At 40.1% G+C, this 130,082-nt stretch overlaps 1 protein-coding gene across 9 annotated transcripts; it reads left to right on the top strand.

Annotated features, from left to right (window-relative positions):
• The first annotated feature begins 18,201 nt into the window (after positions 1 to 18,201).
• On the top strand, positions 18,202 to 117,079 carry STK33 (serine/threonine kinase 33). 9 transcript variants are annotated; one of them, XM_048854318.2, is made up of 15 exons: positions 18,443 to 18,551; positions 35,164 to 35,240; positions 62,028 to 62,305; positions 67,132 to 67,248; positions 70,825 to 70,938; positions 72,522 to 72,626; positions 78,469 to 78,607; positions 79,697 to 79,785; positions 89,956 to 90,040; positions 96,578 to 96,653; positions 101,465 to 101,577; positions 101,850 to 101,935; positions 113,128 to 113,373; positions 114,909 to 114,992; positions 116,241 to 117,079. In XM_048854318.2, exons 3-15 carry the CDS (start codon positions 62,096 to 62,098, stop codon positions 116,406 to 116,408), a joined length of 1,632 nt encoding a protein of 543 aa, XP_048710275.1. In that variant the 5' UTR covers positions 18,443 to 18,551; positions 35,164 to 35,240; positions 62,028 to 62,095; the 3' UTR covers positions 116,409 to 117,079. The 9 variants fall into 9 exon arrangements, with proteins under 9 accessions (XP_048710276.1, XP_048710281.1, XP_048710280.1 ...); XM_048854317.2 differs by having other exon boundaries at positions 62,006 to 62,305; XM_048854319.2 differs by lacking the exons at positions 18,443 to 18,551; positions 35,164 to 35,240 and adding an exon at positions 18,202 to 18,330.
• Positions 117,080 to 130,082: the final 13,003 nt, after the last annotated feature.

Below are 130,082 nucleotides of genomic sequence, written 5' to 3'. Positions count from 1 at the left end.
TCAGGTGGTGATAATTACATACCAGATCCCCCAGAGGCGCAAGCCTCAGAAAGTCTTCCTGACAGTAATATTCCACACCGTTCAAGTATAATTAAAGTAATCTGCTATCTGTATATGGCTTTATAAATACCACAGACACCTGCAAAGTGCTGAGGCTACTCTTTGGCACTAGCCTTTCAGGTGTAAAGAATGTGTCGGTAATTTTTTTGATCTGTTTATTGATCTTTTTGGCTTTAGCTCTTGCATCATGCACGCTGTATAGTATTCTCCTACCGCTCGCATTGTTATATTGCATCATGTCAACTTGAGACCCCCTGTAATAGAAGCCCTATTACAGTGCCATAGACCAGGAACCAGAGTGGGCTCACACAGCGTGGCTGCCAGCCTGTTGCTGCATCATGCTGGAGACGCAGAGATCTGCTTGGTGCCATTCAGCCCCTGAGTGGGTAAAATTGCTTGACAGCTAACAAAGCAGAGGCACAGTGTCTTGAAGGAAAATTGGCTTCTTTCTTTTCACTGTCCTTTAAGTAGGAAAGACTGACCACCTGAGTATTCAAAAAGTGGGTTAAAGAATTGTATCCGATAATGCTGATAGCCTGCTTAATCTCCACAGAGTCAATCCCATCTTCTTTCGCTGGCCAAGGAGGAGAGAAAGTTATTGGATATATGCCAGGGATAGATTTGGCCCAAGACCCTGAACCTGCAATGGGTTCCATCTGAGCACATTTTTAAGCCTTCATGGAGTCCTAATTAGGTTTATGGAACTCTGCACAGACTTAAGGATTCCTCTGTGTGACTGACTCTCTTTGCAGCAGGCCTGGTGGCCTAAATACACAGTCACACCCCTAGAGCCCGACCAGGAGTATTCTATCTGCTACCCAAGATGGATAAACCTGGAAATCCTGGACGCCCCATCATCTCAGGCATTGGCACCCTGACAGCAGGACTGTCTGGCTATGTAGACTCCCTCCTCAGGCTCTACGCTACCAGCACTCCTAGCTATCTTTAAGACACCACTGACTTCCTGAGGAAACTACAATCCATCGGTGATCTTCCTGAAAACACCATTCTAGCCACAATGGAGGTAGAAGCCCTCTACACCAACATTCCACCCAAAGATGCTGTCAGGAACAGTATCCCTGATAATGTCACAGCAAACCTGGTGGCTGAACTTTGTGACTTTGTCCTCACCCATAACTATTTTACATTTGGGGACAATGTATACCTTCAAATCAGCAGCACTGCTATGGGTACCCGCATGGCCCCACAGTATGCCAACATTTTTATACCAACAGCGCTTCCTCAGCTCTCGTCCCCTGATGCCCCTACTCTACTTGCGCTACATTGATGACAACTTCATCATCTGGACCCATGGAAAAGAAGCCCTTGAGGAATTCCACCACGATTTCAACAATTTCCATCCCACCATCAACCTCAGTCTGGACCAGTCCACACAAGAGATGCACTTCCTAGACACTACGGTGCTAATAAGCGATGGTCACAAAGACCACCCTATACCGGAAACCTACTGACCGCTATACTTACCTACATGCCTCCAGCTTTCATCCAGACCACACCACACCACACGATCCATTGTCTACAGCCAAGCTCTATGATACAACCACATTTGCTCCAACTCCTCAGACAGAGGCAAACACCTACAAGATCTCTATCAAGCGTTCTTACAACTACAATACCCACCTGCTGAAGTGAAGAAACAGATTGACAGAGCCAGAAGAGTACCCAGAAGTTACCTATAGGACAGGCCCAACAAAGAACATAACAGAACGCCACTAGCCAGCACCTTCAGCCCCCAGCTAAAACCTCTCCAGCGCATTGTCAAGGATCTACAACCTATCCTGAAGGATGACCCATCACTCTCACAATCTTGGGAGACAGGCCAGTCCTTGCTTACAGACAGCCCCCCAACCTGAAGCAAATACTCTCGAGCAACCACATACCAGAACCACTAACCCAGGAACCTATCCTTGCAACAAAGCCCGTTGCCAACTGTGTCCACATATCTATTCAGGGGACACCATCATGGGGCCTAATCACATCAGCCACGCTATCAGAGGCTCATTCACCTGCACATCTCCCAATGTGATATATGCCGTCATGTGCCAGCAATGCCCTCTGCCATATACAGTGGCCAAACCGGACAGTCTCTACGTAAAAGAATAAATGGACACAAATCAGACATCAAGAATTATAACATTCATAAACCAGTCGGAGAACACTTCAATCTCTCTAGTCACTCGATTACAGACCTAAAAGTGGCAATTCTTCAACAAAAAAACAGACTCCAACGAGAGACTGCTGAATAGGAATTAATGTGCAAACTGGACACCATTACATTCAGCTTAAATAAAGACTGGGAGTGGATGTGTCATTACACAAAGTAAAACTATTTCCCCATGTTTATTTTTCCCCCCTACTGTTTCTCACACATTCTTGTCAACTGCTAGAAATGGCCCACCCTGATTATCACTACAAAAGATTTTTTTCCCTCTCCAGCTGGTAATAGCTCTTACCTGATCACTCTCATTACAGTGTGTATGGTAACACCCATTGTTTCATGTTCTCTGTGTATATAAAATCTCCCCACTGTATTTTCCATGGCATGCATCCAATGAAGTGAGCTGTAGCTCACGAAAGCTTATGCTCAAATAAATTTGTTAGTCTCTAAGGTGCCACAAGTACTTCTTTTCTTTTTGTGGATACAGACTAACACGGCTGCTACTCTGAAACAAGAGAAGTTGGGAGTCTCCTCTGGGGCATTAAGGTACAATTCTATCTCCGGGAGGCTTCGAATGATCAGATCTCTGAACTGGTAGTTTTCCATGAGCCAGTGAAGATCCAGTGAAGGGAAATGAAGCTGACTAGAAGAATGACTGTCTTTACATATGATGGCAAATTGTAAAAACTAGGATTAGTTAACCTGGAAAGGAAAAGAGTTAGAGGGGACTTGATTGAGGTCTTCAAAGTGTGGTTATATGCTTGAAAATGACTCTAAAAATAGTATAATGATGTTCCCTGATTATTGTCTCACTGTTTCCAGATAAAATGTGCTTCCTTTGCAAGACAAATATGTCTCTCTGCCCGCCCCCTGCCAGGCCTACAAACCCACATTGCACTCTGACAGTCAAAGTTGGATCTGTCCTCTTCATACATCACCAATAATAGATGATGATCTCCAGGTTAAATTATTCCCTCAACATCACGTGTCCAAACCCACATATGGCTTATGGTTTTTTAACAGGTGTCACTGAGGGCATGATTTATCCTGCAGACCCTCCATTAATGGTGGTGATGCACAAGAAGGAAAAATCCCAGTGTGACTGTCAGACCTCAGGATGAGTTTGTAGGATTGAAAAAACTAAACATATTTTTACTTGCAAAGTGACACAATGAATCTGGATTCAGTGAGATTCAATAAACCTGGAATGTCAAGATGCCATTATTTTACAGTCAAATTTCCAGGGCAAAACTACACTTGACGATTATGAAGGGCATAGTGAAAACAGATTGGTCCCTCCTTTACACTGTTGCACAGTATGAGGATAAGGGGGAAATGTATGTACAACAGCAGGTACATGTGGAACATAGGAAAGGGAATTCTGCTTTATGTGAGACACAATCAGCCTGTGAAAAGCTCTGAAGTTGCAATTCATGGGATTGGCTACTTTACCAGGAATTTTACGAGCAGCAGATAATTTTGATACCATTTGCAGCTCTTCCTATTCATTTAAGATAAATGCAATCAAATCTGTTACTTCAGGGTGTAAGATGATCGCTCCAGAGGTCAATTTTTTGCTCTAGTTAATTATATATCTGACCAGGTGTTTTTCAATTTTCTCTGAAGATCAGGTATTGGTCACTGGCATGGCAATGGCATGGATTGGACAGACCAATGGTCTGATGTGATTTTGCAGATCCTGTATTCAGCCAGTATCATCCTGGGAGTGGATCGATACCAGAGAGGCTTTTTATTCAGATTGTCTCCTTATTGCTCTTTCATCCAGGATATCTGGGAAACACTACTACTTATACTTATCCATGTGCTCGACAGACAGCAGGTCTATAGAGGAAGTGCTGTACACATTTGGCTTCCAGCCTGCTGCTGCTGGGGACAATGATGGTAGCAAGGATTGCTGGTAATTCTAAAGTAAAGCAGTTGGTCTCTGCTGGTCTGCAGCATGATTTTTGTTGTACGCAGAACGGAAAGAGCCCTTCTAGATTGTGTTCAGAAGGTTCCTATGCCTCACAGGCTGGATTCTCCCTCTGCAGGATGATATGGGAATTGTTTCTTAGGTTTTAATAAGATTTCTTTCATATGAAGTAGTTCTAATTTTATCTTTTTCATTAGTTTAAAATCTGTGATAACCTTCACTGAGAATAATAGGTATATAATAGCTGATAAAACTGTAATAAGGAACCTTGGCCAAACATAAGACTGTTAGGAGAGACCTCCATAAAGCCAGAGCTGAAAACTAAAACAAACTAAGAACCTCATGTATACAATGGGGAATCAAATTATAATTGCAATGAATTGCAGGCCAAATGTACATGCTGCACTTTAGGACATGCCAAAAATTTCAGTGCAGTTAGGTGAAGTCTTACATGATATCACTGGGTGCTAAGATTTTTTTTTTAATGTCCTAAAATTATGCAAGTTTCAATTTTGTTTCCTTTGAAATAGTTTGTAGAAAATAGAGATGATGTACATGCTGCACAATGTGTTTCTCCATACTGGTACTGGCCAGATATTATGCAAAACGAATTTAAATGTAAACATTTCCCCTCTGTCACCTTTTGAGGAAAATAAGATAGCATTTGACTCCAATCTGATTCTCCTGTACCAAGTCTAAATATAGCCGAGTTCCTCAAAAACCTGTCTCACCTATATACACTTATCTTTGTATTCCCTAAGATTCAAATTTTTGGATAAACTTCTGGCCTTATAGCAACAACCTATCCTGTAGATCAAATATACCTACTGTAGCGTTAAAGCCTTTTTTACTGGACATCAAATATAAAAACAGCTTTGCAAATAAAACGTAGAAGAGGATGTTTGTTTACTGTGATTGTTAAATAATGAGTCTTGGCATTATAATCTGTTGACATGCCATTATTGGACCAGAGTGTTAACTGGAGTAAATCAGCCTAGCTCCATAGACTTCAATGGAGAATCTCGCTCCATACTGTTTGAAGGAACAGATGGGGAGCCCCTGTCTGTGATATAGCCAGCATTCTTATCCAAAAGCATGATTAGTTTGTAGACACATGAGAAATGACTTTGGACTAGATGACAAAAAGAAAAATGAGGTGACCTGCCTTCTGGATGATTTTGGGATTTTATCATTCTAAAACAGATGTTACATAAGAATGCTCAGCCAAAACCTGGACTATCCTGTATCTTTGTTGTATATAGCAATTACAGAGGTGCAATCTGAAGATTCTCCACTGCTAATCAATTCTATTTTGGTGTGTTATTTTTCATCTATTTGTGGTTTTATATATATCTTCCCCAACTGTGACAGAGTTAGAATACTTCAAATATCTCTTTAAGGGGATATGTAATATAAATATCCTTGAAAGCGACAGAGTCCTGTGGCACCTTATAGACTAACAGATGTATTGGAGCATAAGCTTTCGTGAGTGAATACCCACTTCTTCAGATGCATGTAGTGGAAATTTCCAGAGGCAGGTATAAATATGTAAGCAAGAATCAGGCTAGGGATAACGAGGTTAGCTCAATGAGAGAGGATGAGGCCCTCTTCTAGCAGTTGAGGCGTGAACACCACGGGAGGAGAAACTGCTTTTGTAGTTGGCTAGCCAGTCAGTCTTTGTTTAATCCTGAGCTGATGGTGTCAAATTTGCAAATGAACTGAAGCTCAGCAGTTTCTCTTTGAAGTCTGGTCCTGCAGCTTTCTTGCAGCAGGATGGCTACCTTTAAATCTGCTATAGTGTGTCCAGGGAAGTTGAAGTGTTCTCCTACAGGTTTTTGTATATTGCCATTCCTAATATCTGATTTGTGTCCATTTATCCTTTTACGTAGGGACTGTCCAGTTTGGCCGATGTACATAGCAGAGGGGCATTGCTGGCATGTGATGGTGTATATCACATTAGTGGACGTGCAGGTGAATGAACTGGTGATGGTGTGGCTGATCTGGTTAGGTCCTGTGATGGTGTCGCTGGTGTAGACATGTGGGCAGAGTTGGCATTGAGGTTTGTTGCATGGATTTGTTGCGTGGTTCGTGAGTTAAAGTTACTATGGTGTGGTGTGTTGTTGCTGGTGAGAATATGCTTCAGGTTGGCAGGTTGTCTGTGGGCAAGGACAGGCATGCCTCCCAAGGCCTGTGAAAGTGAGGGATCGTTGTCCAGGATGGGTTGTAGATCACTGATGATGCGTTGGAGAGGTTTTAGCTGAGGACTGTATGTGATGACCAGTGGAGTTCTGTTGGTTTCTTTCTTGGGCTTGTCTCACAGCAGGAGGTGGGTACACGTCTGGCTCTGTTGATCTGTTTCCTTATTTCCTCGTGTGGGTATCGTAGTTTTGAGAATGCTTGGTGAAGATCTTGTAGGTGTTGGTCTCTGACTGAGGGGTTGGAGCAAACAGACAACCCGCCCACAGACAACCCGCCAACCTGAAGCATATTCTCACCAGCAACGACACACCGCACCATAGTAACTCTAACTCAGGAACCAATCCATGCAACAAACCTCAATGCCAACTCTGCCCACATGTCTACACCAGCGACACCGTCACAGGACCTAACCAGATCAGCCACACCATCACTGGTTCATTCACCTGCACATCCACCAATGTGATATATACCATCATGTGCCAGCAATGCCCCTCTGCTATGTACATCGGCCAAACTGGACAGTCCCTACGTAAAAGGATAAATGGACACAAATCAGATATTAGGAATGGCAATATACAAAAACCTGTAGGAGAACACTTCAACTTCCCTGGACACACAATAGCAGATTTAAAGGTAGCCATTCTGCTGCAAAAAAACTGCAGGACCAGACTTCAAAGAGAAACTGCTGAGCTTCAGTTCATTTGCAAATTTGACACCACCAGCTCAGGATTAAACAAAGACTGTGACTGGCTAGCCAACTACAAAAGCAGTTTCTCCTCCCTTGGTGTTCACGCCTCAACTGCTAGAAGAAGGCCTCATCCTCTCTGATTGAACTAACCTCGTTATCCCTAGCCTGATTCTTGCTTACATATATGTATACCTGCCTCTGGAAATTTCCACTACATGCATCTGAAGAAGTGGGTTTCACCCACGAAAGCTTATGCTCCAATATGTCTGTTAGTCTACAAGGTGGCACAGGACTCTTTGCCGCTTTCAGAGATCCAGACTAACACGGCTACCCATCTGATACATAAATATGCTTACAACTCTGATACAGAAGGGCATATTTGCAGGAGCACGTGTCACGCTGGGATTTGACAGTTCCTAATACTTAGTAAGATTGATTTTAACTAAAGAACTACCTAAGCACTTGTACGTAGCCTATGAGGTACCTTCTGTAAAAGAAATGTCATTCCTTACTAAAAATGAATTGTCAGGCAATATACATTTTCCCATTCCAAAGCACTATAGTATCTTACGCTCTTGCTTTACTTCTGTCCATACTGTTCTTGGAAAGGATGCTTTCCAGTTGTTGGCCATATTGTGCCTCTTTGGTCAGGCTGATGCTTTGAACCTGAACTAGTAGGATAGAACTGGTTTCAGCACAAAAGGTTCAGTGATTCCACTCTAGCCAGGCTTCATTTTGCTCTGAATTGTTCGTTTTGCTCCCACATCTATGCTAGCACTCTTCTCACTACACTCCTGCTAGGTAATTATCCCACAATTCGTTGCACAGCTCCTAGAAGTAGTGGATTCCAGGAGACTGTGAAAAGCCAGCAGGGCACTGTGAGACAGGAGTGGGAGGGCTATTTGAACTGCTTCAGCCAGAACTGTTTAATTGATGGACCACTTGGATACCAACCAACTGGGGCAGACTGACACAACTCAAGCCAACCTGGCTTGCTGAAAGTAAGTGTAATCCAAATGGTATTTGACACATGTGCCGTATTGCCTACCTCTTCAATTTTCTTGAAAGTCATAAAATATTTGGTGTTTTTTAGAAAACTCCAGCCCCTGGAGTCCTGTGATTACAACAGAATCTTGGTTTTCATTTTTTTAAAAAGTGAGTTTATAACCTTCATGCTTGTGGAGAAAAGATGGAAAATATTAATCTGAAAGGTTTATAATCCAGAAGGCAAATAAAAAGAACCCAAATATTGGGGGCTGACTCAGTTTTGAATGTTTGGGGTTGACAATTCGGCCCATGTAATCCATTTGGAGTACTTCTGAGAGTGGATGCACTGTGTTTCCGCATGGTGCTTAGCACAGTAAATTACTGTGTTGCAGACAAGGCCTTAGTAGTTTCAAATTCCTCAGAATTCAACAATCCATTAGAACTCAATAACCCGCCCTAACCACAAACTAAAATGTTTCCTTGCTAACTTTCTCCCCCCTTTCTACTGCACACTCACATCTGCTTCTAGCTCCTGTCTGCAGGCTGCAAGACTTTTTTCTTAAGGAGGAAAAAAAAAACAGGAAAAGAGCATTTATTTCAATCCTTTTCCCTCCCGCACCCTGAATTCCAAGGAATTTGCCAATGAGTAAAGGACAAAAAAAAAAGTTAGATAAAATTTGGACCTCAGCTCCTGGCTCTTTTAAATAACTTGTTTTTGGACACTTTGCATAATACGGTCAATTTCCAGAAGTATCAGTCTTAGCCCCTTGTCCCTCCCTCTGTTCCTACTAGTGTTTGAGGGATAACCCTATGTCTAATAGGGTTTTGATAATTTTTCCTTGTTTTCCTGCATTAGCCTTCTCTGTAATGCCCCCTTCCTGTCTGCAGGCTGCTGTGTGTCATCCATCAGCCCTCTCTGTGGAAACCTAGCAATGGCATTTTCATGCTGCTTCAGTGTTTTTGATCTACATGTCCATCCAGCAATATAGCTCAAAATTGCTTAATTGTACAGATGTTTATTAGATGATTGCTAGCCCTGATTACAGGGGTCTGTTTTTCCTCTTGCCATGAGCTTGTAATTCACATGAAATCAATGGGAATTCATGTATTTTTCTTGAGAAAAAAACAGAACTCTTAAGTTTTAAGGCTGATTTCTTAATTGCTAGGCGGCTTGAAGTCATTATGGATCCTCAGTGATATTTTGAGCCACATTTGAAATAGGTAATGAAGATTCTCGTTAGCCAAGTGAAAAATATTGCCAATCCACAACCCTCTCTCTCCCATACTAGTTCAAATCTTTCTCACTGCACAGATTGATTACATTGGCTGGTCTCCCAGAATATACCGTATGGAAAGTCCAGCTCTAGCAAGGTTGACCACCATCACAAAGTGGTATGATCACATACTATGGGATCTTCAGATATTGCAATAGCTTTCCCAAAGGGTTTACATTGATTTTTTTTTTCAAATTCTACCTTCAAATTGCACAACTTTACATGGTTATTCTTCTGTTTTATTTAATTGAATGTTGTCTTTTTACATTCAATTTAGCACTCTACTCCTACATCCTAGCACTGTATACAGTTACTGCAATTTGTAAATGATACCAGTAGATGGAGATGAAGGATCCTGATAATTAAAGAGGTGGTAAATTTAATACTGGAGATTTTGCCCCTCTTATTTGCTGCTGAACACTTGCCTTTCTATGCTATAGATTGTATGATTTTTTTTTGAGTTAACCTGATTATAAGATGGAATGTGTAGGTGGGTAATCTTACAAGATTTGAATATTCAATTGGTGGTCTCAAAAAGTTTAAATCCGCATTTAAGTTTTTGACGTCTTAGCTAAAGGAAACCTTTTGAGAGACACCTAGGCTCTAGCATTTTATTTGCTCATTACAATGTTCTGAATGAGAATTAGAAAAATGCTTAATGTATTTGTATATAGTTTCCCTCTTTATCCTTATGTGATAAAGCACATTCACCCCTATTTCTTATAATTATTTCCTAAAATGTAGGTAGTGATATGTGGGCAAAAATGCTGCAGGATCTGTGCATACGGGGTACCATACCTATAACAGACAAAAATAGCTGTCTGCAAGCTTCAAGGAGGAAGAACACTGTAAACTAACAGATCACAACCAAAGTGATTACACAATCAAAGTGATTATATAACTGGGAAGTTTCTTAACACTGCATCTTTTGAGACTTTATTGTAAAGATTTGCTGGAGATTTTCCTTAAAAATGGATATACAATAGATTATGTTAAAAGTGGAGCTAAGTTGTACAGTGGGGTTAAAACATTCTGAAAATTCGTCTCAGAATATATGGGTTCAAATGTTGCATGTCAAATGTGACCCAAGCTCAGTGGCTTCAGCCTTGTCCCTACTAGGCCTTGCAAAACCACTATCTTTTGAAATGATAGAAGACTGTAATACAGTATTGGGGCAGTTTGAGGATCAAGTATGTGGTGCACTGACGGAGAAGTGAGTGGAAGTTTACATTACTGGCTAGCCAGTTAGATCAACCTGTCACCTGTATTTAACCTTTAGAACTAAAAAGATAAAATGCAATAAGAGACGGTGTCATTTTCCATGCAGTACTCTGGTATACTTTCTCTACTAGGCTACCTAATAATGTCACACCATTAACTGTTGGTAATAAGTCACTTTACTCTAGGAATAGATATGAATGTTCACATCTCCTTGAATAATTAACATTTAGATATTTTAAATTCCTATTTTCTTGTTAACAGATACCATCTATTTAACTATAAATATTTAATCTTCTCCGGGACCTGAAACATTCCAGAGAATGAATATATAAGAATTCAATACTGTTCCTGAGTATGGTCCACAAACTGGGCATATACGTGAATAAGAATCACACAGATAGTGTTATTGTGCATGGAACTGATAATGGTAAGTGCAGGTGTCAAGGTTCCCTCCCCACTCTGAACTCTAGGGTACAGATGTGGGGACCCGCATGAAAGACCCCTTAAGCTTATTTCTATCAGCTTAGGTTAAAAGCTTCCCCAAGGTACAAATCCTTCCTTGTCCTTGGATGTGTACTGCTGCCACCACCAAGTGTGTTTGACAAAGATTCAGGAAAAGGACCACTTGGAGTTCCTGTTTCCCTAAAATATCCCCCCAAACCCCTTCACCCCCTTTCCTGGGGAGGCTTGAGAATAATCTACCAACCAAACAGGTAAACCAGGTGAGCACAGATCAGACCCTTGATTTTCTCAGACACTAAAAACCAGTCAGATTCTTAAAAAACAGAACTTTATTATAAAGGGAGAAAAAAGTAGAAGAAACACCTCTGTAAAATCAGGATGGAAGGTAATTTTACAGGGTAGTAAGATTCAAAACACAGAGGATTCCCCTCTAGGCAAAACTTTAAATTTACAAAAAACAGCGATAAACCTCCCTCCTAGCACAGGGAAAATTCACAAGCTAAAACAAAAGATACTCTAACACATTTCCTTGCTATTACTTACTATTTCTGTAAGTTAGATGTATCATTCAGTAGGAGCTAGATTACTTGCTTGGTCTCTCTTTGTCTCAGAGAGAACACAAAGAAACACAAAACAAAAACCTTCCCCCACAGATTTGAAAGTATTTTCTCCCCTTATTGGTCCTTTTGGTCAGGTGCCAACCAGGTTATCTGAGCTTCTTAACCTTTTTACAGGTGAAGGAGGGATTTTATGCTACCCTTAGCTGTATGTTTATGACAGCATGAATTACCTGATGCCTGAGATTGGGGTCTGGATGAGGCCTAGGTGGGTCAGCCCAATCCAGATAAGAGCGAGATAATGTAAATAGGCAGGGGGATGCAGGAAGAGTTGTCAAAGATTTTATTGGAACCTTCCAATTCTGAATAGAGGGATTGTTTCTATTTGAAAATCAAGGACCCAGACCTTGGCTATCACCAAGAGAAACACATTGCAATTCAGGAGGCAAGGGAATAGAAGGTTGCTGTAATTTACAATGGTTGCCAATGGCCCCAAAAGGGTGTTTTAGTAGCTATGTATTGCTGGGGCATAGGAAGTCCCAGCCATGCCTCCTTCCCCCTTTGCTAGCTGCAAGAAAGGAAGCTGGTGTGGGACTCAGAGCATTATGTTGGGTAACTCTTCTGTGTTTGGCTATGCTGGCTTTAAAGCAGCTACAAAGAAACTGAAGATTGAAGAAGAAATCTGCAACTTGGGTATTTTTGTTAAATCCCAGGATTGCCTCTGGGTGACTGGATAGTGGCAATGGCCAAACCCCCAATGTTCCATCTGTGAGTGGCAAGGTATGTTTGACTTTTCCTACCATAAATGGCTATCTATGCTTTATCACCTCAAGATTAGATTAATGTGATGCACTCTTTTGGGGATTACACACTGTAACCAAACTGAGGCTAGTTCAGAATACATTGCCTGTCGTAGCTTTAAACTATCAGTGCTTTTCTGATCTCTAGAGCTGTCTGGGGCCAATTCATTTCACCCTGATGTAATTTAGAGTATCTTACAGTTACTCCCAACTGCAATTATTCCTCCAAGTGGCCTTTCTGTGGCATGGACTGCCTAAACATACTACACTTTGGCCATGATGCTTTCCACTGACAACACATCCCTAACATACCTCATGCCCTGGGAGCGGAGGCCATTGCTGGTCATGCCAGCTGTGTGACAGCCAGAGATTTCCCTATGACATGGGAATCCCCAGTTGTCCTCGTAGGGCAACTTTAAAGTTCCTTTGTGCCATTTTAATCTGGCGAATGAACAGGAGGGGCCCAATGATTAGCAATATTGATTAAGAACCCTTCAAAGCCCAAGACAGGGAGAGTATGGGCCTGTGGCTGACATGGATCTAGGAATATAACTTGTAATATTTTTATGAATACTGTATGTGACCTGGTCAATGAAATAGTCATTGTGGGTATGTCTACACTGCAAGTGGTGTAACTGTAGCACAGGTAGGCGTACGTGCACTAGCTTTAATCTATTTCACATGGGTAACAGTAGTGTAGATGTGGCAGCATGGGCTAACAGCCAGAGTATAAGCCTGCTGGGGACCCCGGGTATGTGCTGCCATATCTACACTGAAGTTTTGTTGGGAAAACTAGCAGGAAAGCAACACAATAGCTCTAGATAAGCAGCCTCCCAAAAACATGGGGGAGAAGGGGCAATTATAAGATAATGGCAGGGTTATTAGTGGTGAAGATGCTACTTTCAGGTTCCAGACAAAATTATGTTGCTGTTTGCCAAGTCTGGGAGCCTAGAGATCAAAGGGACACGAAATGGTTAAAAAAAATTGGGTATGTGGTTACTATAAGTGAGTGGTTCCTGGAGAGAACAATCTGATAGGGATGCAGAAGTCGGTCCTGTCAGAATGTCTGAAGTAGGTGGGCCCATCCCAAACTTCCAGGGGATGGTAAGCTAGACATGCATCTAGTCTGTTCACTGTTTGAGACTTTTCTCTCTGAAATGGTTTGGTTTTAAATAAACAATACTTTGCTTTAAGAAGACAGGCTGGTCACTAGGTACCACTTTCACAGCTCCCAGAGGGAAGAGAGCTGCAGGTACTAAACTGAGTTATCCACAGTGAGTACCAGAGAACTACAGGCCAAGGCCCAGTCCTTGCTGGGCTGACATAACAATGTACCCAGGGAACACAGATTGCTGGATTCAAGAGTATTGCTTTTTTTAGAAAACAAATTGGCCTTCTTAAGGTACAGTGAATATTAATTTATATGAGGGAATTAATTGAACTATTATCCTCCTCAGGCTAAATAATAATTAAAACCTCAGATACTGAATGGTGCATATCTGAAGTCTAATTTAAATTGCTAGCCATATGTACTGAATGTATCAACACTTTTAGTCTCCATTTATAGTTGTTTTTTTTGTAGTTCTTCCTTTTATATAAAATTTCAATATGTTAAATACTCTACATAGAGAGCAAGTTCAGGATTTGATGAATCATTTCTCTCTTTAAGGGCTTGATCCAACTCTCACTGAAGTCAATGGGAGTCTTTCCACTTTCAGTGGGAGATGTCAGGCCCTTTAAAATATCCCCCAAAGTCAAGGAACCATAGGAAAGACTCCCATTGACTTCAATAGGCATTAGATTGGACCCTAAGTGTGGTAGTTTCCTTCTCCTGCTCTAGTTGCCCCTTCATTAATTTAGTATTATATTTACCTTTGCCTCTTTATATCTTCTGTGATCATGGTTCAGGTAAAATACTTATGATTTAACAAAATGTTTGCAATAAATGATGAGAGAAACTCATTGAAACAATTGTGTCATATACTGTATAGAAATGCAGGAATTCTACTGGTCAGTTTTTCTGACAGCATCCATTTACTAGAACGTGTATATTTATATTCCAGGACAAAAGGTGGGCAAAGAGGTTTATACCATCTATTTAGGGTCAAAAATTTATATTAATACCTTACAAGGGGAGCAACATTAGAAGTTAGTCATTTCCAACCAGTATGTCCAGGGAATCCACCATTGCATTAGGTAGTATAAAGTGCAATAGCCTTAGGTGTATATTTCATAATGCCCTCAGGGCAAAAAGCAATCAAGATAGGAGCTGGTGAAAAACGTTCATCTAAAATAGATTTCCCTTCAATTAAAACCTGTCAAATATGATTTTCTTTTGAAAGTTTTAATGGAAAAAAATTCAGGTAAGTGAAACAGATAAATATTTTCAGCATGGGGAATATTTACTGAGAAATCCACAAATGAAAGTGTATAGTTATTATTTGCATTTAGTTATTAGTGCCTTAGGCCCCAAAGGTGCTTTCTCCTCTGCTGAGAGCTACTGCAGGAGTAAGTATTGCTATGAGATTAGTACCTGGTGGTTTTACCATCTCGCAAAGTGGTGAACATCTTTGGGAAAACAAATGTCATTAGTTCAGTATATGCTTTTTTAATCACAAAAGCTCTTACCAATCACCAGATAAATGAAGATGCAGTATTTCTATAGGTTCCAGTCTCAACCTGTAGGTTATCAGATTAATATTAAATTTAGTCTTGTGTCCCATAGAGTTGAAACTTTTAACATTGGTTAAAATAACTGAGTAAAAGAGTGTAGAAATATAATTACATGTACAGTGCCAGTATCATAAAAGCAGTAAAAATCTAATGTAGTTGATCATGTTTGCTATTGCCATTTTCTTAATACAATGAATAAAGGATCTCAAATGATTAATAAAATACAATTATATTTGACATTCTTAATGAATATTATGAAACTTGAGAATACTTACTGTTTATAAGATAAATTACCCTGGGTCTGAATAAAGGCTCTGGCCAAAGGCTAAAGTGTTTATTATAAGCAGATCTGGAGGTAGCTACTCCTAGTGTCAAGGTTGCCTAAGGTTATAAGTGGACCAGTATTTACTAGCCCAGGATTTTAGGCTATGCACTACAACTGGATCCACCTGGGTGCAGCAGTGCAGTGGATCCAGCTGCAGGATCTAGCCCGTGGTTAATACTGAGCTAAGAGGAAGCATCCTTTGTTGTATGTTGATGCTGTTATAATACTGGACTGGAATTTAAAATATTTAAATTTTATATAAAAGAAGGAAGAAGTACAAAAAACAAAAATGGGCTCTCTAACTGCTTTGTAGTTATTCTTATTTTACTTTAATGTGACTTTTGGAATTGATGTTTCCTCTAAAGGAAGAAAAAAGTTGAGATATTGTTGCTGGCAGAAAGCTTAAAGAATTCTGATTAGAAGAGATGATCAGAGGAGAGGGATTATAGTAGCTAATCAGAGGAGAGAAATTTACATATTTTCAGTGCTGTTATTAAAAATAAAAAATTATTGTATCTAAATCTCTGCTTTCTGATTGGCTAATAATACCGGTCAGACAGGATAGACAGGACATACTGTATGGTTATTGAGAGAGAGCTGTGCAATGATTATGCAAATTGGACACCCAGAATTGATTGATGCAAAGTTGGGGTGGAGATGGGGAATACACAGTTATGGTTCAATAACTACACAGCATTCCTACACTCTAAGACAATAGAAAACCTCCAGATGAGAATTATTAATAGAATCTACTGTATCTCAGCGCAGTTAATGGAGACAGAAGTAGCAACTCCATAGTTAAGGTTGTGTTGAGATTTGCACATAAAAAGCTGGACTAAATCCTTTTGTTTCATATTTTAATGATTAAATTTAGTCTCCAAATTTGAAACATTTGGGAGGACAAATGAATTTTCTGTGCAATGTTTTACTAAAATGTTCCCCTCCTAAAAAACTGCAATGTTCTCTTCACATTTCATTTGGTTCCTCTCTAGGCTAAACAATAACGTTCCCCCTAACTCCAAATTTACTACATTTGCCTTCCATTAATATCTGACAGAGACCACTTCTGAAAATTTAAAAATAAAGTTATTTTCCTTATTCAGATTAACCTAATTGAAGAACTTTTCACCTCTGGGTTCAAATCTTTTATAGATCCCAAGTGAAAAAATGCTTGGAGATCTCAGGCCTAAATACATTTTTTTGCTCTAGTTACAAAACCACTGCACCAGTTAACATTATTGACATTGTCTGTTTTTAAATAGGTCAAGGACTGGAGTATAAGGTATGTTGTGCATCAGGATTGAGTTGCATTGACAGAACGATGTAGAGAAATTTGTATAGTTTCTATTGTGGTACATGTAATACTGCAATCATCTCCATGGTACCTGGATTATGTTTAGCTGTATAAAATGTTATTAGTCTTTCCCTTTCACTAAATGTAAACCACAGTGAGAAAAGAGTTAGGAGGAGGAAAGTGCCAATAGTCCAGCATATGCACAATTTATAATCATCATTGTTAAAGAAGAGTAATTACCACATGCAGTGTATGCACTTTCCAAAGTTAAATGTTTTTAAATGTTTTAAAAATTAAAAGTGAATAGACAATAAGAATAAAGAGTTCTTAATTTAATTTTTTGTTAAATCAACCCATTTTTTTAGTTTACCATAACTGTAGCATACAAAAGATAAACTGACAAATGCAATGGTTGCTAGTGTTACAGTATACTGACAACGGTATTTAGTTTTGATCTGTCATCTGTAACAGCTAAGCAATTAAACATTATAGTGTAATCACTGCCGTTACCATAGTAGATTTTACTAAACAGTACACAATATGTTATCTGACTGTAGATTAATTATTACTCAGATCAAGAACAGTATATTTACCAAATGTAAATGTATTTTACCTACAAAAATGGTGACAAGGATTTGGATCTTCTGAAAGGTCACAGTACCACAATCTATTATTTCAGTGATATCTTCTGCTTATAATAATTTAGAGTAATACTCCATTGTACACATGTATATATAATATGATTGCATTAATTCATATGGAGGCAGTACAGCATATGCCAAATATATACAATTTTGTTCTATAAGAAAGTGCTTTTGCACATAGTAAACTTGTCTTGGATTCTATTTTTTCTTACAGTACAGTACTTTAACAAAATGTCTATTTCAGGACTCTTGAAATATGCTTATAATTCAGTCTAATATACACCTCTTTTACTTTTAAAAGCTAGATTGTAGGTTTGATGATGTACTAAAATAATACAAATTACACTGTAAGGCTGATCCTACAATTTCTGTTTGTGTCTAGTCCCCTTACCTTTGATGGGATTATTTGTCCGAGTACCTGTTGCCTCATCAGGCCTTTAATTTGCACAAGTTCTCAAACACAGTGTCCTCAACTATTGCATTTGCTAAGCAAAGGCAAGTAGTGCAAGGGGTTCAGCCCTGACCTGAGGGCAAAATCTGACCTTAAGACAGGTAGGGGCCTGGCCCTCTTGAGAGTTTTGCCATTAACTTGAATTTGGCAGATTCAAGCTCAAAATGTCAATGTTGTATGCATTTTGGGAATTAACTTCATACAGCTGTGAGGGGGGGCAGTAGGTGTGCAGGTGGGACAGGGGCCAGTACCTGTGAGGAGGGAGGCTCCTTCCCCCTGAGTGTAGAGCTGGGGGGCAGGAGCTGTGGGGGGGACTCTCTCCCGCTCCACAGTCGTGGGGTGTGTGTATGTCTGTGGCTCTGCGTGAGGGAGTCTTTCCTTCCTCCCCACTCCGCCGCGAAGCCCCTCCGGGAGAAGTGGTGGGGGGCGGGGGCGGGGTAGGAGCGGCTCCGCGCTCTGATGCGGCTGTCCCCGCGCGGCCCCTGTACAGTTCCCAGGCAGGTGGCCGGGGCGAAAAATTTCTGAAGTGTCCGGCGCGGAGCCGGGCGGCCGCGGCCCGAGAGCAGGCGAGCGGCGCCGGCGGGTAAGTGTCCAGCCCAGGCCGGCGGCCAGGGCCGAGTTCCCCGCGACTGGAGCCGCCGGTGCCGGAGCTCGCAAGTTGTCTGGTTGCTGTGGCAACGCGGCGGAGGCGGGCCCAGCCCCCCGCCAGAGAGGGGGCAGCTGCACCGCCGCGCGCCGTGCCCTCAGCCCCGACGGTGCAGGGGCGGCATCGGGCGGCCCCGGGCCCCAGCCGTGCGCGGAGAGGTAAGCGCAGCCCGGGCTCGCTCAGGCTCGCGCCTTTCGCTGCCCGCCACCCCCCCGTAGCTGGCTGAGGGGTTTCCGCCCCCTGCCCCGCGCAGTGCGGACTAGAAAGCGGGGTGCCGCCGGGGTACGGGCCCCGCTCTGGGCTCGCCCGTGGGGCTCAGCTCCCTCCGGCCGCCACGTCTGGGCACGTCCGCAAGGCATGTGGCCGAGCCCCGCTCCCGGGGGTTGCGTGGGCCAGGCGGGGACGGGTGCTGCGCTGCCTCCTCTCGGGAGTCCCGCAGCGTCGCTGGCAATGCGCGGCCCGGGGCGCGGTCTGTCTCCATCGGCGGGGGGAGCCGGGAGAGAGGCTTTTGCCCTGTTCGGCCGCGCTTTGCCGTTGCAGAGCCGCCAGGGTGCTGAGCGGGCTGTTTGTTCCCTTTACCTTTGGGGGCTGGCTGTTTTCAGTTAAACGGCGCTAGTTGTGGGAAGTGGGACTGCGATTTCATGGCTTGGTCATTAGCTGTAAACCTAGAAAGTGAGGTTGGTTTTGGCACGTCCTTTTCTTCAGTGCTGTTTTTTTTTTTTTTAAAAGGGGCATGTATCTGTAGTCTTAGTTAAAAGTTAGTCTGCATTAAAAATGCAGCTCGGGAACACCATTGCTTCATTCTGGTTTCTTAGGAGTGACGGTGTTGTTGCCAGTGCAGTCCTGCATCTGTACAGGTATTGTGAAGGGCAGATCATCAGCTTCTGGTTTTATGGAGCACTGGAGAACTCTTAACTCGTTTACCTGCAGCCCTTTCTACCAGTAAAATTGGTAAATTCCATGGCACTATTAAAACAATTTTTAAGTGAACTGGAAAGCAGACTTCAAAACAGACTTAAGTGCTGAGGATGACACTGCTGTCACTTGGAAGTATTGGGAAATCAGTTGAATTGTATAAAGACTGTTACTCACTATCTGTTTTGAAATAAGGTCAATATTAAAAAAATTCATTAAAACAATGTACTTAGCTGAGAGATGTGCAATATTTTAATTAAGCTAGAGGTTGTCTTCAAAACAGTTGTGCAGAATGCATAATAAGTCTTCAGAGAAATGAGGCAAGTATATGATGTTAAAGGGAAACTTAAAGTTTTGTGCAGAATGGCCCTTCCTTAAAAGAACTTAATGGAGAAAGCCATCTATTTTCTAAATATCTAATTTAAAATCTACCATTCTATTGTCATTGAACTAAAAACAAAGACAACCCCCCTCAAATCTAATTGACTGCAAAGCCATAAAGTTTTGTGCTTTTCTGCAATCTCACTTAACTGTCAGATACAGCAGAGCTATGTTGAGCTCCCAGATGTTGTGAAAACTCCTTCACTAATAATACACAGTGTAGAGAGTTATATTGTTAAAGGAGGATTGCGGTAAGAGACATTAATCTAAACTTGCAACTATTTGCTGATGTGAAACCTTATAGGAACTTTTAAAAATACAGGTTTCAGAGTAGCAGCCGTGTTAGTCTGTATTCGCAAAAAGAAAAGGAGTACGTGTGGCACCTTAGAGACTAACCAATTTATTTGAGCATAAGCTTTCGTATTCACAAAAGCTTATGCTCAAATAAACTGGTTAGTCTCTAAGGTGCCACAAGTACTCCTTTTCTTTTTAAAAATACACTTTACAAAAATACACTCCTGCTCTCCCTCCACATCAAAGAAACACTATTTCTGTTGTCACCACAGTAGCAGCAGAGAGGCTAAGGATTAAGTTAGCATGGAGACTTTTTCGGCATGGTCTCTAGGTCAAGGTTAGGGTACATGGATAAATTGATCTGGTAAACTATCGCTGCCACTGCTTTATCTGTTTTGTGAGGGATGTCATTTTCCAGAACTCAATCTAGTATATTTGGCAAACTCTAAATTCAGGTAAATATACTAAAAACATTTATTGCTGATTTAAAACAGACATTGGAAATATTTACTAAAGCTGTAAAAATTCAGCTAATGCTACAATGGAAATGAAGGATTGCATGTATGTGTTTTATGCCACCAAGACTGTAGAAGGATCCTCAAAATTGATCCTCAAAATCCTCATAATTTTTCTAAAATTCATCATTCAAAAAAAAAAAAGAGGTTAGTGAATTTTATGTGGTAGTTATGTAAACAAAGATAGCTATTAATTTCTGATCCTTATAAAATAAGAATTAGTTGGAAAAGGGCAAATTCAATAGAGGTTAGAAAATGTCCTGGTTGACAATGTGCAGTTCAAAAGCAATTAAATGAAGTTTGTATAGGCAGTAGGTGTTTGTAAAATTAAAGTTACATTTGAAAATGACTGCCTTCCAACAGGGCTCACTAGTCTGCAGTTTTTTGACTTTGTCCCACCAAACCCAAGATCACCTCTTCCCCATCCCTTTTCTGTTTAATTTGAAATGCTTGTTTGCTTGTGCCTTGGTCAGCATGCCATTTGGATATTGTAGACAACCTAGAAGTTATACTCACCTGTTACACTAGATGAGTACACCTTTCCTCCAGCAATTTATTAAACTGTAACTCTGATTATTAAATCCTTTCTAAAATATTACATTGAAATAATTTAATGACTGCAGAGTTTTAGAACGTAAGGGACAATAAACTAATATAATTAATTATTGTATCATTGCTGTAGAATGAACAAATTTTTTTCCTAATTTCCAATTACTTGTCATTTTAAATCTCCCAGGTAATGCAGCATTGTATAAAAAGGCAACAAGAAAGAGCCAACTAGAAACAAACAGTATATTTAGTGTATCTTCAGTGTATGTGCAAAATATGTTCTAGTATTATGAAGGCATTGGTTGTGACTTTTTAGTTAAATTCATTTGAGGTTTTTCCACTTAAACTGGGGATCCAAATTCTTTGTTTTGTATGAAGAATACATTGTATTTCCCCAAATTTACACAACATATTATGTGCTTAAAGATGGACTTTTCTGAAAAATTTCAAGTACATTTATTAATTGGTTTGGGTTAAACTCTAAGAAGGTCCTTTTTTTAAAACTCATCTAGGGGGGAAAAAAAAGTCCTACTGTCACTAAAATTCACTTAACCATCATTCTGATAATCTGTCCCACCAAAGCCACTTTTCATATTTTCAGAATATTTTTAATCAATCATTTCCAATTATATTTTAAAATGGAAAGTTTGTGCGCCAGCAGAGACTGGCGAATAGAATTGCTCTTTTTCAGAAACTCCACCATCTCTCATTGTTCTTGGTAGGACATAGACCAGAGTCTCCCCTCAATTAAGATAGATGCCCTCTCCCTATAGCCTTTGCAGATGGACTTTTAGACTACCCATAGTAAAGATGGCCAATACCTGCCATTGTTCCCAATAGGAGTGAATCCAGGCTGTCCTTATGCTTTTAGGAGGCAGGGAGGGACCCCATGAGGAGCTGGTGAATATGAGGAAGGAACAGTGTGGTAAGCAGGTTAATAGAGAGGCAGGTAAGGAGATTATGGGAACAGGGATGATCAAATAAGGAGGCTGTGGAGATGTAGGTGAATGTGGGGGGACATGAGGAAGAACTAGGTGTGCCATGGAATAGGAGAGAGAAAATGATGAGAAGGGAAAAGCCAATACTTTGGGGTTGTTGGGAGGCAGGAGACGACGAGGGAGCGTGGAAGGAGCATTGGTAGAACAAGGAGAGGAACAGGAAGGGTCAGATGATGGCAGCAGGATAGCGATAGGGGAGATAGTTGATTAGTTACTATTCTACCCCAGGTTTTAATAGAGGGGAAGTGGAGTACCCTTTCAAGCGGCCAGTTGAAAGGCTTATACGCTTGTGCGTTCAAAGTTGAATTTTGAACAAGAAATGACTGCATACAAATTGAAGCTGGGCAGCTTCTCCGTAATGCCTCAAACATCAGAAGTCAGATGGAAAATAATGTAGACTTACTTATTCCTCTTAAGTGACATGATTTTAAAATAAGTCTCAATTTTTTGAGCTCTGAGTCATGATTTTTGACCCTTTGTGGTTGGCAATACTCCTTCCTCTATTCCCCAATGCAATCTCATTTTTCCTGACCTGGTTTCTCCCATCCTCAGAAGGCAATCAATGGCAGTCTTGGACCAGCAAACTTCTCATGGTTTGTTGCAGAGGATCTTTTGCTGTGATGAACCATGGGAACCCTGGGGCTGTCCCCGTAACATTGCTCAGAGCTCATCTTGTCAGGAGCTCTCTCACTGTTGTCTTCCTCCCCATGTCTCAGTCCCTAAAAGCTATAAGTCAGAGAACTAACTGGGAGGAAAACTAACTAACTCCCCTGCCAAACAGAGCTCTGAGCTGTCTTCCAGTGCTTAACCAGCTCTTCTGTCTGACCATGATTCAACACACAAGGAAAGCCACTGTGATGAACCAATGGAAATTAGTTGGCCCAAGATTGCCTCCAGCTACTGTTCTGAGCTCAGGGGAACCTGAGGGGAAGAGAGAAGCAGATTTGCATGTGTGTGACATCAAATGCTTAAAACATTAAACAAAAAATACATATAAAAACGTGCAGTTGTCAATATTGCTCCACACAGAATATGTTGAGAGCACGTCCTATTAGATAGCTTAACTAGTCATAGATTTGGTTTTGTGCCAGCTATGTTGTAATACAGCAATTTTAACTGGTTCACAAGAGAGCTTTTTGTGTATGAATTGATATTACGATTTATTGTACATTACTTGACCTGATCATCTGGTGTCAAATGTCCCTTCTGGAATTTAAGAATAGCCTAAAAGATTTGACTAACTTTTTGATCCCAGTGTTTTGTTGAACATAGTTAAAAGTTATGAAGAGCTATGTATGTATCTTAATGAAATGCTTGTCTGAAATGACACTGATAGCCTGCTGTGAGAAAATCAATTTGCAATAAAAAAACTCAATGTTCTTGATGCTCAATTTAGTTCACCCTAAGTGTTTCACATTCTCTCTCTCTATAGTAAGCCAAAAGGGTCTTAAGAATTAATTAAAGTGTTAGCATCTGCTCATTGCAGCTTTGCTCATATACTCAGTGGAATAGTACAGTTAAAGCCTGCCTGAGATGGAGTGTGATATTTCTACTGCCACTGTTCATTATGCAGATAGTTTTCAAATGGCCAACTTTTTTCTTTCACTCCTGCATCTATCTTGTTGGTGTTCATGGCAATTTGTGTTTTCCTCTTTATAGGAGAATATGCAACTGTGATATAAAAATTAAAAGAACAATAGCTTCCAAATTATTTCTATTGAGCTTCTTTTCCGAGATGCATATTTACAGTGTCAATTTTTTTACTCTACAGTGGAAGCTCAGTTACCTAAATCTTGATTAATCAAAAATCTTCATTTAAAAACATTGAAGCCTTGCGGGTCGCTAGAGAAATGAGTCATTCCTTGAGATAATTAAATTTGCATTAGGCTTCCTAATGTTGAATCCTCTGTTAATATCAATACAACCTCCCCCTCCCCAATCCTTCAACTGTTTCTTTCTTAAACTATTTTTTAAACTTAATATGTATATTGCAGTAGAACCTCAAAATTACAAACACCTTGGGAATAGAGGTTGTTCGTAACACTGAAATGTTAATAACTCTGAACAAAATGTTATGTTTGTTCTTTCAAAAGTCTACAACTGGACATTGACTTAATACAGCTTTTTAAAACTTTACTACGCAGAAGAAAAAGGCTGCTTTTAACCATCCTACTTTAAATGAAACAAGCACAGAAACAGTTTCCTTATCTTGTCAAATCTTTTTAAACTTCCGCTTTATTTTTAGTAGTTTATGTTTAACGCAATACTGTACTGCATTTGGTTTGTTTGGTATTTTGTCTCTGCTGCTGCCTAATTGCATACTTCCAGCTCCAAAGGAGGTGTGTGGTTGACTGGTCAATTTGTTACTCTGGTGTTCGTAACTCTGAGATTCTACTGTATGTTAGTCCCATTGTGCGAGGCTGGACTAGGGTTTTGTATTGACATTTGTATTGTTTTGATCTAATGCAGTAATTGAGGAAAGTAAATCCTCATTCACTTCAATGGGAGTAGGATGAGATTATGTATTAGGTTTCTGGTCTGGTACTTTCTCTCTGTCCAGGGACCCAAAGATAGCAAGTGTCTTTCCTGGACTGTCTAAAAAAATTAGTTTGCCACAATCACTAGAGAAACTAACCAAAGTCTTAGAGTATGTCTGTGTTGCATTTGAAGGTGTGATTGTAGCATGGCTAGGTGTACACATACTAGTTTTACTCTAGCTAAAGTGGGTAACAATAGCAATAAAGACATAGTGGCATGGGCTTCCACTGAGGTTAGGTGCCCCTGTAAGTATCTGTTGGGGACCCTGGGTGTGTACCTGGGTTGCTAGCCCATGCTGAAGTCTGTGCCACTGTGTCTTCTCTACTATTGTTAGTCATGCTAGCTAGATTAAAGTTAGCATAGGATACGCTTACCTGTGCTACAATCATACTTTCATTTGCAGTGTACACATATACTGGAGTTTTGATCTCGTCTGATGTTCTGGAGATGAGCATATATCCATTGTGAGAAAAGGTGGGGGAGGTAATATCTTTTAATGGACCAACTTCTGGACCAACCACCTTGTCTTTCTAATATCCTGGGACCAACATGACTCCAGCAATACTACAGACAGAATATGTCCAGGGCACATGATCATATGGGCACTTTTCAAATTATTGTAGTGTTGAAGACAGTTGGTTCAGCCCTTATCTGTATTACAAAGTTCCCCCCCACTCTGAAGAATTCATGGAGCCATATTCAGTCCAAGTAGAAATGGATTCAATTCCATTGAAGGAATTAAGTTAGTCATTCTGAAATAGATTTTTGACTCTGTTTGTTGAACTTACCTTTTATTGAATCCTTGTGGAAAACCCTGCAGCTGGAGAGTTGAAAGTAGTATTAACAGTTTTAGTTTATATAATAAATTATTATAATTCTGACTTGGGGAAAACTGATTTCAGTAAGATAAGAATGAAATTTAAGAACTTGTATGAAATAAATGCAAATGACTCGAATTTCTAAAATATTTTCATTTCCTATAAGACACATTTAGAGTTAAATTCTACACTAATACAGGTCTTAAGTCAATATGGGAAAATGACCGTGAATATGTGGTAATTACTTCTGCATATCTGAAGGTGGATTGTGGCCTTTGGCTCTCAGAAAATTTCCCCCTGGCCTTTATTAGTTAATAGATTTCTTGTGCATTTCAAATGAACTGGGTTATATTTCATTGGATTCATATGTATAAGGAAAACAGGGACAGGTTTTTATACCTTTTCTCCAAAGACCATTCTTTTTTCCTTCATGAAGGCATATGAGTATTCTTTATGGTATCATTTGTTAATTTTCACTTTTTTCTAGATATACAAAATTATCTTTAGTTTAAGATTCAGTCCATGATTTCTAGTAGGCAAATGTATCTGGCTTTTTCTTGCAATATAGATTAGTTATTATCTGCTACAAACACTGTTTAACTCTTTAAATCATGCAGAAAATTGAAGAAATGCCAGACACTATTCAGATGCAATTTGAAAATTGTCCAGTGTACATTTCATAGATTGGTATGTTTGTGATACCATCATATCATATTAGGATGTTTATTGCCCTGCATTCTTTGCTTCTCTCCTCAACTGAAATTTTAGCTGAGCAAGGAGTGGGCCTTAGATTTCTAATGGCTAGAACTATAGAAAAGCCTTTCTGTATCCTGTGGACATGCTTTACATAACATGGTATTAAATTTAATCACAAATATACATTGTGACAAAGCTCTGTCCTTGCCTCCGTGGGTCCCACATTTCCTGGAGGATTTCACTAGCCTCAGAGGCTCACTGAGGCACTCCACGTAACCCTTCTTTCACTAGAGACAAGGGTCACAGTCTACTGAGCCATTTTCATAATAAGCCAGCAACGGAGGGGAGGAGAAGTTATCCTTCCTTGCACAATCTCTGTTGTCTCCCAGTCTCAGTGATTATCAGGGAGCAAAGGTGGGGGGCAGGCCCACCCTCTACTCCAGGCTCCAGCCCAGGGACCCTAATAGTATCAGCTATGGTAGCTGACCTTTTGGAAACATGACATGTACAATTCCCTGGGCTACTTCCCCACAGCAGCCCTTACTTCCTCAAGCTCCACTTCACCCTTACCTTAGGGCCTCCTTCCTTGTGCCTGATATGGTGTGTACTACTCAGCCTCTCCAACAGCACAACTTCCTTCCACAGCTCCTGGCATGCACACCCACCTGACTGAGTGGGAGGCTTTTAACTAGTTTCAGCCAGCCCCTGATCGGCTTCAGGTGTCCCAATCAACTTAGCATTCTCCCTGCCTTCTGGAAAGTTCTTAATTGGCCCCAGGTGTCTTAATTGACCTGGAGCAGCTTCCATTTCACTTAACCTGGTACCAGGGATTTGTTTAGCCTGGAGCTAATATATCTATCTCCCACTACTTTTCTATAGCCATCTGGCCTTGCTCCGTCACAACATATAATACAGTATTGGAAAGAATGTGTGGTTTTGATGTTTTTCCATTCTGCAAAGTACAAACATGTTCTTTAAACAATACCTACTCTGGAAAATACTTTGAAGGACTCTTGAGTATGTGTAGAGAATTTTCATTAGTTAGCTAGCGAAGTAGAGAAATATGAATTGTGGACTTCTGAAAGGATTCTCTCTCTCTCTCTCTTTTTAAAAGAAAATAAAGTATATCTAATTAGGAAATAGTATTAAATTATATAATTGTGGACAAAATAATACCTTTAATTATACTTCTTGGCATCCCCAGACCTCTAAAGTGTTTCACAGTGTAAGAAGTGTTCCATGTCATTAACCAAAATATCTAACTGTTCCATAAAGGAAATGAACTTATCCTTCATAAATCAGTATGTCTGATTTTGTTTATTTACTGTATTAAAATAGATTAACATTTTGAAATATTTCCAATAGCATCCTTGTTTTCTTTGTAAAACTAGCTGTCCTGGCCTGCTGCAGTATATTTAGCGTAACTGTTTGACTCAAAGAAATCAGCAGGTTAAAAGAGGCCATCATCCTTTTTACACAGTTCTGTGTTATTCTCTTTCTCTCATCATTTATAATTTTATTCTTGTTAGGAAAACAAGCAAGAAGTTGGGAAAATGCAATCCCTCACTTATTAGTCTTCTTTATAAAAATAAAATGATCATTGACAAAGGTGATGTGGAATGTTCTTTGTACTTTTTAGGAACCTCTGGGCTTCCTTTGACGGGGAATGGTGGTAGGAGCAACATCTTAAAGTTTTTCAAAAAGTCATTGCTTCTCTTTTGAAGGTCCCTTGCATAGATACAGGCAAGACATCTATAATATATGGTATAACAAAGTTAAACAGAGGAGAAAAATGACAATAACAGCATACTTGCCCATACTAGAATATATATATATCAAGATATGGGCTCTTCTCTCTTGGCATATTAAACGTATTGCCTTGCAAGTAGGTAGGATGCACTTCTAAATACTGTATGTAACATTTCAAAATCTACTTTTTATGTGAGACTTGGTATAGGAAATATGCAAAATCCTATATCTGTAGTTGTCATTAAGTAACAGATCGTTTCCCAAAGGAACAGAGATTTGCATGCAGTATATGCTCTAGGACTCAGATTTTAAGTAGAGATGTGATGAAAATCTGTTTAATAAACTTACTTATTTATTTATTTATTTATTCTTGATGGTCTCACAATCAGTACATTTGTCAGGAAAAGGCACATTTCTCAGTGCAACTTACTACATGATCTCCTAGAATTGAAATACTTTAAAAATATTATAAAAATGAATTACCAGAGATAGATTTTCTGGTCTACAGGTGCTTACTATGAGGAAATCATAGCTGTAATACCTGGTCTGTAATTTTGTAAAATAACTCTGACATTAGCAATCTGGGTAAGTAATCTCTGTCACCGTTGGTGCCTTCTTTTGACCTCAAAAGATCTCATTAATCAATATTTTTACAGTGAGTCTGTTGTTCAGAGAGAAACCACAACTTCTGTTGACTTTAGTTGGCATTGTGGGTGCTCAAAATTTGTGAAAATCGAACCCCTAGTGTGTTCAAATTTATACATATACTCTCTACCGTTTAAACCGGTGCATTTTCTGCGTGGAATTCTAAAGAAGTCCAGTAAATAATGCATGTGCTTGTGATTTCTGATATGGCTGGGGAACTTAATCATGCTTTTGTTAATAATGTAACAATATAGATTTTCTTATTCCAAATATAATTTTCACTGTATTTATCATAATAAAAGCATGCGTCTTCAAAGGAACTGTTTTCAGAGTTTGCTCCAGCTGACACTTCAGGAACTGCAATGTTTGACGTGCAAGGAGAATCTGCTGTTTGTGCCACTTTATGCATCTGGATAATGCATTACGTGGCAACCTCAGGATACTTTTGTGATATGAAGAAGAAACCTAACTTCAGTACAAGGTAAAGCTGCTAGTTACCCAAAACTACTCATTCTTGTGCTGAACTGGAGACTATACAAACAAACTGTTATGCTGCAAATGCTTTGCCTCTAGCCTGGAATGTATTCCTGGTAGATGAGAAGTTTTGAAATATGCTCACCACTGTTTGGTGAGAAATAATTCACATTTGCCTTAATATATTCAACTTGAGAAAATCGATGGTGCGAGGAAGGAGAAAGCTACGTGATGTAAAATGAAGGTATGCTTCCAGCTAAAATGACCTAGAAAGTAACTGAAGACACGAGGTTTGTGAAAGAACTTCCTTCAAACCCTAGAGCTAATGTTTTTGATATCCTGTGTCAAGAATTGCTCTGGTTTGCTCATTTGACACTCCTGTTTATTTATTCATAAGTCCTTTTTGCATTGCTGCTGGTGCAGTTCCTTTTTTCATGCAGTGTCCTTTTGTCAAGCTGTGAACTGAAGATCATGTTCTGGGTTAGCTTTCATTATGTACTGTATAACTAATGTTGGTGGATAAAGGTTTTGTATATTTTACACTAGAGAAGCAGATTGCTTGACCTTTGTGCTTAATACAAAGGAGTGTAAATGATATGTGAATCATAGGAATCCAAAAAATATGTATCTTCCAGATAGTAAACAGGCCATTTTAAAAAGATTTTAGAACTCAGACAAAGTTTCCAGAAATTCAGAAAATTCCTTGCTGTATTCTATGGCAGTGGTTCTCAAACTTTTTTTTTTCCATGGACCACTTGAAAATTGCTGAGGGTCTCGACGGACCACATAATGATCTTTCCAAATGTTGTTTGTACTGTTTGCTAACTATTGTAAAGCACTTTGGATAAAAGCACCATATTAAAAAAAAACCTTAATAATAAATAACTTTTTGTTCTACAAATAAAAGCGCACAGCTCATATTTTCATATCAGTAGTTTTACCTTTCTAATGTGATAGATGTGCCCTCTCTCCTCTGCTGCGGCAGCCCCCAGCCTGGGGCTGGGAAGGAGGGGGGTCTCTTCCACCGCTGTGGCAGCCCCCAACCTGGAGCTGGGAAGGAGGGCCGTCTCTCCCTGGCAGCCACAGCCCTGGAGCTGGGGAAAGTCGCCTCTTTCTCTAGCCGTCGCAGACCTGCATGTCCCAAATTCCCCCACCCCCTCTTCTTACCCCACTGCCCCCTCCCACCTACCCCATATTCTCCCCAAGGCCACCACCTCACTGTACATGTGCATCTTCTCCAGGGTCCAGGCAACTAATTAGTGGAGCCACGCCTGCGCGGCTCCACTAATTAGGTGGGTGGCCCTTCATTCTCTTGTGTGCAGCCGCCCAGGCACACACCTTAGAGGGAACTATCCGTGGACAACCTGAATGGAACTCACGGACCACAGTTTGAGAACCTCCGTTCTACGGAGTCAATGCAGAAAAGCCAGGTTGTAGGAGAGTGAAGTTTTATTATAGGAGGAGTGAAAATCCACTGAAATGTACTGAAGTAATTCAAGACCATCAAGTATCTGTATCAGAAACAAGGAAAAGGCATGCAGTCCAACATGCATGTCAAATGTGAATTTATGTTAAGCCCACCATCCTGAGTTTTTTCCACTATTTTCTACCCAGTCCTTTTCCAGAAACAAATCTGGGAATTTCTTAAACTCAATATCTGTTAATGTTTAATTTCTGACATAAGGCAAGTATTAGATTTCCTCCCTGGCATCTACATTTGGGGGCAACTAGTACATTTCTGTGAATAACTAAAAGTTCAGAATTCCAAATTCGACTATGACTTGACTTTTCTAAATGTTGAGAGGAAAATACCCACATAAAAGCAGTGTAAGAGTCTTCTTTACTATAAAAGTATCACAAATGGGTTTTACTCAGCTCGTTCTTGGAAAAGAGAACATATCCACATTAAGTCATTCAGTTTTAGAGTAGTATACTCTCAGTATAATATGAACACACCTAAAGAGTATGCACCTACCCAGATTTAACAATGCAAATCTGTAAATAGTGAATTAGGTAAGTGTTTTTATTGGTATGAGACTTGGCTACTTGCAGAAATTATTTTTCTTGTATTAATTAGTGCTCTATTTTTTCAAAATGTAACCTCAAGCCTGGCATTTCTTGGATTTAAAATCTAAATAAATTATTTTTAAAGTAAATCTTACACAAACGTGTAGGTTTTTAATGATAGAATATCCAAAGAGCTTATTTCTTCAGCCACTTAGAAAGCACTTTGCCTTTTCACATTTAGTAGTTAAATAGAATTGGAGAAATTTTGAGGTTAAAGCCGTAACTTGCAAATTGGTTCATTTCTGAAATGTGGAATCAATAAATGTGTGATTTTTAGATTAGAGATAATTGCTAATTGCTGAATATAAACTCTGATTTATGTCTTTGTAAAGTGACCTCCAGGAACAATTTTTGTTTGAGGAGAGACAGTATTTTTTATAAATAATAAGTCAATTCCTTCCATGCTATTATAGAAAGAAAATGTGGAACAAAGATGCCACCTTGTGGGAGATAATTTAGTTGGTATTGTTGGCTGCTTGTTAAGTTTTATGTTGTTTTCATCGTAAGCACTTATAGTTGCATTTCAGTTTTATTTTACACACAGCTTTTTGGATGCTGTATCTATATATAATAACTGCAGTTGAGCCTTTCTGGGCTCATATGCTCTATGAATGACCAAAATCATTAAATGTAATTTCTTCTGTGCCCCCTGCTCACCACATAATTTTGGCACCAAAATCCTTAAGCTTTTGCTTTTCTGTGTTAAATTGCAGTTGTCTGACTTTTATAAAACAGATAATATGAATATGTTTAGAAAATATTGGCCAACACAGAGTTGTGCTCTAAGTTAAACACACCAGGGCTTTCAGATAAAGGCATGGATTCTACTTGCATGTCCTAAACCTGGAGTTCGGGAATATCCCTTAAGTCTCAGAGCCATTTATTTATTTATTTATTTAAAATAGAACAAAGTGGTCACAGCAAATTTGGAATAGCATGTGTTGGGAGAATATGGGGTTATCAGTTTCTTTCACTTGCTGAGAAACACAGCCAGGCAGTGGAGATCCATGCAAGGGGAATTTCATGGAAAAACCTGTCAAGCTGTCTGGAGTGACTCACAAATGTGGGTGCCAACCTCTCCCTCTTCCCTCACATGCTGTTTACCCAAGGGAATAGAACAGTAGCAGAGATGCTCCATGGGAATAACTGCAGCCTTAGCATCCAACTCCTAGATGGGATGGAGTCAAAGTGAAATGACACCAATATTGCGAACTCCAAAAATTGTGAGTCAGATCTTCAAAAATCTTTATATTGGCCCCCAAATCACGATACTGAGTTTTTATGGTCTGCCTTCTGACTTTTGAACTCCCCATGTCCCCTATCCCAATGTGAGTGTGACAGTTACAGTGTTGCTAACTCTCACAAATGTTTATTGAGTAATGTGACTTTGAGCTTACGAACTTTTAGGTTCACAGATTGAAGACATTGTTACTAGTTTCTAACCCTCTTCTTCAGGTTTGCATCTGCATCCAGAATTTCCAAAAACATTGGGAGCCACAAGATGTAATGTAGGGTGGGAGTGGAGAAATGCATGTTTTTTCCCTAAATAGGTACCTTGTTTGTAACGTGCAGCAACGCTATCTTATGGTGTGATCCCATCAAATCTCACAAGTTCGGTAGAGTTGGGCCAGATCAGTATTTGAATAATAATTGAACTGTGCACCAACATTGGGTGGGCCAATACTAAATAGTGTTACAGTAGGTGACAGCCTCAGAATGTTAACCATTGTCTTTTAGTTCAAAAGTTTGCTTTTCTCGCTGTTGCCCTCGCAAACTGAAGCACATCATCAGAGAGATCCAAAGACTGGCCAAAGGCATTTTCAAGCCATAAAATAGCAAGCAGGGTCTGTTTTTCATTGGCCATCGTCAATCAAAGATATGTTTTAATGAGCCTGTGCTTAAAAAAGTTGTGCTCGCCACTCGTGACCGTGACTGTGACTGGCAGTGTGAGTAGAATCCTCAAAGCTGTCCACATGTTAGGAAGACTGTCCTTCAGCTCTATATCATGAATGAATGAATTGGAGAACTTGGAATGGAGAGTGCTTCCCGTATTGACAGATGCTGTCCAATTCGACACAGAGGTCTTATCATTGACATTTGAACATTCCCCATGTGTTAGCACCCAGCAAAGGTCTATGCAATCATTCAAGAGTGTATCCCTGTCTGCCAGCAGTTTACTAAGGTCATACAAAAATACCAGGTCTTTTTGTGGTGCTTCATTTGTCCAAACCTTTCTTCGATGGACACTTGAGCAGTATCAATGAGCGAGCAAAAAAACTTCCCTCTTGAATTTTTCTTCCAAGCTTCTCATCACCTGAGCTCTTCTCTCATAACCAAACTCTTTTCTTCTGATGAATATGAGTTTCCTTGAAAAGAGGCTCAACTTCTAAGTTTTCTGCCATTTCTTTGGCAGCAGTGATGGCATGTTCAAATCTGTTGTCTCTGTAGGCCACCATGAAATCAAGGCAGCTTCTCATCAAAGTAGTATGGTAGTGATGTCCATTGACTGATGCCTTGTAATGTCCATTGACTGGTCCATTGTAATGCCTTGCTTATAACATTTACTTGGAAAGGGATACGTGCCAATCGACAACGGAGACCATAAATTTGAAATCAGTGATCTGGTTTGCCAGGCTTTGTGTCTTGTGTTGGTATCTGGCTTCAGCTTTACTCAACTGCAACAGTTCAATCAGGATGTCGTAATCCTCAGTTGCTTGGTACCTAACTGACCTTACGCTGTCAGTGAAGCTCTTCCAGTGAGTGTCACTTAATGGCTTCACAGCCAGATTTGTAACATTGTCTGTGAGGATCTTCCACCCGGTAGCTGATGCTGAAAACAGGATGAATATCCTTTGCAGTACTCCGAACAGCACTCCGAACCTGGCGTCCCCCAAGGCCGTCAGCCCACATGGCTGCCTGAAGTCGGCTGCCCCTAAATCCGGCTCTGAGTCTCATAGCAAGTGTTCGCGAGAGTTGTGATTTACACCCAGATCTCTTGACTTCCAATCTTGAGTGGTAACCAAAAGATCATTCTTCCTTCCTTTATGAAGGAAAAAGCATGGTGCTGCAGGAAGTGATGTTGGCAATTCACAGTAAGGGGTTGTTCTTTTCTCTGAGTCACTATTAAACACAGTGCTGCTGTCTTTTGGATGAGGTATTAAACTGAGGTTGTCATGACTTGTTATAGATCACATGGGAATATGTATAAGAGCAGGGATGGGAACCGGGGTGTCTTGGCCAAATTCCAACTTGGTATGTAAAATGTAATTCAACAAAATTTCCCTGGCAGTTTCAGTTAGAAATTGGCTTTCAGTTCCTGTCCTAAACTATTGTGTGGTGTTTAGTGTTTAAACAGTTTCTATTGCTTCAACTCTTTGTATAGTTTGTTAAAGCACTTTGGGATGAAAGGCTTCATATAAAATGTGAGATACGCTTATTGTGTCCAACTTGCCTGAACACATCATGAATCCCTTGTCTCTTTGTTCTGCCATTGGTTCTTGGGAATTGATTCATTTGAGGTCTGTTGTTTAGGAAAATGGCATGCTGGTCCATAAATACAGGGCTTTCGAATTTATCTGACTCAACCTGTGATAAACTCTTTTTTAGTATATGCTTACTTTGTTTTTTAGCTTTTGTGCCAGGTTCTGACCTGCATTATCTTGAGTCTTTTTGTGCTTTCACTGAGGGGAGCGTCTTCTTACCTTTGTTGTAAACATGATTTTAAAAACAGTAATTGTATAGATAAACTGTCATAAATATAAAGGGAAGGGTAACCACCTTTCTGTATACAGTGCTGTAAAATCCCTCTTGGCCAGAGGCAACATCCTGTTACCTGTAAAGGGTTAAGAAGCTCAGCTAACCTGGCTGGCACCTGACCCAAAGGACCAATAAGGGAACAAGATACTTTCAAATGTTGGGGAGAGGGGAAGGCTTTTGTTTGTGCTCTTTGTTTAAGTGTTTGTTCTCTCTTGGGACTGAGAGAGGCCAGACAGAAATCCATCTTCTCCAACCCATCCTAATCCAAGTCTCCAATATTGCAACCAGTATAGGTAAGCCAGGCAAGGCGGATTAGTTTATCTTTTGTTTTATTTGAATTTTCCCTGTGTTATTCCTGTTTTCTGTAACTTTAAGGTTTTGCCCAGAGGGGGATCCTCTGTGTTTTGAATCTGAATACCCTATGAAGTATTTTCCATCCTGATTTTACAGAGGTGAGTCTTTTACCTTTTCTTTACTTAAAAGAAAATTCTTTTATGAACCTGATTGATTTTTCATTGTTCTTAAGATCCAAGGGTTTGGGTCTGTGTACACCTGTACAAATTGGTGAAGATTATTATCAAGCCTTCCCCAGGAAAGGGGGTGTAGGACTTAGGGGGATATTTTGCGGGAAGACGCCTCCAAGTGGTCTTTTTCACTGTTCTTTGTTTAAAACGCTTGGTGGTGGCAGCATACTGTTCAAAGACAAGGCGAAGTTTTTAACCTAAGCTGGTAAGAATAAGTTTAGGGGGTCTTTCATGCGGGTCCCCACATCTGTATCCTGAAGTTCAGAGTGGGGAAGGAACCCTGACATAAACATTTCAACAATATACCTTCATTCATATTTGACACTATGTAGCTTTTCAAAGGAATGATGAGAACTTTGATTAACTTGCCTTTGAGGGAGGAAGATAATCCTTGGGGAGGTAGAGAAGTCCCAGTTTTTGAGACTCCAAAGTTCACCGGCATGTGTAGATGGGAATTTGCTCTTTCCTGCAATTTAATATTCCATCTTCAAACAAATATTTGCTTCGCTGTGTGACCTAGGTAAACAAACTGATATACCAGGCAAGCTGGACTTAGTGATAAATGGTCACTTACACCAAAAATCATGCAATATTCAGGGTGCTTCCAGTCCCACAAGTCCAGTCGCGTACCCCAGATCAATTAGTATCCTAGATCTCATACCAAAGACAACACCTGTAGCCAATTCTGTAATAAACTAACTAAAGGTTTATTAACTAGGAAAGAGATATAAGAGTAATTTACAGGTTAAAGCAAGCAAGCATATAACACAAATATATTGCAATTTAAATCCTAAGAGTGACAAAGTTGTAGTGATCTGTCCATTCAAAAAGTATTTCAGGGCAGACCCAGGGATAATCCTGGGGGAATCTCTTGCTTCAGTTTAGTGACTCCGGTCCTGTGACAGTTCAAACAGCAAAGAGATAAAGAGTTTTTCCCTACATCTATATGCATAGCTTCTTTTCATAAAACAAAGCTGATAGTCCCTTCAGGGAGGGGAGAGAGGAATGCACTTTGAGACTTTGGTCTCACAGGCCATGACCATTTGCTTTCCATTCTCAGGAATTAGCATTTTCCTGTTACAGTTCAGTATTTGCATTACACAAGGCTGCTTTTGGTGGGTTACTTAGTTTCAGGGGTATATACAATGCAAATGTTTGCTCTTACTTTATAACAGGGGGTATAGTTGAGTGAGAACAATACATGCAGCATCCTGCAAACAATTTGTAAAACACTATACACATTGTTTTCAACTTTACAGCTAATATTTATTTTGGTAATGCTAACACACAGGTAAACAAGACTGGTTGCCAGCTATGCATTTGTAAGTGTTCAGTGAGGCCTGGGATCTTGGCATGAGCTGGCACCTGGTCTACCACCATCACACTCTACCCTGAATTTTAAAAGAAAGAGACCAAGAATAACATCCCTTGATTTTTTTTTCTGTAAATTCTATGCAATTTTTTATAATTCTTTTAACTTACTCAATGAAAATAATAAGTAGTATATGACACTGTAAATTTGCACAGTACCATATAATAGTAGGCAAGTGCCAAAAAGGTATTAGGTTCTTGGTGAGTTTATAGTCTAAATGCACAAAGAAAAATAGTTTGCACAAGAACACAACATTTGACAGAGCAGGGTATGGCCACTGCAGTTTGAATGCTTCATGGAATAGACTTCTATTTAATTTTCATGAAGGAGGTTGTATACTTTTTCTGCACTCGTCCTATTAACTCTAAAGGCTTTATTTATTATGACATAGACTCTTCTTCAAGTAATGGTGCCTTCCCAGTCAACCCCTAACCTTATACAGGTGCTCAAAATGGAGAAGCCAGTTTTCTAATGGTTCTCCTTATGTTTGTCTTTCATCTCCTGCTTATGCTCTGGTGCCCCTTTGCTGTTCAGGTATGAATAATATGTTAACTAGCCAGCCAGTCTTCTAATACTGACATGCATAGATAATTCACAACACAATTTGAAAATCTTCTGATAACCCAGTCAATGAGCAGTGCCTTTTCATTCTAGAAAATTCTTGCCCCATTACTAGTGGTAATGAATTAACCAGAAAGAACCCAGTCTGACTTTAGGATCCCAGGTTGAGCTTGCAGGGCTGGCAGTTGGTATCGAAGAGTTTTTTTTTTTTAATCAAAGTGTATGAGTGAATATACAATTGTTTTTTTTCCCCCTAGGTTTAATTGGATTTGAAACCCAAAATCTGAAATTCTTTTCAGATGCTAGTCTTAGCATAGGTGGATTGCTTGTTTCTTTGACTGTAATGATGCCTGGGATTCTATATGCAATATTAAATATACTATATACATCTGTAACTGGACCATCAGCCATCCTGAAGGCAAGGGTTGTGGGCTCTTTAGGTCAGTTACCTAAAAAAATGGTGAGTTAAAATCAAATTACAGCCTCAGCCAAAGGAAAATGAAACAGTCGTGGGGCTGCATCCTTTAGCCACAGCTCCAAATAAAACAAAACTAGCACAGGGTAGCTTCTTTCCACCTAGATGTAGTGCCACAAATCACATAATGCCACAAACCACTAATCCAGTTCTTAATGTGATTAGTCTTTGGGTATCAGTAAAATCCTTAATTTAAGTGATGGAAATAATTTCCCCATTTTCTCCTTTCCCTGAGCTGGGTCTTCATTCAGGAGTCTTCTGGGTTAGGCAGAAAGCATCTTCTCTTATCCACCCTATCTGTTTTCTTTGTATGAGTTGCCTGACTTAGGAGGCAAGGAGACTTAGCTGTCTGTTCCACCTCTCAACAGCCTAACCAGCCACTGCTGCCAGCTGCTCTCTTCAGGTCTGGCAGCTCAGAAAGTCTTTTTAAAGACTAATTTCCACATTTCTGCACCATGAAGGGGTTTAACCTGTTTGCCTGATACAGAGTATAAACACCCTGTTCACAACATCTAATAATTACTGTCCTGAGTGATTGTTCACGACTTATATTGTTGCACTGATTATGTCCAAAGTGGCAGGGATAACATTGCTATAGGAACCTTGTGCCCAGTTCTACCCTTGCATGTAATCTCCTTTGACTATATCAGAAGTTGTGTGAACGTCTGGTATCTGAGAGCCACAATTTAAGAATGTGGCTTTCATTGTATTTGGATTTGCATAATCATTAAGCGTGCTGTCTTCACTTGTATAGTCCACTGTACATGTTGGTCTTTGGTTCTAAGGTCCTTGCACATATTTAAAACATTTAATAAATTATAGTTACACCTTATTTCTTGATTTAAAATGTTCAGTTGCGTATATCTGTTTTTGAAGGCATATGTGACTGTGTTTGGTATTTGGCTTTACTATTGAAGCTCGGTATTTTATGCTTACTACCTCTCTAGACCCTGCTCAGAAGTTAAAAGATATGGGAAATGTACTCTGAAAAAAGAAAAGGAGTACGTGTGGCACCTTAGAGACTAACCAATTTATTTGAGCATGAGCTTTCGTGAGCTACAGCTCACTTCATCAGATGTTTACCGTGGAAACTGCAGCAGACTTTATATACACACAGAGAATATGAAACAATACCTCCTCCCACCCCACTGTCCTGCTGGTAATAGCTTATCTAAAGTGATCAACAGGTGGGCCATTTCCAGCACAAATCCAGGTTTTCTCACCCTCCACCCCCCCACACAAATTCACTCTCCTGCTGGTGCTAGCCCATCCAAAGTGACAACTCTTTACATAATCAAGTCGGGCTATTTCCTGCATAGATCCAGGTTTTCTCACATCCCCCCCACCCCCATACACACACAAACTCACTCTCCTGCTGGTAATAGCTCATCTAAACTGACCACTCTCCAAGTTTAAACAGCAGGAGAGTGAGTTTGTGTGTGTATGGGGGTGGGGGGGATGTGAGAAAACCTGGATCTATGCAGGAAATAGCCCGACTTGATTATGTAAAGAGTTGTCACTTTGGATGGGCTAGCACCAGCAGGAGAGTGAATTTGTGTGGGGGGGTGGAGGGTGAGAAAACCTGGATTTGTGCTGGAAATGGCCCACCTGTTGATCACTTTAGATAAGCTATTACCAGCAGGACAGTGGGGTGGGAGGAGGTATTGTTTCATATTCTCTGTGTGTATATAAAGTCTGCTGCAGTTTCCACGGTAAACATCTGATGAAGTGAGCTGTAGCTCACGAAAGCTTATGCTCAAATAAATTGGTTAGTCTCTAAGGTGCCACACGTACTCCTTTTCTTTTTGCGAATACAGACTAACACGGCTGTTCCTCTGAAACCTGTACTCTGAAAAGTCATTCAAAGCTTATTATGTCCAGGGAGAGACAGATTTAAGATTGCTGAGGTTTCTGCTTGAAGTGCTTGAAACAGAGATCTGTTTGCATCAAAATCACTTTGGGGAAGAAAGGTAACAGAGGCTCCACAGGGATAGTGCTTGGGGTCTATTACAGACCCCCCAGGATCCGATTTGGATATTGATAGAGACCTCTCCAGTATTTTTAGTGAAATAAATACTACTGGGAATTGTATGATTAGGGGAGACTTTAAGTTCCCAGATATAGATTGGAGGACAAGTACTACTAATAATGATAGGGACCAGTTAGTCCTGGTTGTGATACCTGACGGATTTCTTCACCAAATAGTCACTGAACCAACAAGAGGTGATATCATTTTAGATTTAATACTAGTAAGCAGTGAGGACCTCACAGAAGAACTGGTTGTCAACAACAATTTTGGTTTGAGACTGAGTGATAGTGAATTAATTCAGTTTAAATTGAACGGAAGGATAAAGAAAAATAGGTCTGCAGCTATGGTCCTTGATTCCAAAAGAGCAAAAATCAAGGGAATTAGTTAGGGAAGTGGATTGGACTGAGGAATTCAAGGACCTGAATGTGAAGGAGGCTTGGAATTACAAAGTTGCGTAAACTATCTGAAGCTGTATCCCAAGCAAAGGGAAAGAAATTGTAGGGAAGGGTTGCAGACCAAATTGGATTAGCAAGCATGTCAAGCAGGTTATCCAGAGAAAGAAGAAAGCCTAAAAGGAATGGAAGAAGGGATGGGTCAGAGCGTGTAAGGAAAAAGTGAGAACTGCAAAAAGCCAAGCAGAGTTGTACCTTACAAAGGAAATTAAAATAGTAAAAGTTCTTTAGCCATATGTATAAAAAGAAAACAAGGGAAGAAGAAGTGAGGATGAGGTGGAGATTAAGGACATTCTAGGCATGGTGCAACATGTTACTTTTCCCCAGTTTTTAATAAGAGTAATGAGGAGCTTGGGGACAGAGGCAGGTAGCTAATGAGAACAAGGATATGGAAATAGAAGGTACCACATTGAAAGTGGAATTCAAACTCAAACAGCTTAATGGACCAAACTGGGGGTCCTGGATTATCTCCATCCAAAAATATTAAAGGAACTGGCACATGAAATTGCAGGCTGAATAGCAAGAATATTTTAATGAATCTGTGAACCTATGACTGAAGGATTGCAAATATAGTACCTATATTTAAGAAAGGGGAGGAAAGTGATCTGGGAAATTACAGGCCCTTTTGTTTGAACTCAGTTGTATGCAATCTTTTAGAAGAAATTTTGAAAGATGTAAATGGTAACTGGGGTAAAATACAAAATGGTTTGACAAAAGTTAGATTGTGCTAGGCCAACCTGATCTCTTTCTCTGAGAAGATAACCAATTTTCTAGACAAAGGAAATGCTGTAGTTGTAATCTACCTGGATTTCAGTAAGACATTTGATGCAGCTCCACATAGCAAATTAGTTAAATTGGAGATGATGGGGATTAATACAAAAATCAAAAGGTGGGTAAGGAACTGATACAGAGAGAAAGTACAATGGCTCATGCTGCACAGTGAACTGTCAGGCTGGAGGGAAGTTACTAGTGGAGTTCCTCAGGGATCAGTCTTGGGGCCAATCTTATTTAACAGTGTCATTAATGACTTTGGCACAAAAAAAATGGGAATGTGCTAATCAAAATTGCAGAAGACACAAAGTTGGGAGGTAATTGCTAATATAGAGAAGGCCCAGAATATCATACAAGAAGATCTGAATGACCTTGAAAACTGGAATAATCGAAAAAGGATGAAATTTACTAGTCAAAATGAAAGGTCATGTACTTAGGGACAAACACAAATGTTACTATAAACTGTGGATATATCACTTGGAAGAGACAGAGGAGGAGAAAGACCTGAGTGTTTTGGCGATCACAGGATGACTGTGAGGTGCCAATGGGATGCAGCCATGGAAAAGAGTAATGCAATCCTAGGATGCATCAGGTAGGTATTTCCAGTAAAGATATGGAAGTATTATCACTATGATAAAAGGCACAGGTAATGGTAATACTCATCTGAAATATGTGTGATGTTCTGGTCTCTCATGTTTAAGAAAGATGACTTCAAACTGGAACAGGTGCAGAGAAGGGCTACTAGGATGATGAGAGGAATGGAGAACCTACCTTACGAGAGGAAACTTAAGGAGGAGACTTTGCTTGTTTAGCCTAAGCAAACAAAGGCTAAGAGGAGATATGATTGCTCTCTACAAATAAGGGAGGGAGAGGAGTTATTTAAGTGAAGGGCCAATGTTGGCACAAGAACAAATGGACATAAACTGGCCATCAATTAGTTTAGGCTTAGTTAGAAACCTTTGTCTAATTTTATCAGAAGAATGAAGTTCTGGAACGGCCTTCCAAGGGGAGTACTGGGGGCAAAAAATTTAGTTTGTTTCATGACTGAGCTTGATAAATGTATGGATTGGATGGTATAATGAGATTGCCTACCATGGCATATGGCTCATCTGGGACTGATATTCGCAAATATCCCTAACAGTTGAAGATGGAACACTAGATGCGGAGGACAGAATATCTTTTTGACAGGCTTGTATGATTTTTGTTAAACACAAAATAAATTCCATGACTATTGTAATGTCAAACCTTAGGATGTGAGTTTGCAATAATGAGGCAGGAAGCCAGTGTTTAGTCTCAGCCTGAGGTTAAGACATTCTGGTTAATCAGTGCACCCAGGATTTTTAAGCACTAGTCAGCTGCTTAACCAACAGGCAGTAAGTAATTAAATTTCACTTGTCCAGGCTGTTATCCTTGGCTGCCAAACAATAGCAGTCTTCCATGTTATAACCATTCTGTTTTCTTGCCCATTCCCTTGGGAGTATGTGCTTGTGTGTTTTTTAATATGCTTCACTGATTTTTTCTAATGTGTTGGTTGGTTGCCTAAAAGTTTGATGTTCTTGTCTGATACTGTTTTAATGTTGTCATAATAAATTTCTCTTCATAGATACAAGTTTATGCTCTGATTTTTAAGCATTAGAGGGTTGCTTTAGAATTTTCTTTGGGATGAGTGCCTAGACCATGTGCACACCCAAACTGGAGGTGTGGCCAGATGGAGATGCATGAAAGTAGCCACAGACCTTAGACATATCTGGGGAAAAAACAGCCCTTTCTGTCTGTGCCTTAATAGTAGGGCACTTTCTGTTTTGACTCACTGTTTTGCTAAATTTTGCTAACAATAACTTTAACTACCAAAGAAAGATGTAATAAAACACTTGCTATTCACTGTCTGTACGTCCCCAGTTAATGGGGCAATTTGATATGGCAGTTGTTTATCTTATGAGGGCAATCAAAAGTGAGTAAATCAGGTAAGAATATTATTAAAAAACATGCCAAATATCAGTTTTAGCAAAATATTGTAATTTTGTTAAGTTTAGTAAAAAATGTTTCTTTCTGTTTGATGATATTAAATATTTAGCTGTTTGCAAAAAAAATATTGCTGTACATTTTAGAACTGTTAATACCTTTCATGGGCTTTGAAGCCACATTTCAAGAAGACGGAAATAAAGAAAGCAAAAGAGCAGGAAGATAGAGTCCACAATCCCTTAAATCCTATATATAATAGCACAATTTCCTTCACTGTTGAGTTGCAAAAATTCTTCTAACATAGGCCTCATGGGTGAGATAGTGAAATTTATGGAAATACTTTGGCTCTTTTCTGGAAAAAAACAGTAAAATTAGCATATCTTTCAAACTGTGAGAATGGGAAAGTGCATATTACATATCTTGAATTCATCTTGTGTGTATATAATTTGAATTTAGTGAACTACATATTTTAAATAACTTTTAATAAACATCTCTGTGAGCATCATCTTGCTTGTTTTGACAGTTGATTAACTCTTCATTATACAAGTTAGTAGGTGTTCGTTCTTCTGTTCTCTAGAACATTAAAATAACTGTAATAATTGGAATTTTCACGACTATGTATATGTTACGATATTGGCACCTGCTTTTGTGTTTTTGTGGTAAACATTTTGATTGTAAACTTTTTTTTTAGGTATTATAATTATAACTGAACTATAAAATATTATCATAGGAAAATACATGTTTAAATTTGTTAGGCTTTCTTTTTTAAACACATTCAAAAATCAAAAGTATAGCTGTTTAAGTAACACTGATGAAAAAAATATACATTTCAGGTGCTTTTGGTAATAACTCATTTTTAAATATTCTTAACAGGTAGCCCATCAAGTGGACTAGGATAATCAGATCCCCCCGCACCCTCCCACCGCCATACAAACACTGTACTCATCACAATTCTGATACTACTGTACAGGGCAACATTAAGCCAATTCAGTAAATAATACGTCTATTAAAATAGCTTTAATACATAGTCCATAATAAAACATTATTGAAGAGGGGAATGGTCAGAGAGAACAGGGTTCAAAGAGCCAAAATAATGTGGGCTCAACACGGGAAATACTGACTTTTTCTCAGCAGTTCTCTCACATTTGAGAAAAGACAGAGGAAACTAATGCTGGACAAGTGTAATGAATGTATGTAAGATCGGGAAGTCAGGTTGAACAACTTGATATAAAGATTTGAAAACAAGGGGGAAATTTTGAATTGAATTCAGAGCTGGCTAGGAAGTTGTGAACACAGTTGTCAGTGGTCTTGTCTAATTGCCTGGAGCGAGAGTATTATCAGGCCACAGCATCCTAGACCTTTGAAATTTAGAGAGTTAGGATTTAGGAAGATCAGAGAAAAGGGAATTGCAATAGTCAAAATATGAAAATATTAGAATGTGAGTAAGGTTTTCCTCATAGGCAGAGTTAAGGAAAGGACAATTTCTAGCAACGCTTTAGTGAAGGTTTCATGTCAAGAGAGATAGAGGGAAAAGAAAGCTTGGTGTGAAGAATGACCTCCAAAGGTTCTGGGCTTGGGAGCAAGGTTATGTCTGAAGTAATTTTGTTGTATATGAATGTAAAAGTTTATTTAAAATATTGTGACAAAATAAGATCGGGTTCTCAGGCTTGGTACCAGAAACGGCCCTGGGACCTTCAGCTCTTCTCTTAGCCTAGAGCCTGGTCTCAAGATCACAACCTGTTTAGTCGGAGTGGGAAACAGTGAATGTTCTGTGTGTGCCACCAGCCACTTCACCTGGCTCAGTGGCGGTACAGGACTTGCTCCTCGTGGCTGAGCTCGAATTCATGAGAGAGACTGTCAAGATTCCTTCCCCACTCTAAACTCTAGCGTACAGATGTGGGGACCTGCATGAAAGACCCCCTAAGCTTATTCTTACCAGCTTAGGTTAAAAACTTCGACAAGGTACAAACTTTGCCTTGTCCTTGGATCCTATGCTGCCACCACCAAGCGTGTTAAACAAAGAACAGGGAAAGAGCCCACTTGGAGACGTCTTCCCCCCAAAATATCCCCCCAAGCCCTACACTCCCTTTCCTGGGAAAGGCTTGATAAAAATTCTCACCAATTTGTACAGGTGAACACAGACGCAAACCCTTGGATCTTAAGAACGATGGAAAAAGTGATCAGGTTCCTAAAAGAAGAATTTTAATGAAAGAAAAAGTAAAAGAATCACCTCTGTAAAAATCAGGGTAATCAGATTCAAAACATAGAGAATCCCTCTAGGCAAAACCTTAAGTTACAAAAAGACACAAAAACAGGAATATACATTCCATTCAGCACAGCCTATTTTACCAGCCGTCGAACAAAAGGAAATCTAACACATTTCTAGCTAGATTACTTACTAACTTTTTACAGGAGTTCTGAAGAGCATTCCTGATCTGTTCCCGGCAAAAGCATCACACAGACAGACAGACCCTTTGTTCCCCCGCTCCCCCCCCCCCCCGCTTTGAAAGTATCTTGTCTCCTCATTGGTCATTTTGGTCAGGTGCCAGTGAGGTTATCTTAGCTTCTTAACCCTTTACAAGTGAAAGGGTTTTGCCTCTGGCCAGGAGGGATTTTATAGTTCTGTATTCAGAAAGGTGGTTATCCTTCCCTTTATATTTATGACAGCGACAGAGATCTCTATCAAAATAGCCTTTAGCTTAGGGGAGCTAGGAGTCAGGGAACCATGACTTGAAATCACACCTCTTTCACTCATTATTGTTTACTCATTACATACTCTATGTCACCCATATTATGGATCAAGGCTTCATACCTAACCTTAGGAAGTAAGTTGGTTGAGAAGTTGTACATATTCACTTCTGCGGAAATTGGGAATAAAATTCACATGTCTAGTTTGGCAGACTAAGTTTAGCCACACAGCATTTCAGAGCGATCTATGAGCTTGTCTATACTATCTGTAACTACTACTCTAACTGCTTAATTGCACTTGCATTCCAGGAGTCAGGAACAAAAAGGAGGAATCCGTATCCCCAACATTCTATTGCAGTTTAACAAAAATTGGTGTAAGCAACTGGCTAAGTGCGTGTCATGGCCCCTTCTAGTATTTGCTCCACACAGTAGATAAATTACTCCTGTAGTTCATGTGGTAGATTCATACCCTGCTGAATCCACATATGTCCCAGTGATCACACTTGATAGAATTTTTGTTTCCCTAGTTTTCCCTTTAAAACAACACGAACAAAACAAAACTAGTTTCTTTGATTTACATACTGAGACTATCCTGAATGACATACTTTTTTTAGTTAAGAGCCATTATAATTTGTTAATTATGGTGCAACAAAAAATAAAATCCAGTTGTTCCCAGGGTGGATTTGATTTAAATCAAATTGATTTAAATCATGATTTAAATCACTAGTCAGGAAGACTCTATTTAATCATGGATTTCTAAATGCATTCTTGTGGGTTGTTATAACCTTAATACATATTCTTCACCACTCAGAGATAGATGTGTACCTTCTAAAAATGAAACCTACACTATACATTTGTAAAGTGATTTATTTTGAAAACTTTTCAGATTCGTGTTACAGGTATATCAGAAAATGAATGATTGTTTGGTTATTTCATTTACCAAAGGTAATTGAAGCAGATATTTATGAAGTCATTAGGAGGTGAACTATCTCCAATTCAACAGATTAATCATTAATATTTGGAGGATTTTGTTGCCATGCTGTATTAGGAGGAGAACATCACCAGAGAGACTTTTAAATTGTTTTATGTAACTAAAACAACAACGTTATGTATTCTGGATTTTTTTCTTCAACAGCAAACATATAATATTATAACAAAACAAGCATATGAATTTTTGAATTTAGTTAAACATTCAAGTTTTTTTAAATCATGTTTGTTTTTGTTAAAATTGTTTTTAACTAGTTAAATGAAATATTAAAAACAAAAATTAAATCGACTATTTCAGCCAGGTCAACGTGAGAAACTTAAAATATTGGCATCTGCAGCTAACTCAGAAGTCGTCTTCACCTTCATTTTCCTGTTTGTTCATAATCTGGAAAAGAAAAACAAGCGCTCCTGCTTCTTCAGGTCCCAAATGATTTGTCAATTTGGAATGAATTAGTTCAAAGGAAGAAAATATTCTTTCTACACTGGCAGAAGAAGCTACTGCTGTTAAAAGTGAGATTATCACTTCAACAGTCTCTGAATCCAAGAGCTTAAGTGACTTCCACCAGTTCACTGGTCTGACTTTCTTTAAAACATCATCAGCAAACATATGTTTCTTGAGTGGTTCACCCTTAGCTATGAACTTTATTGTAGTTGGCATTATGGAGGGATGGTTGCTGGATGTCCATGTCATAGCCAACTCCTCTTCTTCAGCAGTTAAGGTTTGACCCTGGTACCGAGTATGGAGAATATTTGCAAGAAAATGAGCTGGAGATAGTGCTTGTCCCATTCGTTTTTTTTTTTAATGCTTGAAATTTAACTCTGTCATTGCATATTTCTCTTTTTAAGATCTCACTCAGTTCCTTCCAAATTTCAATAGCGTCAGCAATAAAACAGCTATTTCCCTGCATTTTGTTCAAGGCTTCAGAAATGGGCTTCCGGGTACTCAGCATGTGTTCAGCATTTCTCTTCATCCCAATGTTGAGAACTTTGGCTGTGACAGTGCCATCCATTTTTTCACGATTTTGTTCACAAACTATCATCAGATTAGGCCAGTTCTTGATATAGTGCTCAAAATAGTCCACTACTGAGTTCCATCCCAGTCTTGTGGGAGAGTTAGCTTGGTTCCTCCCACTTTTTTCAGAGCAGTTGCTGCAAAGCGGTTGTTACGGAAGTATTTTGCAATTTCAGGAACATTAGCCCTTATTTCTGGAACACTGAAGTCTCTGGCTAGGAGGTGCATCAAATGAGCACTGCAACCGTATGTTATTAGCTTGGGACTCTCTTCTAGATAATTTCTTCTCATCTTGGATACATTTGCAGCCTTGTCTGTGACCAAGCTGCGTACTAGACATTTGAATTTTTTCCCCACAGTTTGTTATAGCTTTTACTGCTACTTCTTGTAAGTATTCTGCTGTGTGTGTATTTCCTGATGTATCAATTGTTTCTGTAAGGAAGACATTCCCTTCTGTTGTCACACAAGCACATACAACAGGATCATTGTAGACATTGCTCCACCCATCAAGACTCAGGTTAACAATTTCACCCTCTAGACCTTTTGCACACTGCTCAATTTCTCTTTCATACACTTTATCCAGCAATTTGCCTGCAACATCTGTTCTGTTGGGTGGACTGTATCCTGGTCTTAATGAGTGAACCATGTTAATGAAGTGTGGGTTCTCAGTTATGCGGAAAGGAGAGTTTGTTGCATAAACAAACAGGGCTATTTTTTCATCAGTTACCTCTTTTTGTAATCTGCTGGATTTTATCACAAACTTATCTATGGTTGTTTCTGGATGATGGAGATTTCTATTTTCTTTTTGCTACGGGTGATATACTGTGACTATGTGATGTACATGATGTGACTGAAACACTGTCATTGGCAGATAACTCTGAAACTATATGGCAATGATGATCTTGAAGGTGGATAGTCTTCAGAACCCTGTACGTTGGGGATGGATTCTCCTAAACAAAATAAGTCAATGCAGTTATTTAATTATTACCATACTGCTCATTTAGTATTACTCATTGAATTCACTGATACTCAATACTACTTAAAAGGTGAGATTGTAAAAGGAAAATCTGCCTGTTTCAGCTGTTTATTTTTTATCTCAACTGCATCTCAGATGATAGTAACATCTATAGAGTAACAACTATATTTTTTGCTCAAACATGAGAATTCAAGAATAGTCCAGAAGGAAAACAGGCAGTCCTTAAGAAAGAAGTGTGAAATAAAAAAGTTTACCAACCTGAAGATCCTGCATGTTGAGACACGTTCCTTTCATCATCTTCAGTGTAGCTTCCTCCTGAGAAGGAACACTTCTCATGATGTTATTTCATTTGGGCAACCAGGCCTTTCATTTCTTTGTTGCACTGTTTGCATTTTGCACTCATGCCTGTCTTACCCTCTGGTAGAGGAACTTCATTAAAATATTCCCAAACTGGGTGTCTTTTGTGGCCTGCTGCCATTATAGGTTTTTCCTTCTAGTGAGAGAATCGTATGGTAGATCTCAAATCAATGAAAGCTACACTCAGAAAGACCTCAAGACTTCTGGAATGTGCTGCTCATGCATTTTTACTTTTGTTTCTGCTGCCTGCCCCTCCCTTCTCATATTTATCTCCAGACTTCTCCTTGTCCAGATCTATTCTGCCCCCAACAATCTTCTATTCATTGAACTTTTTGAAACTTTGCACTTTTAGAGAGGTAAGGGATTGACTCTGTGTACACAAATTTGCGGAGGGACAACAGGGTTGAGGTCTGTTATTTCTCACCTCTATATATTTATTTTAAAACATTTTTGCTGTTAACAAGCATGTTATCTCTGGAGAGACAAATCCACAGTTTGAAAACTGCAGAATTAAGCACCTTCTAGACTGAGCACTGATTCCCATTGGGTAGACAGAAAGATTAACCTAAATAATCTACACAGAAGCCCCTGGAACCGCATGAGATTGGGTCCCTAATCCATGAACTATTGGAATTTATTTACGAAACTCTTCTTAAACATTACATGAATATATTGTCTCATACTATAGAATTAGAATTTATAATCCCTATTCCATGGTGAGATATCTTTGAGCTATAATGTTTCTTTATCTTTAGATAGGTTTTTTCCTCAAAAAGCATTTTATCAAAAAAAAAATCCTATTTAAATACAAAAATCTGATTTTTAAATTTTTTTTTAAATCATCTATTTGTATCCACCCTGGTTGTTCCAAATTTTGGTCAATTGTCGTGTATTGTTTGCTTGTGCTGAATATCAGCAGGTAAGAAGATTGAGGTATGCATAAGTTCTACTGAAGACAATGGGAAATAGGAGACGACTTTATATGGTTTCAGAGTAGCAGCCGTGTTAGTCTGTATCCGCAAAAAGAAAAGGAGGACTTGTGGCACCTTAGAGACTAACAAATTTATTTGAGCATAAGCTTTTGTGAGCTACAGATCACTTCATCAGATGCCTTCAGTGGAAAATACAGTGGGGAGATTAATATACACAGAGAACATGAAACAATGGGTGTTACCATACATACTATAACGAGAGTGATCAGGTAAGGTGAGCTATTACCAGCAGGAGAGCGGGGTGGGGAAAAATACCTTTTGTAGTGATAATCAGGGTGGGCCATTTCTAGCAGTTGACAAGAACGTCTGAGGAACAGCGGGGGGAGGGAATAAACATGGGGAAATAGTTTTACTTTATGTAATGACCCATCCACTCCCAGTCTTTATTCAAGCCTAAGTTAATTGTATACAGTTTGCAAATTAATTCCAATTCAGCAGTCTCTTGTTGGAGTCTGTTTTTGAAGTTTTTTTGTTGAAGAATTGCCACTTTTAGGTCTGTAATCAAGTGACCAGAGAGATTGAAGTGTTCTCCGACTGGTTTTTGAATGTTATAATTCTTGACGTCTGATTTGTGTCCATTTATTCTTTTACATAGAGACTGTCCAGTTTGGCCAATGTACATGGCAGAGGGGCATTGTTGGCACATGATGGCATATATCACCTTGGTAGATGTGCAGGTGAATAGGTCTCTGATAGTGTGGCTGATGTGATTAGGCCCTATGATGGTGTCCCCTGAACAATATGTGGACACAGTTGGCAACGGGCTTTGTTGCAAGGATAGGTTCCTGGGTTAGTGGTTCTACTTTGAGGAGGGGAGGTTTTAATGGAATCGTGGCTATGTTTCCTGAGAGCAGCTAATGACTTTAGGTCTATCATAAGAATGGGAGACAGTACCATCTTTATTAAGGGCATACTACCCTTCTCCCTCAGTAAAATCTTTACTGAGCATATGAGTAGATTCAGTCTTACTAGGTCACGTCAGTGCCAATGTAAGTTATGGGAAATGGTGGCCTTTTTGAGTAAGGGAAAACAGTGAATATAATGGGAAAGAAACTATTATTAACAATTTTAACTGCATCCTAATTTCTACAAATGTGCATAAATCGCTCGTTAGCAATGAGTTTTAACTATATGGAAAGTATGAATAGTAATGAATCACTCATTAGTTAGGAAAAGGAATTCTACAAAAGGTGAGACAACTGAGAAAGTTATCTTAGAGGTCTCATTTTCAATTAATTTTAACTTATAAACTAAATTACATATTTCCTTGAAAATACAGTCTTTACACGCAGATTATGTGCTGTAAATATACTGTATTCCTCATGCAAAACAAAGAGGTTGAAACCCTATCTGAAGTGCAAAAACAAGACCTAATCTCAATATATAGCCACTGCTCTACTTCTGTAATAAGTCCATTACTCTTTACTCAGTCACAACTTTACTAAAATCAGAGTGAGCACCATGTTATTTGGCTTATTATCACTGAGAAATTTAAATAAAATCATTGACACTGTTTCTATGGGATGCACTAAAACAATATTTTGTCTTCTGTCAGTTGCCTTAGCAGAACCTATTAACACTGTTACTAGACCTGTGATGGTATTATCAATGTTGCTGGTTTCTGTGGATATTTTTGCATGATAAGGTACTGTACTTTATTCTTAAACAAAAATACCTATTCAACTATTTTTTAACCCCAGTTAAAAAGGAAAATACTTTTGGGGGGAAATACAGGGCGAAAATGTTATTGTCAAGCTTCTTAGAAACAAAGGACAAAACTTTTTTAACTTTGAAGAAATGACATGATGGTGTCCTTTTAATTGAGGAAAAAGATCCTTTGCCTGTGAAAAATGAAATCCTCCACACTTCTCAACTACCTTTTAAACCCTTCAACCTGTTGATGAAATTGTGTAATCGAGCAATAGCATGCCTGAGGCTTCTTGCCTTTTCCTGGGCAAGGGTATCAGCAAATGATGCGCTCTATGCTCTACTAATTTTAATCATATTAGGCCAGATCTTAATCTTGGTGAGGTTGATGTAAATCCAGAGTAATTCTATTATCTTCAGTGGAGTTACTCTAGGTTTATATTAATGTAAATGAAATCAGAATCTAGTTTCATTGTTTTTATGGTTCTATTGTAAGATTTTTAGGAAGCCACCAAACAAAGAAATTTATTGGTGAATTTTCACATCTTTTAATGAAAATCACTTATAGAAATAGCATTCCTCTGTGGGTAGTGGTTAAAATTGTCATGTATCTACCAACATTTTGGTATAGAGGACTCAAGGTCACTACTGTGCTAAATGCACACAGTAGTTGATTTTTCATTGCATCATAACCAATCTTAGTTGCTTGTAGTTTCTTGGACTTTGTTACTAGAATTCCTGATTATTCATTAGCTGTAGTGCTGAATTTAGAGTCAGTTTGAATCAGATACCAACATATTTTACATGTATTTGAATATGTAGACTAATTGGAAGTGTTCTAGAATATGTTTTTATAAGTGACGACACAAGAATAAATTGTATTGAAACTTGGGGTGCAGTAATTCATATTGCGGTCAATGAAAGTTTTGCATTTGTAGTTATTCTGGGGTGGGTTTTTACAATCCATAGATTCAGTAATTTTGTGTTAACTAATTCATAGCAGAGTTGATTAATAATATCACCCTAATTGTTACCTGTATCAGAGGACTGTACCATGTCTGTGTAATGTAGATTTTTTTTCTCCAGTATAGGAAATTTGTTTTTGAAAACAGTTAGGTACTCCAAAGTATTAACCAGCCAAAAACTTTCATCCTGTAAATTATTATTTTTTAATTGACTGAGATGAGAACTATTAAAATATGCTGTTAACTTGGTGCTGTCCCTGAAATGTCTTTCCCTCTCTTATTGTTGGTATTACAATGCTTGCCAATGTCAAATGCTTTCCCAAATCTGCAGAATGTGTGTAATCTGCAAAATATTCTTCAATTTTGTCCAGATATAGAATACAATTACCGAACTATAATGTTCACTAAATAAAAGTACTTTGCTAAATAAATAGATATGTTCTGAAATATAGTAGTTATTTGGTATTCCAGTTAAATATATCATACACTACTGTATCCTGATACATGCAAATGACAAATAAAAGAAAATCTTACTGCATTACATTTATGAATATTGCTGTAATTTATAATATAGGAACATCATAGCTTCACTGTACATAGCAGGACTGTAATTCTAGTGAAGAATTCTGGTGACATACTGAAAAAAGAAGTGTGAGTGGTTTGATTTGGGAAACAGAATCCCGACATGGAAGAACGGCCTTAATTTATGAACATTTTGGGGTACATTTTTAAATATAACTCACAGATAAGGAAAAATAACCTGTTTACATAGTTTGTCTCTTGCTCACTTTTTCCATGTATCCGTTTTCTTTTTTTATTCTTCTTTCCCTGCCTTTTCAATCCATTTCTGCCTGGTGAGGTTTGACAGTTTGGTTTTTAAAGCTATCCCTAAGATTATCTGATAAAAGTTCATTATGTACTTTTCTGAGTTATTTGCTTATGCATGTTTTCTGATGTTACTTGTTTATAACAGGAGGAAATAAACTCTCTATTTTTATTTTTTACAAGAACAATGTAGAAATCCATAGGCTATAAATTGACTGGTATAAGTCTTATTTGTTTTTCCTGACAAAGCAACTGTAAATTTAGTATTATGTGAACAGCTTGAAGGCAGGATCCAAAGCCCCCTTAAATCAATGTGTTTCCCTTTACTTCAGTGGGCTTTAGATCAGGTCTGCAGCGATTAACATTAAGCCTCCATTCTGCATTTTGAACCACTTAGGCTCAGCAGTCTGTGTGTGGATTACAAGGCAGAATTGGGATCAAAGGGACATTTTTGAAAGTCGCTCTAGTATTTTGCCCACAATGATTTGTCTATGCAAAACTCAAACTTGCACATGGTAAGTGAATTGTTGGAATTTTGCAGATTGAAAAAATGCATTGATGAAATTTCTGGGATAAATGTAGAGATCACTTGTGAAAATATGGCCAGAAAAAAAAGATTATTCACTGACTGATAAGCAGTGACTGGGAACAATTTCACATTTGTGCCTTTGAAAATCTCCCCCTTCATTTTTTTGAGATTGTTGAATAAAAGGTACTATTGTACAAAAATATAAAGTAGTTGTATTTTCTAATAGTTTTGTTAAAAAGTTGATCTTGTTAATTTTGAATCCATCTTTAGAGTATGTATGAAAAACAGAGATGTAAAACAAAGCAAAAACAACAACAAAAGAGGGATAAAGAATAACTGCTTTTAGGTGCTTTTTTATATTTAAAGTACCTTCTACTAAAACACTGTAACAAGCTTTTAATGAATAACCATTCCAGATTTGCATTGTTATAAACTTTTCCTTCAGTTCTATCTAATCTCCTTAATTTTTAGGCACTTAACAGTGACCACATAAAAACTATTAGTGTATGCAGTGTGGTTGTAGCTGTGTTGGTCCCAAGATATTAGAGAGACAAGGTGAGTGATGTCATATCTTTTATTAGACCAACTTCTGTTGGTGAGAGACAAGCTTTCGAACTGAAACAGAGCTCTTCTTCAGGTCTGGGAAACGTACTCCGAGTGTCACAGCTAAATACAAGGTAGAACAGATAGTTTAGCATAAGCAGCTAACACATAGTTCAAGGGACCATTCAAGGCAAAGTGTCCCGTTAACACTCTTCCAGTCAGGGGGGAAAGAAAGGGAGGGAAGTCAGCTGTAGGGGGTTGTTAGTGGTTACAGATTGTTGTAGTAAGCCATAAATCCAGTGTCTATTCAGTCCCTGATTTTTAGGGTCTAGCAAAATTATGAATTTAAGATCCCAGGCTTGTCTTTTGAAAGTGTTGTGCAGGTTTACTTTGAGGATGAGAACCAATAGGTCAGATATAGAGATGTCTGTTCCACCTTGTATTTAGCTGTGATGCTCTGGGTATGTCTACACTGCAGTTAAAAACCAGCTGCTGGTCTGTGCCAGCTGACTCAGGCTAAAGAGCTGTTTAATTGCAGTGTAGATATTCGGGCTTTGGCTGGAGCCTGAGCTCTAGGACCCTGTGAAATGGAAGAGTTCCAGAGCTCGGGCTGCAGCCCAAGCTCGAAAATCTACACTGCAGTTAAACAGCCCCTAAGCCCAAGCCTCATGAGCCCAAGTCGGCTGGCACAGGCCAGCCGTGGGTGTCTAATTGCAGAGTAGACCTACCCTCTGAGTGTGTTTTCCAGACCTGAAGAAAAGCTCTGTGTAAGCTCAAAAGTTTCTCTCTCTCACCAAGAGAAGTTAGTAGCTCATCTGCTTGATATCTCTAAAAACAATTAGCTCTGCCCAGAAGAGACAGTCAGTTCTCTGTGCTGCTCTTTTGTCTAGATCAGAGGTGGGCAAACTACGGCCTGCGGGCCACATCCGGCCTGTAGGACTGTCCTGCCCGGCCCCTGAGCTCCAGGCTGGGGAGTCTAGCCCCCGGCCTCTCCCCTGCTGTTCCCCCTCCCCTGCAGCCACGCCGCCACACGGGCAGCGCTCTGGGCGGCGGTCTGCACATTCCTCCAGCGTAGAGCAGCAGCATGTCTAGCTCTGGCCAGGCAGTGCAGCTGCCAGACATGCTGCTCTGAGCAGCATGGTAAGGGGGTTGGGTAAGGGGCAGGGAATCCCAGGGGGCAGTCAGAGGATGGGGGCAGTTGGATGGGGCAGAGGTTCGGGGGTGGCGGTTGGGAAGGGGAACAGGGGCGGTTGGATAGGACAGAGGTTCTTGGGGGGGGGAGGGGGGTTACATGGGAGGGTCCTGGGGGGCGGTTATGGGCGGGGGTCCCATCAGGGGACAAGGAGCGGGGGGGGTGGATTCTGAGGGGGGCAGTCGGGGCGGGATAGGGGGTGGGGGCCAGGCTGTTTGGGGAGGCACAGCCTTCCCTACCTGGCCCTTCATATAGTTTTGCACCCCAGTGTGGCCCTGGGGCCAAAAAGTTTGCCCACCCCTGGTCTAGATGATGGCTTTCATTTTTGGTTGGACTTCCAGATTATTCTTCTCTGGATATTTGGGGAATGCTTAACATTGCACCCTAAAATGTTTGATCTCTGCAGACAAAAAATTGACATGATTATGTACTTTAAATAAAACAACAGACAGTAACACTTTGTAGGAGAAAAGTTATTAGTTGATATCTCCGAGTTAATTATTCATTTGTGCCTGTGTGGTTGATCCACTCCATTGCTTTGTGTGGCTGAATGTTGCATTCTTTATATTTAAGTTGGAGTTAAAGTATTGTCATTTTTGGACAGTAACAAGCACACTTGCAAGCATAGTTAATAAGTAGGTGCTGAAGAGAAATATTTCCATATCTGGCATGTATGTGAAAAGCAGTACTCTAATAAGATAAAATTAGTTTCTGGTAGGTGTAGTTGCTTTGGCTTGCTATGGCTAATCATTTCCCCCTCTTTTTGAGTTTTCTTCTTTGTTTTTCTCTATAGCTGTAGATGGTGAGCTGAGGCCAATGATTTCCTTCTCCCCAAAGTGTCGATCCTGTCCCCTGCCATAATACTATCACCTGTATCGTTGGGTTACTCACTATAGGTGGGTGGAATAAATAGCCTCTGCTAAGGCTGCAGATAATGCTGCTTCAGCAGTCATCTTGGGCTGCAGTTAATACTGCTTCAACAATCACTTTGTAAGCAGCACTTAGACAATGGTCTTTTGTCTTTTGAAATCCAAAGATATCATGGTCACAGAGACCAAGTGGTGGTGGCTTATAAAGAAAATGGGTGCTCCAGAAAAGAAAATAGAATTTTTATATCTATCTCTACCTCACCATAGAGAAATGAACCAAAACCAAAATGTACCCAGACACAACAAAGTTACCCTAAATAATGAAAATGGGATCTTAGCCCAGAATAATTTCATGGCCACTAGTCAGCTCTGAACGAAAACTTTTATGGGTAGTTTTCTTTCTCTTGAGATTTCTGCATTTTTTCCTGTTCCTGTACCCCAGGGCTTGGCTGACATGGCTGTTCCAGTCATTAGCAACTTGACCACCGCCATTAGCTTTTACACAGGAGGATGTATTTGCCATTTTTCCTTATTTTCTGGGAAGGATAAGAAGAACACTGCAGTGACTGATGGGATTAAAAAAACCTGTCTACACTGCACACTTCATATCACACTCACACCACACAAAACAAAAGAAAAAACACAGGGAAGAACAGAATTCCAGTGGGACAACATAAAAAAGACAGACTGTTAAAGAGCAAAACCATCCTGTCAGAGATATCAACAATTTGTCTGGTCTCTCTGGTTTTGTAAACTTGGAACCAAAGTGTTGCTCCCAAACCTAACCTTTTACTTGGTACTACAGTGCACTTCATTTCAAAACCAGGCAAACAGATGTGTGTATGCATCAATCTGTGCCACTTGTTTGGCTCAGTTAACAGTTTTTTAAACAAAATTATGATGACACCAAAATAGTCAAATTAACAACAAAGAGTTGCACTATAAATAGACAATCTTCACTTGCACTGTAAGTAGACAATAAGTATATTGCACTATAAATAGACAATCTTCCAGTTCAAGAGTCATGTCCTGACTGTCTGTTATAGATCAGGGGAATCAATGACAGGATTTGTCTGTGGTTATTTTAATTTGGCTTTTGTTGTCCTAGAAAAATTGGTTGTGAGTAGTAATAGCACCTAAAAGTGCTTCGGCGTATCTCTTAAGTGTGATAATTTAACCTGCTCAATTAAAAATATTGGATGGCCTGCTTTCACCAGTTTTAATGGTATTTTTTACACGTTGTACTTTTACGGCTGTGAATTACTGATAGTGAACCTGTTTAAAGATTTGGTACAATGTAATATAGAAGTGCTTCACCTTCTTGGTCTAACATTCTACCTGTGCTGCCTACAAAGGAGCCAAGATGAAAGAAGAAAATTGCAAGCCTCTAAGAAAAATGGCTAGTAAGTAGGGGAGAAGTTATGTTGGTGTCTAATATAAAAATGCCACTTTCACATTAATTTTAAAACAGAGTTGGACGGTCTTTTCTGTAGGCGTACATACAGTATGTATTACTAAGTACCCCCGTAGCTACTCATGAATGCAAATATCCTTCTATGCATGCTTATATATTACTTGATTAATTGGCAGGATCAGCTTTGCAGTGCATGATCACAGACTGGTAAACAAATGCTACTAGATGCATTTTATTTTTTTCCTGTTCAGTGCTTCAGAGAACAAGATTTCTGTCAACTTCTCTGTTGGCTTGGGTCATCCTGCTGAGAGTATGCTAGCTATGATTATTGCTAGCTTTATTTTGAACATCTGATAGGTTTTTCATTAGCAAGCGGCAAGGATTTAGTTCTTCTCTTTTTAATGAATGCCCCAGTACCAGAATTAAGAAAAACATATTGAACCTAAAAGTATTTGCGGGTTCACTAGAATGAGTCTTAGTAAGTAATTTGGGTTTTCTAGGTGCTGTCATATTACAGATAAAATAACAATAGCACGTCAAAATAATAATATAGCACCTGTATTGCACTTTCTGTTTAAAGTATTTTGCAGACATTAACATTTACCAAACACTGACAACAATGTCGTATGGGAAGTAGAATCATCTTAATTTAACAGATAAGGAAAATGAGGCAGAGAAGTGAAATGACTTTCTTGAGGCCACAGAGGAAGTCAGTTATTGTTGGGTTGGCAGTTGTGAGGTTTAGAAGCAGATCTGCTCAGATTGGAGATTAATAAGCAATAGCATTGAAATTTCCAACATGATTTTAGCAGCTTAAATAACATTGAAATCTGAGTACCATAGCTGCTAAAATCATGTTGAAATTGAAGTAAAAGAAAATGCAACATATTCATGAGATGCATATTTAAGGTCCAATATTTCATGGCCTGTGAGAAATAGAAGTTAATACTTTTACCCACTAGAAAGCTGAAATTTCAAGTGTGTGAACATTCCTCTTTTCACAAATAGAAAAAGTGGCTATTAATATACCTGCCTTGCCAAATAGCAATTGTATGTATCCCTGAGTTCCAGTCTCTCCTGGATCCCTCACAGTTGTTAACTTTGATCAAAAGCACTTAAAAACACGTTTGAGTTGTAAAGGAAAAGTACATTCAGATTGTGCTTTGATCACACTTTTAATTCACAGTGGCAAAAATAGACAGCTACAAGTATATGAGAAAAACGTTCCTTATGCTTCTAGGTGCCTGTTGCTAGCATACTCACATGTGAATTATTTACTTTTTCTTCTCCCTCTGCTATTTCCCAATTTGCACCACATGTACCCTATTGCCCTGCTATATTTAAAAAAAAACCACACAATTTCTCTCCTTTCTCCACAAAAGCTTTTTTAGTTATATAAAACTTACATTTTTCATAATTTGGTAGAAACAGGAGCTGATATTAATGTCAGGAATTGTGTGTTAGAGTATTTGAGGATGTGAATACATTATATTTTTAAATTAGGAGTTTGGATCTTAAATCCTTATGTTTTGTTTTTATTGGTAAGAGTAGAGACTAGATAAATCTAACAACTACCCTGTGTGACAGCTTGCCCCCCTTCAAGATGCCACCTGATGTGCTGAGGTACCACTGAGCCTGCCTGTTTTGCCAGCCTGGGCTCCCTTTTTACCTGTCTTGCTGAGCTACGCTTTTAAGCCTCCTCTAGCACACATACAGGCAGGGCCACACCCAACTGCAGAACGACACAGATACTGAGATCAGCTCTGGGAAGACTCCACTTAAGGGACTTGCCCCAGCACTCAGGTGTCTACCTCTCTTGGAGTGTAGACCCAAAGGTATATTATGAAATCCGCCTCCTCCCTCAATGTGGAGGAAGTAATGAACAGCCTCTTACCCGCTCCCCTCCCCCAAATATGCATTGCACAAACAGGGTTATATGATAAACAAGAAATACGTTTATTAACTACAAAAAGTGAATTTTAAGTGGTTGAAAGATAGCAAACAGAACAAAGCAGATTACTAAGCAAATAAAACAAAACACACAAACTAAGCTTGTTTCGCTAAAGAAATTGGTTACAAATAGTAATTTTTCACGCTAGATATTGTTGCAGGCAGATTACAGACAGTCTTGAAAGGCAGCTGCACTGGTCTCACCTCAGGTATTATTACTGACAAGCTAGATGCCCTTCCAGCTTGGGGTTAACCCTTCTCCCCCCAGTTCTGTTCTTGCTTCCAGTGTTTTTCAGTGTCTCTTTGGGTGGGGAAGCAGAGGAGAACCCTGATGATGTCACTCCCCTGCCTTACATAGCTCTTGTGTAAGGCAGGAACGCTTTGTCTTCCAATGGAAAACCACTTGCATTTAGGGTGCCCAGATGTCCCGATTTTATAGGGACAGTCCCGATTTTTGGGTCTTTTTCTTATATAGGCTCCTATTACCCCCAACCCCCGTCCTGATTTTTCACACTTGCTGTCTGGTTACCCCACTTGCATTCCAAAAGGGGAGGTGGGGTATTCAGTACCAGGTGACTCGAACCCATTTCTCTGCAGGGCTGTGGTCACCATTTATCTTAGGTTGTCTGGAGCATCCACAGGAAGACTAAGCTCTTTTACAGTCCATTGTTTCTGCCAATGGGCCATTAGCACAGTTTGGCTTTCTCATTTTTGTACCTGAAGGGCTAGTTGGGGGATGATGCCCAAAGTAGCCCATTTGAAATAGAGATACATAGTCAATATTCCTAACTTCAGATGCAGAAATGATACAGGCATGCAAATTGGATAATCGCATCCAGTAAATCATAACCTTTCCAGTGATATCTTACATGAGCCAGCTTGCATGAAGTACATCTCAGTTATGTCATATCATATCATAAGCATATTTCCATAAAGAATATGGAGTGTAATGTCACACCCTGTGTGCACTAGGATTGCTGTCCCATGGATTCCCCTTTCGCCTTTCTCATTTTTCTACTTGTGATAAATAAAGCTCTCTGTCACTTATTGTTCATCTCTAATTGACTGATCAGATCCCCTGCAATAGCCTGTAGTTTAAGGGACTAATAAAGCATCGGAAACTTTTTAGGGCTGGCCTGTCTTGGCCTGTTCTACTGATATACTAAAGGCTGCATGGAAGGTCACATGACTCTTTGAACATGATTAAAGTGTATGGAAAAAGAAGTCTCAGGCAAGAAGCCAATCGTAGGATCAGTGTTTTCCACTGTTGGAAGTACTTTGATTTACAGTAGCAGCAGGTCCTTTTCTTTTTTCTTTTTCTGTTCCACTTTTTAAACTATTTCCTCTGGTCTGTTTTTGCCAGATAGAAAGATCCATGAAGGTTTTGTAAAACCATATCCCTCCTTTTCTGCATAGTTTAATTGATAATGTTAACCAGAAATTTATCCTTCAGTTCACTGATCAGCCGAGAAAGGAGACTAATCCGATAAGCACCATTCCACAGTATGCCGGCTTGCAAAAACCATGAACCAGGCAGGAAATGTAGAATAACATTTAATGTTGGCCCTTTCTAAAAAAATGAGCAAAATATTTCTCTTTTAAGTGAGCAAAACTATTTCATGACCACCATTAAAGCCCTCCTTCATGCCCCTTTCCCCGGTAGTAGTTACTCCTGGGGGAATTCTGTGCCAAAAAATTAAAAATTCTGCACACAATATTTGAAAATTCTGCATATTTTATTTGTCAAAATAAGAATATAAATATGCCAATTACAATTAGTTAGGTTTAATTAAGTATTTTGAAGTATTTTAACAAATGTGTTATATCCCATTTATGAAAAAGAAACAACTAGAAAATAAATGTGGAAAACAATCTTGCATTGGTAATCAGGAATTTATTTTTCCCATCTCCAATTTCTATGATTCCCTGAATGTGCCAAGCGTGAGAAGAAAAGCTGAAGGAAAATTTTCTTAACTACAACGTCTGTTTTTGCAGATCTGCTGTACAAACCAGTATATTGTGTTGTACCAGTCTAGTTCCTTCTCAGTGTGGCAGACATTCATAATCAGAACATAAGTTTGTGCCACAAATTCACTAATTGTGACCTTCCCCTTCTTCTCCTCAGCTTTTTGTTCTTCCTTCAACAGTGGACACACTCCTGCCAGTCTTTGTGCTACCATTTAATTTGCACAACAAGTTCTACAACACTGAACAGATGACTGATCTCAGCCAGGGCAAGAAGACCATAAAATGCATCAAGTGCTCCGCTTCATTTCAACCAAGTGGTGTTGTATTTTTTTGCCCCAATTGCAACAAGGGTCCAGTGTGCTCCGGAAGTGCTCTGCTAGAGATATCTGAGTTTTCAAGTTCCCATGATGACACCTTGCGTCACCAGTCAGAGGAACAAATCTCTCTTGTAACAGAGGTGAGCAGATTGGGTTTAGAGATACCATTCCTTTCCACCAAGGTTTTATTTCATAATAATTAGTGCTCATTTCTGCTTGAACAAATAGGACTGTATTTCCCAGTGTGCCCTCATAAGCGTGTATAGTAGAATGGCCCAGATTCTAACTACATTCTAAAACATCTTCCCTGTTCACAATGTTTTTGAAGCCTTATACCTAATAATAATAATAATTCCTAGCTCTTATATACTGCATGTAACAATCTGCAATGGTTTTAAAAAAATCTTGGTTCTCTAGAAATTTTGGATAGCTTGAGAAGAGTATGATATAACACATTATGCTTGACCATATCTATATAGGACCAATTATACGGAAGAAGCTGTTTCACTATTAAAAAAAATCTAATACTTTTAGTAGAAAATTTGCAGAACAAATTAATCTAATATATTAAAACATGTAAATTCCTGATTTTTTTTCTTTTGAAGGAAATGTAGTGTTAATATCTTACCTCAAGAGACATGAAAAGGTTACATATTAAATGGATTTAATGGGATTAATTAGTTAATGCTTTGAAACTGCAAAGTGGTTTATAAGTGCTAAGTTATTCATATACTATGATGTACATTTAACTCAGATTGAAGATTATACCATATGAATACAGAATTATATCATTTTTAACCGAAGTTGTAAACAAATGATGAGTAAACCCTTGTTCTAGAGGACTTTTTTTTCCCCCACCTCCCTAAGAGATAGGCCAAGGAGTTGTAGTACTCTGAGACAAATTACATTGTAGCCCTAAGAAATGTGTCTGTTAGATTATACAGTGAAATTCACTGTAAATGAGGTGCTGGTAATGCATGTAGTAAACAATCTAGAAAACTCCATATGTAGGCCTCCTTGACCCAATTCAGTAAAGCAGAAGCTGAAGTTCTTTGCTAAAGGATGGTTTGTTGAATCACATCCTGAACAAGGACGGACTAAGGCACATGCTTAATAGCTTTTGTTGAATCAAGGCTTTAAATAGAAGTGGTCTAATTTTCAGAAGAGCTGAGTACTCACAAATTCCCTTGAAGTCGATAGAACTGTTGTGTGCACATTTGAAAATCAGGCTTTTGATGTAGGAACCTTTAGGCATCCAGGTTTGAATATGTTGGTCAGTTTATTTTCCCCTCTAATCTCTTTCAATTATAGTAATCTTAAATGTTTTAATAGTACATAATAATTATATGCTGTATAATAGTAGGTAAAAAATTCAGACAAAATATGGTTTTTAACTTGACTGTCTGTCTTTAATTTCTCTTTAGGCCATTCTTATTGATGTACAGAATTTCTTTCTTTAAGTATTGTTCCTGCAGTAGTTAATGCATTTATTGGGGACATATTTATCTCAGAACATAATCTCTCTAATACTGAAGGTTCTAAAATTGTACAACTGGAAGCTTTAAAAGCTTTTATTGGAGGAGTTTGTATTAAATATAGATCTGAAAAGAATAAAATGAAAAAGCACTTAAAACTGAATGCCAGAAGAAAATCCATCATTTGAAATATATTAACATAAATGGGTCCCCTTTAAAGAAACACTTCTAAATTGATAGACACAAACTCAGTATCCTCTTAAATCAGTCATATCTGAAGATACCATCGGTGACTTTTTTCCAGCATTTCTGTAAGTGGGGGTACAAAACAGGAAATGTGTTTAGCAAAGAAAGCTAAAATACATTCAGCCTCAGTTATTCCCTCACTACTTAAATAGTGTAGAGTATCTGATAATATTGTAGAATAATCTCTGTTAGAAATAGCAATTGTATATATGGTAAACCTATAGTGACTATTTGGCCACAGGTATATAGGAAATATCCAGCGCTAGGCCTGCCAGGAGTTATGTGGTGCTTGAAAATAAATGAGGAAATTGCATGAGAATGGCGATCATCTTTTAAAATATAAGAAACCCTTTTTATTTTTTAATTCAGTATCAGATTCACATAACAGTACTTTATTTCAAACAATTTTGTAACATATCGCATCAATTGAAAGCATATTTTTCTTTTCAGGCATAATTATTGCAGATAATTATTTATTTTATTTATAACAAGCATTTATATGGTGTCCATCACCTTAGTATATGAGTAAAATGAGTTGTTACCACTTGAAGCTGTTTCTGTAGGTCAGTTTATGACCAGGAAAGTCAAGGGCACTTGTTGGACCATTCATACTAAGGCCTGCATTCATCGCTATTTCACTCCTATTCAGTCACCAGCTATATGGGAAGAATTTTTGTGTCCCCAACCAGGGCTGTCCTTAGGCATATGCAGCATACACGGCTGAGTAGGGTACCTGAAAATTTGGGGCACCCCTGGGTCTTAGTGTCCACCCGCCCGCTTCTTCCTATCCCTGTTCTGACCCTTGCTGCAGGCTCCCACCACAGCTGGTTGCTGCAGCCTGGTGAGTCTTTCTCCGGAGGGGATCTAGTACTTAAAAGTGAAAAAGGCTTCCAGCCTGCCAGACCTATTAGCACAACATTGAAACTGTTAAAGAGCCTTGCATAATGACAGGTTTCAGAGTAGCAGCCCTGTTAGTCTGTATCCGCAAAAAGAAAAGGAGGACTTGTGGCACCTTAGAGACTAACAAATTTATTTACATCTTTCGCGAAAGCTTATGCTCAAATAAGTTTGTTAGTCTCTAAGGTGCCACAAGTCCTCCTTTTCTTTTCGTTAAAGAGCCATTCAAGTGGTAATGAAGCCATTTAACAGGCATTTGCCAACCCCCAGGTATATACTGTCAATGCCTGAATTTAGTGACAAAAACAGTTGTGGATTACTATAATATTTACTCAGAACATGTTAGTGTACAGGACCTTAGTTTAAAATTTGCTTTAAAAATATTTTGGTAGTGTGTTGCTGAAGATTATAAAATCCCATCTCTAAAAAATCATTCCATAGATTTTTAAATGCACAATCTGAGTATTCATCTTTAGCCTTAAATGCTTGGATCTTCAGACATTTATTTTTTTAAATAAATCCTTCAAAAGACCACCTTTATCTAAAATACACATGTGAGCCCAGGTTGCCATCAGGCATAAGGGCACCAGTTCAATAATACTGCATAGGGCCCATAAATCCTAAGGACGGCTCTGTCCCCAACACACAATCATTTTTAAACATAGTTAAACTCCTCTGACTGTATGCATCCGATGAAGTGAGCTGTAGCTCACGAAAGCTTATGCTCTAATAAATGTGTTAGTCTCTAAGGTGCCACAAGTACTCCTTTTCTTTTTCCTCTGTTTAAGAGTGTTATGACCTCTTCATTCAGGTCTCAATTTAGTAAAGCACACAGGCACATGTTTAACTTTGGGCACATGAGTAAGTACTTGCCTTCAAGTATGTGACTAGTATGACTGACATCAATGCATGTCTACAGCTAAGTACTTAAGTGCTTGCCTTGGTCATTAATTTTGGCAAATGGCTGTAATGTTTACCTCCACAAAAGATTTAAATGTGTCTGTGGCACTCCTGTACTCTACCACCCAAGAAATTAAATGATTGAGAATCAAATTGCTAGGATCTAGAACTGGGCAGGAAATGGTTTGCTCATTGCATTAACTTTTTTGAGATTTCAGAAATTTTCCTGTTCGGTACTGGGAGGAAACCAAGACCTTTTCAAGTTTTTCAAAGAAGAGAGAGTGCACCATCCCGGAATATGCTGATTCAGACCAGGGACTTGAGCATGGATCTTCCATATCCCAGATGTATGCCCTACCCACCAGACTATTTGGTTTTCTGAGGTGGGTCTTTCTCAATCTCTCCTGTTGGAGCTGTCCCACTTTGTATCAATAATTAAATATTTATTGGAACAGGAACTTCAATCCGAATTTACTACATCCCAGGTGAGTGCTCTAACCACTGGGCTGTAGTCCGTCTCTCTCCCTTTCTCTCTCTCTGGCCCAATGAATATTTATTTATACGAAGTGGAATAGCTGTAATAGGAGAGACTGAGAGACCCACTCAGAATAGCCAATAGATTCAGACTAGGGACTTGAATCTGGGTCTCCCACATCTTAAGTGAGTGGTTGAAACCCCTCCCCCTCTTCCTTGTAGTTTTGACTAGAAAGTTCGTCCTGGACCTGCAAAACCATTTCCTGATGAAATTTTGTCAAAATTGGTACATTCCCACAAAAAGTTTTGGATTCGATACATCTGTATTTTCTGACAAAAACCTGGTTAGTCGAAAATTTTCTGACCAGCTTCACTAGGAACTCTAGTGTGATCATTTTGTTTGAGAGAAATTCAAAAACACAGATTAAAATTGGGAGTGTAGGACCATATGATATTTCCATAATATTTTGGCACCACTTTGAACAGCCCAGTAAAGTAAATTGTGTATAAAGATGCCATGTTATTAAATGTGGTTATTGTGATCAAGTTTTTGAGCCACTTCCTGTCCCTCTGTAAGCAGATACAAGTCTGCTGCTTTTAATGGAATAGTTCCATTTACACTAAAACAGAATATAGCCCATTGAATACAAGCAATAGAGACCTGCAAAAGACAAAACTTATTCTTGGTTTTTACGTAATTCTGTATAGATATTTTGCCAAATTATTAATAGTCAATAAGTTGAACTTTTGCAACTTCAGTTTATTGACTATTAATCTTAGGTGATGTGGAATCCTGTAATTGGTTTTAAATTCTTGTTTTATAAATCTTGTTCATCTTTTAAACTGTTACATACTGTGATTTAGTGTACTACATATCTTGCAGCAGGTGGTCTACTGAAATATCTGAAACAATCTAAGAATTTTTAAAATAATGAATTGTAGTTTAATTTCATGCTTCATATTTTTGTATAAAGATGCCAAAATCAGAGCTAATAGAACCTTATAGAAAAATGCTCACCCAGTCAACTCGCAGCAATACTGCAGAAAGCAAAGTTCCTCACACACGAATAGATGATGGAGCGGCTATTCAGGTATGTAGCCACTTTTATCATTAATAATATCCTGCTGAACCTTAGGTTTAACTGTTCTGCATCAGCACATAGAGACATTTAGCTTTGTTTGTATAATATTTAATAATTTCTGGGAATTTGAGCTTCCCTTTTTTCCCCAAAAAGAACAATTTGATCTTTTAGCACCTTATTCCTAAAATGGATTGCAGCTGTTTTTCAGCCAAAGGAACCTGAGTCATGATTTTCTGTCTTAAGGCTCCTGTTCACTATATTTAGCTAACAAGGAGCCAGACCCCTCTATTGAGGAGTCCAGATCCTTTCCCTGTTACCACTGTACAGCTACTTTTGAAAAAGCCAATACCAAAAAGTCATTCTCCTCCTGTTTAAGTGAGAGGCTAACACCTTTTTTTTAACAAGTACCAAAATAAAAGGGGTATTCCTGATATTTTTGAATCCCATTCTTCTTGCTCATTTATCTCAAACCTAAAAGAAGAAAACACATAGTGAGACATCTCATATCATCTAACTTCAAAATGCTTGGTTAATGAAGATTTATGAAGAAGGTTAATGAAGAAGGGTTTCTTCAGGTATGTTAGCAACAAGAAGAAAGTCAAGGGAAGTGTGGGCCCCTTACTGAATGAGGAAGGCAACCTAGTGACAGAGGATGTGCAAAAAGCTAATGTACTCAATGCTTTTTTTGCCTCTGTCTTCACGAACAAGGTCAGCTCCCAGACTACTGCACTGGGCAGCACAGCATGGGGAGGAGGTGACCAGTCCTCTGTGGAGAAAGAAGTGGTTTGGGACTATTTAGAAAAGCTGGACAAGCACAAGTCCATGGGGCCGGATGCGCTGCATGCAAGAGTGCTAAAGGAGTTGGCAGATGTGATTGCAGAGCCATTGGCCATTATCTTTGAAAACTCATGGTGATCGGGGGAGGTCCCGGACGACTGGAAAAAGGCTTATGTAGTGCCCATCTTTAAAAAAGGGAAGAAGGAGGATCCTGGGAACTACAGGCCAGTCAGCCTCACCTCAGTCCCTGGAAAAATCATGGAGCAGGTCCTCAAGGAATCAATTCTGAAGCACTTAGAGGAGAGGAAAGTGATCAGGAACAGTCAGCATGGATTCACCAAGGGCAAGTCATGCCTGACTAATCTAATTGCCTTCTATGATGAGATAACTGGCTCTGTGGATGAGGGGAAAGCGGTGGACATGTTGTTCCTTGACTTTAGCAAAGCTTTTGACACAGTCTCCCACAGTATTCTTGCCAGCCAAAGAAGTATGGGCTGGATGAATAGACTATAAGGTGGATAGAAAGTTGGCTAGATTGTCGGGCTCAACGGGTAGTGATCAATGGCTCCATGTCTAGTTGGCAGCCGGTATCAAGTGGAGTGCCCCAAGGGTCGGTCCTGGGGCCGGTTCTGTTCAATATCTTCATTAATGATCTGGAGGATGGCGTAGATTGCACCCTCAGCAAGTTTGCAGATGACACTAAACTGGGAGGAGAGGTAGATACACTGGAGGGGAGGGATAGGATACAGAGGGACCTAGACAAATTAGAGGATTTGGCCAAAAGAAATCTGATGAGATTCAACAAGGACAAGTGCAGAATCCTGCACTTAGGACGGAAGAATCTCATGCACCGCTACAGACTAGGGACCGAATGGCTCTGCAGCAGTTCGGCAGAAAAGGAGCTGGGGTTACAGTGGATGAGAAGCTGGATATGAGTCAACAGTGTGCCCTTGTTGCCAAGAAGGCCAATGGCATTTTGGGATGTATATGTAGGGGCATTGCCAGCAGATCGAGGGACGTGATCGTTCCCCTCTATTCGACACTGGTGAGGCCTCATCTGGAGTACTGTGTCCAGTTTTGGGCCCCACACTACAAGAAGGATGTGGAAAAATTGGAAGGAGTCCAGCGGAGGGCAACAAAAATGATTAGGGGAATGAAACAAATGACTTATGAGGAGAGGCTGAGGGAACTGGGATTGTTTAGTCTGCGGAAGAGAAGAATGAGGGGGGATTTGATAGCTGCTTTCAACTACCTGAAAGGGGGTTCCAAAGAGGATGGATCTAGACTGTTCTCAGTGGTAGCTGATGACAGAACAAGGAGTAATGGTCTCAAGTTGCAGTGGGGGAGGTTTAGGTTGGATATTAGGAAAAACTTTTTCACTAGGAGGGTGGTGAAACACTGGAATGCGTTACCTAGGGAGGTGGTGGAATCTCCTTCCTTAGATATTTTTAAGGTCAGGCTTGACAAAGCCCTGACTGGGATGATTTAGTTGGGGATTGGTCCTGCTTTGAGCAGGGGGTTGGATTAGATGACCAGCTGAGGTCCCTTCCAACCCTGATATTCTATGATTCTATGATTTCATAGATTCATAGATATTTAGGTCAGAAGGGACCACTATGATCATCTAGTCTGACCCCCTGCACAACGCAGGCCACAGAATTTCACCCATTTGTTTTCTCCATGAATTTTGCTTCAAAGGTGCAGAAACCAGTGCTCTAAAATGACCTGCTGTGTGTGGTCAGAAGTGCAGCACTTCATTTGCAGTCCATCGTGTGTCTCAGGATATTAATTTGTTAGAGCAATGAATTTACTCTTAACTGAGAGAACATCCCTGCGCCCCCACCCCTCTATGAAAAGGAACAGACCAAAATAAACAGTTCATTGATTGGGGCTATATGCCAGTGCAGAAAAGTTAACCAAAAGATCCATCTGTCGGTGTGCTGAGAAGTCTGTAAAGGGTTCACAACAGATATTTGTTGTTCTCTTTTGTATTTGTTTTTGTTACTTTTTGGAAATGTGTTGAGATTAACATAACAGGACCCTAGTACATTAGAAATATCTTGTCTTAGAAATTGTATCTTTGGAATAGAAATCAAACTGGAGTACAAACCCAGTACTTTCCTTTGCTGGTCACCTTTAAAGTACTAAGCTTTTGTTTAAAAGAAAAAAATGTTTAAGATCTCAAATCATTAAGAACTTGATCCAGTCAGCATTGAAGTTAGTTGAAAGGCTGCCAGCAATTGCAATAGACATTTAATCAGAGCCTGTTGTATTATTTACATATAAATTTGCAAATCACAGGTACACAGGAAACTTAAATTTTCCTCTTGTTATGTATTGTAAGCATAGAGGAATTGTGATTTCTGTGTGTAGCATATTTGAATGCTGCTGTTCTAAGGCTAAACTACCATTGAACATGCTAGGAGTCTTGCCTGTGTTAGGTCTGCATAATGTTTGTTTTAACTTACCTTATCTATTATTCTTTTGTAACTGTGGCCAACACTCTAATTTGTGGAATAATAAATAGTCAGACGATAAAAAACAAAATTCTCAAAATTTTCAGATGGAAAATTCATACTGAGATTTACATAACTCATCACAGGTCTAGCCTCTCATATCAACTGGCATTGAAAATTGGAACAGGTGTTCTCTTAAAAATGAATGTTGGTGTACATGGGCAGGGTTCATCATCTCCTGTTAAAGAGATCTTTTAAACATTCCAATTCAGATACTTTTAACAGTGACAACTATATTTTGTCACCAAAGTTTTTAAGACAAAATGTCTTTTTCTTGTTTCTGTTTCCTTAGCAAATCTATTATTTTGGAAGAAAATTAGGACAAGGCAGTTTTGGGGTGGTAATTGAAGTAACACACAAGGAAACTGGCAAAAAATGGGCAATCAAAAAAGTGAACAGGGAAAAGGTAAATATTATGTAGATCTCTGATTTATTTTAAACCTGTCTTACTTTTCCTTTGATTTTCTATCCAATCTGTTTCTGCAGTATCTCCATGTATCCAAAACTCACATTGCAATCAGTGCATGTATTTACTCTCACTGTTTAGTTGATATTCTCGCTATCTGTTTCTTGTAGTTGAAAGTGAGTCACATCAAGTTTTAACTATTAAAAATGTAATATAAAAATGCAATTTGAGGTTCTTACTCCTACATGAAGTCACAACTAAAGAAAAAGGTTGCCCGATCAGACCCTTAATTATCCAAATCTATTTAGAGAACATTGGGCGTTAAGTGAATACCATTTAAAGTTTATTTCTTTTTTGCTAGAGAATTTTTAAAAATCCTAAATAAAACAAAATATTAGCTTAACTGATTGTAATGATGATTTACATTCAAAAAACTATATGAACATAGTCTGAGAGCTTGCATGCCAAATTTCAGCCAGTAACAGACTTTTTTATGGCTGAATGACAGATCTGGAAAAGGTGCAATACTGTTAAAACTTTAATATTAGCAGCCCCTGTTATTTTGGTGTGACAGGCTACTAGCTGATCCAGATTTAGAGCTATTGTTGTATTACTGCTCATAGTTTTACCATTATCAAATTGCTAAACTGACCATGATTAATTCTCCTTAATTAAGTTACTGTAAACAAGTTAGGAAAATACGGTTCTTATAATCATGTCTTATCATATGACAAGAATAGTAAGCTTGGGTCTGATCATATTTGGATAGGAGACCTCCAAGATGAGTAGGTTGTATTCTTCCATCCAACGTGGTACTAAGCCAAAGCCCAGTGTGGAATAAGAGGTGGTGTTCTGTTTGTTACTTTATAATGAACAAGACAAAAATAATTTGTGTTCATTTGAGATCCCCTTGCAAATGTTCACTGGATTAGAGATGTTAGCTCCAATAAGCTGGCCAGCTTCCAATTTGAGTAATTACGTTTTGTTTATCTGCATTCCCCTGATAGTCTTCTTCATTTTCTGTCTTGAATGTTTGTGTAGCGTTGCTGTGTGTGTTAAACAGTGGTCATGTTCTTTCCATGTTAGGTCAAGTAATTCCTTTTCGTGTCTCTCACACATATGTGACAGGTTTCAGAGTAGCAGCTGTGTTAGTCTGTATCCGCAAAAAGAAAAGGAGGACTTGTGTTAGTCTCTAAGGTGCCACAAGTACTCCTTTTATTTTCACACATATGTGTGTTTTCACATTTTTTCCATCTTAGGGAAAGTAATTACTATTTTCCTTCTCACATGTATGCACATGTGTACACATGCACACAATTTTATGAAGTGCTTCAGAAAGGTTTATGATGGAAAGACTGTATATAAATGTAAGACATTATTAGTTGAAAAAGCTAAACTATAATGGTAGCAACCCCAAAGTACAATAGGCTTTATTTTGTAACTCTTTTTCTAAATGTAAGACATGTTCATTTGTTTAACACAGTCTGTAGATTCCTTTAACAGAAATTGTCTTATGGCATATATATGGTCATATCATGAATATTGTCATGTTCTGTAAAATACATTTTCCATCTAAAATTAAGGCTGGAAGCTCTGCTGTGAAGCTACTTGAACGGGAGGTGAGCATCTTAAAAAGAGTGAACCATGAGCATATAATACATTTAGAAGAGGTGTTTGAGACCCCTAAGGTAAGGGTTCATTAATTGCAATACTCTGAATGCTATTAATACTTAATGAAAGGTGCAGAGATCAGTAGAAGCTTTCTTTTCTTCATTCTGAGGTAATTCCTCTTGCCTTCTTGTACACTTCCCTTTCTTATGGGACATTTCTCCTCACCACTGGTGACTAGAAAATTGTGGAGAAATTTACATTTTAATTTTTCCTAAGTTTTTTCTAGGCTGTTCTAGGCAGTAAATATAAATCCTTCTGCCAGCAGTTGAAAAGATAATCAAAGTCCATGTGTTGTCATTTCCTGTTTAAAGGAATTAGCTTGCTGGCCTTACTTACTTATGTGTCTGTCTCTAATAGGAGCAGACAGCTCTTCTGTTTGGCTAGCATAGATTTGGCCTTGGGTTTTACATTATTTTTCCTTTTGTAAATTCACAACCCAATTCTTTCTTTTCTTTCAGGATTAGCTAGTTTATAGTCTGGTACTGTCATAGTGACATTTATTTTTTGTCTCCTCATGTTTGTTGTAGCACTGTGTGAGGGGGCAGTCCACTGGTTGCAGTGTGTCCCTGCCACTTGTTACAGGCAGAAAACACCCAGCTGGAAGCTAGCTTTCAGTTTTGATTTGTCCCATTTTCTCAGAAATAGCTGGAAGACCAGAGCTTGATGGAAGCTTTTTTGAGAGTGAATTTATGTCTACACTACAAAATTAGGTCAAATTTATAGAAGTCGGTTTTGTAGAAAGCGTTTTTATACAGTCGATTGTGTGTGTCCCCACACAAGTGCTCTCAGTGCATGTAGTTGGCGGAGTGTGTCCACAGTACCGAGGCAACCGTCGACTTCCAGAGCGTTGCACTGTGGGTGGCTATTCCACAGTTCCCGCAGTCTCTGCCACCCATCTGAATTCTGGGTAGAAATCCCAGTACCCGATGGGGCTAAAACATTGTCGTGGGTGGTTCTGGGTACATATCATCAGGCCCCCGTTCCCTCCCTCCCTCCGTGAAAGCAGGGGCAGACAATCGTTTTGCGCCTTTTTTCTTGAGTTACCTGTGCAGACGCCGTACCACGGCAAGCGTGGAGCCCGCTCAGCAAATCGTCACCGTATGTCTCCTGGGTGCTGGCAGACGTGGTACTGCATTGCTACACAGCAGCAGTTAATTGCCTTTTGGCAGCGGACAGTGCAGTATGACTTGTAGCCGTCATCGACGTAGTCCTGGGTGCTCTTTTAATCGGGCGCCTGGGCAAACATGGGAGTGACTCAGCCAGGTCATTTCCCTTTTAAGTTTTGTCTCGTGACGATTCAGTCCTACCGGCAGTGCACTGTCTTTTAACCTCCAGCCAGCAGAAGATGATGGCTAGTCGTCATACTGCACCATCTTCTGCCGAGGACCTAGGATATGATGATGGCTAGCAATCGTACTGCACAGTCTGCTGCCAGCAAGATGTATAAAGATAGATGAAGTGGCTCAAAACAAGAAATAGACCAGATTTGTTTTGTATTCATTTTCTCCTCCTTCTCTCTGTGAAATCAACGGCCTGCCAAACCCAGTTTTGAGTTCTATCCTTGAGGTTTTGAGTTCTATCCTTGAGGGGGCCATTCAGTTTCTCGCAAAGCCACCCCCTTTGTTGATTTTAATTCCCTGTAAGCCAACCCTGTAAGCCATGTCGTCAGTTGCCCCTCCCTCCGTCAGGGCAACGGCAGACAATCGTTCCCCGCCTTTTTTCTGTGCAGACGCCATACCACAGCAAGCATGGAGCCCGCTCAGATCACTTTGGCAATTAGGAGCACATTAAACACAATTGCGCATTATCCAGCAGTATATGCAGCACCGGAACCTGGCAAAGCGATACCGGGCAAGTAGGCGACGTCAGCGCGGTAACGTGAGTGATGAGGACATGGACTTCTCGAAAGTAGGGGCCTTGGCAATGTGGGCATCATGGTGCTAATGGGCCAAGTTCATGCAGTGGAACGCCGATTCTGGGCTCGGGAAACAAGCACAGACTGGTGGGACCGCATAGTGTTGCAGGTCTGGGACGATTCCCAGTGGTTGCGAAACTTTCGCATGCGTAAGGGCACTTTTATGGAACTTTGTGACTTGCTTTCCCCTGCCCTGAGGCACAAGAATACCAAGATGAGAGCAGCCCTCACAGTTGAGAAGCGAATGGCGATAGCCCCGTGGAAGCTTGCAATGCCAGACAGCTACCGGTCAGTCGGGAATCAATTTGGAGTGGGCAAATCTACTGTGGGGGCTGCTGTAATGCAAGTAGCCAACGCAATCAAAGATCTGCTGATATCAAGGGTAGTGACCCTGGGAAATGTGCAGGTCATAGTGGATGACTTTGCTGCAATGGGATTCCCTAACTGTGGTGGGGCCATAGACGGAACCTAGATCCCTATCTTGGCACCGGAGCACCAAGCCGGTGAGTACATAAACCACAAGGGATACTTTTCAATAGTGCTGCAAGCACTGGTGGATCATAAGGGACGTTTCACCAACATCAACGTGGGATGGCCGGGAAAGGTACATGACGCTTGCATCTTCAGGAACTCTGGTCTGTTTCAAAAGCTGCAAGAAAGGACTTTATTCCCAGACCAGAAAATAACCATTGGGGACGATGAAATGCCTATATATATCCTTGGGGACCCAGCCTACCCCTTAATGCCATGGCTCATGAAGCCATACACAGGCAACCTGGACAGTAGTAGGAGCTGTTCAACTTACAGGCTGAGCAAGTGCAGAATGGTGGTAGAATGTGCATTTGGACATTTAAAAGTGCGCTGGCGAAGTTTACTGACTCCGTTAGACCTCAGCGAAACCAATATTCCCACTGTTATTACTGCTCACTGTGCGCTCCATAATATCTGTGAGAGTAAGGGAGAGACGTTTATGGCGGGGTGGGAGGTTGAGGCAAATCGCCTGGCTGCTGGTTTCGCACAGCCAGACACCAGGGCGGTTAGAAGAGCACAGGAGGGCGCGGTGCGCATCAGAGAAGCTTTGAAAACCAGTTTCATGACTGGCCAGGCTACGGTGTGAAAGTTCTGTTTGTTTCTCCATGATGAAACCCCCCGCCCCTTGGTTCACTCTACTTCCCTGTAAGCTAACCACCCTCCCCTCCTCCCTTCAATCACCGCTTGCAGAGGCAATAAAGTCATTGTTGCTTCACATTCATGCATTCTTTATTCATTCATCACACAAAGAGGGGGATAACTACCAAGGTAGCCCAGGAGGGGTGGTGGAGGAGAGAAGCACGGGGAGGGGTGGTGGAGGAGGGAAGGGGAAGGACAAGGCCACACAGCACTTTAAACGTTTAAAACTTATTGAATGCCAGCCTTCTGTTGCTTGGGCAGTCCTCTGGGGTGGAGTGGCCGGGTGGCTGGAGGCCCCCCCACTGCGTTCTTGGGCGTCTGGGTGAGGAGGCTATGGAACTTGGGGAGGAGGGCGGTTGGTTACACAGGGGCTGTAGCAGCAGTCTGTGCTCCTGCTGCCTTTCCTGCAGCTCAACCATATGCTGGAGCATATTGGTTTGATTCTCCAGCAGCCTCAGCATTGAATCCTGCCTCCTCTCATCACACTGCCGCCACATTTGAGCTTCAGCCCTCTCTTCAGCCTGCCACTTACTCTCTTCAGCCCGTCACTTCTCCTCCCGGTCATACTGTGCTTTCCTGCACTCTGACATTGTCTGCCTCCATGCAGTCGTCTGTGCTATGTCAGTGTGGGAGGACACCATGAGCTCAGAGAACATTTAATCACAAGTGCGTTTTTTTCGCCTTCTAATCTTCACTAGCCTCTGAGAAGGAGAAGATCCTGTGATCATTGAAACACATGCAGCTGGTGGAGAAAAAAAAAGAGGCAGTAGTATTTAAAAAGACACATTTTCTAGAACAATGGCTACGCTCTTTCACAGTAAACCTTGCTGTTAACATTACATACACAGCACATGTGCTTTCGTTCCAAGGTCGTATTTTGCCTCCCCCCACCACGTGGCTAGCCCCTCACCCCCCCGGCTAACAGCGGGGAACATTTCTGTTCAGCCACAGGCAAAGAGCCCAGCAGGAACGGGCACCTCTGTATGTCCCCTTAAGAAAAGCACCCTATTTCAACCAGGTGACCATGAATGGTCACTCTCCTGAGGATAACACAGAGAGGTAAAGAACGGATGTTGTTTGAATGCCAGCAAACATACACTGCAATGCTTTGTTCTACAATGATTCCTGAGTACGTGCTACTGACCCGGTGTGGTAAAGTGTCCTACCATGGTGGATGGAATAAGGCTGCCCTCCCCAGAAACCTTTTGCAAAGGCTTTGGGAGTACATCCAGGAGAGCTGCAAATGCCAGGGCAAATTAATCATTAAACATGCTTGCTTTTAAACCATGTATACTGTTTTAAAAGGTACACTCACCAGAGGTCCCTTCTCCACCTGGCGGGTCCAGGCGGCAGCCTTGGGTGGGTCCGGGGGGGACTGCCTCCAGGTTCAGGGTGAGAAACAGTTCCTGGCTGTCGGGAAAACTGGTTTCTCCGCTTGCTTGCTGTGAGCTATCTACAACTTCATCATCATCATCTTCCTCGTCCCCAAAACCTGCTTCTGTGTTGCTGCCATCTCCGTTGAAAGAGTCAAACAACACGGCTGGGGTAGTGGTGGCTGAACCCCCTAAAATGGCATGCAGCTCATCATAAAAGTGGCATATTTGGGGCTCTGACCCGGAGCAGCCGTTTGCCTCTTTGGTTTTCTGGTAGGCTTGCCTCAGCTCCTTCAGTTTCACGCGGCATTGCTTCGGGTCCCTGTTATGGCCTCTGTCCTTCATGCCCTGGGAGATTTTGACAAATGTTTTGGCATTTTGAAAACTGGAACGGAGTTCTGATAGCACGGATTCCTCTCCCCATACAGCGATCAGATCCCGTACCTCCTGTTTGGTCCATGCTGGAGCTCTTTTGCGATTCTGGAACTCCATCGTGGTCACCTCTGCTGATGAGCTCTGCATGGTCACCTCTGCTGATGAGCTCTGGCCAGCATGGCAAGCTGCAGGTGACCATGCAAACAGGAAATTGAAATTCAAAAGTTCGCGGGCATTTTCCTGTCTGCCTGGCCAGTGCATCTAAGTTGAGAGTGCTGTCCAGAGCGGTCACAATAGAGCACTCTGGGATTGCTCCCGGAGGCCAATACCGTCTAATTGCGTCCACAGTACCCCAAATTCGACCCAGCAAGGCCGATTTAAGCACTAATCCACTTGTCAGAGGTGGATTAAGGAAATTGATTTTAAGAGCCCTTTAAATTAAAAAAAAAGGACTTCATCATGTGAACGGGTGCAGGTTTACATCGATTTAACGCTGCTAAATTCTACCTAAACTCCTAGTTTAGACTAGGGCTTAGTGTCATTTTTTTAGTCACTTACTTCACAGTTTGTGAAAGGGGGTTGGTTGTTGCTGCTTTGGACAGCACAAAGCTCAAGGACACTGTAATGATGCCACTGTATGATGTCCATTACAATGGCACAGATCACTTTTGATGAGCTGTAAGTATATCTTTTATCTTTTATTTAATTAGTCAAAGGTTGCTCATGTAATATGTATTTATAGCTTTATTCATAGTCATTAAAGAATATCTTGTTGTGTCTTTTTAGGTTTAACTATGCTTCTATAGGATTCTCTTTTTTAAGAAGTTGACAATATGCTGAATGAAAAGCTCTTAGAACAATCATTAAAATCCATATTTTTTATTTTTGTTGTACAGGTTCTTGAAAATTTGGGAGTTTTAGTTCTCAAAATATTCAGTATTTCTTGTGTTGTGTGTGTGTGTGTATATATATATATATATATATATATACAAGAAAATCACTATTTTGGTTCTTTATTAATGTTAGCGGATGTTCCTTGTAATGGAGCTGTGCGAGGATGGAGAACTTAAAGAAATTCTTCACAGGAAAGGACAATTTACAGAGAATGAGACAAGGCACATAATTCAAAGCCTTGCATCAGCAATAGTGTATCTTCACAAAAAAGGCAAGGATGTTCATTTTATACATTTATTCATTGGCTCTGAATGTCAGTTTTAAGTGATCTCTGTTTATAAATGTTATTTATTTCCTAGAGTACTGGTGTCCCTGTGGCCTAGAAGTGAAGGATCCTACATTAGTGCTTTCCCCCCACTATTTAAACCGTTAACATTTCCTTTTACTTATTTGTTCCAGCACCATCCATCTGACAATAATATGAATTTCTTCTTCTTAAGTCTCAACCACTTTGCATTACAGCATTAACTTATTTCAGCAGCTAAGTAAATAGTCTATTACAGTAGGGAGAAAGAAGCAGACGTGTAGTGCTCTAGATATTCCTTAATTATCTGTCCTCCACTTGGTGGGATGCAGTCAACATCAGCATTTTAATTCACTCCAGGGAAGCATTAAAATCCTCCACAGCCCATGACAGAGTTAACCAATTCAGACAGAAAACTAGAGTTCAGTGTATCCAGTTATTTTTCCCTATATTGTAGGAGTATGAAGATTTGTATTTGAATAACACAGAAAATTGTATTCATCTCTATATTTTGGAATTAGTTGGAGGAATTAGCAGCTCCTCTTTTTCTCCCACCCAGACATATGATTCCTTCTCTGTGGAATGGCCCCTTCTTCAAAGCAAGTATGGCTTTGGTCTTCTCTCTATTTTTGGTGGGCAGAGAAAGGGAAATAAAGAAATCTACAATCCCATCCCCTTTGGTCTGTTGGATATGAGATGAGACTAGACTTATGAAAATATATGCACATTTTGTAAATCTATAATCCACTAGTTTTTTCTATAAGATGTTCACAGGTCTGCTATTGTATAACACAGAGCAATGCAAACTGTTTTTCTTATTACAGATCATCAGGGGGATGGATCCAAATTTGATCCAGATTTGGAATCTTCATATAAAGACTCCTTGAATCAAAGGGCAAATACTCCTTCCTTTTAAGTTTTCAGTAATGGAAAACTAAATGCATTGAAACTGAAACTCATTTGAATGAGTAATTTCCACAAGATAAAAACATTTGTCAGAATATTTTGACTACAAGTGATAAATACATTTTTAGTTTTTGTTCTCTTCCTTGACAGATATTGTTCACAGAGATCTAAAACTGGAAAACATTTTAGTTAAAAGCAGTGAAACTGATGAAGAAAATGAAATGAAATTAAATATAAAGGTAAGACTAGAAAGTGTAGCAACTGTTTGCTTTGAGCAATGGTTTAGATACCCAAATATCAAAGTCAGCCCCCTAGTAATGCCTATTTGTAGCTTTTGAATAGAGCCACTCTATTGTGTTATTAAGAACACTAAGAAACCTGCCCAGCTTAATGCAGATATTGAAATGAATCATTTTGGAAGCTAAGTGCCACTGCTGAAAGATACTTTTTTGCAGGGTCAGATAGCGGTGGTATACCTTTAGGTCAGTTGAAACAAACCTTAAAGAAAGCATACCTTATTAATCTAGATCTACCTTAGGATAGTTCCAAACTCTTAGTAACACTAAGTTAGCAGGAATTCTAAGCTATAATTTTTAAATTGTGTATTGCCTATTTAATGTAAATGTGTTAGTAATTTAGAAAAATTACATCTAGACTAAGCCCTTGATTTAAATATAAATTATATACCATTCTAGACTTTGTTGGATATTACTAAATATATACTAACTAAACACAATTAATGTACCATGTACTTTTATCTATAGATTTTAATTGTAATAATTGGTCCTTGAAGGCTAATAAATCGTATGTGATATACTAGTTGTTCCCCCATTTTAATAGCAGCTGCTGTGTGTTATTACAACCTTGTAGAATTGAAGTGTTGGATTGCTGATCTGCTCCAGTAGATAAAGTTGTATGTTCTATGTTGTGACATATATATCTATATAGAACATACTGCTTTATCTATATCATCTATATCATCAATGGCTATTAGCCAGGATGGGCAGGAATGGTGTCCCTAGCCTCTGTTTGCTAGAAGCTGTGATTGGGTGACAGGGCATGGATCACTTGATGGTAACCTGTCTGTTCATTCCCTTTGGGGCACCTGCCATTGGCCACTGTCAGAGGACAGGATACTGGGCTTGATGGACCTTTGGTCTGACCCAGTATGGCCGTTCTTATGTTCTTATATGTCATACATTGTGTAATACTGATGCTTTTATAAAACGCTTTGGAAAATTCCATGGTGCAAAATCCAGCCAACATGTACCTTGGAGTCCACTTTGCATAACTTATTTTCATTCTGAGAAGCATAAAATTCTGGATCTTGATCTCTCCCGCAGTGTGGGACATGTGGGCTACACCTCTCTTCCTGCAAATACCAGAGGCACTTCAGACTTGTCATGAGTCAGAACACCTATTCTGTTCTTATGCCCAATTCTCTGTCTCCAGCAGTGCAAATAGAGCAGTGATTCAGCCCTCCTGGCTTATCCAGGGTAGTCTTGCTTTTATACCTCAGTTTAGAATTGCACCAAGCAAGATCTTTCTTCTCCTTCTCTCTCGCTCCTCTGTCCCTCAGGGCACTAAGGTTTTGCTAGGCTCCATTTTTTAATGGGGCTATCTGCAGAGATCTTTCCCTCTGTTTACCTTGTCCTCCTCATGGTAGACTAGGTCTGATGGAACAATCTGAAGACCAACGGAGAAGGTGAGAGATTGAGCTGTGGAGATCCTTTCATAGTTAGTGGCAATAGAAGTGGTTGTAGGATAGGGGAGCCACAGAGACCAGGGGAGAACAGCTCCCCTGTTTTCCAGGTATTATGTATATGCAAGTACATGGCTTATAGAAAACCTTGCTCCTCATTTTCCCTTTGTCCTCTCAATCGCAATCTTCCTCTCTCTTTTCCTTCTCTCTTTCTCATCCCCTTCAAAATCAATTACTGCCATTGCTGCCTCTTCCCCCACAAAAGTAATGAATTGCCCCTCACCCCACAAAATCAGTTACAGCTGCTGTCAGCCCCATCATCTTTTTGTGGAACCCTCATGCTGTTGCGCCTGTTTCTGCTGCTTTCCTGAGATTTTTACATGCTTCCTTCAGCCCACTGCCTGAAGTGGGAGGATTGCTGTGATCTGTACTCTGCCCCTACCCATCACCGGAGCTTACAAGACTTGGGAGTATGGATGCTGGGATCTTCACTTCTCTCTCTCTAGCCTTGAGGAATGGTGTCTGCCTGAATCTTCACTATTCCTTTGACACTAGACCAGGGGTCTCAAACTCAATTTACCTTAGGGCCAGTGCCAGTCGTCAAATCCTGCCAGCGGCCCAATAATGTCACTGAAGATGGTGTTCAGAAAAGAAAATGTTTATATTCTATTTTTTATTTTGAATTTCTTAGAAATAATAAAACTGTCATACAACTGTATACAACTCTTCACCTGCCAGAGAGTTTTTAGCGTTTGCCAGACACCTGGCAACGCTTCAGTTCTGTCAGTTTGTTGATGTTCAGCCTCACTGACTGAGCAGCTGAAACCTTCAGGATTGCAGCGAGGTGTGCATCAGATAGTTGTGTTCGGTATTTTGATTTGTTTATATTAATTGTGGGGGGAAAACTGACGCAGCCTCCATGGCTGACTCTGCCTGGCGACTAGTGATGGTATCTCTGTCTCTCCCCCAGCCAATGGGAGCTACGAGGGGGTGGAGGGTAGCGGCACCTGCAGCAGACATTGCCGGCAGTGTGTCTGCCTTCATCTCTCCTCCACGGGCTACAGTGGGGAGGTTCTCAGGCTGCAGATGGCCCACGGACTGGGACTTTGAGACCCCTGCACTAGACGGAGGAGTAACAGCTACAGAAGGAATGTGGAGGCCTACAGCAGTGGTCTCCAAACTGGGGTGTGCGAGATGATCCCAGGGGGTGCACTGCAGCAGGAGTGCCGCCGGATGGCACTCCGCCGGTTTTTTTTCTTCGGCAGCAGCTCTGCACGTCCACGGCTGGTGTTCCCCTCCAGCGGCCCGCCTGCGGTAAGTCTTCCATTCTTCTTCCTTCGGCATCGCGTCTCCGGCAGGTCTTCTGGTCTTCACCCTGGGGTGCGCGAGCCAAAAAGTTTGGAGACCACTGGCCTACAGGAGCAGCCAGGAGACAGATGCTTCTTGGTGAAGGAATAGGTGCTGCTCCGTGTATGGCATATGCCAGCACAAGGCAGAGCCCCATACACCCCTGGATTTAGGGGGAGCCCTGAGTATAAGGGTAGAAACTCCTTTCAATTCCTGTCTACCACAAAGTATGAAAGGAGGGACTCTGCTGGGTAAAACTTCCCAGGGTAAAACTTGGGCCATGGACACCAGGAGAAAGGCCAGACCCAGGAGCAGGACCAATCCCTCCTTCCATTCCAAACTGCAGCTGGACTTGCCTCCATCCAGAAATAGCACTAGAGGGCAGGATATTCCTTCTCAAGCATATGGGTCCTGGCAACTTCAGACATATGAATGCTGGGAATAGGGCAGTATGCTGTGAAGATATGGGCTCTTACACAACCTTGGAGAAAAAGGGAAAACATCAAATCATTCTGAAGGTATTTAATAGCTTTTAGGACTAGGGATAGATGAATCTGTCCCTCAAGACACAAGGTACACAGGAGTCTACACCTGATAGTAAGAAAAAGATCAGGAAGTGTTTGGTCTGTCTGAGTTCTCAAAAGGCTGAACAAGTTGATGGAAGAAGTTGAAATTCAGAATTTAACTTCCAGGATTGCAGCAGACTCCTGAAGGATTCTACTAATATTGGTGGAACTGGCAGGCACTTGTCTGCATATTACCCTCAGGCCTTCTCATTGGCAGTCACCAATACCAATACAAAACATTACCTTTCATTCTGTCTGCATCCCTGAGAGTGTCTATGAAAGAACTGGCAGTGATATTATCCACTGAGGAGTCTAGAAACTTATCCATTGATGGCATACTTGACCGAATGTCAGCACCAGGGACCTCGCGAGAGACTTAGTGTCTCTCCATGCTATGGATAAACAAGTTTGTAATATGAAGAATTCTCTAATCCACTCTTGGAAGATTGTCAATCTGGGGGTTGAGAGAAACACAAGGAGAGCCGGTCTTCCCTATGCGATTCAGCAACATTCAAGCACTAATATTTAAGGTGATTCAGAGCCAAGAGTCATCAAGGCATCTTTACATGCATCTTTTAAAGTCTTGCATGGAGATTCCTATATGGATATGAATGCATGAGAGGGCTTCAGAGATTAATTTTAGAGGTCTAGAATCTTTGTCTACAAGAGATGCAAAGGAAAGTAAAGATACCAACCAGAGTGATGCAGTCCCCCAATTGATGGGCTTTTCCACATGAAGCCCATATAATGTAAGATTCTTCCTTCACAATCCAGATACTAGTTCATTCATCCTTTAGAAAACACTTTGAGCTTTATCTTTAATTCTCCACAGTCTCATTCTTGGACAGACAGTTGCTCCAGGTGGTGATCCTGTAGTAGATAAATACTGCTAATTTTAGGGAAGAAAGAACCTTCTTTCTGTCCTACATACCTTCTCCCTGTAATTTTCCCTACTCTTCTCTATATCCCAAATGTCTCCCATTAGGGGAGAGGTCAGGATCCAGAATGGAAAACAATTTGTTACCAGATGTTTTCCTTTCTGATACTCACCTATCCCACTTGGGTTATTTTTGTGATGGCCTCTCCTTGGGTTCCTGTGTATAACTATCACAGTTGTATAGGGGCTTACTGTCAGGCATTTTACATCTATCGACTAGTAGAAATTCAGCATTTTAGTTCACCTTGGAAGTGCTTGTTTTCACGGATCCTAGCAAGTGCCCCATCCTGGCCACCCATTGCTCTGAGGGGAGTCCAAGCCTGTATGCTCTGGATTCCCAGGGGTGTTTTACGATTTTTGAGCCTGAATAGAGTTCAGCCACTGCCCCACTCTAGGGGTCCTTATGCACTGCAGAGCCATTGGTCATTATCTTTGAAAACTCATGGCGATCCGGGGAAGTCCCAGACGACTGGAAAAAGGCTAATGTAGTGCCCATCTTTAAAAGTGTGGGTAACAGCTTCTTCTTCTTCTTTTTTTAAACCTACTCACACTCATCAGTTTCATATAGAATAAACCTCTAATTTGGTTTTTAAACACTAGCTAACTAACTAACTGTAATGATGCTGGTTCTGGCGGGACCCAACTGAGAGTGCCAATTCAGAACAAATTGCTTAAAGCAGGGCAGTTACAGCCCAAGGCTGGGGTTTTTCCCACCTCTAAGGCAAACCAAACCAGCCAAACAGAGCAGACTTTGGTCTCACCCCGCTGGCTAACCACAAGTCACACAAGCAATTCCCTTAGACACTCCAGTTTCCCAGTATCTCCACCAATGCCATTTGTTATGGGGACAAGTGGTTATGAAAACCAATACCCAGTAAAAGCAAAAAAGTTCTCTCGATCCCAAAGGATCAAGCCCCAGACCCAGGTCAATATACAAATCAGATCTTACTCACAAATCACGCTGTTGCCAATCCTTTAGAATCTAAAATCTAAAGGTTTATTCATAAAAGGAAAGAAATATAGATGAGAGCTAGAATTGGTTAAATGGAATCAGTTACATACAGTAATGGCAAAGTTCTTGGTTCAGGCTTGCAGCAGTGATAGAATAAACTGCAGGTTCAAATCAAGTCTCTGGAAGTACATCCGCAGCTGCGATGGGTCATCAGTCCTTTGTGTAGAGCTTCAGTTTGTAGCAAAGTTCCTCCAGAGGTAAGAAGCAGGATTGAAGACAAGATGGAGGAGCTGCAGCAGCTTTTTATATTCTCTTGCCATGTGGTCGGTCTTTCTTTGTCTCAAAGACAAGCTGTCCATCACATGGCACTGAAAAACCTCAGAGTTCTGTCCATAGGCAGGTCCCTGCACACCTTGCTGAGTCATAAGGCAAGTCTGCCTTCTCGCAATGGATCAGTTGTATAGCTGATGGTCCTTAATGGGCCATCAAGCAGGCTAGGCAGAGCTGACATCAACTTGTCTGGAGTGTTCCCCAGAAGCATAGCACAGGTTTGAAATACAAACAGTATAGAGCCAATATTCATAACTTTAACTATAAAAATGATACACATATAGACAGCTTAATCATAACCAGCAAACCATAACCTTGTCTTAGACACCTCATTCGACCCCCTTTATACAAGTTTTGGTGCCACTACAGGATTTTGGTTGCAACAATGATCTATACGGTCCCAGCTCATGTCAATAACGTCACATTAACTAACTAATGAAAAAGGTGTTTGGGGTTTTTCCAGACCAATTTTTCCAGTGTCTGTCATTTCTTGGTTCAAGGAAGGTGCTGGGATCCCACTCTGGATCAGAGCAGCAGAACATTACCCACAGAACTGCCTGTAATAATTATTTTTCCACCCCCTGCCGTTTTTTTGTTAAAGAGCCAGCCTGTAAGGTTAAGGGAGCCACCAGTGATTTAATAGGTAGGCACAAACACATAGAGTACAGTGCAGAATGTGTTAAGCAAAGCAGAGTGCAGTGGACCCAAGCTGCTGACCAGCCAAGCAACTGTTTCTGAAGAGCTGCCGAAGAGCCTTCACCCTCTTTTCTCTGGTTCAGGCAGCTGAATAATGCTTTCAACAGCTCCTCTCCCCTGCTGCTGCTTGCTCCCTCTCAACTTTCCTACTGCTGTGCAAGGAACATGCAATCATTGCAAGAAGTGGGCCCACATGGGAGCATGCTCTAGTCACTGATAGAGTAAGGAGTTGTTTTCTGCAGCAGTCCAAACTCTGTGTGATTCTTAATAAACAGCTCTCTCATTTTCCAGACATTTTGGTTTTGCTTCTCTTGACTTTCCTTCCTGACTTCTGGCCCTCTCCCTACTTCCCCGCACCATGGACTATATCTGATTGTTGCCTCTACTATCTGTAGTAGATTTTAGGTGAGCCTCCCAGCCTACCGTATCAACATGGAAAGCAAAATGATTAACAGGAATTTGCCCATTATCCTTGGTGTCCTTATCTTTTTTGATGACCTCTGGGTCTAAGGTTATCTTGAATATCAGGAAAAACCTTTTAAATATCTTATGCTTAGATAGTGGAACAGGTTGCCTAGCAAGGTAGTTATGGAACAAACATTAGCAGTGTTTGATACAAAGTAACAGACATGTACGAAAGGAATGGGGTAGAGTCAGTGTTTTCCCCAAGAATTGAAATTAGGGGGTGTGTTCAAATTTACGGGGCGGGGCGGGGGTCAGGGTCGATGCGGGGTGAGACCATGAGGGTGAAGGTGGGCTGTATGGCACCATAATAAAAACTGAAAAATGTTTCATGACCATTTTATTAGATTTTAAAATCATCACACAAATTAAAGTTGGCTACTCAAGCCTTCTGTGAAGCACTACATCTACATCCTTCTTGGTTTCTTGTTATAATTTTGCACAACTCTGTTAATGAACTTCTTGAATGCAATGCATTCATCTTTGGTGGCTTCTCGTGTGTCCAGTATTTCTGTTCCTTCAATTGATATGCTCATTAGTTCATTCACATGATCAGGCAGAAGGCGACTTCTTTCAAAACACAAAATTCTATTCAATGATGAAAAAGAATGTTCAACTGTAGCTGTTGTGACTGGGAGTAGCAAGAGATGAATTCCTACTTCTTTCAGCCCAGGAAACATAGCATAAAGATCAGGTCGAGCCACTAGTGATGGTAAAAAAGAAGTTGAAGTCAAATCTTCATTCATTCATCATATGATATTCCATTCTGTGTTCAAACTCTCTATTCTGTCCTGAGCACGTGGCAGCCCCATTGCTGGTAGTGCCTCACTCCACTCAACTGTCGGTGTTTTATAAGACTGGGATCTGTAATCGCTATGTAGAGGTTGAGTAGAATGTAGAAGTCGCTGTTGTAGATTTTTAAGAATCAAGTCTGTGTACTTTTTCAGTTGTCTTAACAAACACTTCTTGTCCTCTTCACTGAAGGATTCAATATAAATGCCTTCATTAGTCAACTTCTGGACTGAAGTCTTTGCTTTTTACAGTACTTTTTCAATGGATAGCTCTCTGACTGATCCAAATGTAGCTTCTGTTGCTGGACAAAGATCTACTACTGTTGTAGCAGATGCCTGGATGGCATTGTTTAATGACCCAAGTGGTTTCAACAGTAGACTTACAAGAGAGAGAATGGCAGTAGTCTTCTCTGTATGTAGTAGCAAAAGTAATCCACCAGCCTCACTACTTAGCTCCATCCCATCTTGGTAGATACTTTCCAAAGCCAGTAATAATGGCTGGAGTAATTTTAAGACAACAGCCAAGGATCGCTCATGAGAAAGCTAGAGGGTTTTCCCAGGTTGGACTAATTTGAACTTCAGTCTCAGTGTATCTTCTATATTTTCCAAGATATTCAGTCTTTCTGGACTCTTGCTGAAAAAAGAATATAATGAAGACATTAAATTTATAGCTTTTTAAATGTTTTTTGAAGAGTCTACAGCTCGTACTAGCGCCAGTTGGAGTAGATGGCCTCTGCAGTGTGTATAGGAGAGATTAGGGTTACACTTTTCTCTGAGCAAAGCTTGTGCTCCACCATGTCTTCCAGAGAAGTTTGCAGCTCCATCAAGTGCACAAGCAGCCATCTCTTTGGGGTCCCATTGACAAGCATTTAACTCTTCTAAGATGTGGGTTGTCACAGATGCAGTCAATCTGTCTTCTATAACTCGAACATCTAGAAATGCATCTACTGGCCTACCACTGACATCAAGATAACATACACAATTACTTAATACTTGATGACCATTTGCATTGGTGCATTCATCAGCCATATATGCAATTATTTGAATGTGAAGAGAGAGTTCGTCACTTTTTCAACTGTTGAATCTTTCACTGTTGCACCACATGCGTCTAGCCAGTCAGCTGAGTATCTTGCAGAAAGACAGTGAGCATTTGCTGGTCTTGTTCGGAACCAGTGTTCAACTTCAAGATGAACAAGTGACAATGCCCTTAACATTGGCCTCCAGTTTGCAGTGCGTGTCACCTCTTCCTTAAATAGACAGTAGGAGGCCACGGCCATGTTTGTTCGCATGAACTGTGTTGTGTCTCCAGCATTCTAACAGCCTCATGAACACTCAACGGCGTTGTCCTGGGTCAGAGGAGACTCAGAGCTCAGCGCTGCTTTCACATGAGTTCACCTCCCAGGTGGGGGGCAAGAAGGCACCTTGCTCGTTCCTCCAGCTGCTCACTGTTCGCTCTGGCCACTGTTATTCGTTGTGCCACCGTTCACTCCATCGCTCTGTTGCCAATGGCCCTGCGCCATCACCTTCTGGTGCCACCTGCCATTGTGACCTCTGCGAGTTGGTCTCTTGAGGTTCCACCTGGCTCTCAGGGATTTCAGCTGAGCTCTCAGTGGGGGAACCTCACTGCTAGTGCAGACTGGGCCTTCTCTTCCATAGAAACCCTGTCCCACAGCAGGTCTAAGCACTTAGACCTGATTATCAGTGATTTCAGCTGTAGTGGTCACTTAACAGAACAAAAGACTGTCTGTGGAGCCTAATCAGCTTTGTCTTTAAACAGGGGAGAGGGGCAGGTCAAATACTACTTGAGGCTCAGGCAGACCATCAAGCAAAACACCTGCCCCCACCCTTTTTCTTGATGCCCTCAATCAGCACAGGGTAAGTACAGTTCTCCTGCCCTTTACTCATACAATAAGAATAACAACATTTCTTTACCATCTGCATTCAAATGATTTGTAACCCAACCCCAGCTAAAATCTATCACTTGGGCAACACAGCTCTATTTGCTGGATACCTAGGTAGATTAGGTGTGAATGTAAATACACTCTTGTCCTGAAGCCTTTCCCCCCAGCACCCAGCTCATCACTAGCTGTCAGGGAGAGCTCATTTAAACTTTGCTTATAAATCATAATTTGAAATTATTAGGTTGGCCAACAATCACCGAAATGAATGCACTGACATTGTTATAAAAAACAACAGCTGTATAAGGAAGCTAGTCTATGTTCATACTTTTCAAATCTATTATACTTTTTTTCAGATACACATATTTTATGATACACTTTATATGCTTTTAAAGTGTGTATTAATGTTTCAATTTCAATTCAAATTTCCAAACAATTGCTAAATTGGCAAAACTGCATGTAACTAGTTCACAAACCTGTGGCAGGGAGGTGTTGGGGAAATTCAGGGGGGGTAAGCACCCCCATTGGGGAGGTGTAGGGAAATCCCTGGATAGAGTCCTTCCTACTTGAGGTAGGAGATTGAGTGGGATGATTTGAGAGAGGTCCAGTCAAACTCCGTTCTCTCTGACTACAGCCATTTTGCTACAAACAATAAACTCTAAGCTGGACAGAAGAACTTCAGCTTCATGTCTGTATGGATAGTTTCCTTACTGTGTTGTTTTCTGTAGGTGACTGATTTTGGTTTAGCTGTACAGAAAGCAGGTGGCAGTGAAAGCATGTTTCAGTCTACATGTGGGACTCCTACCTACATGGGTAAGTTCAGCACTTCATACAGTTTATGAATGTTTGTTTTATTCTTATTACATGAAGAAATGCAATATAACTCTTCGTGTTCTTTCTTGCTCACAAATAGCCATGGAGAGGTGCTACTTCTTAGCTCCTTTTGTCAGGAGCTTCCCCCTCCCTTAAAGGAATTGGCATACCAGATCAGGCCAATGATCTGTCTAGTCTGATATCCTGTCTCTGATAATAGTCTTTACCATATGCTTCAGTGGGAGGTGCCAGTAACTATAATGGATAATAATAATAATAGTGGAGGAGTTTCTTTCTAACCCTTGCAGTTATAGTGACCAACTTTGTGTCCTTGAAGCATGAGGCTTTATATTCCTTATAAACTTCGTATCCTATCTTGTGTAAATGTGGATGTTCACAGTATCCATATTGTTTAATTCACTTTTTTTAATCCTACTAAGTTCTTGGCCTCTCCGGTAGCAGTGGATTCCACAGACTAGAAATGCATTTTGTTGAATTTTTGCTCCCAGTATAACAAGGATAACACAGCTGTTGAATACTAACAAAGTACATGACTGTTGTTTGTTCAGATGTCCTTCCTCTCTCCAGTCAGCCGGAGAGCAGGCTAGAAAGGTCTAAGGTCTTGCAGCGAGAGCTCACACTGTGGATCTAAGGGAAAGAGGCATCGACCCATTCCCCACCTCCCAAAAAGCAGAATCCCAACCCTTACTCAGGCCTTCGGCATGCTCCGAATTAAAGGTCCTAACTAGAAACAGGAAACTTGCGCTTCTCAAATTTCACATACATCACCATCTCGCCCGCCCCCAAACCTCCCTCAGATAAAATGGGAGGACATGGAGACCCTAGTCTTCCTAAACTTTGCAAAGGGAAAAAGAGGTACAAAGGGTTTAAACACTGAGGCTATGTCTACACTTCAGCTGCTACAGCAGCACTGAAGCTGTACCGCCGTAGCGCTTGGCTGTCGACACTCACTACAATGTAGAGAAGGGTTCTCCTGTTGCTGTAGTTAATCTGTCTCCCCAAGAGGCGCTAGCTAGGTCAACGGAAGAATTCTCTGTCAACTTAGCGCTGTCTACACTGGGACTTAGGTCAACATAACTGTGTTCACCAATGTGTACATTGCTCACACCCCTGAGTGTTATAACTGGTTTGATTTACCTTTTTAATGTAGATGTGACATAATATTGCTTCACATAGGAACTGCCATATGTGTGGTTCTTTCTCTGACAGTGACTGGTATCTGATGCTTCGGAAGAAGTTGAACCAAATATTGAAGTTGGTAATTATGGAGTAACCTGCCCATAGATCAAATTTGTTAAAACTCCCTTCCTCCTCCCAAATCAGTTAGTAGATGTCTTATGACCTTCTAAACTTTTTTTTTTTATCTTGTATATTATGGATGTCCTCATCATCCAGTATCTAATTGTGTTTCAAATCCTACTGAGCTCTTTGCCTCAATGATACATTTAGGCAATGAGTTTCACAGATTGACTAGCTGACTGTGGATTCGCAAAAAGAAAAGGAGTACTTGTGGCACCTTAGAGACTAACCAATTTATTTGAGCATGAGCTTTCGTGAGCTACAGCTCACTTCATTGGATGCATACCGTGGAAACTGCAGCAGACATTATATACACAAAGAGATCATGAAACAATACCTCCTCCCACCCCACTGTCCTGCTGGTAATAGCTTATCTAAAGTGATCGTGAAGTTGGGCCATTTCCAGCACAAATCCAAGTTTTCTCACCCTCCACCCCCCCCACACACAAACTCACTCTCCTGCTGGTAATAGCCCATCCAGTGACAACTCTCTTCACAATGTGCATGATAATCAAGGTGGGCCATTTCCTGCACAAATCCAGGTTCTCTCACCCCCTCACCCCCCTCCAAAAACCACACACACAAACTCACTATCCTGCTGGTCCTCTACAGCAAACAGGGAAAGATTAAGAATGAGCTCTCAAAAATGGATACTCTCATAAAAAACCAACCTTCCACACAAACTTCCTCGTGGCTGGATTTTACTAAAACTAGACAAGCCATTTACAACGCACACTTTGCTTCTCTACAAAAGAAAAAGGACACTAAACTTTCTAAACTACTACATGCTACAAGGGGCCACAGCAATGGCTCCCTCAACCTACCTAGCAATATTGTTAATCTATCCAACTATACTCTCAGCCCAGCAGAAGCAGCTGTCCTATCTCGGGGCCTCTCCTTCTGCCCCTCCACCCCCACGAACATGATACAGTTCTGTGGTGACCTAGAATCCTATTTTCGACGTCTCCGACTCAAGGAATATTTCCAAAATACCTCTGAACAACATACTAATCCACAGAGGCCTCCCTACCAACACTATAAAAAGAAGGATTCTAGGTGGACTCCTCCTGAAGGTCGAAACAGCAGACTGGACTTCTACATAGAGTGCTTCCGCCGACGTGCACGGGCTGAAATTGTGGAAAAGCAGCTTCACTTGCCCCATAACCTCAGCCATGCGGAACGCAATGCCATCCACAGCCTCAGAAACAACTCTGACATCATAATCAAAAAGGCTGACAAAGGAGGTGCTGTTGTCATCATGAATAGGTCGGAATATGAACAAGAGGCTGCTCAGCAGCTCTCCAACACCGGTTTCTACAAGCCATTACCCTATGATCCCACTGAGAGTTACCAAAAGGAACTACAGCATTTGCTCAAGAAACTTCCTGAAAAAGCACAAGATCAAATCCGCACAGACACACCCCTGGAACCTCGACCTGGGATATTCTATCTACTACCCAAGATCCATAAACCTGGAAATCCTGGGCGCCCCATCATCTCAGGCATTGGCACCCTGACAACAGGATTGTCTGGCTATGTAGACTCCCTCCTCAGGCCCTACGCTACCAGCACTCCCAGCTACCTTCGAGACACCACTGACTTGCTGAGGAAACTTCAATCCATCGGTGATCTTCCTGATAACACCATCCTGGCCACTATGGATGTAGAAGCCCTCTACACCAACATTCCACACAAAGATGGACTACAAGCCGTCAAGAACACTATCCCCGATAATGTCACGGCTAACCTGGTGGCTGAACTTTGTGACTTTGTCCTTACCCATAACTGTTTTACATTTGGGGACAATGTATACCTTCAAATCAGCAGCACTGCTATGGGTACCCGCATGGCCCCATAGTATGTCAACATTTTTATGGCTGATTTAGAACAACGCTTCCTCAGCTCTCGTCCCCTAAAGCCCCTACTCGCGCTATATTGATGACATCTTCATCATCTGGACCCATGGAAAAGAAGCCCTTGAGGAATTCCACCATGATTTCAACAACTTCCATACCACCATCAACCTTAGCCTGGTCCAGTCCACACAAGAGATCCACTTCCTGGACACTACAGTGCTAATAAACAATGATCACATAAACACCACCCTATACCGGAAACCTTTCACCCTGACCACACCACACGATCCATCGTCTACAGCCAAGCTCTGCGATACAACCGCATTTGCTCCAACCCCTCAGACAGAGACAAACACCTACAAGATCTCTGTCAAGCTTTCTTACAACTACAATACCCACCTGCAGAAGTGAAGAAACAGATTGATAGAGCCAGAAGAGTTCCCAGAAGTCACCTACTAAAGGACAGGCCTAACAAAGAAAATAACAGAACGCCACTAGCCATCACCTTCAGCCCCCAACTAAAACCCCTCCAACGCATTATTTAGGATCTACAACCTATCTTAAAGGATGACCCAACACTCTCACAAATCTTGGGAGACAGGCCAGTCCTTGCCTATAGACAGCCCCGCAACCTGAAGCAAATACTCACCAACAACCACATACCACACAACAGAACCACTAACCCAGGAACTTATCCTTGCAAGAAAGCCCGTTGCCAACTGTGCCCACATATCTATTCAGGGGACACCATCACAGGGCCTAATAACATCAGCCACGCTATCAGAGGCTCATTCACCTGCACATCCACCAATGTGATATATGCCATCATGTGCCAGCAATGCCCCTCTGCCATTTACATTGGTCAAACTGGACAGTCTCTACGTAAAAGAATAAATGGACACAAATCAGATGTCAAGAATTATAACATTCATAAACCAGTCGGAGAACACTTCAATCTCTCTGGTCATGCAATCACAGACATGAAGGTCGCTATCTTAAAACAAAAAAACTTCAAATCCAGACTCCAGCGAGAAACTGCTGAATTGGAATTCATTTGCAAATTGGATACTATTAATTTAGGCTTAAATAGAGACTGGGAGTGGCTAAGTCATTATGCAAGGTAGCCTATTTCCCCTTGTTTTTTCCTACCCCCCCCCCAGACGTTCTGGTTAAACTTCGATTTAAACTTGGAGAGTGGTCAGTTTGGATGAGCTATTGCCAGCAGGAGAGTGAGTTTGTGTGTGTCCGTGTGTCCCCCGGAAAAAAAAAAGGGGGGGGGTGAGAGAGCCTGGATTTGTGCTGGACATGGCCCACCTTGATTATCATGCACATTGTAGGGAGAGTGGTCACTTTGGATGAGCTATTACCAGCAGGATAGTGAGTTTGTGTGTGTGGTTTTTGGAGGGGGAGGAGGGGGGTGAGAGAACCTTGATTTGTGCAGGAAATGGCCCACCTTGATTATCATGCACATTGTGTAGAGAGTTGTCACTTTGGATGGGCTATTACCAGCAGGAGAGTGAGTTTGTGTGTGGGGGGGTGGAGGGTGAGAAAACCTGGATTTATGCTGGAAATGGCCCAACTTGATGATCACTTTAGATAAGCTATTACCAGCAGGACAGTGGGATGGGAGGAGGTATTGTTTCATGATCTCTGTGTGTATATAATGTCTGCTGCAGTTTCCACGGTATGCATCCGATGAAGTGAGCTGTAGCTCACGAAAGCTCATGCTCAAATAAATTGGTTAGTCTCTAAGGTGCCACAAGTACTCCTTTTCTTTTTGCGAATACAGATTAAAACTGCTGTTACTCTGAAACCTGACTGTGGATTGTTTAACAAAGTAAAAACAGATCTCCTTCTGGGAAAGATAATGAAGAATAAAAAATTTAGCCCCACAGGCATGTCAGCCTCCAAAAAAATGCTACTGTATCTCGAAATATTTTTAAAAGGAGGGTTCTGTGTAGAATGAAATTACTTTGTGATCAGTAGCTAACCTTTATAGCTAATCTAGAAATAGCTGTTCTTCCTAGTCAGCGTGTGTAACAAGTACAAGCTAGGCACTTAAAAATGCTTTGGGCCACATCCTCTGGTGATGTCATTTCATTGCCTTTATTGGAGTTACACCAGCGAAGAATCTGGTCCTCCGTATTTTCTTCTTTTGGAGACATGAAACTGTATGAATTCTCCAGCTCTCGCACTTCACAATGGAACCATCTTTTCCCCTTCTTTTAATAGATTAGATTAATGCTAGTATAAAATATTCTTAAAATATAATACGTTAGCTAATATCTTAAGGATGAGATGATAGTTTGATTTGTAGCTTTTGATAAATTTGGCAAATACCAACAATGGGATTACTTCTTTAAACGTTTTGTCTACCAGTTTTGATATTATGACAGTATTTTAAAGTACATTCTGTAGCTTGATATCTTCAAAGCAAGGGGCAAATGCTTTGAAAAGGAGACTTTAAATGACAACAGAATGTTAAATAGTATGTTAAAATGTTATTGAGGTTGAGATAGTTAATCAGACTTTGTTGAGATGGTGGGAGAACACCTACTAAGACAGCCACTGTCAATTTGCTCCAGTGCTGCGTATGTTGGGGTAGTGATCCATGAAGCATTTAGCTTTCTCTTTCTCTCTGGGGCAAAACATGTCATTTTCATTGATTCTGGGAACAAGGACTTCAAGTCTTGCAGTGAGCTCATGACCTTCAGTCCCATAATGTAGTAGATAAACCATCACCAATTTGGCCCCCCAGAGCAGCATTTTTTTTTTAACATACGGCTGTATCAACATAAAAATGATTAGTGAATAGATGAGTGTGTGCATTTTGTAATGTAGTACACATAGAAATAAAGATACAAACCTATTTGAGTGTTCAAAAACATTTTTATTTTCAGGATTGTTAATTTTTAAAAATTCTGTACACTGTACAGAGTATATGTTAGACAATAGGTGTTACCAAAAGCCCTTATGCTGTATGAAGAAAAAGTGCATATTCTTGCATATTACACTTACTTTTCAGAAAGGAAAAATATTTATGTGGTATCATGCTGTACTTTAAATCAGTGTTTTATAAATAATGTTTTAACAATTTACGACTTGAAAAACAATACCACATTTAGTTACACAGTTAATGTCACAATGTCACAATCCTGTTAGAAGCTAAATGATAAAAGTGAGGACACATCAACATGAATTGTTAAGGCCTGTACATTATTCATTTAAACATCTGCTGTTGGTTCTTTTTTTCATGGGGGAATAAATTATACCACATCAGCACATTCTTCATGCTTTGTGTTTAAGCATTGAAAAGTAATTTTTTCTATTATTAATATTATTTTTTCTGCTTGGTTGGTAGCCCCAGAAGTTATCAGTGCCCATGACTATAGCCAACAGTGTGACGTTTGGAGCATAGGCGTCATTATGTACATGCTGTAAGTAGTTTGTAAAATCAATATAAATGTACTGTCCCTTTATAATAAAACTGCTTATGAATTTTCATTAAAATAAAAAAAGTAAACTTGTGTGCAAAGAGGTTTTAGACTGGAGATCTTTGAGATAATAACCTATATGAAATATATTACAAATGAATGTCCCAAAAAGAGAGCTAAAAGTATGCTCAGATTTTGAAGAATACAGTTTATAGTCCTGAAATAACATCTGATTACAGAACATTGCATTGTCATTCTAAAAAATTAAACTAAGGATTTAGGTGTTGTCTTTTTAACATGCTGGCCTGAGGGAATTGGCTATTGACTTGCAAATTATAGGGTAAATCCTCAAATGGAATGCACAACCCAAGGAAAAAAGCTGCATACCCAGGGAAATGTGCAGGGAAAGGTGCAGGGCTTGTCTAAATGGTGCTGCAGTGCAGACTAGAGGGGTGTGAATTGTAGAATGTTCGAATGTGTCATGCTCTAGCTGCCTTGTGTAGATCCTGCTGGCATGAGCTAAAAGATACCTAATGCATGTTAATGTAATCCTGTCTGAAATGTGACTACATCAGTGCGAACTAGATACCTTTTAGTTGGCATCAGCACAGTCTGCATGGGATAGTTAGAGCATGACACATTAGAGCGTTCTACATTTCACACCCTGCTGTTTTGCACTGCAGCACCTTTTCTCCAGTTTATAGTAGCTAGCAGGCAGTTATGGTGTGCAACGGCTGCAGAGTCTCTCTGCACAGGTTGTCTGTCCTCATGTAGCAGTAATGAAGAAATTCCACTTCATTCTGGGCCTTACATGTCTGTCTGAAAAGATGCTGGATTTAACTTTGTGATTTACCTTGATGCTATCAAAGCATGCTGTTGTAGGAGGGACTGTGTGCATGTCTTTAATAAAGCTTCTCATAATGGAGCAGCAGTACCATGCCTAGACAGCAGTACATTCATTGTTACCAAATTATGAGATGTTATTTCTCAGAGAGAGAAATGTGTCAAAATTAGTTATTAGCTGAAAAATCATACAAGCATATCCCAATTATTAAAAACAAGATACAGCAAAAATACTTACAGGAGTGCCTTGCATAATACAGTCTATAAAGAATGAAAAGTGAGACTTACATAAATTAAAGGTGACATTGCTTACAGATGCTCTTTTTGATTTAGTATTTGCATATTCTTAATTTTTCTCTTGGTCTCTTTCTCTTCTTAGCTTCCTTCTCCCTAATTCATGGTTTTAATGTATTCATGGTTTAGAGCCTTGCTTCCTTCTATTTGATCCACTAGTGTGCTTTCTATGCCAAGACTTTTCTACTTCTCTTGCGTGCAATCTGATTCTTTTATGTTCTACCCTTTGTGCGCGTGTGCACACGTGCACGCACGCACACAATTCATATTCTCATACCTTCCCCATTTTGGGGATTTTATTTTCTTTCTCTGTGCAGTGGTTCCTCTGTCTTTGGTTTTTTTTGCTTTGCAACTAACCCACCTTTGTTTTTGTTCTCAGCATAACAAAGGCCTCATCGTAGTTTTATTACCTGTATTCTTATTTTTATTTCTAGTGTGTATTGTGTTATGTGAACTTTTTTATGCTTATGCATCATCAGTTTTATGGTCCTGTTTTATGGTATTAATGTTGGTATGGCAGTAGTTATAGTTGCACAACTCAGTACAATAGAATATATTTTAAAATGGGCATTAGAAATTGGGTGATTTGATTGGCTAATAAGAATTCTGAGCTGTGTCTGCAATCAGCACAATTCACTGCTCAGAACTTGTAAAATTCGGAACAGTGAATTGTGTTGCTAACAGTCACAGCTCAGAACTTCTGACCTTATTCCTTAATTAGCAATATAAATATTTTTAAATTAGCATTTTATAATCACAGCAATGCTAGAACAATGTAGCATTAATTCACACCTAGTTGTGTTGATAGCACAAGATTGAACATACTGTACGTGAGTTAATAGAATCCATTTCACACTTCTTTTATTGCTTAATTTGAAAATAGTATTAGAGAAAGCGGTAGGATATTCTTCTATTAACTCTGTTTTTGCAAGTGGCGCCTCCCTCGCCCTCCGCATCACGGCATAAGTTTCTGGTCTTCCCTTAATGGGTTTAAAGAAGCTATTACAACCATTACTGCCACTATCATGACTTTGACCCTTCTAGGCTACTACTAATGCCTCCCTTTGACATGCTCCATCCTGACACCCAGTGTATTATTGCCACCAGAGGCTTGATCTCTACTTATCTGGGGGGCATAAGGTGACTCAGACTGTCTCTGCATAATGGGACAATGCCAGCATAATGCATTTTTATATATAATTTAAGCTGAGGTGTACTTTAAACTTTCCATTTTGTTTCTATTTTAATGTGAAGTGATAGAATCATAAACAATAGTAATCAATGAAGACAGTCCATTAACATGTAGAAGTATGTTAGTTTATTGATGAATAAAGGAATCTTGTTGCTCAGTATGCTAAGTGTATGCCTAAATTCTGTTGTGTACTGGGTAGGGGTAAAGAGTTTCTTTCCTGTGTGCAATCAGCACTGCTTTGTAGCAGTTCAGAGGGTGTTAATATAGACAGCTAGCTAACATGTTACCCTATAGGTAAGGCTTTTACCTAAGAAGGCAAATCTAGTCCTCCCTCCCTCGTCCATGTCCCGTGGCTAGTGTATACATTGCTTATAGCACTAACCAATAGCTGACGGCAGATATGGGGTACACAAATCCTGTCACTGTCCAATATTTACAGCATCATAGATTAAAATGAAGCCACGCTTTAAAATTCTTTCTTTTCTTGAAATTGAGTTCCATGTGGATAAGTGCCGGGGAAGGGAGAGGAAAAAACCATGAAGGATAAAAGAGAACAGAGTAGTTTTTGTTAAAAGTGATTTTGAGATTAAAGCTTTACGGGAGGAAAAAATGCTAAAATATTAATTTTATGTTTACCTTAACAAAATTAAAAATTAAAACAAAGTAAAAGAAATCCCAGGATAAAAATTTTATACTTTGATACAAAGTGACAGACATCCTTCACTAGGAGATGCCAACTACATTTTCAGTAGCTATTTCTGTGTTTTGAGAGTAGAGCTAAAAACTTAATTTGTGGCAAATAATTTATTTGATTAATTTAGGCTTTATTTCTGTTTTCAAACAGTCCACGAGCAGAATTTATTCACTATTTGAAATTATTTGCCATGTAAGTCTTTGTCTGTAGATTGTTCACAAGCAACTTGTTATGAATATTTGAAATTTAATTTCTGGTGATTAGTTTTTATTCAAAACATAGGTCGTATATTTCTGCTCTCTGATTTGATCATCATTCAGTAGACTGTAGTTTCCATGGTAAATACTTTGCATTTACAAGTCCAAAATTTACTTTCCATGAATATTATATTGTGATCACTTCGAATTTGGCGTTTCTGTGAACATTCCTTTCGGTAAACTAGAATGTTCACAGAAACCAAACACAAAAGGGTCAAGAACATATGCAAAGGAAGTTCATTTATTTAATATTTGCACAAATGTTTTCTTAATATTTGCCCAGCTTTGTTTTGAATGTGTTCATTTGTTTGTTTCTTTCCACATTAGTCCGTATATAATTAATATAAAAGATAAAAATGTAGTAATGCTGTATTGTATTATTTCCTTTAAGTGTAAACTGAATTGGCGGACATGAAGTCCAATACCATGTAGTCCAGTCATTTGTTTTAATATTGTACTTACTCTACTATCAAGAAATTTGTTATATAATTTATTTGATACCAAGAAATACCAGGGATGTCTGTGTTCGCAAATAATTTACACACATGTATCTCCTAGATATTTTTCTGACACTTCTGTAGATTTATTTTCTTAATCACTTTTCTGTTGACACATTAGTTTAGATTATACCACATCAGGCAATTTCCACATTATGTAGCTCAATAAAGTGTCGAGATATGACTACATATAGTAAATGTCAAATTTAAAAAGATCAAAGTTACTTAATTTCCTATAGTGCAGTTCTTTCCTGAAAATTGACTTTGGTCAAAGGATATCATGAGTTTCCATCCTTCTCTCTCAATGACTTATGTCAATTTTTTTTCAATTTACAGATTTAAAAAAATGTTCTAATTGCTAGTGCCACAAACTCAACCTGGGCTCTGAGAACTGAACTAGGCTCTTTCTGACTCGTGCATTTTGCGGGCTGAGACTGTGTTTACCTCTGTTTGAACAACCCCATGCAAAATAATTTATTAGGTTGAAAGATCTGAAGGCACCATGATAATCATCTAGTCCGACCACCTGCATAACATAGACCACAGAACAATAATTCCTAAATTGAGCCCAGTGACTTGTGGTTGAACAAGAGCATATCTCTTAGAAAAACATCCAGTCCTGATTTAAAGACTTCAACTGACAGAGAACCAATCACATGTCTTGGTCAATTATTTCAATAGTTTATTATCATTGTTAAAAATTTGCACCTTATTTCCAGTTTGAATTTTTCTAACTTTAGCTTCCAGCCATTGGATTTTGTTACACCTTTGTCTGCCAGATTAAAAATCTGTGAGATATTAGTCATCTTCTCCCTTTGTGGGTTGTGACTGAGACTGTAATTAAGTTACCCCTTAACCTGCTTTTTGATAAGCCCCTTAATCTCTCCTAGTAAAGTATATTTTTCAGATCCTGAAATATTCTTACAGATCCCTTCTGAACCTTCTCCAGTCATACTGGTCTGTTTTATTTTGTGTACCTGTTATTCCATGAGTGGAAAATGGTAAGAATCTATTAATTGACCTTACTTTTATTGTAGATTATGTGGTGACCCACCCTTTATAGCAAGCTCAGAAGAAAACCTTTTTGAACTAATAAAGAAAGGAGAACTGCACTTTAATAATCCAATCTGGCAAACAGTTAGTGAGGCTGGTAAGTACTAACTATCTGACAAAACAAACACCAAGAATACAACAATGAACTCAGCAAACAATTACAGTATTTTGAACCTCCTTAAGTAATTTTCTCATAAAAGTAAAATTGAGTCTAAGAAAAAAATTCACTTAAATGATTTCATGAACTAACTTCATCTCATTATAAGTAAAATATTCTCTGCTGAATTAAAGCACTCACAGACATTTGGGAGATGTGTTGGGTTTGTTATAATTAACAGAAATTAGATTTATCAAAGTGTCTTTTTATAGCTAAACATGTACTGCAGCTACTTCTGAGAGTAGATCCTGCCCACCGAATCACAGCTAATGAATTGCTTGATAACCTGTGGATAACAGTAAGTTTTGAGTTTTTTCTTTAAAAAATTCTTCCCATCTTACGTTTTCTAACTGAATTTTGACCTTCCAGCCATGGATGCTGTATCACCTCTGTCCTTTCCAATAAATAAACAGACATAGCCTCCTATTTGGGTCCCATCCAGTTCCCACTGAAGTCAATAGGAGTATATCCACTGACTCTAGTGGGCTTTGGATAAGGCCCTTAATCTCTTACCAGGGGCTGAGACTGCGTTTCTTGCCCAGGCAAATTTATGTTGACTTCAAAGGGTGTTTCATCTCCATAAGGAAGTACAGAATCGGGTCCTAGCTGATTAAATCTCACAACATTCCTGTAAAGTTGGTCAATATAATTATACTTGTTTTTTTAGAGGGGCAAATTGAGCCACAGAGAAATAGTGACTTTTCCTAGACAAGTGAGTTATAGAGCCAGGAAGAAAATCTAGGAGTTCCAAACCCATTCTCTAAGTTCTGTAATCACTGCACTATGGTATAGAACATCTAAACGATGAGACTATTAAACACTCAGATGGTTATCAAAACACATGCACCCCATTATGCAGCTAATTGGAAGGTCAGGCAGAGGGGATGGAGATGGGGAGATAGCAACAAAATAGTAGTGGTAGCCATCCTTAATTGCTCTTGCAGCTGGGCTCAATGCTAAGAGGACACAGAGGCACCTGAGGCTCATCAAGAATCATTGGCTCTGTAGGGGAGCTAGAACACCTCTCTATACGTCACTCAGAATGAGCTACCAGTTTCTCATCACTCCTTCAGCTCCAACAGAGCCACTCCAGCAGCAATAACATGGCCCTGCTCCAGCTGAGCAGGGAGATCTCAGAGGAGACAATCAACTACTGTCATGTGAATTCTTGAGGCAGGGCCACAGCTGACCCTGGCACTCTCTCACTGGCTTGTGAAGTGTGATGACACCTATATTAATTCTGCCTTGACGTACCAAGAGAACCTCCCTGTTCTGTGCATCAGTAAACTGTGGACCTGGAAATCTGCTGTAATTTTTGGTTTGTGGCTTACCAAACTGTACATTGGTGGAGTTCTAGTGTAAATCATGTATAAGAGCTACAAAATTTAAACAGAACATTCCCCTAATTCATAATAAACCTTTCCTTTTCATACTATACATTTCTCAAACACTAGACTTAATTTACTGTGTTATTCATTTAAAAAGTAAGTAGGAGAATAGTTTTTCTCAGATCTAGCTATGCATTTTTCACTGAGCCCCATGTAAATTATTTTTATAATTACTGGTAGTAATTATGTGTCCAACACCTGCAAATTTTAGTTTCAGCACAGGACAATAACCCAGATTCTCTGTCAAGTTTGGATTTTTATAGATAATGGGATGGATTTTTAGCCCAAGATCATATTGGCTTCTGCTATCACAGACCCTGAGAGCAACCCCCCAGCTGCAGGAAGTCCATTGGTGAGGGGAGTGTAGTTACAGAAGGCATCTACAACCACTCCTCTGTCAAGGACGAGTGTACTGAAAAGTGGGAACCAGGGGATGTGCTGATTTAACAGAACCCCAGGTACAAGGATCCAAGCATAATGTAAAGCTGTTCCTTCATGACAAAACTCTCCGGAGCCAGTAGTACTGCAGACAGCAATCTCTCTCCTACCACCACTCTTATAAATTAAGTGTGGGAACGCATAACTGAACTCTAAGAAAATACCCATTTTAACTGACTCTGTTTAAAAAATGGGTGCACTTATCATGGCGGTTTCCTTAAATGTAGATGGGACTTCTGTTGAATATATGCATATCTCTGTTCAGACCTGAGTCCTGCAACTGTTTTTTATTAGTAAACTGTTTTATTTAATTTGCCCCCAAACATTTGTTTTCTTGTATACGAGGCACTGATATTGTGGCATTCGAAGAGGAGTAGTTAAATGTTTTTCAGTTTCCAATAAGAAACTCGCTAGATTTGCTAAGGAGTGTAGAGTGAGGAAGTGAGGACTTTCAGTGATAAGTGATACTACTTATGTGTTGTCTTCAGTGTTCCTTAAGATATCTGAGGGATCTGTAGCTCCTGTTTAACTTCAGTGGGAGTTGTAGGTGCCCAGTACTGAAAATCAGGCCACTAGTTTCTACTTCATGCTTGTGCTTTGATAGCATTTTTGAAGTGTCCAGATAGGTAACATGAAAGTGCAATATCATGTAGAGATTTGTAGTGCATAAAAAAATAAAAAATTAACCCCTCGGTGCCAAGTGACACATGAGTTCCTGCATAAGAGTTAATGCATTTGGCATTACAATTTCCCATCAGGAAATCTCAACCACCTGTACCCAAAAGTTATACAGTCACAAGTCATCCTGCATAACAAAAAGTGACATGTCAAAGATAAATGTGGCAAAATAATAAACAAAATTCATTGTAGAATTACATTGCAGTTACAGTTAAATCAACAAACCTCAAGACCAATTTTAGTTTGTAATTACCACAGAGGTTTATCTGTTGTCTGTTTCAGACGCTATGTAGTTTGGCTGTGGGCTGTGCAAAGGGTTGCTGATTAATTATTTACAAATACTTATTAATACAATTTTATTTCTGGTTTTGATTATTTTTGATATACACCATTTTGCTGCTTTTCCCAACCCTTTTCACTTTCCCCTTTCATCATCTGAAAAAATAGGCAAAAAAGAGTCCAGAAAAGAGGAATCTTGTTAAGGTCATGTGAAGGCGAATAATTGTACGGCTTGTGTTTAAAGGATCTGCTGGTACATTATATTTTGAACATCATCCATATAATTCTCTTCAGGAATTTTTAGAACCAATATAGTTTATTATTTTGTGCATAGTTTAGTGCAATCCTATAATTTTCTATCAACTGTTCAACCTTGATATTTGCACACAACCTATATTCCATTTCCTTTCTATCTAGCACTGTATATTTTAAGCTAGAAGGTACTACATCTCTTTTTTGCTTCACTGCCCACTGTGAGAATGTCTGAGGTGTTTTCTCAGCACTGAGACTGGCAGAGGGTGCTGTTTCCTTTCAGACAAGGGGTTTGGATTTCCCCCTGCTATTAATGTTTTTTTTTCTTGGTTCAGTCTGTGAGCACTGTTGAAGGTGAATTCTTCCACAGGGTGGATGTTTTATCATTTTCTGGTGCGGTGATACAATTTCTCTTTGGTGAAGTTACCAGTACATGATCTTGCTTGACGTGGAACCTGGAGGCACAGCATCTTTCTAAGTATAAACTTCCACATGCAGAATGAGATTTTTCATTTCTTTTGGCTACAAACTTCTCAAAATCAACCTTCAGTAAAACAAACCTCTACTATTTAATTTATGGCCCCAATTCAGCAGAACATTTAAGCACATGCTTAAACCCATTCCTATTCTGCAGATTACATAAAGGTGTGCTTCACTCCCATTTAAGTCCAGGGCATTTAAAAATGTTCCTAAAGGTATACAATGCCTTAAAGCCCAGATTTTTTAATGTATTTAGGCATTGCCTCAGAAAGGTCGTAACTGATTCACTCATACAACATTCCTGTAAAGTAGATCGGTATTATTTATATCTATTATATAGATGGGCAATTTGAGCCACAGAGAAATTGTGGCTTTCCCAAGGCAATTAATGCATTTAACTGCCTTAGGAGCCTAACTCTGAGCTTCAAAAGTGATTTAGGAGCCTAAATCATATTGACATTCAACAAGACTTAGTCTCCAAAATCAGCTAGTTTTTGGAACACTGAGCAGAACAATACTAAAAGAGTTTTTTAAATCGTTTAGGTACAAAAATAATCCTGGCAATGGTATTGGTCCATGGAAATGGTAGATTTATAAATAATAATACAGAAAATGCAGAGTTGTTCAGTAAATATTCCTGTTCTTTATTTTGGGAAAAACAGATGATATAGTCTCATCATATGGTGATAACACTTTTTCCATTCATAGAATCATAGAATATCAGGGTTGGAAGGGACCTTAACAGGTCATCTAGTCCAACCCCCTGCTCAAAGCAGGACCAATCCCCAACTAAATCATCCCAGCCAGGGCTTTGTCAAGCCTGACCTTAAAAACCTCTAAGGAAGGAGATTCCACCACCTCCCTAGGTAATCCATTCCCGTGCTTCACCACCCTCCTAGTGAAAAAGTTTTTCCTAATATCCAACCTAAACCTCCCGCACTGCAATTTGAGACCATTACTCCTTGTTCTGTCATCTGCCACCACTGAGAACAGTCTAGATCTATCCTCTTTGGAACCCCCTTGCAGGTAGTTGAAAGCAGCTATCAAATCCTCCCCTCATTCTTCTCTTCTGCAGACTAAATAATCCCAGTTCCCTCAGCTTCTCCTCATAAATCACGTGCTCCAGCCCCCTAATAATTTTTGTTGCCCTTTGCTGGACTCTTTCCAATTTTTCCACATCCTTCTTGTAGTGTGGGGCCCAAAACTGGACACAGTACTCCAGATGAGGCCTCACCAATGCCGAATAGAGGGGAATGATCACGTCCCTCGATCTGCTGGCAAGGCTCCTATTTATACAGCCTAAAATGCCGTTCGCCTTCTTGGCAAAAGGGCACGCTGTTGACTCATATACAGCTTCTTGTCCATTGTAACCCCTGCAGAACTGCTGCCTAGCTGCTTAGTCCCTAGTCTGTAGCAGTGCATGGGATTCTTCCATCCTAAGTGCAGGACTCTGCACTTGTCCTTGTTGAACCTCATCAGATTTCTTTTGGCCCAATCCTCTAATTTGTCTTGGTCCCTCTGTATCTTATCCCAACCTTCCAGCATATCTACCACTCCTCCCAGTTTAGTGTCACCTGCTCCATGATTTTTCCAGGGACTGAGGTGAGGCTGACTGGGCTGTAGTTTCCTGGATCCTCCTCCTTTCCTTTTTTAAAGATGGGCAATACATTGGCCTTTTTCCAGTCATCCGGGATCCCCGATCCACATCCCTGATCGCCATGAGTTTTCAAAGATAATGGCCAATGGCTCTGCAATCACATCAACCAACTCCTTTAGCACCCTCGGATGCAGCACATCCAGCCCCATGGACTTGTTCTTGTCCAGCTTTTCTTAATAGTCCTGAACCACTTCTTTCTCCACAGAGGGCTGGTCACCTCCTCCCCATACTGTGCTGCCCACTGCAGTAGTCTGGGAGCTGACCTTGTTTGTGAAGACAGAGGCAAAAAAAGCATTGAGTACATTAGCTTTTTCCACATCCTCTGTCACTAGATTGCCTCCCTCATTCAGTAAGGGGCCCACACGTTCCTTGACTTTCTTCTTGTTGCTAACATACCTGAAGAAACCCTTCCTGTTACTCTTAACATCCCTTGCTAGCTGCAACTCCAAGTGTGATTTGGCCTTCCTGATTTCACTCCTGCATGCCTGAGCAATATTTTTATACTCCTCCCTGGTCATTTGTCCGATTTTCTACTTCTTGTAAGCTTCTTTTTTGTGTTTAAGATTGGCAAGGATTTCACTGTTAAGCCAAGCTGGTCACCTGCCATATTTACTGTTCTTTCTACACATTGGGATGGTTTGTTCCGGCAACCTCAATAAGGATTTTTTAAAATACAGCCAAATCTCCTGGACTTCTTTCCCCTTCATGTTATTCTCCCAGAGGATCCTGCCCATCAGTTCCCTGAGGGAGTCAAAGTCTGCTTTTCTGAAGTCCAGGGTCCGTATTCTGCTGTTCTCCTTTCCTCCTTGTGTCAGGATCCTGAACTCAACCATCTTATGGTCACTGCCTCCCAGGTTCTCATCCACTTTTGCTTCCCCTACTGATTCTTCCCAGTTTCTGAGCAGCAGGTCAAGAAGAGCTCTACCCCTAGTTGGTTCCTCCAGCACTTGCACCAGGAAGTTGTCCCCTACACTTTCCAAAAACATCCTGGATTGTCTGTGCATCCACTAGTATCTCTGGAGAATGTTAAATAGAAGCTACTAAAGCCAGATCTTTTTAAATCAGCAGGTCCAGACTCTTGCATTCAAGAGTTTTAAAAGAGCTGGCTGAGGAGCTCACAAGATCATTAATGTTGATTTTCTATAAATCTTGGAGTACTGGAGAAGTTCCAGAAGACTTTAAAAAAGCTAATGGTGTGCCAATTTTTAAAAAGGGTAAATAGGATGACCAGGGTAATTATAGGCCTGTCAGCCTGGCATTGATCCCAGGCAAAATAATGGAGTGATTTATATGGGACTCAATTACTAAAGAATTAAAGAAAGGTAATGTAATTAATGTAAAAAGAAAAGAAGTACTTGTGGCACCTTAGAGACTAACCAATTTATTTGAGCATAAGCTTTCGTGAGCTACAGCTCACTTCATGGGATGCATACTGTGGAAAGTGTAGAAGATCTTTTCATACACACAAAGCATGAAAAAATACCTCCCCCCCCACTCTCCTGCTGGTAATAGCTTATCTAAAGTGATCACTCTCCTTACAATGTGTATGATAATCAAGTTGGGCCATTTCCAGCACAAATCCAGGTTTTCTCACCCCCCCCCCACAAACCCACTCTTCTGCTGGTAATAGCTTATCTAAAGTGACCACTCTCCTTACAATGTGCATGATAATCAAGGTGGGCCATTTCCAGCACAAATCCAGGGTTTAACAAGAATGTCTGGGGTGGGGGGGTAGGAAAAAAAAGGGGAAATAGGTTACCTTGCATAATGACTTAGCCATTCCCAGTCTCTATTCAAGCCTAAGTTAATTGTATCCAATTTGCAAATGAATTCCAATTCAACAGTTTCTTGCTGGAGTCTGGATTTGAAGTTTTTTTGTTGTAATATTGCAACTTTCATGTCTTTAAATCGCGTGACCAGAGAGATTGAAGTGTTCTCCAACTGGTTTATGAATGTTATAATTCTTGATATCTGATTTGTGTCCATTTATTCTTTTACGTAGAGACTGTTCAGTTTGACCAATGTACATGGCAGAGGGGCATTGCTGGCACATGATGGCATATATCACATTCAGTCTAGCAGAGAAAGATATAACATGAACCAATGGCTGGTAGTTGAAGCTGAACAAATTCAGACTTAACAGTGAGAGTAATTAACCAATGGGACAGTTTACCAAGGGTCCATCACTGGCAATTTTTAAATCAAGATTGAATGTTATTCCCAAGGAATTATTTTGAGGCTATTTTATGGCCTCTATTATATAGGAGATCAGACTGGAGGCTCACAGTGGTCCCTTCTGGCCTTGGAATGCATGAATATATACCTTTAAAATTCCAGGCTAAGTGCTTAGCTAAATAGGGAAGGACTGTTGAATCAGAGCCTTACAGAGAAGTCACTCCCTTCATTAAATAACCAACAGGAAAAACATTAGTGTTTTATTGTCCTTAATCCTGTCTTCCTCCACACATGTCACAGCTGCAAACCACCCTGAACACATTCGGAACCTGTGTGCTTCTGCACAGGAAACAGGATGTGGAGGCACCACAGGAGGCAAAGCACAACTCTCCGTGGACTCTGTTCTGATGAAACGTGGACATGGCAGAGAGATGACCTAGAGCCACTGGAAAAATCCCCAGTGGGATGGGGATGGTAAATAGCTGAGGTTGGAAAGATGTAAAATGTATAACCCAAGTGGAAAGGCCACCTCTGAAGACACAGACAAAAAGGCTTCCATAGCCAAGAAAGAAAGAACAATGACTGCAATTAGAGCAGATATTAAAGTCCTAACAGAGTTTAAGATGATGAAAACAGACAACCATATCAAATTAACAGCAGTTCAGAAGAAGGTGACAAAATGCTGAGTTTTAAAAAAGCCCCTCTCCCTATATATCAAATGGATGCTAGACAGAGGGACAGAGACAATAACGAATTCATAATTAAAGAGAACTTAAAGAGAACACGACAAAAAGTGAATGTGGGAAAACTTAACTATAAAAACAGCTTAGCTAATGGGACAGATTACCAAAGGAGTTGGTGGAATTGCCATTATTACTGATACTTACTACTACACTTGATCCGTCTCTATCAGGGATAATGATAATGACATTTTCAGTTCTGGAAGAATGCAAAGGAGTGATGTGACAGGGTAAAACATCCAGGAAAGGGATAAGGACTACCTGTCCATCACATAGCCCAACCAGGTATTTAAGGAAAAGAGATGTCCTTTTTCTGGGGCCTGAGAGACACAAGGGGAAAGTCTCTGGAGACTACATCCTTTGTTGGTCAGGGAAATTGCTTTGTTTTAGCGTTACGAGTTTTGTGTTTGAACAATAAATTGTGCCCAGAGGCAGACACCTGCAATAGACTCAGGCATGGCACTAGTTCTTTCCTGGGATGGTGAGATAGCTCATCAGCTTACACAGAGACTAAATGACCCATCTGACAATCATTTTAACCCTGTGACTTCTGTGATTCTGTAGAGCATGTATTTGAAAATAATGATGAGGGTCAAAGCATTTAAAACAGAGATGGGAGTTGGTCTCTCACAGACATCTTTTATGCTACAACTGAGTTCAGAACTTGGTTTCCACATTTTTCCACTAGACGCAAAATCGTATATTTTATTAATAACACGTTTCAAGAAGAGAAGCAGTTGTACAATAATTTTTCCAGTTACTTTCGCTTCTGCTTTTATGAACTACGTTTGCTAGTTGATTTTATTGCTGTCCTTGCAAGTTTATCCCATGTTATTTATTTTATGTGTATATTGCATTTGCTGTGGGTGAGAAGCTCCTGTCTCTTTATATTAACATATCTCTTATATATTGACAGATGTAGTCAGAGTTCTCTTAGCTAATCATTGTCTCTCACTTCACTCTGAATGGAAAATCATAAAAATGAGTGTTTTTGTCACATTAAGTATGTGCGAGGCAACATGCTTGCTCCCCCATGCCTAGTTATATAGTTATTCTGTTCTTTATTTTTAAAAAAAAATGTTCCACAGCTTCTTAACCCTAAAATTCCTCCGGGTGCACCACATTTATCAGTCTATTTAAAGTTTTTATCTGCCTCTGCCAACTTTCCTCGTGGTGTCAGTAGCATATTTGGACATGTTGAGACATATTTTTCTTCAACTTACTACATCTCCACCCTGATTTGAAGACTCCACTGTTATTTCTATAATGTGACTCAAGACTGGCTCTTTCTCAACAGCTGACAGGATTTTGCCTGTGCTTGAGTGCTACCTTGGCAATATACAGTTTGTTTCCTTATAAAGACTCAGTCATGACTTCCCCCATATTTTCATCCAAAGAAGTGCTGCCCTGTAACTCCTAATGACTTGAAGTCTTATAGGAATGGAGGGAACTCAGCACTTGCAGTAGATACGTGGCACTTTTTAACATCAGAGGGTCAAAGCCTACATTTTGAATTATTGAGTTCCCTGCTGCCATTGCCTTTTCTTGTGCCCAGTTCTCTGGCCCTTATTGTGTGCAGAAGTGTATTTTTCAATGTTTTAATTGTTTTTTGGGGGAGTTTTTATTTTTAAATCTCAGATTCACAGAATCAATTACCAGTAAAACTGAAAAGCATTTAGTGAAATTGTTAGTCCTGGTTATATCCGTGACTCATTCTTTTTACTGTAACCCAGATTTTATCTCCCACTGTGGTTTCTGATCAACATATCCCAGAACTCTCTGCTTCCTCTTGAAAATTCTCACTGATGAACCTTTAATTTTCCTGAGTTTTCTGTAGTGGGGCAAGTTGGCTTTTAAGATCAGCAGTCTACTGGTGCTCACTAAGCTGAAACTGTGTGTCTTTCTAGATATGTGCTGGGTGTCTTTATGGAGGAAATACCGCATCTTACATTATTCACAAATAACTGGACATCTCTTCATTTTGTGTCTTGAATCTTACTGAAACATACACTCTTAAAACCCAAACAGAAAAAGCTGAAAAAGGAAGACAAAAGAAAATGAAACAATGTAAAGACAGCCAATTAGTAATCCACCACTCTACCCACAATTAGCAGCAGATGCTAGCCAATTAAACTCAACAGGTGTTCAAATGAGCCAACGCAGACAATTAACTTAAATGATTCCACTTTCTTAAAAATTGTCAGAATACAAACTCCCACTTCTCTTTATGTGCTAAATAATTATGTGGAGCTCTTTAAGGCCTAGATTTTTTTTTTTAAAGGCCTAAACTCAGCCTGATTTTATGGGTACAATTCAATGTACTTATATATTTAACTGCCTGATTGTGCCTGCAAATGAGGTAGTTAGTTTAGTGTCTGTGCCATCCATTTTGCCCACATTTAATTGCAGATTTAAGTAAATGAATCCATTCCTAGTTTACTCGGCACATGTGCCCTATTTCACATAAAAGAAATTCATTCCAGGCACTAACACTCAAGTATAAAAAGACAAAGTCTGAGTCAGAACTCTTAATTGACATATTGTGTCTAGCAATTAGATTGAGGACTTAGAGTAAGGATTCATGTATTCTACTTCTTACTTTGCCGTTGATTCACTATATGACTTTGGACAAATCACATGCTCTGTGTTTCAGTTTACCTATCTCTTCAGAGGAGATAATTAAACTACACAACAACTCTGTATTTCCAATTAATGCTAGTAAAACTCTCTGAGATTCTCGATGATAGATGGTATATGAACAGAGTATTATTTAGTATTAGAACTCCTTTCAAAAACTCAACAGAAAAACAAATTTTACTCTTCAAAGCAAACCTGTCTTGCACACATCGTACATTTGAACTTCTCTCCAAACTTTCAGAATCACAACACAGAGAGAGGGAATGTATGAATGAATGGTATAGGCTTTACAAAATTGCACAAGCAAGGTGAAGTGACGGTAAATAGAATAATTATTTAGGTTCCTATAGTCTCCTCTGCCTCCCTGAGCAGAGGGAACAAGAGCCTGATGGATCTAAAAAAGGGCAGCGCTGCTTCCACAGCACTGTTTCCTCCAACCCCCTAGAAGTTCTCCCACTCTTTATGGAGGTTCCATAGGATTTCAGACTGTACTGTTTGTTTCTGGTCCAAATATTTTGCTTGCATTGGGGTGGGGGAGGTTCAAACCATGCCCCTCTCTTGAGAAATCAGTGCCATAGTAGTTTTAAATAGGATACGTTCTGGCATTTATTTACTGTATTTGGGATCTCAGGTAGAAAGCAATACAAAAACACATGTGTTTTCAGATATGGAGCTTACAGCAAATAGGCAAATTACTTTGGTGTTAAATTTTCTAATATTCTAATATCCAATAAGTGAAAAAAAAACCTCAATTGTTACCATGTAGGGTGAAACACATATTGTCCAGAGACCATTTAATGTCCTAGAGCTGATGAAGGAATGGAATAACAACCTGGACATTGGTGAAGTTTGCAATGTCGAAGAAGAACTGAATAGTCCATCTACTGCATTGAGTCAGGATAACATGATTGAAGAGCAGGAAAGTCCTGTTAGCAGCAATGGCAACTCAGAGGTTGGTGCAGAAACTGAAACCGAGAGTGGGAATAGCAAACCGTGGACACCCACAAAACAGGTATGTATGCAATACTCTGAACAAATAAAGCACTATATAAGTGCTAAATATTATTAGGGGTCAATAAATTGGTAAGGTAAGGAATGGTGAACATGACCTACTGCCATAGAGGATCGCTGGAACCTAATGAAAGATTTATACATAGGGTACAGAATCTGAATAAATACAAGGATACAGGATGAGCTGTCAACTGTACAATTACCCTGTGAAGAGAAACAAAACCAGACTGACTCAGAGTACTAATTCTTTAAGAATCTGTTGCTCCTGTTTACTCCTTAAGCTGGTGTGTGTGCAGAAACTTAACAGAAAAGGAATAGGATATTAAGGAACTGATATTTAGGGCAGATGAGGAAGAATCTCTGATGGATACACCATTCTTTCCTTCCACATTCCTTCTGCATTCTGTAAGTAGGAGTCATGAGAAACCATCCTGGAGGAAGTGAAGGAAAAGGTAAACAATAGTTCACAAGCAACACATGTATAAGCCACTAGTGACATAGTGAATACCAAGGTATAATGCATATAATAAGCATTGCTATGATTTCTCAGATGACTTGTTGCTTAAAATATTGAATTTTCATAGCAAGCAGCTGAATCCCTGGCCTGAAGAGACTAAAAGCCATAATGCAAATGCTGGTGGTTCTGCACTAGTTATGACTTCTCTGTCTCTTAGATTTATTGATCAAAATGCAGACTGTTCCTGTGCAGCACGTTGAAGTCTTCACTGTTATACAGGATGGTGCCTGCTCTGGAAAAGGTTCCACTTAGCAGAGAATCAGCCTTGGATATGGAGCTGCAATTCTGTGACTATATCAGAGCAGAATATTCTTGTTTGAATTAGAAGCTCCTCCACCCCCCTATATAACTGGACTTTGCATAGGTAGTTCCATAGGGATATGGGGAAGAAATTCTCTCCTCACTCAAACTGCAGAGCTGCTCCTCAGCTGCAACTGTAGCCTTGATGCCTTGGTAGCCCCTGCTGCAGTGGGGGAAGAGGGGTGGTGGCAATGCCTTGTGGATTTGAGAAGTATACGCTCCTCAAAGTCACCATGTTCCTGCACACCAACTGCCGAGAGACACATACACAAGCTATGCAGAGCTGGGCTCCCCAAGTGCTAACCCCCTCTTGTCCATACAGTGGAACTATTCCCAAGACCATTTGATCTGGGGTCTCCATTGGAGGAAGGAGCTGGATTTTGCCATTAGGGAAAGGTGTGCTTAACACACACGGAAGAACTGAGCTGTGTACGAAGTTCACTGATGGTAGACTTGCAAGTAAAAAAATATATATAAAGAGCCTCATAAATGGGTCTAACTTTTGTCAGTTAAATATTTAATCGATCCATCTGCCTCTCGAGCTATGTTTGAGGCTATCCAGTATGTCTACACTACGATTAAGCAGTGTGTGGCACCAGTCTCAGAGCCCAGGCTCCAGCCCAGGTCTTTTATCACAGTGTAGACATATTGTAGGCCCTTTTCTAGCCGCCTAAGTATATTTGGTTTATTACTCCAACCACTTGATTCTTCTTTCACAGGTCAACAAGAAAAAAAATAACACAAGTGCTTTACCAAATGGGACACTTAAAAAGAAGAGTGTAACCTCCAAGCCATCCATGGCTGTAAGTGTTCTCTCAGAAACACTTTTTCCAATTATCTTCAGTTTTACTTAGTTTTATGTTTTCTTTGCTGACATTTTATTTTAAGACACTTTTAGAATAAGAGAAAAAATAGTGTTTAACTAGAGACAGGCGAGTTCTTATTCACTTTTTAAAATATTGTTTTGCAATAAGATTTACAATTGATTTCTGTTATGAAACAAAAGTGCTTGAAGATGTAGCATCTCCCATGGAAAGTGGTAGATGCCTCGCATCTTGGAAAATCAGGCCACTTGTTGTAGGTTCCTAGGTATGGATTGCTAAAGAAGCACGCAATTTTTAAAATTTTTGTGGTAAATCCTATGTTATCTATGTTAAAATTTCTTTGACTTAAAAGGATACAGCGCAAGTGAGTGAAGGATGAGATTTGTGCAGAAGAAAAAAATAGAATTTATAAAGATAAACATTAAGGGCTAGTTCCTCAGCTGGTGTAAATTGACATCATTCCATTTAAGTCATCAGCTGATTCATACTAGCTGAGACTCTGGCCCAAGGAGTACTCTTACAATAGTTAACTGCATTTTGTCAGGAATTAAAAAAATGAAATGATTGACATTTATGGGATGGCTGTTAACTGCTTTATCAGTTTAGCAGTTTTTTTTTTTTTAAATCAGTCCTAGCAAGATGAGAAACCTGGAAATTAGAGAATAAGACTTGGTGAACTAAAGAATATTGGTACGCTCCTGCATTGGCCAAGTGTTAATCAAGATGCAGAACAGAAAAAATAGTCCTAATTACACATTTATAAAGAATAAAGATAAGAGCTTGAAAATGTATTTGGATTGTTATGATAATTGAATAACAATAATAGTGATTATTATATTCCTTAAAATCATAAATCTTGGTACAGAAGTCTGGCTAGTGAAGACTAATATCAGATAATTATAGTTGGATGTAAGTAGTCCTAAACAGGTATTAAGAATGTAGTCTTGTCCCCAAAGCATGGGATTTTAGATTAGTGGAATGTAAGCTGTGTAAGTATACCGCAGAAGAAGATAAAGAGTTGCATTTTTCATAAATCAGCTTCTCTTGCACTTTATAATGTCCTTTACTGTCTTTAAATACTTTTTTATTTTACATTGCTGTAGGATAATACTGGCATGGTACCACTACATAACTCATCTGCTTTTTGTTTGTACTGTGATGTCTAACATTATTTTGGTCCCTCATATTTAAAAACACACATATATTAAACTTCTTTTTTAATTATAGTTCCCAGCAGGTAGGTCAGTATCTCCAGTGTCAAATTCAAGGCGAAATCAGGAGAGTCAAGAGAGGAAGGGGGAAACAGAAAAGTCCTCTGTGTCTTCAAGCCAGGGATCGGGAAATAAAAACATACAAAAACCCACTACCACACTTAAAACCAAAAAGAAATCATAGGGGTTCCATCAACTTTGAACAACACAGAAATGGGGCAACTTACTTGTGCCAAAATGAGAACACTGCATAAAAACGGACAAGTACATCCTGAACTGTTAACCTTTTTGCTTTCCTGAGCCCTGTAATAGGCAGAAAGCTCTGGCTTTCCTCTAACACTGAAGAAGATTCCAAAGCAGTGTGAACTCCTAACCTGTAAGAGGACATCCACTGATAGTATTGTTGTCACACAGAAGATTATCAAATTGTCTAAATATGTATGTAACTTATTTGTTCTACGCTAGCAGGCGCTGTGCATGTGAGTAGCTCACTACTATGAATCCACTTGCTATGTTTTACTTAGATTCATTAGTTTTGTCACAAACATTTATGGGGGAAAAAATGAGAGGCCAGAATCTGTAATGGTGGGGTTCCTAATAACAGCATGCCCTTTGCACTATAAGAATTTTCTAGGAAATTGCTTATAAAGTTGCTCTAGGCATTATAGCACAAATAGTTGGGTCAATGAAATTTGTTACTGCTATTTTAGGTCACTGTAGATTGCTTACAAAACTTATTTTAAACTTGATAAATGGGAGATGTATTTTTGAAGCATGATCAAATTGTTGTGGTTCTTGCTGATAAACTTCTGATGTGTTGATGAAATACTTAAATAAAAGCAGATGTTAGAATAATGGCCTTTACATGGTAATTTATCTTCCTGTTCAAAAGGACAGTGAAGTGTGCTGTTAAGCTACTTGTTGTGCATTTGTGTAAAATGAGAATGTATTCTATTGTTCAAAACTCAGGGCCTCTCTCTGAAGGTAAGTCTTACCTGTAAACCTTCACATTGTTCCACTGGGGGAGCAAATTCTTGGTTAGTTAAAACTTTATATTACAAATTATTCAATCACTTATGCTCAGGACATTCACTGTGTATTGGGGACCAAATAGATTTTTCTCTTGTTCCCCACAAAAATACTTGAGTTTATTTTGTTCTTGTCAGAACCTAGATATCACACATTTTGACCTGTTTCTATTGGGTCATAAATAATCCTATTAAATTCAAACAAATTGTGCAGGAATCTGGACATTTAAAAAAACATTTATGATAAATCCGTTAAAATCTCTGTTGAATCATTCAATATCAACACAATGAAAAACCACTCAAATTCTCTCTGAAGCCTATAGATAGATCCTGCATGTTTAAGTACCTTTATATGGATTGTTAATCTTCTAGTTGGTGTTTTTATCTTACAACATACAGTGAGTTCAAGGATGTAAATTCTCCAGACTATACTAAATTTGATAAGAGTATAAATTTCTATATTCATCTGATTTTAATTCTATCAGAATATCACTTTAACCAGGCAGTCCTTCCAGTATTTTTCCTATGCAGTCTTGGTTGTCTCAGCAAAGTCCTGTTCCACATACTGGATCTAACAGTCTCTCTGTTTTTATTTGAAGCGGACAAAGCCTCTTACAAAGTCCATCTGGATTTCTGAGTCTCATGACACCAACTTCTTTAGGCCACAGTCTGACCTATCTCTTGTGGCTATTAACTTGCATTGCTCATTCTTTTCCTTTAGTGAGACAGTCACTTTAAGGACATGTCGGAACTCACTCTGTTAGAGCTGTGGCTGCATCATTAGCCAACCTCAGGTCAGTCCTACCTGATCACAGTAGTTGCATAGCTGCAAAATGAAGTTCTTTCACTGACTTGATACAGTGTCTAGGGTGCCTGTGTTCTGTGTTCAAATAAGTTCTTTTATAACATATATGGAATTTTTAGAAGCCCAGCAGACATGCTGACAATCTGCCACTGCTGCTCTTTTGAACCATGGGAACCTGAAAATTTACTGCCCCACATCAAAGGAGTATACCATTTTTACAGTGCTGGTACTGTACAATAAGTAACATTTACCTTTAAAGTCAGGAGAATTATTTATTTCCCACTCTCCTGACGAATTACATAGGTACCCAATTCTGTGGAGCTTAGTGATTCCTAGCCTTTTTGATTTGAACATGCCTGTTTGGCGGATCAGCGTAGGGCCCCCTCTACACAGGAGCTGCCTTGTCCTGGCATGCTGTGCTTTGTTGCAGTTGCCATATCTCATCTGTTTGTAGTCCATTCTCTGTCTTTTTCCTAGTGGTCTCTCGATCTTTTTCCAGTCTGTATGTATAGTTCTGGTTTTCTTTTAAATTGTTATTGCTTCCTCTGTCCTCCAGTGTTCTTTCCCTTCTTCTTGTCCTTCCTTCGGTGGGAGGTAGTATTTGCCTTCCTTGGCGGTAGTGGAGACAGAATGGTATTGTCCCCCTGGTTGCAGAGCAGGTCGGGGCCAGCTTAAAAGCTGCATTACTGCTGCTGCTGTCTCGGCACCCCTTCGAATCCCACAGAGAGGAAGCTGGCACATGTACAGTAGTGCTAGTGGAGGTAGGGTGACTAGACAGCAAGTGTGAAAAATTGGGACAGGGGTTGCCGGGTAATAGGAGCCTATATAAGAAAAAGACCCAAAAATTGGGACTGTCCCTATAAAATCGGGACATCTGGTCACTGGTACCTCCATGCACATAGCAAGCGGCACTTGCTGCAGGGATGCACCTGTTCCCCACCCCACCACCCGACAGGCTGGGGAATGCTGGTGCAGCTCCCTGAGCAGCACTTCTCACATGCGTGCTAACAAATGATCAGGTTTGCGGTATGACTTTGGGGAGGGTTCATCCCACAGGCCTTGGAAAGACTGTTGTGAGTTTTGGCCTCCCCTTTCTCCCTGGCAGGCTTACTTGTTCATCACTGAGAAGTGATAGACCCTGCCTCCTTGACACACTTGATAAAATTTCTAAGTTTACCTGTCAGATATTCTGGGTGAAATATAGCATCCAATTTGGTGTGCAGGGATTGGAAAGGGCTTATGACTCTACCCTTGTTAGGATCCCAAAGGCTGGAGAAGCCTCCATTAAATCAGTAATTGCTGGGGTTTGATCAGATAAACCTATTCTTAAACTAAAAATACCCCTTACTGTAGCTCCATGCATTCTTTTACCTTGTTTCTTGCTTCTGTCTTTTCTTCATTCCTTTTTCAGTGTCCACATTTTCCCTCAGTTGAATTCTTCCTTCTTTAAAGTTTTTTTTTTATCAAGCCTCCCTTTCATTCCTTCTTTGATGTGGTCTTTCCTCCTTTTCCCGCTTTGTATCTTGAGTGCTTGTCTTCCTCTCCCCAGCTCTTTCTGCATCACTGCTTACCCACTCCACTGAGCTCAATAGCTTGCAAGGGACTTTGCCCATTTCCCTTTTGTTTCCCCCTTTTCCCACTGTGCCTGTTTCTCCCCTCTGCTCCTACTCTCTGTTGCTTCCCATTCCATCCTACTTATATCCACTTAAGCAGCCTCCAGTACTGTGCTCTCTTCCTCTGCTCCCCCATCCTGGTATGTGTCTCTCTTCCTTACACCCCTTTTCCTAGTGCTTTTTATTCTTTCCCCTTACCACTTGCCTGTCACTGTGTCATCAAGATGAAAGATGAGTCAATGGTAACATTCAGATCAACATATTATGTGTCTTTCTCAGACTTACACCTCAGCTTTTCCTGCTGCTCCTAACTTTCGCGCTGCATCTCGGTTGACATTTTCCTTCCAATTTGCTGCAAGTGATAGCAAGGCTGGGGGAGTTGATGCAAGCTGTCTATCAGCATTTTAACCACGACTCTCGTCTAACCCAATGCAGAGCAGGGCTAAATGACATAGTAGTTTAAATGTTGGTGGCTGGTGGCAGCCTGTCTACACTAGTGCTCCCACTGTTTCTACCACCAGTGGAACTGCACCAGCGGGAAATCTGAAATACTAATGTAGATAAGGCTTTAATCAACAGTAACCTGATCCTTTAAAAATGCAACACCACTTCATTTATTTCTCATTCCACACATACAATTTTAATAGGTACAATCACCCTTAAGAATGTTTCAAATATTAATATTATGTACAATTACAAAGCAGAACCCTTTTTCTGTATGAAATGATCAGCGTCTTTGAACTGAGCACGTAGTTTGCTCTGTGAACATCAGGTTTACTATAAATCAGAAACTTACTCGTTGCCGTGTTAGACCGAATTAAGTGCAGAGCAATGTCAGGCTTTTTTGTTTTATTTTTCTCAGAAGAGGCTGACTGGTGTATTTTTGCCACCCCTTCAGGTGTATAAAGTTTGCAAGCAAAATGTTTAAAAATAGGTGAGGCACATGAGGGAGCCAAAACAGATGACCTGTTGATTTCAGGACACCCAAAGAGAAGAATTTTCCTTACAGAATGGTTGCATTATTGCACTTGTCATATTTTTCCCCATTGTCTTACTAGCAAGAGTTCACTGGGTTTTTTTATGTTGTAACACTTGAGTGCTTGGTAAATCTGCCCCTCTGAAAAACTGTGTTGTGAAATTCTATACTTGTTTTCAGGAATATTACACTTTTTGTGAGCAGCCACAAAATATATTTGAAAACATTTAACATTGTTCTTTACCCCACAAGGTTCACCTGAGAGAGAGGAAGTGACATTAGAAGTCTCATACAGTAAATGGATTTCACAGCCCATGAATAAAAAGACAAAAAGTATCTTCCTTTTCAGATTTGAACTGTAAAGCCAGTGGGTGCATATACTGTTGACATGGCAGCATGCACTGGTAGAGTGATGTTTTATAAGAAAAGTGTCATAATTTCAATTTCGGGTCAGACAAGATTTAAGAATCACTGTAACGTTTTATTTTCCTTCATTTCCATCAGAGTGTTAGCTCTTGCTGTGTGTTGGTGAATATGTATCCAGAGGATGGTATGTAGGAATCCTTTTCCTTTTCTACTACAATCCCTTAGTATTCACTTTCTAACAGTAGCCCTTTACACTGAATATCCTTTTAAACAGACCAAGAACAGTTACATAGCTTTTTTTCCTGATTGTGTGGACAGTATCTTGTATGTAAGTATTTAAGGGAATGAGAAGCATTTCCTAACTGGTCTTGAAGGAGATTAAAAGTACCAGATGGTTTGTTTCCTCTCCTTTTTGAAACAACCAATCCCATTTCTCCAGTGACACCTGTTGTGGAACTTCTTTGTACTCTTTCCCTATGTTACTTTCTGCCTCAGAGTTTGTATGCGAGTGTGTGTGTTTTTGTGTGTGTGTGTGCGCATGCATTTAAAATTTGCTGTTTGGTAACCCCTTGCAATGGGTTACTCTAACTCATCACATTCAGATGGTTTAACAAAGGATCAGTTAACTACTCTCCACATATCTGGATTTTAAATTTGGTCCATACTTAAGCATAACCCTAACTCTGATTCTAGGAACACGTTACCTGAGGTAATGCTCAGGCTTATTTAAAAAGAGTACAGGTGTTAGGCATCATTTGTACCTACATGCTGGCATTATATATTATATGAGTGTCTGATTATTTTTGCCTACCTGCTTCATGTCCATTGGATAAAAAATGTCAGTTACAACAGGTTCAAGGATCCATCTGTTTCCTGTCTTTCTCATCTATCTGCATTAAACAGTTTTTAGACTATAAAATGGCCTACCATCTCTCTCTCTCTCTCTGTCTCTCTCTGACGGTTAAATGCGAAAAATGATCAGTTTCCGCCAGTTTGATGGAGTACCAGCGGTAGATTACAGTGGGATCCTTGGATTCTGAACACCATGGTCAGAGATGCTGTGGACAAAGCAATAAGTCTAGGGCCAAGCTGTAGGTTGAGATTTAATAGGAATCTGAATGCTGCTGGTCAGCTGCTTGCTAGGGGGATCTGACCTGCCTTGCTTAAGAGGAAGCTCAGGTAGTAAGGGGTGGCTGGAAGGAAGTCTGTCTAGGAAGTAGGACTGGGGTGTAAATCTGAATGACCGGTAGAGGAAGGAGGAGGGTGGGAACTAGAAGGAAGACACTGCTGGTGAGCCTAAAATGTTGATGAATACAGGCACTGGTTAGCCTTATTCCACCCTTGTGCAGCAGTATGCTATTAATTGACCAAAAGAGCCCAGGCAGGATGATTCTGTAACCTAGATGCCAGAAATCTGATCATCCCAGGAGAGTAACACACAACTCCTATTGATTTCGCTAGGATTTGCACATGCACATCTTCTGGGATGATCTGACCTTAGGAACATTCTTATCCATATTAAGGAACAGGATGGGAGTTACACTTTTAGTTACACTTAAAAATAGTGTAGATGGGGGATGCACTGCATGGGTGAGTAGAGTACATACCCAGCAAGTTCAGGTGTGTCTTTACTCACCTAAGCACATCGACACTGCTATTTATACCTGTGCTGGGCAGGGGCATGTCGTCTATGTACTCTACACATTGCTGAAAAGAGTGTGCATTGGAGACGTACCTTAAGTGTCTAGCCTGTTTCCCCCTCCACATATGTAGGAGGGAGCTGGAAAATTCCAGTTTTCATAACAGCTTGAATGCTAAGATCTGGCTACCTCACATCTCTCATCATTGTTCACTTATTTACACCAAGTATGATTTCTGAACCAGAACAATGAATTAATTTACCTTTCTACCACAATCAAAACAAATGTCTATTAGGAAGCCCGATGTATGATGTAAAATTACTTTGAACCAATATTCTTGGCTGGTATAATTTGAATTTAATAATAGGAGTGAAGTTTAATTAAAAAGTATGCTAGAAGTGAATTTATCGTTCATGTTAATGCTATGTAATATAACAGTATAGCATAGCTTATCATGCATTTGTTTATAATCTGCCCAGAAAGCAGAAAAGCACTGTAAGCATCACTGTATCCATTTTTGGAGTCTGTTAATACAATAAAAGATTGCAATAAAAGTGACTCATTTTTCTTAAGTATCTGGTTTGCTAATTATCCAAAAAGATATATGGACAGGGTAGTCCATAGTACTAGAGTAGTCTAAATTAGAACCCTGTCTGCCAGAGAATGCACTAGGGAGTTATTGCAGCATTCTCAGCATTAAAACTAAGAATTTTTTTGAAAAAGATTGTGCATTGCTGTGTACGATCAAAGAAAAGGAGAGGTGGTGTGAGTCAGAGAAGGCGGGAAAAACTCAGCAACACAACGGTTCCAGCTATTGCAAATGACTTCTGAGGAAAAAAGTCTCCACATAATTTATAATAAAGAGAAGTTATGTCAGAGACAAAAAGAACAGTCATTTGCCCTTTGCCTGTTTACTTTTAGTGAATTTTAGTGCTCAAAAAAGGTGCCTGATTGATGGCTCTGAACCCTGATGTCCTTGGTTTATTTACAATAGGAAACAGCACAGGCAACTACAGTCCAAGCTTCCCTAGACTGTTCTGCTATTTATGCCCCTAACCAAACCTGTAGGGACCACCTCTAGCAGTAAAATGGTACTTCAGTTTGCATGTCCTATTCAGTTGTTGGCACCTCTGCTGAGATTGCCAGCAAACAGTGGTGATGTGGACACTTCGGAGTTAGACTGAGAAACCAGGCTCATTTCACAAAGTCATTAGATAGTCATGAGTTTCAGCTGCTACCAATCTAGATTTGAATCTGTTATGTAAAGATGAGTGGATCCATTTTGTATTCCCGGTTCCTGGGGCCATTGCTTCCCCATCCTGTCAGTTGCTAGTGAGTCACAATGACCTAACTTATCAATGGATTGTTTTTCCCTGACTTATGGCAACCAGTGACTGGAAGAAATTTGATCAGAAGAAAGAAGATTCAGGTGCCAAAAGGGCCACGGTTGGGATTCTTCTCTTCTTAGTGGTCTGGGAGAAAGCATGCACAATAGGATGATGAAGATGGCTGATTTATTAGAAAGATTGTTGGTGTGGACAAGTTCAGTGGCAATTAGAAGGACTTGAATAAGCTTCTGCATAGAAAGGTAATGCTATAGAGGAATGCACATTAATGGACAGGCACAGAACAATGAAAAGAGAATACTCCATACTGTCAACAGCTGTGTGTTACAGGAGGAGGGTGAAGTACTCCCTCTGCTCTTCAGAGAAGGTTCACATCCTGTATTTAGTCTAAACTTGGCCCCTTCTTGGGGTTAATGGGTAGGTCAAATAAGAAAAACAAAACTTCAGCTTCAGCCTACTCTTCCTCCTTACGGCTGATCATTCCGAGGGTTTCCTTGGAGAGACCTCTGCTCATAGAGACTCTCACTTTCCTCGGAATGAGTCATCAGCATCTCCCTGTAGGGTTCCCACCCCGGTAGCGGTGGGTCAACAGAAGAACCCTTTTACAGGTTCTGTTTGAAGATGAGTTGGCAGAGTGTTGGTGGGGGCAGGGAGGGAAAGACACTAGGGACACAGAATAAGGGTAGAGACACATGGCCTCCACATAGATGGCCTGGGCCTCCAACTAACCCTTAGAATCCATGCTGAGCTTGTGGTCTGTTCTTGTGTGTGTCCCTCCTCCGCCCCCTGAAATGACTGCAGTGAAAAAACTCAGGAAGGAAACATTACTGAGGTATCCTCTCCCGTATCTTGGAGAAGGGGGTGATAGGGCACACTGCTATTAATTGACTGATATATATTATTTGGTGTATATATGATTATGGTATTTTCCATATTTAAAATTCAGCCTGGGGCAGACCATAGTTGAACAGAAGAAAAGAACTGAACACGATGGCCTAACAGGACTTTTTCATGTCTAACGTAGGTTATAATGAAATGCTTATAAGAAACATTAAACACTTTGGCTCAAATTCTGCCCTCCCACAGGTCCACATGGGTTCCACAGATGTAACTGGGGGCAAAATTTGGACCTAATGTTGGCAGTCTTTACTGTACTATTTTTAGATCTACTGATTTTCTGCTGTAACATTCAGGTTAAGGAATTGCACAGTGAAAGCAAATTTTTACATAGCAAAAAGGTCTTGATTTTTAAATCTCACTGTTGTATATGTTCAAGAAGTTAAGATATTTAGCACATAAGGCATCTATAAATTTAAAATAATATCAAATTACTGAAATTCCAAATTTGACCTACCTTAAAAACATCCTAATGTGATCAGGAATGTCTTCTGGCTTCTAAATATTAAACAGGCCAGCATTCTCTGACTGAGAAATTAAAAAATAGCAAATTGCACATCATATCTTGCCATATGTGAGCTTCTCCCCTGGGCTCTGCTCTACAGCAGCGTTAATTGACTCACGCAAACCTCCTCCCCTGAGTTGTGGCCGTGTGAAATAATCAACAATGCTGATGAACAAAGAAGTATAAAAAACAAAGAGCCATGTTAATTTCAGCTCCATTAAAAACAAAATCAAGTTTTGGAAAATGGAAAAAAAAAAAAAGCAATAGATTAGGACATTTAATTTAATTAAGAAGTCAAACATATATAAATGGAACATCTTAAATTTTCAGAGGTGACTAGTGATTTTGGTTCTCTCAATTTTTCGGTGTCCAACTTGAGATGTATTAAGGAGGCCTGATTTTTCCAAGAGTGTCTGCTCAGAATTTTCTCAAAATCAGGGACTTTTAAGGTGTCTCAAACTGGGCACCCAAAATCACACATCACTTTAGAAAATGTGGACCATTGTATTTATATATGTTTGACTCTCCTTAACCAGACATGGAATAGGATACACAAAGTCGGGAAATAGAGCTGCAAGCTGTGGAGAAAGACCATTTATTAATTTTATTGTGCAAGTTATTCATTTAATAAAATTCCATGTTATAATTATACTGGTTTAGTTCATAGTAAATATATAACAAAGTTAATAGGTTAACGATCCTAGTTTTTGACCCTTGCACTTATGTACTTATCTGTCCCGTAGACCTTAAAGAACTATTACATTAAATCTTCACACCCCTCCAAACCCACCATTCCAAGTGCAAGACACACATTAACTTTGTCTTCTCTAATGTTTAGGGTTCTACCAAATTCACAGTCTATTTTAGTCAATTTCACGGTCATAAGATTTTAAAAATTGTAAATTTCATGATTTCAGCTATTTAAATCTGAAATTTCATTGTGTTGTAATTTTAGGGGTCCTGACCCCAAAGGAGCTGTGTGTAGGGGAGGTTGTCAGGGGGGTGGTACTGTTACCCTTCTGCATTGCTGCTGGTAGCAGCATTGCCTTCAGAGCTGGGCCCTTCAGACTGCGGGACCCTCAGTCGCAGACACCATTTTCCAGCCGCCCAGCTCTCAAGGCAGCAGCACAGACGTATGGGTGGCATAGCACGGTAGTCGGCGCTGCCTTCAGAGCTGTGCTCCCGGCCAACAGCCGCTGCTCTCTGGGTGCCCAGCTCTGAAGGCAGAATGGAAGTAAGGGTGGCAATACCGCGACCCCCCTAAAATAACCTTGCGACCCCCCCCCCGCAACTGCCTTTTGGGTCATGACCCCCAATTTGAGAAACCTGGTCTCCGCCATGAAATCTGTATAGTACAGGGTAAAGCACACAGAAGACCAGATTTCATGCCCCGTGACCCATTTTTCATGGCCATGAATTTGGGTAGGGCCCTACTAATGTTACATCCAAAGAAATGACACTAAAATAATATTTGAGACAAGCACTCAAAAGTTAGGAAATGCCTGAATTAAGGTTGCCTGTGCGATCTTAATTTGCCCCCTTTTGTGCATATGTATTAGCATACAGACTTTAATTACACAATCATGTACTATTTTTTCCACAGGACTCCTGCCTCATTCGGTGCACAGAATGGATGGTGCTAACTGGGTTGCTCGTCAGCATATATTTTTTGATCATCTAATGTGTGGGTCCCATGCCATTTTTGCGGCACATCATCCCAACCCTGCACTGAATATTAATATTAATTTCCTCACCCGCTTTTCTATGATGCTCTTGACTCTTAGTGTTTTGCATACATTAAAGAAATTATCTTCACAACTTACCAGTGAGGTGAAGTGGTATTATTATTCCTTTTTTACACATGAGGAACTGATGCACAGAGATTAAAGTCAAAAATTTTCAAATGTGTCCACTAATTTTAGGTGCCCAATTTGAGCAGGTTAGGGGTCAGTTTTTTCAGAATATTTTGCATTTTATAGCATTTCATATGTTCAGCAATTGACCTCAATTGCCGCTGTGAGTGCTCAGCACTTCTGCAGATCAGACCCCAGGAGTCTCAAATTGAGTACTCAGAAACTAAGAGACACAGACTGGCCACCTGTAGAAAGTATAGTGTAAGTGACTTGACTAGCATCACATAGGAACCCAGGCAGAGAGAGGGATAGAATCCAGTTCTCCAGGGCAACATTCTAACTGCTTTACCTATGAGACCATCCTTGCCCTTCCTGACTTTCCCTGCCCCAGGAATAATAGGTTCAGTTCCAAATTCAGTAGGGGGGTGTTCTCTAATGTTATTTAGACTCTTCAGCCCTTGTCCTTTCCAGCCTCTTCCTCTCCCCTTCTGTTCCTGCCTTCTTTAGAGAACAGAACACTAGAAGTGCGCTGACTTCGTGGTATTCAGCAACGACACCTAAAACACAGCCCCCACATTGGCATCGGCCAGGGTTTGGATACCTGCTTCCACTAATATGGATTTCAAATATCAGCAAATAAATTCCTGAGGCCAAGTCCTGAAAACTAGAGCAAAGACAAAAGGTACAACAGCTTTGCCTGGGGGAAACAGCACTGAAGCACAACAGAGAGCTGAGAATTCCTTGCCTTAGCCAACGCAGGCTTCACGGCCTTCTATGCCACACAGTGTATGGACAGGTGCACCTCTCTGCTCCTGTCCAGTGTGGAATTTGTCCTGGGTTGACCCACTGTAAATGCCCCCAAACAGACTCAGTTCCTCCCCCTATTGAAATAGAAACATAGCGTTTCCATTGTGTGGTCCTGGTGTGGACATGTGCTCGTGACGTGCCCCTTGTTAGTAGTAGTTCTTATAAAAAAGGTTCTCCTGTGAGCGCCCACAGCAAAGCCTCCTAGTGCTTTGTTATGGCAGACCTGCCAGTTCTAAGAGTTTCTGAAGAGTGTTTTCAGCTCCTGCTACAGGTCTGTTGGGAATGTCCATCTGTCCACATGAAACACATTCTTCACGTGTCTGTTGACAGAGCAGGACATTATTTCCTTACATTCTGATTTGGTGAAGAGGTGGGGCTATAGTTATGTATCTGGTGGGATAGGACTTACTTATGTCTGTGCTGTGGGGAGGGGTGGGAAGTATTGGCATGAACTGGTGTTTGTGGTTTTGGCTCTCTACCCCATCCGAAGGCTCCAGCAGCCAGCAATGGATGTAAATGTGTATAAATTAATGTCATGTTATGTACATTCATGTAAATGGACGTTCTGCTGTTGTTTTGGCACAAGAGCCTGGCAGGTATGAAATGGTAACCCCGAGACAGAGGCTACCTGGGTGCAGGACACAAGCAGCCTATTAACTTTCTCTTGATATGTAAGTCAGGTCCAGTTTTCTCACTACCTCCTTACAGGTCCCTTGTTTTCTAATCCTGAAAACCTAACAATTTTGCTTTCTTCACATGTTTGAGGTTTTCATAGCTTTGTTTATAAGGCAAAACTAATCTCAATTTTTTTTCTGCTACTCATGCTTTTGGTGGTTACTTACCACTCACTTGGTTGCATAGAATCATAGAACTGGAAGGGACCTCGAGAGGTCATCTAGTCCAGTCCTCTGCACTTGTGGCAGGACTAACTATTAGATCATCCCTGACCAGTGTTTGTCTAACCTGCTCTTAAAAATCCCCAGTGATGGAGATTCCAAAACCTCCCTAGGCAATTTATTCCAGTGCTTAACCACTCTGACAGTTAGGAAGTTTTTCCTAATGTCCAACCTAAACCGCCCTCGCTGCAATTTAAGCCCATTGCTTCTTGTCCTATCCTCAGAGATTAAGAAGAACAATTTTTCTCCCTCCTCCTTGTAACAACCTTTCATGTACTTGAAAACTGTTATCGTGTCCCCTCTCAGTCTTCTCTTCTCCAGACTAAACAAACCCAGTTTTTTCAATCTTCCCTCATACGTCATTTTTCTAGACCTTTAATTGTTTTTGTTGCTCTTCTCTGGACTTTCTCCAATTTGTCCTCATGTTTTCTGAAATGTGGCACCTAGAACTGGACACAATGCTCCAGTTGAGGCCTAATCAGTGTGAAGTAGAGCGGAAAAATTACTTCTTGTGTCTTGCTTACAACACTCCTGCTAATACATCCCAGAAGGATGTTTGCTTTTCTTGTAACAGCGTTACACTGTTGACTCATATTTAGCTTGTGATCTACTATGACCCCCAGATCCCTTTCTGCAGTACTCCTTCCTAGACAGTCACTTAGGGATTGATCCAAAGCCCTTTGAAGTGATTGGGAATCTTTCCTCTGATTTCAAAGGGTAATGAGATGAGTTCATTAAGACCTATGACCTTTATTTATTTATTAAATCCCCAGAGACACTCCCCCCCCATCACTGCCTCCCTTCCAATGACCTATAAGTATCTCAGGGACTCAGTTGCAGCCCCAGCAGTGGGCACATCTCTGTTTCCCATTGCCCAGCGTAATGCTCTTAAAACATGAGAGGTGAACAGTACGACGCTCCCAAGTTTATGATGCACCTCCCCACAACCTGCTTCTAGCATGAACTAGGCTTGTCTGTGCCTGCTGCAACTCAGCTTCCCAAAATCCACAGCCTCTGGCAACCCAAAGTGTCCTGGTCCCCACAGACACAGATTTTTAAAGAACCCAAAAAACAACAAATAAAACCAAAACAAATGCAAACCACATTGGATGACAAAATTCCCCTC

Source organism: Caretta caretta, chromosome 6 (assembly GCF_965140235.1).
Source record: "Caretta caretta isolate rCarCar2 chromosome 6, rCarCar1.hap1, whole genome shotgun sequence".
In the NCBI taxonomy this organism is placed as follows: Eukaryota; Metazoa; Chordata; order Testudines; family Cheloniidae; genus Caretta; species Caretta caretta.
Note: the sequence above shows the minus strand (reverse complement) of the source record. Positions and strands in the feature narration are given on the sequence as shown.

Coding starts and splice junctions, on each gene's coding strand:
- STK33 (XM_048854319.2), top strand. CDS start 62,096: ATGACTGATCTCAGCCAGGGCAAGAAGACCATAAAATGCATCAAGTGC. Junction 70,939..72,521: donor AAAAAGTGAACAGGGAAAAG/GTAAATATTATG, acceptor TCTAAAATTAAG/GCTGGAAGCTCTGCTGTGAA. Junction 78,608..79,696: donor AGTGTATCTTCACAAAAAAG/GCAAGGATGTTC, acceptor CTTCCTTGACAG/ATATTGTTCACAGAGATCTA.